This window comes from Spinacia oleracea, chromosome 3, assembly GCF_020520425.1.
Source record: "Spinacia oleracea cultivar Varoflay chromosome 3, BTI_SOV_V1, whole genome shotgun sequence".
Classification (NCBI taxonomy): Eukaryota; Viridiplantae; Streptophyta; class Magnoliopsida; order Caryophyllales; family Amaranthaceae; genus Spinacia; species Spinacia oleracea.
In genome coordinates, this window is record NC_079489.1 from 12,463,454 (window position 1) to 12,607,632 (window position 144,179).

General features: G+C 36.4%; 8 protein-coding genes across 13 annotated transcripts; 6 read left to right on the forward strand and 2 right to left on the reverse strand.

Annotated features, from left to right (window-relative positions):
- The first annotated feature begins 5,994 nt into the window (after positions 1–5,994).
- LOC110774742 (uncharacterized) lies at positions 5,995–31,301 on the forward strand. Of its 2 annotated transcripts, none has more exons than XM_021979316.2 (24): positions 5,995–6,353; positions 8,002–8,082; positions 8,170–8,269; positions 8,349–8,433; positions 8,521–8,570; positions 11,304–11,383; positions 13,087–13,146; positions 15,314–15,413; positions 15,536–15,613; positions 17,336–17,400; positions 17,576–17,644; positions 17,732–17,809; positions 17,883–17,978; positions 20,208–20,278; positions 22,078–22,155; positions 22,497–22,590; positions 25,884–25,982; positions 27,447–27,652; positions 27,744–27,858; positions 29,399–29,530; positions 29,611–29,718; positions 29,790–29,896; positions 29,980–30,081; positions 30,156–31,301. In XM_021979316.2, exons 1-24 carry the CDS (start codon positions 6,237–6,239, stop codon positions 30,682–30,684), a joined length of 2,700 nt encoding a protein of 899 aa, XP_021835008.2. In that variant the 5' UTR covers positions 5,995–6,236; the 3' UTR covers positions 30,685–31,301. The 2 variants fall into 2 exon arrangements, with proteins under 2 accessions (XP_021835008.2, XP_056694698.1); XM_056838720.1 differs by having other exon boundaries at positions 5,997–6,353; positions 30,153–31,301.
- A 14,545-nt stretch (positions 31,302–45,846) lies between these two features.
- On the forward strand, positions 45,847–46,524 carry LOC110774727 (uncharacterized). The gene has a single exon (XM_021979295.2). It carries the CDS (start codon positions 45,847–45,849, stop codon positions 46,522–46,524), a length of 678 nt encoding a protein of 225 aa, XP_021834987.1.
- A 4,260-nt stretch (positions 46,525–50,784) lies between these two features.
- On the forward strand, positions 50,785–54,948 carry LOC110774739 (outer envelope pore protein 16-2, chloroplastic). Its single transcript, XM_021979312.2, has 7 exons — positions 50,785–51,048; positions 53,448–53,499; positions 53,687–53,761; positions 53,941–53,972; positions 54,317–54,350; positions 54,495–54,562; positions 54,669–54,948. Exons 1-7 carry the CDS (start codon positions 50,842–50,844, stop codon positions 54,810–54,812), a joined length of 612 nt encoding a protein of 203 aa, XP_021835004.2. The 5' UTR covers positions 50,785–50,841; the 3' UTR covers positions 54,813–54,948.
- A 1,066-nt stretch (positions 54,949–56,014) lies between these two features.
- LOC110774738 (DNA-directed RNA polymerases II, IV and V subunit 9A) lies at positions 56,015–60,433 on the forward strand. Its single transcript, XM_021979311.2, has 4 exons — positions 56,015–56,222; positions 56,375–56,450; positions 59,147–59,305; positions 60,191–60,433. Exons 1-4 carry the CDS (start codon positions 56,194–56,196, stop codon positions 60,269–60,271), a joined length of 345 nt encoding a protein of 114 aa, XP_021835003.1. The 5' UTR covers positions 56,015–56,193; the 3' UTR covers positions 60,272–60,433.
- An 8,225-nt stretch (positions 60,434–68,658) lies between these two features.
- LOC110774736 (DNA-directed RNA polymerases II, IV and V subunit 9A) lies at positions 68,659–72,052 on the forward strand. Of its 3 annotated transcripts, none has more exons than XM_021979310.2 (4): positions 68,659–68,890; positions 69,046–69,121; positions 70,909–71,057; positions 71,724–72,052. In XM_021979310.2, the coding sequence occupies exons 1-4, from the start codon at positions 68,888–68,890 to the stop codon at positions 71,802–71,804; spliced, it is 309 nt and encodes a 102-aa protein (XP_021835002.1). In that variant the 5' UTR covers positions 68,659–68,887; the 3' UTR covers positions 71,805–72,052. The 3 variants fall into 3 exon arrangements, with proteins under 3 accessions (XP_021835002.1, XP_021835000.1, XP_021835001.1); XM_021979308.2 differs by having other exon boundaries at positions 68,660–68,890; positions 68,995–69,121; XM_021979309.2 differs by having other exon boundaries at positions 68,664–68,890; positions 70,899–71,057.
- Positions 72,053–73,372: 1,320 nt separating this feature from the next.
- Positions 73,373–91,801, reverse strand: LOC110774741 (uncharacterized). Of its 2 annotated transcripts, XM_021979315.2 has the most exons (25): positions 91,504–91,795; positions 91,179–91,276; positions 88,869–89,220; positions 88,556–88,710; positions 88,112–88,351; positions 86,588–86,697; positions 86,413–86,490; positions 86,206–86,312; positions 85,287–85,381; positions 85,092–85,207; positions 83,082–83,185; positions 82,807–82,884; positions 82,601–82,679; positions 82,333–82,501; positions 80,164–80,234; positions 78,499–78,579; positions 78,350–78,420; positions 78,074–78,170; positions 77,920–77,979; positions 77,706–77,760; positions 77,224–77,612; positions 75,414–77,111; positions 74,585–75,160; positions 74,443–74,501; positions 73,373–73,852 (listed from the first exon to the last, which is right to left on the reverse strand). In XM_021979315.2, exons 3-25 carry the CDS (start codon positions 89,213–89,215, stop codon positions 73,657–73,659), a joined length of 5,031 nt encoding a protein of 1,676 aa, XP_021835007.2. In that variant the 5' UTR covers positions 89,216–89,220; positions 91,179–91,276; positions 91,504–91,795; the 3' UTR covers positions 73,373–73,656. The 2 variants fall into 2 exon arrangements, with proteins under 2 accessions (XP_021835007.2, XP_056694700.1); XM_056838722.1 differs by lacking the exons at positions 73,373–73,852; positions 74,443–74,501 and having other exon boundaries at positions 74,973–75,160; positions 75,418–77,111; positions 91,504–91,801.
- A 3,907-nt stretch (positions 91,802–95,708) lies between these two features.
- On the reverse strand, positions 95,709–100,397 carry LOC110793074 (uncharacterized). Of its 2 annotated transcripts, none has more exons than XM_021997910.2 (3): positions 100,237–100,397; positions 98,447–98,808; positions 95,709–95,944 (listed from the first exon to the last, which is right to left on the reverse strand). In XM_021997910.2, exons 2-3 carry the CDS (start codon positions 98,694–98,696, stop codon positions 95,910–95,912), a joined length of 285 nt encoding a protein of 94 aa, XP_021853602.1. In that variant the 5' UTR covers positions 98,697–98,808; positions 100,237–100,397; the 3' UTR covers positions 95,709–95,909. The 2 variants fall into 2 exon arrangements, with proteins under 2 accessions (XP_021853602.1, XP_021853603.1); XM_021997911.2 differs by having other exon boundaries at positions 98,447–98,758; positions 100,237–100,373.
- Positions 100,398–100,896: 499 nt separating this feature from the next.
- On the forward strand, positions 100,897–106,424 carry LOC110793075 (uncharacterized). The gene is made up of 4 exons (XM_056838723.1): positions 100,897–101,157; positions 101,266–101,387; positions 103,560–103,675; positions 105,788–106,424. The coding sequence occupies exons 2-4, from the start codon at positions 101,280–101,282 to the stop codon at positions 106,086–106,088; spliced, it is 525 nt and encodes a 174-aa protein (XP_056694701.1). The 5' UTR covers positions 100,897–101,157; positions 101,266–101,279; the 3' UTR covers positions 106,089–106,424.
- The last annotated feature ends 37,755 nt before the right edge of the window (positions 106,425–144,179 follow it).

Consider the following 144,179-nt stretch of genomic DNA (forward strand, 5'->3'; position numbering starts at 1 on the left):
CAAACTTTGTTGTATGCAAATTAGCTCCTTTTGTATGACTTTGATTTTGGGGTAGTAGACTTATGAATATCGAGGGATCGTTACCTAAGTTGACTATTGTTTGGTTTGTGCCTAATCTTGACCTAAGGGTAGTTGTGTATAGGACGGGAGTTCGCATTTGACTATTTTAAGAATTGATCCAAGGCGGGAGTCATTTGGAGATCTATCTCTAACCAACGCTTCATCCATGCTTTGCTTGTGTATCATCATTCTTAATTGTTGCTCATATACTTGTTTCATAATTGTTGGTGTTTGACCCCATTCCTTAACCTTATTTGTCCTTTGATAGTTAGTTTATTAATAGTTGTTAGTTGCTTTTCCCGTTCCGACCTAGCTTATTGTTCGATTAACATAATTTAGTGCACCTTAGTCCTTGTGGATTTTGACCCTTGCTTATTGTTTTACTTGTTTTTACTAATTAGTTTAGATTTATGTTTGATTAAGAGAGACTAGTATCGACCTAATTTTTTTCCTTATCAATAACCTCGTTTACATGATCCAAATTTGACATTGCAAATGAGAATTGAAAAAAAAATACACTCCATGAAAAATTAATTCATTCTTCTTAAAAGGGGCTTAGATTTGTAAGAGATGAAAAACTATATCCTATGGTTAAAGTAGAGTAGGTCCCTACTCAACGTAATCCATAAAACTGAAGTGGTGCAAAACTAAAATAGTTATGCGATAATTGGATGCAAACTTAATTAAGCAAAGAGTATTTTTGTGACATGCACTCCATTGAGAATATTCGATCGCTCCCTTAATAATCAACAAATGAAAGTCACTTTTGGAGTGGGTAGTCTAGCTCTTTGGGAGTTTGTGTAGGTATAAGTTATGGTTATTGTTGTCTTTATAATTTCTCTTTCACTCCTCATTCTTGTGCTAAATAATTTTTGTCAACTAAAAATTAAAAGAACAAAGAAAGTATGTCAGAATTTATCTTAATTTTCACATGCATGCTCTTTCTAAAATAATATAATCTTACAAAAATAGTTACATACACACACATGAGAATACAATCCTTCTAACCTATAGTTTGTGTCATTTTTATCAACTATACGTATAAATTATATTAAGATGTATTTAGGGTAGTTCTTTATGACTTGTCAAATAACATCACACTAGCTTGTTATTTTCTCTCATAATGCCAAACACGTTAACTGATTTTGTCAACTTTCCTTTTAAAACTAAGTGGTATAAACTTATATTGTGGATCATATGGACATGTGTATGGTTGTATGAGGGTGCACTCGCGCGAATGAGATAGAGTCGTAAAGAGAGCGCAAATGGTTAAATTAGATGAACGTAATTCAAATATATGGGAATAAGTGACCAATTAGTTTAAATTAAAACGATGCAATTTATGGTTGAATTCTATTCACGTGATTTTCACTTATTTTTCTGAACTTATCTTATCTAAATTTATCTTAACTTATTATTTACAAGAACTAATTTTATTTATAAATGGTACTTGGTTTTTTTTTCTTGTAGTTCTCATATCTAAACTTATCCAACCTTACTTTTCCCAAAATATGTGAAACTAAGGTGAATAGAATGGGGCATAAGATCGGTAATCTTGTTTCCATCTCGAAATTAGATCGATATTGTTATAATAAAGAACAACACAATGTTATATATGTGGTGTGTTATTGGACGAGAATACTTCATTTGTTTGAAGTAATAGTCATATATGTTTTTATAGGTTACGTTGATCTAACCCTCGTGAGACAATTATATCCATCCTTGCAGCATCAATGACAATTGCTCGGATCCTTGATTCATTTTTTTTGGTTCTACTACGAGGAGTTCCCACTGCTTTTGGAGAGTGGACTAATCTCCCGCAGGAGTTTGCATGGGTACCTCGATGGGCAGCATCCCTCCCAAGTGAGATTTTTTACACACTCAAGGCTCGAACCCGAGACCTTGGTTAAGAAGCAAGAGGCCCTTAACCACTCATGCCAACCTCAATTGGTTCAGATCCTTGATTCACGTGATATGATTTTCAACCTAAGATTTTGATTTTTGAATCTTTTTCAAGCCCAAATCTTTCCCTTATTCTCATTTTTTAGTTATAAATACAAAAGTTAAATAAGAAGAAATGCCAAGTTAAAAGGTATAAAAAAAATGAGTAACTGAATAAGCTTATTTTCTGGCCCGTTCAAAGTGTAGACTATTAATAGGGAGAAAATGGTTTAATTAAGTGCAAAGTGTTGATTAAACCAAACAATTAAAATATCACCTAAAAACACTTGTTCGCATGGAAATAATATTGTTGATGATCATATCATGAAACATGTAGAAAAAATAAGCAAACATATGATTAAATCAATCATAATCATAATACAAAACATTGAGCAATAAAATAATTTATTTTTAAGAAATAAAGTTATCTCAAAGAGTGTTTCTAATTAAGCATAATCAGAACCAACACTACCAAAAACTAAAATCATCGTATATTATTGGAACTCATGTATCGAAATGATTTGCCCACAACTAAAACTTTACAACAATATCTCCTTAACATATTAACATTTTTTAATAATTAATCTTAAATATTTATTTAAATAAAATTGAAAAGTAAAGAAACAAGCTAGGGTAAATATGACGTTCTACATGGACTACAAACCTATAGTGAGTTGAATTTTAAAATATTGCATTCGGTGCATGTGATGGCTGAGTACATTTTTTTAAAATTACTTTTATATGTAAGCAATGTTACAATGTTTTTTTATTAACAACTTTTGTTGGGTAAGTATATATGATATATTAAAAATCAAACCATTTTCTATCCTGGTTCAAAACCGTGCTTCCATACCTTATAGGAAGAGCATAACGCTAACAAAACAAAACAAAAAAAATAAAAATACATAGGCAACAATGCTTGTACAAGAAAAATAAAATCTACTATACAATATAAGGACTCAGACCATTATCTCTCTATCCCTAACACAATTTGCGGACTCATTAAACTATGGATTATGTTACTCACCAAGTTAATTATTCTTCACATGTATATCTAATCTATTTAAACTGTATTTCTACAATGCATCATCCCTAGCATGCCCGTACGTGATAAATGGTTGCTTGGATCCTAGAGATCCCCACACCTCTTTTGATTCTCACTCTCATTCCTTCTAGGCCTTATTATTCCTTCACAAAAATTAAACTCATTTAAGATCCCCATCCACCTTAGATTTTTCATGCATACACGTTCTGCAGTAATAACATTCAAACAATACATGTTTATGAGTTTAAGAGAGGTACAAATAAGACAAACATCATCCATTATAATAATAGTTAAATTTTAACCAAGGGAACTATACCCGTAGTTTATGTAGACACCACAATGTTTAAGAGTGACTTTATCACATTATGACTAGTCCTATTTGCATGTGTTGTGTGCGACAATAAAATGTCAAATGAATTGGAAATACCCCTCTGTTTTTTAATAAAAGTTACATTTTGACTGGCACACAATTCTAGAAGGTTTGAATTGAATTTAATAAACTAATTAATATGCAAGTGGGATGATGAATTAAATATTTATGGTAAGAAGTTGATAGTGAGTGAATTATTTATCATGAGAAAACACATGGTGTGAGACAGGTAAATGTGGAGTTCACGAGAGAGAAGAAAAATTAATATAAGTGTGACTTGCACCATGAGATGGAAAAAATATTGTATTAATATGTAGAAACTTACAAAAAATAAAAGTATAACTCTTACTAAAAAATGGTTGATTATAGCAAATGTAACTCTTATTAAAAATGGAGGAAGTATTACTCCGTATATTATATTTATAAAAACAATGCTTAAACATTATTTAAAATATGGAAAAGTAAACCATAAATGTATAAATCCGATCTCCTTTTTCTTTAAAACTAGAAAAATGAAAAACATCCACATTCTATAAGTAAAATATTTTTCCTATTCGAACAATATTTTGTATTACTATACACATATACTACTCTGTAATTTGATTATTTTTCTTCAACAACTTGTATTTTTGATTTAAACAGTGAGAGTTAATAAGGAAACTTCCAAATTGTAACGTCCATTTATGAGTTCTCTTATACAACTTCCGTTCCTAAATGATATTTACATTTACTATTTGCACGATAAAAAGGAACTTTGGTGATCATATGATGACGAGGGTAGTAAGTGAGAAAATGAGTGAATATAAATTGTCCAACAATGTAAATGGTAAAAGCTAATACAAAGTATTAGAGTATTGTGTGTTAGTAAGTTGTGGTGGGATCCCATAATATTTTGCAGTGAGCCAAATGATGGTATAAATGTAAATTTTACACATAAAAGATGAATAAACTAGAGGTAAAAAAAAAAAATCATGAATAGAATAAAGCGAAAACTTAAAAAATGTTTTCAGAAACGGATGTAGTACGATGAAGATAAGTTAATTTATTTTTTTGGCCCTAATAAACCACTAGGGCAATATAAATTACAAATGAGGTTGATAATCGGACCTGAGACACATAGACACATACCCTCACTCTTAACTAGGGATGGCAACGGGTAGGATCTGGACCGGATCCTCTAGGATCCAGATCCGTTTTTTAGGCACGGATCCAAATCCTACCCGGATCCGCTGGGTAATGAAATTGAGGATCCAGATCCATATCCGCCCACGGATCCGGGTCCAAAACGGATCCTTACTTATTTTTTCATCAAAGACCCGAATTTTCATTTTAACCTTAAACCATAGTTAAATAAAACTTCAATAACAACACTATTTATCCATACAAGCATTCACTAAAAACAAATTTAACAAATCCAACATAAATAATATTAAAAGTTCAACAAACTTCAATAATGCTACAATCTTAGTCTTTATTTTTATATATTTTTTTCTTTTTATAAAAACTGGTAAACGGATCCGGATCCGGGTAATGACTAGGACCCGATCCAGATCCGTTTTTAAAACCAAGGATCCAGATCCTACAAGGATCCGTCGGGTCCAGCTGAAAACGGATCTGGATCCACGGATCCGGGTCGGGGCCATTATCCACTGCCATTCCTACTCTTAGCCATTGCGGCAAGACTTCATTAATAGACAAGTTTAATTTTCAAGAGAAAATTATTCGTTCGGTATCACTGCCAGATCTCAGTTTTTGGTTTTTTAGTTTATAAGTCATGTGATTTAGATTAAATCATGAATAAAAAATAGTCATATTTATAGTAATCATATTGATTTTGAAAACTGACAACAAAAAAGTGGATATTACTTTTTATGATCTTCATATTTTGGTTTTTAGTTTGGCAAATTTGCCAAAAAGGACCACTTATAACTCAAAATTTGCGAGAAAGGACCTTACATAATATTTTTGGGAAATCACACCTTGATATAATTTTTTTTGCGAGAAAGACCTAAGGGAAGTTTCCGCCATTGACTGAGCCTTTCCGGCAATTGACTTGCGCATGAGCAACACGTGTGGCTTAATTTGGCTAGAGACACTAATTTTCCCGAGTCTTGAATTTTCAAACTTGATTTTATTTCGATTTTTTTTTTCAACTTTAGATTTTAAAGGTTAGAATTTTGGAGGAAAATTGGGTGTGGTTAGAAAAATAAAGCCACACGTGCTTTTCACGTGCAAGTCAATGGCCGGAAAAGCCCAGTCAATGCTGATAATTTATTTTCAGTTGTCTTTCGCTTAAAAAAATTATATTAAGGTGTGATTTCAAAAAAAAATAATAATTATATAAGGTCCTTTCTCGCCAAACAAAATTTACATTAAGGTGTGATTTCATAAAAGTTATATAAGGTTTTGTCTCATAAATTTTACGTTATAAAAGGTCATTTTTAACAAATTTGCCTTTTAATTTAGTAAAAAATAGGAAACTGGAAACAAAAACCGATACCGAACCGGTAAATCGAAAACAAAAAACATTTCGTTACCATTACTAAATAAACTGCCACGTGCTACTAATAGATGTGTCTCAACAAAATTTCCCTCTCCTAATTTTCTCTCTCCTCCGTTTTGTTTCTCGACTCAAAAAAACACTTCGGTCGCGAGCGCAACCCCTTGTCACCCCCTCTTCCCATTGCCGGCCACTTGTTTCCACCATGCCAGTCGGCTTTTCCACCCTAATTAAACCCTAATTTTGCTCTCTTTGCTCCTAAATCTCCCAATTTCCCCTTTCTTTTCAATCTTTAGTTGAATTTACAGATCTTGGGCTCAATGGACTCAACCCTAGATCTCAAGAATTGTATTGAACGGCGGCGCGTGAGAGATAGAGATAGAGAAAGGGAGCGTGAGCTGGGATTAGTAGCTTCTGGTTGTTCTCGGGAGCATCAGGTACGATTTTGTATGCTTTTCTTTGATGGTTTCGAAACGTTTCGATTACATTTGGTGTTTGGCGTTTCAAGTGGATGAAACAGTTGTTTTACATTTCTTTGAGTCTTCTTTGGCTGGGAGAGACGTTATTTTCTGGGAATTTTGTGTTCTTGATTAATGGTTACTAGGATTACTGGCGTTTTCGGCGGTATTGTTTGGGGTTTTGACCAGTTAAAGAACTTAATACTAAACTATGAGTGCTTGGGGAAGTGTTTGTGAGCATTAGCTTTTAGAGTTTAGGGTTTTGCAATAGTTGTTTGCTTTACTGCTGGCATAGCCAATTTTACCGAACAAACTTATACGAAGTTGTAGTAGTGTCTATAATGGCTTCCACGAAGTAGAACAGCTAAAACTACTAGAACTGGTAGCTTTGTATAACAGTTAGTTTTGCGGAACATGCTTTGAAGTTGGCGTTGTTGGTGCATACAATTTCCAGCTGTGGATCTCCAGCGTATTGTTTATGATTTCTATTGAATTAGGTTGCAGAAGGATTTGGTAGAGGCAATCTTTTAAAAAAGCTGGGGGTAGAGGGAGAGCAAGGGCCAAGGGGGTAAGAAGAGAGAGAGAGAACACCAAAGCAAGGGGGAAAACAATTCCGCAATCCTTCCTCCTCTGTGCACAATCATAATCACAACCGTATCCTATCTACCTCTTCATGCTTTTCCCTCAATTCAAGCTCTTCGGGGTATAGGATTAGGAGCTTGAGGGGGTAAGAAGGAGGTCTTTAACCTCCAATAAACCAGGGGAATCATCAATTGTTGCATTTTTGTTTGGGTTGAATGCTGTATATCAGTGTAGCTGCTGCTTATATTTAAGTTGCCATAGGCTATGTGTAGAGGTTCTCTCTCGTGCCAAGTAAAAGCCAGAAAAATAAGGAAAATAAGGGAAAAGAAGTTGATCATGGGGGGAGACTAGATTTAAAGGTCTGATGGAGGGTTTCGTAACATCAAACTCTAGTTAGGAGTATCAATTTGCACTAAGAGTCCTACTGTAGACATACAAAATTTGATCTGGTCGTGCAATGATGTTCAACAGCTTGATCTCCTGCCGAAATTGATTCTTCTCTATTTGTGGTTGGTTATGTTACTCGGACTAGGGTATGTGTTCAATCATCCAGTGTCAGACATGCCCGTTTTATGAAATTTATGCCTAATTATAGCCAAAGGTGGAGTGTCCAAGTGTCATTGGGGAACTTGAGGTGAAGGAAAGAGTTGAAGTAACATAGGTGGTTGGTGTGGCTCAGTTCTTTTGTTTTTTAACTTCCTGGCAGAGTGGTAGTTTAACATGGCATGCATCTTAATTCTTCTTTAAGATGTTGTATCTCAATCACGTTTGGGGAATGTTTCATCGTGCACGGTCTTCAATTTAGGGTTGCCTATAATGTGAAAATTTATGATTTTATGGGTGTATCTATTCATCAAATCACCAGGAACCCTATGGCGAAATGCCAAAATTTCAATTTCCTAACTAAATGCTTCTTCTTTTCAGTTCTTTGTTAATATGTTGAGGATCCTGATTTGCTTTTTTTTTTATAGTTAAAAATTCATCATTGTTTCCCAGTATATTTGAGAGTTATTATCTATAGAAACACATGTTTTGTTCCCTGCAGCGGGTCAAAGTCTATCGTCTAACTGAAGATGGCAAGTGGGAGGATCAGGGAACTGGTCATGTCACTGTTGATTACGTGGAGGTTTGTCTTATTCTTGATCCACTGAATTCCGTGATATAATACGTTGGTTACACTTCTATACCAGTCATAAGATAATGTTGAATGCAGAGGTCAGAAGATCTTGGTCTTTTTGTCATTGATGAAGAGGATAACGAAACCTTGCTCTTGCACCGGATCACTCCAGATGATATTTATAGAAAACAAGAAGGTATTAGTGTGAGTGAATTAAGATAACGTGTTTTTAATTCTAAAATCTGATCTAAACTTGACATTTTTCTCTTTTCTAGATACAATTATTTCCTGGAGAGATCCAGAATATTCCACTGAATTAGCCCTTAGCTTCCAGGAAACTGCTGGATGTTCTTATATATGGTACTGGAAACTTAAATTCATACTCGGCATTTGCGCAAACCTTTTTGCACTTCTGGGCTCTAACCCTTATATGTTGACTTTATGCAGGGACCACATATGCAATGTGCAAAGGAATCTACATTTTAGTACACTTAACCGTAAGCTTTATCTTTTTGTTACTTTTAGTTTCCTTTTCTTTTCTCCTTATATATTTCACTACTGGCTGTTAAGTAAATTACCATGTGATGATTGTCGTCTTGAAATATGCCTGGACACATCTGAAACTGAATCAAGTATCAAGTTTCCAAATCTGTAGAAAGAATAAAGAAATTGATAGTACGTGTTTGGACTTTACTTTTGATGCGAATATTTTACAGTTTGAATTGTGGCTCAGGTTAGAAGTAAGTAAGTAACTATAACTGCTACAGTATTCAGTCATTTTTTTTACTTAGATCTAGCTGGTATCTTCATTGAACATTAGTCGTAGTTATAGTCCAAGTAGGATTTTTATGAATAGTTGAAAATAATTTATAACCGTTGAGATTTTAGTATTGCTATGAATACTGCATGTGGTGCCTGTTCCAGACTTCCAGCTTGGATAGCTAAGTTTTAGTTTTTTTAAAGCTTTCTCATCATTTAACCAAAAAAAAAAATGATTTCTCATTCGCTTTTAAATTTTGTAGGATAGTCTGCTGCTGTCTATAATTCCATCAGTGCTGAAGTTTAATATTGGAACTTCGAATCTTATGATGATAATGCATAGAATTGTTATTCATGGTTCCTGTCCCTCATAGACATCCTAGTAGTTGTTACTGAGAGCATTTGGACTTGTTTACACGAGTTGGTACATAGCTTAACAAAAGGTACCATAGCTTGGTATCAGAAATTCAGAACTGTTGATGTTACCTAATCATTATGCTCCTCACTCGCCTCCCCTTTAAACTCTCTCATCTCCATTCCCTAAGCATATTTGAAGCCATCTTAGAAATGGAGCAGTTTTTATTACTCATACTGAGTTTAGCTCATCTTCATTTAAGAAATTATACCTTCCTCTTATGACTTTGATGTTCGTTAAGTGTTTCTTGCAGCAAGGTTTTAGAACTTTTGATATACTTGGTGCGTGTTCCGTGCATTACTTGATTGATATCTTGTTTTAGTGCGAGGGCCTTCCCACGTTCCGTTGTGGATCTATGATTCTCTGATGTGGTTAAATTATTACCTAAAATCCTTCTATTAAAGTTGTGGGACTTGCTCGTTGTGTGGTATAGACTTATAGAAGTTTAATGTGTTACTTCTTCTCGAATATTTACTGAAGATTATTGTTGCACAGTTATGCATGCACTTGTATATTATGCAGATTAGGAGTGTGAAGGGAGAGTGAATTTTGAGCATAGATTTCTGTAGTTTCTGGCGTGTAGAGCTAGTTGGTCTTTGCCCCTTTGCTGGACATTAAACTATTATTTTCTCTTGTATCCTGAACTCCCCTTTAGTTGCCTTTTTTTAGTGATCAGAGATTCAGAATTCGTCCGTCATTCTTCTTGATCAGTTACACATTCCAAGATACGGAAAAGAGAAAAGCTGTGTTGTTGAATAAGTATACAGACATGTATTAGAAAAAACCTAGGCCAGTCATGTCCATAAAAAGGGATAATGTCAAAAACCACATGACGTCCAGCTAGCATCCAACAATTTATCTACAGAATCAAGAAATTTGAAGTTTCGCTCCAAACTCATCACTTGATTCTAATTATACGAGTCTTGACATGAACAAGCTCTAACCTCAAAATTTTGTCTACTTTCCAAGTGTGTCCGTATCTTTGATGGACCAAGTAACTTAAGCAAGCTCTAATCCTAAAAGCTGATCTATGTTACATTCCGAGAAAGTTGTATTATTGGTTGTCATGGGGTGTCAGGTAAGGGAAGATCTACCCATGATTTAGCGAATGCAATGTCACCTTTAGTGTCACAACTGGACATATATTAAATTATTCTTGTTGTAAATTGTTGGTGTCATATGGCTGACTTCTTCCTAGGTGTTTTGGTTCAAGTAGGAAGATTGGAAAGTGTTAGATAGAGTGACTGGTGAACTGATTGATTGTTTAGGTGTACCATGAAGTAGATGGAGGATCACCCCCCTAATTGATTTGAAGATTTGTGGAGTCAATTTCATTTTTAGACATACGTAAAGGACTTAAACATGCTTTGGAATTCCCCTCTCTGAGGTAACTAACTCCTTAGTTACAAATGGGCAACCGGAGCAAGTCGAATTCAAAGATAGAAAAGGGTTTATGATATTTGTGCTGTATGAAATTCCATGTCCTCAAATCAAAGACATAGGCTATTACGGTTGTGTAGAGGATAGGGAAGGCTTTCTCATTTGTGCATCTTTACTAGGATCATTATATGTCCGCCGAACATTTGGTCAGTTTTACCATGTTGTGTTCTCTGCATATGATTATGAGAAATTCAGGAATATAAAAGAGAAAATGGAAATGTGTACTGGTTCGTGGAGTTCAAGAAAGTATGAAACATATACTGTTTCCTCAAGAGCCCTTATTGGGTATGAGGCCATTAGTCTTTAACTATTGGACTACTTAATAGACACAAAGTGGTTTAAAGTGTTCACCCGTATACGAATAGCTCGGTTTGGACAAAATCCATCATGTCTTAAAGCTAATTGTTCATGCATTAGACCATATATTTAATAGAATAGGCATTCACCTTGGAACACTTGGCTATTTTGCTTCAACCAATCTTCCTTTCGTGCTGTGATCTAATTTAAAAAGTCTGAGGTTTTTTGACTTTGTTTACCATCTGAGTACAATTAATTGGTATGACATCCTCTATTTTGTTATTGGTTCTGTATGTTTTACTTATTTTGTGAATTTCAGATGATACATTCCATAGTGTGAACAGTGAGTTGCGGGAGCTGCCTGCTGTGGAGCTATCAACACTCCCTTTAATATTGAAGGTCTTGTTTTGCCCTCTTTTCTCTCCTATTATGTTGTTTCTATTATCATTTTCACCAACTGTTAGTTGCATCAGATTTTTATACATGCAGCGTGATATTACTTGTTTGTATTTTATGTGGAAGTTTATGTTCTATCTTTTTGCCATCGTCATCTGGTTGTTTCGAATTATGGCAGTGATTATTACCAAGTTTGTACACCCTCTGCTTTTTATGTACCCACTTTCCAAAATGGGTGTGTTTTTTCTTCTACCCACTTCTACTTTATTCTATTTTGGCAAACATACTTTACCACTTTACCCCTTCCCCCCCAATAACACCTCTCTCTCTTTCTTTGCCCACCTTTTCTCTTACAGCCATCCACTATTATCCACTTCTCTCTTACTTTTTCCACCTTTTTCTTACACCCACTCACCTCTAGTAGAAGCAGGAGTCTACTAGGTACATAAAAAAAGAGGGAGTATAATTTATTTCCACCTGTACCGTTTCAGGTTTTGCAACAGAGAAATGTTGTACTTCCTCCGTTCCCCTAATATTGCAACAATTACCATTTAAGGAAGTTTCACAAATACTGCAACATCCCTTTTTTAGGAAGTATAATATCTCCTTTCACACTACAAATACACAGTCTGCCCTTATTGATATCTCCTAAGTTCCTTACTCACTCGCTTTGTGGGTATTTCCTATGATTTTATGCTCCCCTCTCAACACTCACCCCCTTCCTTATTTTGTGCCCAACCCCCTTGTTGCAATATTAGGGGAGCGGAGTATATATGTAGTTTTAGAGCTGTGGTAGATAATATAATATAGAGAGAGCCATGATTTACTTACTTAAGGATGTACATGTGGATTATGGATTGCTGGTCTGAAGTTCTGAACTTTGAACCATATCACTAGTTGTGCAATGCCATACTTATCTTTTTTTTGTGTGTGTGTTTGTGTGTGTGTGTGTGTGTGGGGGGGGGGGGGGGGTATTTTTAACTAGGTTTAAGTTATGATCATTGTTTTAAAAAAAAACTGTGCAAGTTGGGCAAGTGTAGGAGATAACCAGGTTCATGGTACCGATTCATATTGGAATTCACTGTTTTTTAGGGGTTACATACATCTGCACCTCCCTAGACCCTGCTCATGGTACGATTCACATTGGAATTCACTTTTACACATTCAGAAGGAACTTCTATTTTCAAGGAAGGATATCATCGTCATAGCTTTCCTTCTGACGAGAGAGAAATCTTTACCCTTTTCAAGGCCGTAAAGACACTCATCGATGGCGGCTATGGACCCTATCCATGGGTGTTCCTTTAGGCGTAGGCAATCTGTGATCTTTATCCTTATTCTGCAGCTTGCGCGTCCCCATGAAATCGTGGCCATTGGGTATGTTCGATGTTTATTGTAGTGGCTCAATCCCTAAAGACCAGGCATTTTCTGCTATTGCAGATTCTCATTGGAAACACTTCCTATCCTGATATGGAGCAGTGTATCTTAATTACCATTCACAAAAATTGGGAGTGGCCATGAGCTCCCCTGGTACTTAGAATTATACCAAAAATAAAATAAAGTAAGAGTTGTTTGAAAATGAATCATACATTCATAAATCATAAGTGAAAGATTTGCTCCTTCACCTCTTGTTTTGTTGTTTTTACTTTTTCCCGTGTCCATTCTATTTACTAATTCCATTTTGGTTTGGTTTCCTTTGCTGCAAGCAGATTGTGGGAGAGAGTGGCATTACGGACCAAATGCGATTGACAGAACTTGTATTGCATGATGTAAGTAATCCTATGGTCCCTCCTACCAGCCAACTTTTCTGCTCTGTTCCCCCCTCCCTCATGTGATTGCTTATGCACTCATCTTGTTTCTTTTCTGACTGTCACACCTGCTGTGCGTGTATTTATGCCTAATTAGGAAATGTAATTGTCTCTCATAAACTTTCTTTTGTTCCTTCTGACAGCGTGTATTTTGAAATTAGCCTTTACCAACTGTATATCGTCTTTTCAGATGTGGCAAGAATGCCTATCATTCCACTCCTTGCAAGCCGTGTAATTTTATATCGAAAGGAATTGTAATGACTTCCTGTCTTGTCATTGTGAATATTTTCTGTGGATGACATAAAGGGTATTCCGTGCTGGTTCTCTTGGTAAACTTTCCTTTTGTAGCTGTTTAAATGTTCATAGTTCTGTACAGATACACTGATTGGGGATTTGGGGCTGAAAAATACTTGTCTGGTAAAAGATACCCATCAAGGGAACCCTGCAGTCATATTAACAGAGGCTATGAGATTCTTTATAGTTTATAGGTCTTACTTTCACCATTATTTTTAAATATTCTACACCGTATCTTTTTTTCAAAAAGATATTATAAATCTATACAATGAGACAATTATAACAAGACACCACATGACTATATTTTAAGTACTAATCACAATTGATAGTCAAAGTAGATTACATGAATAGTGTCAAAAGTCAAACAGTGTCAACTAAAAAAGAACGGAGGAAGTATATGTTTTATGTTTCCCATATTACAAAATGTTTGTTCCCCATCAAACTTCCTACTTCCTCTGTTTAGAAATAGTTGCACTACTTTGACTTTCACGTTTTCCAATGAACAACAACTTTGATTGTTAATATAATTTTTTTGATATTTTGAAAATAGACATTGAGATTAATCCTACAATTTTTGTATATGATAAATTTTCTTTTCTATATATTTGTAAAAAGAGTGTCAAAGCTAATATATGAATAGTGCACAAAGTCAAAATGGTGCAACTATTTTTATACGGAGGAAGTATTTCTCATTTTGTGTTGGTCTACAATTTTCAATCTTCTTGCCAGTTGATCCTCCACTTTGGGTCCCTACTTCCTCTCATCTCCCCTAAAAGATACTCTTAAACCTCGTTCTTATTTTTTATGCACCCTTAATCAACAAAATATCACTACAATTCTTCTTGAAAAACATGTGCCTAGTAGAAATGGGAAGTTTGAAGAGGACGGAGGGAGTAAAAAGGTTGGTGAAAATGATATTCCCTGCGTCCCAATTTAATCGTCGCATTTAGGTTTTCACGGAGTTTTATGCGATAATATAAGTTATTGTATGTTCATCTATTATATTTTAATAGAAAAGTAGATTTGATGGGAGATAGCGGAGTAATTTTTTAATTGAATGGGATAGAATGTAGGGCCATAACTTTTGGTAGTTGGAAGAGAGAGATAATAAAAATATTAGTGGGTCCATGCCATAAAAGGAATTTGAATTGGGACAGACGTAAATAGAAAGTGCGACGATTAATTTGGGACGGAGGGAGTAGTTGTTTACTTGTGTGCTTATCCTTTTGCCTCTTTGCAATTTCCTCGACTAAGCTAATAAAAGCGTTTTATGCCGTGGTGTGCCTTTATTTTTATTGGGGTAGTGGGGTAGGGGAAGACAATATAGTGCTAAACACTCTGTCCGCTTTCCTTCTCCGGCGACGGACATTGTTTTCATTTCCGATTATGTTCGTCTCTTTAGGTGTGTTTTATTCAATTTATTTTGACTTGTTTCAAGCATTTGTCCGGATGAAATAAGTTAAGATAAAATCAATTGGGATATGACAAGTTTAACACAATAAGTTCATAGAAGTCAAACTAAGTTTAATAGAACAAAACCTCTCTTTCTCATACCGTTCTTTTTTGTGTTTCTCTTCTCTTATTCTCCACTTCCCTTCCTGGCTTTCTTTCCTCTCTTCACATATTTTTTTTCTTCGAGCCTGTGCTAGGGTTTAGGCATACAGACTCAAAATTGTTAAGTCACTGTAGTTTTTTACACAGTGGTTAGATGTGGCTCTATTATTGTCTTCGCATGGTTGATTTCAAATTGAGCAACTTGCGCTGTTTGTTTCTTTTTCCTTGACCTCTGTTCATCTAGCTGGTTTCTTAAGCCCATCGTTGTGGTTTATTACAGCCAGAGTTTTTCAGGAAGCTGATGAATCTGTTTAGGATTTCCGAGGACCTTGAAAATCTTGACAGCCTTCATATTATCTATAAAATTGTCAAAGGGATCTGTAAGTATTCTTTGCCGCTGTTAAAAAAATCCTTTATTTCACATTTCATCCCCCTCCCTTTCTTGTTTTATTTGTAAGTTAGTGACATGGTGTTATTTGTGATGTTGCGTTTCCTCCTGCAGTAATGCTCAATAGTCCGCAGATCTTTGAGAAGGTTTTCGGAGATGAATTCATCATGGATATTATTGGGTGTCTTGAATGTAAGTTTCTTGGGCAATATTTTGTTCATGTCGTAATGTCTGATCTTTTTTCTCCGGTTGTTTACCAAAAGAGCGTCCTAAATATTTAGAAAGAGGTCTTCATGATTATTATATTTATTAATGAGTGTCCTGCGTTACTGACGTCTGCATTATTCATCATCATAACGAGTCTTGTTCACATGATTTCTTCCATAGTACGAGAATGTTGTTTGCCTTGCATGAAGAGTCTTGGACTCTTGGGTGTGTCCATGTGCTTCAGACTCACTTTGGGGGGGGGAGGGGGTTGGAGGGGATAAAGAAATGGGCCTACGTGGCGATTTTGTTGAATGTGTTTTTGTTGCATAACGCCTGTATTTTCTCAGTAGGGTGTTCCGTGTGATTAGTTGCGGGATCAAGTAGCATATTAGCGTTGTTATGGGCTAAGCAGTTGGGGCTTTTAAGACTTCTTCTATTGGGAAGACTCGTAGAAATGGGGTTACTCTGTAAATTTGTTTTCCGATTCCTTTCGCGGACAGTTTTTCTTCTCTTTCATACATTTTTCTTTGCAGAATGCTGATTAATAATATATATATTTTTTCTTAACAAAAAAAATTGTATGGCCAATGCACTTTCTGCATTAAACTCTGCTATTATGGTTAGTTGTTTCTATTTTGTTGTCTTCATAAAATTGATGAGATTTTCACTTACATTTACAACAGTTGGCACTTCACTAGTTTTATGTCGTTCACGATCTCTATTGGTTTTATATAATTTATGATCGTCATATTTTTGATTTTTTTGATCTGCTCGGCTATGTCTATCTTATGCTGTTGCAGTGTTATTTCTGGTTGTCTGGTTTTCATTTATGTTGCATGTTAATAGACACACGTTTTTGAGTGCTTGAGTTTCCCCTTGTCTTTTGTATTTGTACTACATATCCGGAAAAAAAGTCCTGCTGTTTTTTTCTTTTTCTTTTTTGATTTGTTTGTGGATATCTGTATTAGTCTAATGAATCAAGATTATCTTTCTTGTTCTAGGCATGGACGCATACTCTAAAATTTTCTTGGCTGCTTGTTGGCCGGTCTTCTTCTACACGTGTTATTTTTTTGTGTTGCTAAAAACAATTGTTAATCGGAGTTTTGGGCTAGACTCACTTTATTAGTTGCTTTTGATTCCTTTGTTTGAACTCTATTGCAAATTGCTGTTGGCATATGTTTCACCTTGTCCTTGTGTATTAGTTGGATTTCATGGGTCCTCAAAAGGAAATACAGTGATACTGAGTGATTATTTGAATTGGTTAAAGAGAAAATGTTAACACTTGGGTAACCATCGATGCGTATATATTTCTTCTTGTTTGATCTGGCTAACAAGAGTGTTCTAATACTTCCCCTTTTTCACGATACATGCACCAGTTTGACCTTTTACATTATTCATTTACTTTGACTACATTTTATTACTAATATGTAAAAATAATTTTCATTTTCTTAAATTGTTGTTTGGTTAATCTCATTATATATTTTCAAAATATTAACTACCTTCCTGTCAAAAATAAAATAAAAATATAACTTCCTATAATTTTCTGCTATATAAATAAAGTTGCTAGTGGTCAAAGTTGTTTCGTTGGAAAGTGTGAAAGTCAAAATGGTGCATGTATTGTGTTATGTAGGAGGTATACTTAGATGTGAGCCCCATATGTTAAATTTTTATTATTAGTGACTGATCTTTCTAGATTTTTTTTTGTAGATGATCCTGATGTCCCTCATGTTCGTCATCGTGATTTTTTGCAAGAGCATGTGGTTTTTAAGGAGGTGAGGTGTATGCTTTTTGTCATTTCTTTCTTTACGATTATGCTTTTTAAATTTGAAGAAGGTGTATGAGATTGCAAATATGTGGAGTATTATACAATGCTCTGAATCAGCTTTTACACAGTGCGTTAAGCCCCTCACCCTTTTTCTGCATTGTGATGATTTATTTGTTTTTTAGGCTATACCGATTAAAGATCCCATGGTCTTGTCAAAGATACACCAAACATACAGAATTGGTTACCTAAAGGTTTGCATTTAAACTTCTTTCAGTTGCTTTTTTGTTCTCAATTTGTTTCTCAGAGGAATCTGACTAGAGCTGTTTAATATCTTTTAGGATGTGGCTTTGCCCAGAGTATTGGATGATGGGACTGTTGCGAGTCTGAATTCTATAGTACATGCAAATAATGGTGTTGTAAGTCATACTATCAAATCTTGTACAATATTTAAATGTTTGTCCTTGTCTAAAGTTGGATTTCTGTTCGCAGGTAGTATCCTTGCTGAAGGAAGACAATACTTTCGTTCAGGAATTGTTCTCAAGGTTAAAATCATCCAGCATATCGGTGGATTCCAAAAAGAATCTGGTATTTTGTTGACAAGTTCACCTATGTGATTAGTTGTGTTTTTTTTTTTTGATATTGTCACCGTTATTCCCCTTTATTTGTAGTTGTCCCAAATCAATGTTTAACTTGCATTTGAATTGTGCATATCAGCGTATGTATTGTACATATGAGTTGTTAAGATAAAAGATAAAGCAATATATACTTGAAGTTATTTGAAAAAGCAATATGTATGTACATTTTTTAAATTTATGAAGTATTGCCAACTGTATGGCACAAAGGGTTTCTTTGGTTTCATCCATACCATCTCCAGCTTAGGGATTCTGTATCAGTTTGATGAGTGATGCAATTGAGTGTGTGAGATTCTGTTTCATTGGCTTGGAGAGTGCCAGGGCGTCTCTTCAAGTTTTCAGTGGTTGTTTTTTGTCAATGAGCATTGAGCTGTATGCCTTGTTAACTATACGCGTAGCCGTTGTATCTGTTAATATTTATTTGGTTACTTGTGAGTTTATGATGGTAGGGAAATGGTGCATTAATTTGAAATAAAATCCATCGTGGTAGATAAGCTGACGCCTGACGCGTCAGCAATTTGGTTTGAATCAGTGATTATTGGTTGGATGCTTTTTCTTTTGGTAGAAACACATACGTGCACCATTTCAATGATAATGAATACTTATACTGCTGATTTCTTGTCTCAAGCTAGAGACTTAGTCACTCGAGAGCTTACTAAATGCTATTATTAGATATCCCAGCATAGCATATTCCCATCCACCGGGGTTGTGAAATGTGAATATGTTTTCTGGCTGTTAAGACAGGATCTGGAAGATGTTCATTGCGTGTGAGAGGATTGGTTGTCAAGATATGCTAGGCAGGCCTGGTAGTGAATACGCAGTATGTTTTTTAAGTGTTGCGAAGAGCATCTTGTGCATTCTAGATATCAACAATCAACTTAGCATCTAGTCTCTATGAAGTTCTTGTCATGGGAAACTGATTGCTTTGCCTTTCTTCATTTTCTTTCTTCAGAAATGCCAAATTTTCTTTGAAGCAGTGTCCATTTTTCAGCAGTGTGGTCCTTTGCAAATTACTGAGGCCTTCGTTTGAGTCCATTGGCCAGTAGTGTGGTTCTGTACAAATTGCTGAGGTCTTTTTTCTGAGTCCATCGCCCAGTAGTGTGGTTCTGTACAAATTGCCGAGGCCTTCTTTTTAAGTCCCTTGCCAGTAGTGTGGTTCTGTACACCTTAGCATTTAGGATTTTTTCATTGTTATTAGTGCGAGGACCATCAGTTTAAAGTTAATGCAGATACCTTAGTGTAATAAAAGGTTTCTGAGGTGCACCTGTCAGATGCTATCAAAAAATGAATCTCACCTTTTTTCCCTATCAAGAAAAACACAAGCTGTACAGAATTTTTTTTTTCTTTTTGAAGGAATGCTATATAGATTCATACTTGTGTATTTTATTGTATATACTGTTCTTCAACAATTATGTTGTTTGCACCTGCTGAGTTTGTTGACTTATGCTACTAAGGCGGGTACAAGTTGGCTTACATTTCCGTCATGGTACATAGTCGTAAAAGTGGAACATGTTTGGGACCTGGTATTAGTGGAAAATCTTCCTCAATTCGGACTTTTTTATGATTTATATATACTTAATTCAGGCTGACTTGATTGTTAGTTCTTATTGGAATTCTTATCTCAGTCCATTTCGTCAGCACTTATTATCGTTCACATTTCTCTTTTCTTCCGCTCTTCTGAAATTTTTCTTTATCGTTTAGTGGTTCAACATAATTGAAGTGCCTGGGTGAGCATTGTAGTGTAAGATAATGATTACATACCCCTGTTGGAGTTTCAAGTCTTGACTGCCCAACATGGAGTTACGGGTTTAGGAAGATAAAAGGAAGATTCGAAGAACATTAACTGAGACTCAAGAATGATGGTCTAAAATTTCAGCAGTTTTCTGTTGGATGAAACTTAATTTCTGTCGGCAGTAGTTCTATTGTCAACAGTATTGGGGCAATAAGCTTCAAGCTGATGTTTATATTGGAAGTTCAGGCTATGTGATATCTTTTTGTCCTCCTTATATTGTGATTCTTCTAGGAAATTCTTAATATGTGTTATTGTCTCTTCAGAAAAAGCTGCCATTTTTTCCATAGTTCTACTTACAGTTCTTGTTTAACTGTTGGTCTTTCTGCAAATTCTCTAGCAGAGGAAGGGTATCCCTTCATATCACTGACTCTTTTATTACGATGGATGTAGGTTTATTTCTTGCATGAGTTTTGCACTTTAAGCAAGAGTCTACAGATGGTTCAGCAACTTCGACTTTTTAGGTACGTGTTCATGATGATAATGTGTAAACGTTCAGGCACTATTCTTGGTTGTTCATGATGATAATGTGTAAAAACGTTCAGGCACTATTCTTTGTTGTTCACATGTACTCAGAATTGCCCTTTAATTTTGCCATGCTGTATTCTGAGGGTTGAGGACCAGTATTTTTTTTAATTTCTGTGTCATTAGTTTTTCATAGCATGGTGACAGTAATGTGTTCGAGACTTTGGTGGCACATTTTTCCTCGCATAGTCCTCAATAATGTTGGCTTGACACCTCTTGGTGTTTATATCATGCCTCCTCTTTTATTTTTATTTTTTATGTACTCACTTTCCTAAAATGGTTTTTTTTGGTTCTATCCACTACTTACTCTATTTTTGCGAACATATTTTACCATCTTACCCCTTTCCCCGCAATAATTACACATTTCTACACTCTCTCTCCTACGTCACTCACCTTTTTTTACACCTACCACGATTTTACTACCCCCTCTTACTTTGTCCTACTTTTTCTTACACCCACTTATTTCTCCTAGAAAAGAGTCTAGAGTAACTGAGTACATAAAATAACGCGGAGGGAGTACTAATGTACTATTCTTTCTTAATTGCCCCCTTTTAGGTTTTGGTAATTAGTGAAGCTATGCACACAAGAATTTTGAATGAAATTCAAATAGGGATATGGAGTCTGTTTACTCTCTCTAAGAACTGTAAATATCAACTATATCAATCCATCTCGCTCTCTAAGAACATTCAGACTTGTTACAATTGTTTGATCCTAAGACTGGTTTTGATACTAATCAGAATCTGAAGGAAAAACTTACAACAGGATCCTTTTAGTCTAACTCTCACCTGTATAACATAAGATCAAACAATTCTATCCTCAGTTTTTTAAAAACCAAATTTAAAGACACTTAAATAAAACCTGTAAAGTGCACACCCACTATTGTACTGCTAAAAAATCATCTACAACTTGGAAGCTAAAATTATCCCCTTAATCAAACAAAATAAGAGAAGACTACAGTAATATAGGAAATTACAACTATTTGCAGCATTAATGTCCTGGTCACTTGCATGAACCTGTTATTAAATACTTCCTCCGTTCTTTTTTAGTTGACACGTTTTGACTTTTGACACTACGTTGACTATCTTTCATCAATTATACTTGAGATAAAATATACTCCCTCCGTCCCAGATTAGTTACTCTTTTCAGTTTCATCCGTCCCAGTCTCCGAGATTAGTTTTTGCACTTCTATTTTAGGAAAGACCCCACAATTATTTTAATAATTCTCTCTTTCCACTACAAAAAAGTAAGGGCCCACATCCTCTCACATTCAATTAAAATAATACCCACATCTCATTTCACATCTACTTATCCAATAAATTAATATTTGATAACCTAACGGTAACTTACCTCCTAAAACTTTGTGTCTGATAAAGTGTGAAATTTGGGACGGAGGGAGTAGTCATGTGCGATCTTGTTAGATTCATATCATTGTATATTTCAAAATATCAACACAATTTTTATTTGTTGATAATTAAAGATATTAAAATATTAACGGTTGAAGTTTTGCATTGACAAACGCGATAAAAGAACATGTCATCTTGAAAAGAATGGAGGAAGTATGTATTGTGTACCACAAGTAACTTTAAACTGCATCACTCCCCAATCCCTGGAAAAAAGGTTGTTTTTCATTTTCTTTCAAGAATTGTATACATTTGTTAGCTTCTGAGGGTCAGTGTTTGAGCTAGTACCTTCTTATACGATTGCTTGATTTTCTTTTCTTGCTTTGAAATTCATGTAGGGATCTTGTAAATGAAGGCCTCTTTGACATCATCAGTGATATTCTGCAGAGTGAAGACAAACGAATTGTCTTGACCGGGTAAATGATATTTTGCTCTCTTTTCATGTTGTTTTTTCTGGGACCTTTAGCATGGATGAGTAGTTGAAGTCATATTCATGGACCAAAAAAGGGCTGCAAAACAGCAATTATACTGAACAATGTTGCCACACTTGTCTTACTTTTTCATATGTTATTATAGGAGTGCAACTTTGTGGGCATGTTGGATTTAGTTATTCCACTTGTTTTTGCAAGATTCCTCTCTTTGGTCTTTCTTGATAAAAAAAATCTTTGTAACTTGTGACAAAAACTAATTTTATCACTGCTTAATTGTCAAGCATATTGTTAATCAACCACTTATGATAGTCTTTTGGTGGATGCAGGACAGATATCCTTATTCTTTTCTTAAACCAGGATCCAAATCTTTTACGCAATTATGTTGTCCGACCTGAAGGATCTCCTCTTCTTGGTCTCTTGGTACGCAGTTTAATAACTTTAATGTTAATAATATGAATTTATTTTGGCAATCCACTCCTCTGTAAAAATTATAGTTCCTTTAACAGTTTTTGTATCTGGATTCTAAACAGTAAATGAAAAACCGTAGAACTTGAAATCTTGTATGATTGTCATTGAAACAGGGAAAATTATGACTTAATATTCTGTGTGAGTAAAGAGAGCTTAAATCGCCTAGTTTTTCGGGTAACCATGCTTATTTTTGTTTCCTTAGTCATAAAGATATACTCTTTGAGTAGGAAGGATAAAGTCGCACCCGATGCACCAAGCTGGCCAATGTGCAATTATTTTCTCAACTGTCATGTGTTGGGATAGATGAATAATTGAAAGCCTTTGTTGAATAGGTTCGAGTCCAGTTAGGGGGCATTTGGTTCACATTTGGAATCATGTATTGAGTTGGATACGAAACCCGTAGGTTTGGAATGAGTGATTCGTATAAACCCATAGTTAAGACCAGGTGTTTGGTTAAAATAAAAAAATATCTTAAACCCTTCCCTTCCCTTCTCTTTCATTTAATTTTTTTTCTTTTTATTTAAAATTTTCCCTTGCGTTCCGCCCATATGATTATTCCCTCCTTCCCCAATCTCCCCGCACCCACAACAATGGTTGCCCTCCGCTACCATAATTAACATCGTCTTCCGCAATGCGTTTGCAATCAAATCTGGAATTTCAACGTAGCATTCATATTTTGACCATTAGAAGTTTCAATTTGGTGTTTTAATGGCCAAAAACAATAAATTTATGGCTTAAATTGATGAAGTTTTTCAAAAAAAAAAGGTACTAGAATTCTTTCCGGTGGTCCTAAGATTTGGAGTTGCTTCTGTGAAGCTAATGGTTTGCAATACTGTGAGTGGTGGAGATTGGGCAGTTTTGAATTGCGACGGACTGTAGACTGCTTATTTATTTTATTTTTTAAAATTTAGTTGATTCAACTGATGTGGGTTTCCTCCATACCCACCTCCCCCCTAGGTATGAGAACCTGATACCTTGGGGGTTTGGAGGGTGGGCCCCACTGGTATGAAAATAGATAAATTTATGAACCAAACAAGTGGAATAACCCAAACCTATACCAAACCCATACCTGGGAGTGAACCAAACACCCCGTTAATTGGTCTGGTCTATATACTGTACTAGATAGATGTACAATGAAAGCCACGCCTCCCAGTTATGCTTAGTGGAGTATGACAGGGATAAGAAACATATTTACTTATAGTCTCTATTCACTTTGGAAAAGGCTAATTAACTCCCCAATTATGCTTAGTGGTGTATCCGAGTATTACAGGGATACAAAAAATATTTACTTATAGTCTCTGTTTACTTTGGAAAACGCTTATGAGAGTAATGACTAAGTAGTGAAATTTTGGAGTTGCTTATATTTAAAGAAAAGCCTTCTTGCAGATACTCGAACTATTAAGGATATCTATGAGCGAGAGTTACGAACTTAAGACTAGCATATAAACGAAAATGCAGGTTTAGAGCTGTAGCATTGATATATTGTTACATCAAGGATCAGCTTTGAGCTGCCTAGATTTAAAGAAAAGCCTTCTTGCAGATACTCAAACTATTAACAATATCTATGAGAGAGAGTTACGACTAGCATATAAGCAAGAAATGTAGGTATAGAGAAGTAATATTGATAGATTAATCAAGGATCAGTTTTGAGCTCTGTCCTATTTTGCCATGACCCATAATAATTGTTGAGCTCAAAAGACTGACAAGGACGATGTATTTTAGTTCAAGGGACATAATTTTTGGTCGATATGCTAAGTTAATGCATCATTGGCATGTTAGGATTTTGGAGGATATCCTAGAGGCAAAGGTTTTGAAGTTGGATAAAAATCATAAAATGAAAACATACTGGTTGGATTTAAATACTGGGAGGCAGTGGTTTCTATGATTTTTGAGACGAAATTAAGATTGTGATGTACGCTAAAGTAAGTGTGTAAAATACTCATGGTCAATTATGCAAGGTGATGGTGAAATTTCTTTATCACTGTTGGTTTAGCTGGAATGGAGGAGTGCCACAGGAGTTCTATCTAATAATCAACATTCCATAAACTCAGCGGAAATTTCGGTTGCGTAGCTATTTGGCAAGGTATGGAGAACTTAAGTTCAGAAGCTAGTAATGACAGGCATGAGGAATCGAGGATGCTTCTTTAGACGTGAAATCATATTAAAAGTGAAATCAGGGAAGAAGTGATAGGAGATGCGAAAGACAGGATTATATGATTTTGGAAGAGGATGTACATGAATAGTCTCATGAGGAAATGCAATAAGACTCTTTTTAAGGAATTACTGTAAGAGAAAAGGATAGACCCAGGGAGAACTGTAAGGTAGTATTTGGCTTGCTTTTTATATGAAAAAGCAATTTATTAAGGATTTAGCTTTACTTGGTGCCTAGGCGGGAGCAAAAGATCACTTTCAAGTTTTAATAGGAAACTGTGACGAGTTAGGAACTTAGAATATCCTGTTTTCTTGGTAGAACTGATACATTGGTGGCTTGTCTTTCTCCCCAACTCACCCCATCTCATCCCATCACTTTTCTACTCCCTCATTTCTGTCTTTTTTATAGGTGTGTTGTCGTGGATAACTTAGAGTTGACGTTTCCTTGTACTTCGCTCTCCTACATTTCTAATTTATGTTTCTTCCCCAATTGCTTATTTAGTGTTTATGCTTCGAGGAACTTGTGTGGGTGGATGAGTGTATTCCACGTGTCATTGTTGTTTGTAGTTCTTTTATCCTTTTTGTATTAGCATATTATCTGCTATTGTTTATATTTCGTATTTTGTATTGTTGTTGAAATAATATTAAATTTGTTAGAATGATGACAAGATAATTAGGTTAGATGATAGCTTCACATGCGTGGTCACCAAACACTACCGTGGGCAAAAGACTTGCCATATGCCAGCATTTGTTGCTAGGCCTACAAAAGAACCGTGATATGTGCAATGTTCAGGTTGACGTAACTTGAGCAAAATACCCTGGATTATGACTATAGTTCTCAACTGTTAAAACATTTGACTTACAGATACTATTTGCACTGGCAGCCACTTCAATTTCTTCTCGTATTTTTGCCATTTTCCTAATAGTAGCTTTTGTCAACCCAAAACCATTGCTCAACTGACACAAATGCACCCAACTCTTGTTTATTTTTGCCACACATTTTGTAGCGTTTTAGGAAATTGGAATTACAATTGATTCTCTATTCCACTTGAAAAAATTACCTGATATTTGATAACTTGATTTGTGTTGACCAGGTCCAAGGTATGCTTACCGATTTTGGGGATAATATGCACTGCCAGTTTCTTGAAATCCTCCGCACTTTGTTAGATTCATACACATTGTCTGGAGCGCAGGTATGTATGTCACTCACGTCTTACTATTACCATGTTTAAATAAGCGATCTCCATGTGATGTCAGATAATTAGATGATTTCTATTTTATTATGGTTTTCACCGTTACCTTATAATGTTCCTCTCCATTTAGTCTGTTTCTTTTGTTTTTCTTGTTTGGAATATTTTCTTTTAAGGCCTACATTTCACCTCCATGTTCCCACACACACCCTCCTAATAAACTCGCTAACTCTACTCACCCACTTTTTTAATTCATTTTTTTTTATCAATAATTATACCTAAATGCCCTATCTAATGATGTAATGGTTCCCATGACAATATTAAATGGATATCTGCTTACTCGATCCACCTGCGATTATTAAATGGATAAGATGTGGGTGGCGGATCAGGTTGGATTTGGGTGATGCATCACTCCATCCGTTAACCTTCCATCCACCCATTTAACATATTTTTCTTCCAAAATATTAATTAAAATTGTTAAATGTTTGATTCTTGTCTCACTTACCCCGTTTCCTAAACCCACCTTTAAAAAAACTAATTCAAAAGGACAAAAGTCCCACATACTTTGGTTTCTTCCCACATCTTAATAGGAACATAAGAAAATGAACAGAGGGAGTATTTAGCAGCGCATACGCTTGCTAACTAACTCAACATTTCCCAATTGAATTCTTACTTTTTGTTCGGTTAATCTTACTAATGATTGCCTGATCATATTTTGGAGTATGTTTGTTGTTCTTAAAAAAGTAGCATCTGAAATCCCCCGAATCAAGCTGGTCAGTGTCCATGAGTCGCTTATGGTGCTCTTTAGGGGTGTCTTTTACATGGGTTTCCATGCCAATTGAACATATTGGCAACTCTGCTAAGAACAAAGTCTGTATCATCTACAGTTATGGGTCTTCTTTAGGAATGGACTGTCCTTGTCATTGTGCTCTTTTTTTTGATGCATTTTGGTTCGTCTATCTGTTGACTGTTTTCTGTTGGTAGGGTATAAGTACAGTTGAACCAATATTATCCAGCCCCACTCTGCATTTGCTAATTCTCCGCTATTATTATTGACTCTTCATTTTTATTTTCTCTATGTACCCGGTTCTAGACTGGTGATGAAGGTCTCACTGGGGTTGTTGGTGTTGGCTCATTTACCGTTCTTTTATAATATTAAGAAACCAAATAACTGACTCTTAAAATGAGTTGCTTAAATTATTAGTATAGTAGTTGAGCAACAGTGATGAATTTTTGTTTTTTTGTCCGCAAATGGAGTGTGCGACCTGGTTGAATTCACGTGTGCAGGTGTGACATAGTGGTTGTTGATTTTTATTTTGAAATGTTAATGCTGAGTTTTCCGAAAATACTTTGTCCCTGAAATTTTCTTGTAAGACTTAATTTCTTTCTCATGCTTCTTGTTTCCTTTAATCATTATATGTTCGCATGTGTCATGAGACCTCATTTGTTCCCTGTATTGCATTACAGAGAGATACTATCATTGATGTTTTCTACGAGAAGCATTTGGGGCAGTTAATTGATGTGATAACATATTCTTGTCCTGGGGGATGCAAGATTTTGGCCAAATCCGCTGTCGAAAATTTGGATAAACACAGCTACACAAAGCCAGAGATTCTATTAAACGTCTGCGAGTTATTGTGCTTTTGCGTTGTGCACCATCCATACAGAATAAAGTAAAGTATTCCCATTCCATTCTGTTGACAAGGTAGTTTTTTAGTTGCTTCTGATTTTCTTAATGTCTGATATTTTTCTTTTGTGTTGCAGGTGCAATTTCCTGCTGAACAATTCAATGGACAAAGTTTTATATCTTACTAGGAGAAGAGAGAAGTACCTTGTAGTTGCTGCTGTTAGATTTGTGCGCACTGTTATTTCTCGTAATGTAAGTTATTGTCTTCCACTTCTATAAGTTGAACTTAATTTAGTACTTAATAGTTATGTGCGAAGGTGCCTTTTTATCTTGTGAAAGAACCTGTGATATTGACTCATTTTATTTAGCTATGATGTGTTTTATGCAAGCTACCTGAGCGTTTTTTGGTTGTCCCCTTGTTGACATAGGATTATTACTTTGCTTGCTTACCTTTTGTACGAGGACTACTTTTTTGCAACGTAGCTTATTTGTGTGACGTGGCAATGTGAGACTTGGATCTGATAACTCCAAGAAGTGCTCACTTGCAAGTAACAATATTATTACTCTCCATTGAAAGTGAGGGCCATTTATGGAAATATTTCTTGATTGGACTATGGGTTTGAGAAGTCGATTGTGTCTGTTGGACCTAAGCTTGATAGGAAGGACCTTTCTGACATTTGATGCTTATTTCTAGTTTTGAAGTGATATTAATTAAATTCATTTGGGGTGGACGCTTCTATTCTTGACAACCTTGTGGAATGTCACAAGAAGGATGGAATCCTCAAGAAGTAGAGAGCTGCATAATGAGATATTTAATGTAGTGTCGTAAGACTGAAGTTGGAAAATAAAGGTTGATTGGTGCTCTGTTTGTGCTCATCTCTTGTTGTGTCAGTTTTGTGGGAAATAGAAGCAGGGAAGTTTTGTGGAACGTAGAATAAATTTTGCTGCAGATAAGTGCTTGGTGATCACTTGTGTAGTTCTATGGTTGTCAAACTTCTGGATTCGAGTCAGTTGTGTCACTGTGCTTTTGTTGACTGTTGGTCAAGGATCGTTAATTTGGCGCAAAGACAGAAAATATTGCAATCTTAGATTAATATATATCCGCAAATTATTCAGTAAGCTATATATGATTGAAGGAAATATTTGATGGTCAATGGTTTTCCGGAAATTTGTTGGTCCAGTCACTAGTCCTGTAGGCTTTACTCTGTAGATGATATTAATTGATTTATTATAGTTTTATGATGTGCCTCTGGTTCGTTGAAGTTTAGGTGTGACCTACTGTGGGATCCTATGTAAATATTTACATATAATTGTTGTGGCTTCCCTTTTTGTGGAGGTTGGGGGGGGGGGGGGGGGGGGGGTTGGTTGTTTTTGGATGGTTTAGCAGACTAAGTGCTTCAAGGGAAGATTCTTGGTATTTTTGTTTTTAGTCTTGTCACATGTATGTTGTCTGCTTGTCTCTGTTAGTGTTTTAGGCTGCTGATGTTACAGGTGCGTTCCATCATCACCGGGTTTGAAAACACTAAATTATCTGGTATAACATCGAATTCAACAACATTTTCCCATTCCATCTAAAGAGCCTCCTCCTAAGTGGCTTTGGCTTTTGCCCCTGCAATAACTATGTCCTTTTAGATCCTAATTTGATATGCCACCACGATTTACTAAGTTATCATATATAAGAAGTAAGGTGGTTTATTGAGGAATTCTGATTTTGTCCATTGTAAGCCAAAATCCAAGATTAGTTAGTATTTTACTCTATGGAAACTGAGTGAACAATTATGCTATTTTACAGGATGAAAATCTTAATAATTATATTATGAGACGCAACCTTCTCAAACCCATTGTGGATGCATTTGTCGCTAATGGGGATCGATATAACTTGCTCAACTCTGCAGCTTTGGAGCTCTTTGAGTACATACGCAAGGTACTGTTTGCATTTTCTATATTTTCAATTTAAAGAAGTCATATGAGTTTTAGTCCTGAGGGTACGTAGTTTTCTTGCAGGATAGTGTGAAGCCATTGCTCATGTATTTGGTGGAGTCTTTCTGGAGTCAGCTAAGCAAGTTTGAAAACTTGACGTCAATTCAGTCGTTAAAAGTCAAATATGAGCAGGTATCTTGTTAGATAACTGTTATTTTGTATTAATCTTCTGGAACGAACGTATCTGATCTGAGAGTTTGCAGTCCCTGGAGAGTGTTGGAACGAAACCTGCTGTAAATGTTGACTCCAGAAAACGGGTTGAAGACCGTGCTTTGGAGAAAGAAGAGGAAGACTACTTTAATGAGGACAGGTATCTGTTGTAGTCCTGTACTCCTGTCCAATGTAGCAGAAATTATACTTGGATTTTCCCTCTAAATTTATGTCTTTTGACAGCGATGAGGAAGACACAGCTTCAGCTTCGATGTCACACAACCGAAGGGTACAAGCCCATCCTGTTTCATCTAACGGCTCTGCACCTAGCTGCACACCATTAAGGTAAATTGCTTTTGCAGACATTATTCTGTTATTATTGCCACTGGTATATAATTGTTATGCGTTAATACTAGCAGCACTAAACCCGGTGGACTAGTGGATTATGATGATGATGAGGATGATGAAGATTACAAACCTCCACCAAGAAAACAGACAGAAGCTTCCGATGCGGATGAAGGTACTCTAGAGTCGTTAAGTGTTAAGAGGAAGATAGCTGCTAAGGAGGAGCCTGGATTAGTCAAGAAGCAGCGACTTGATAAAAACTCTAAACCAAAAGAGAGCGTGTTTGCTGCCTTGTGCACTACTCTTAGTCAGACAGTACTACCCAACAAAAAAACAGCAAGTGTTGGAGAGAATGCTTCTCACAGCTCGAATACAAAAAGCACTGCGAACAAGGAAAATGATCAAGAGAGAGAAGCTGAAGTAGCTAGAAATCACAATGATGAAAACAGCTCAGCTGATGAAAATGGAAGTGAAAAGAACATTACATGTCAAAGGAATTCTGATACATCGTCTAAAAGTCAAGAAAACGGACAGTTAGAAGGGGAAGAACATCCACATTTACCTTCAAATTCCTCAACAGAGATGGTGGTAAATGGATCATGATTTTATCATTAGATATTGGATTTCGAGTTGATATATTCTCAGTCTACCAGATTACAGATGCCTGAAGCTCAATGACTATCTGTTCCTTGATTTTAGAGGAGAATCACACCCCTATCAGAAGAACGGATTTATTAGGTGAGACAAGTGAGTGATATATGCTGTTGGGCTCATTATATGAATATATAGAAGAAGGGGTGATTTTGTACAGAGCTATAACGAAGACCGTCAGATCATAAGAAAGAATGTATTATTTCTCTCAAGCGTTAACCTCCTGGTATGTGTCTTGAGCATATACAAGTTACCTCTGTAAAAACTTGCTTAGCATTGATATTCCCTGAGTAAAAAAAGGAGGTTTTGTAAAACTCATTTTAGCCCTAATCTTTTTTGGTTTTTGGCAATATCTCCTACATTCCCTTTGTCCTGGCAATCACTTTGCATATTTCCCTTATTAGTTTTACAATTTTGTGGAGATTGCTGTAATATAAAGAAAGGTATTAGTGAGTAGTGTGACCTTAATCCAGGACAGTAGTTCATTTGTGCAATAGATGCTTCTTGTACATTTTTACAATACAGAGTAGTAGTTTTCTAATGTATGAAGGCTGCTCATGGTTGGAAGAGATGCATTTTCGTCTCCAGTTATCTTACAGATAATTTTCTCTCTCCTTGATAAAGAAAGCTCATGTTTTAGCTAAAATGGATTGTATAGTTAGAATAGCTTGTACCTTTGTAAGTTGTATCATAATGTTACCAGAAAATAAAGGAAATACTGTAAAAAAGATGGGTGAAGCGCCCACAACACAAATGTTACATTTGCAGGGTTGAATTGGTCTTGACAATTTTGTTGCCTCTACTCGTTCAAGTTAAGTACAAACTTTTGGCGGAAACAGAAATACGTGTTATTTCTAAAGTCAATATAGAAACCTTCATGGAGTGTCTTTTTAGTTTGATGAAACCTTCATGTTGCATCGGTGAAATTGTAACATTTTGAAATAGACATTACCTATGCTATTCATTGTCATCTCGTAACGAGTTAACGATTGATAAAGAGAGGTCTTGATACCTGAGATAGTCTTGAAACTCGAACGTGTAGAAAAACTTGAACGGAAGATTAGCCATGGTCATGGAACCTTGTGTGGGAGTTAACATTTGATAGAAGTGATGGGGATATAAGATTGATTGATTTTTATAAAATACGAAGCATATTGGAGGGTATTGAATGCCCATTCTTTTAGCTCAATATTTGAATTATTGGAAATGTTTTTTGAAATTTTTAGGAATGTTTCAAACGATGATTATGCAATTTTATTCTATGATTTTAGGTTTTGTTGTTTGTTTCTGCTTAATTTTTGGGGTTATAGTGAACTAAAGGTTTGATGTGATTATAATGATAGTGGTTATGTTTTAAACAAATTTCAATCCGTTGTAAATTTTATGTTCTACATTATAGATGATATATATGGGGCCTTTTTTTTAAAAAAAAAAAAAACTTTTATGCAAGCTTGGAACATTAGAATAAAGCAAAAAAAGTTAAGAGTTACAAAAGTTCATGGAGGCTTATCCTCCATCACAGCATCCGAAACAAACTCCTGGGCTTGTTCATACAAAACTACTTCATAATTACCTATTATCTCCGTACGACAACCTTTCGCTAATCTATCCGCAATTTTGTTGGTTATCCTTCAAGAAATAATGCCCTTTGTCCAAGTTTGCATTTAATGCATTTATGTTAAGTCTAATAAATGTCATTCAGTATAATTAACAAGTTAATATTTCAATGAGACCAAGTGATCTGAATGCCTAGCTAGAGGCCGCTTGAGTTCATGTGGAATTAAAATATTAATCCACAACTTACTTTTGACTGAACCCGTAGGGTCACACAAATAGTACGTGAACAGATCAAATATTTAGGTGAATATAATATATTCAGTAAATACTCTATTTATGGACATTCGGAAATTCAAATGATGGATCTTGGTTCCAGTGGGAGCTGAAATCATCAAAAGCAAAGATAGAATATTTGCCGGAATTGGAGATATTACCTGAAAGGGAAATATGGTTCATGACGGAAATATAAATATTATTGAAGTCGAAGATATTGCCGGAAAAGGAAATATGGTTCGAATCGGAATTCTTTTTAACGGAAATAGAAATATATTCCCGGGATCGGATATATTGCCGGAAACGGAAATATAATCGAAATCTGAAATATTGTCGAAATCGGAAAATATTGTCGGAATCGGAAATATTATCGGAAACGAGAATATTGTTTGAATCGGAAATAAATTTCGGAATCAGAAAACGAAACGGAAGCACGACGAGCGACAAGTCTAATCCTAGTTAAGATTAACTAGAATGCTAATTCTAAAGTATTTATTAAATCTAATCCTAGTGGGATATGACTACTCAATCCCTATAAATATGTGATCCATGATCATAATTTATAAAACAACACAATATACAATACATAATACACAACTTGTATTTTATATTCTTGCCTACTACTTACATTAAGTTCCCGAGTGAATATAACCTTAGACGATATCCTAGTTGGTTGAACCTAAGGCGGATCTGAACGTGTTGTGGACTATCTACGGAGGGACGACATGTGGAGCTCTATACTTGTTCTTGTTCGGTTGGGAGCAACTAGGGAAGACACACATCACATAGTATGTATACTAAATTATGCTAATTGATTATGTGTAATTAATTTGAATTTCTGGCTTTATGGTTTTTACGCATGAATTAGTTTATTCATAACCTAACGATCCTAGCTCCATACTCAAACTTGATTCATGCATCTCCAATAATAGGTGCCTACGTTGAGTGATAATATTCGGATTAGCATCTCTAGGCATGTTATCCTGCAAAATTCTTGTAATGGCTTGTTGTGAATCCAGGTTCACAATAACATTGTTCCATCTCTTCTCGTCAACAATCAGTAGTACCCGTAAGATAGTTTGCAATTCCCCTATTAGGGATAAATATGGGGGGTCTTTGTTACATCTTTTCATGGGAAATCCGTGTGTTGATTTGAGCAATATTGGTGGAGTTTTATTTTAGTTACAGTATGATGTTCAAGAATGGAATTAAAAGTGATTTCGCATTTTTCTTGGAAATGCACTGGGAGGAGGAAATGTGCAAACAGTGAAGGAAACAAAATTTCCCATTCTTTCTTTTCTTTTTTAGACAATGTTTATGTTAGACACCGAAAGGAGGTGTTTGATGATTAAAACGAATTATTTTGGTGAATTTTGGTCTTGGTGATTGATGAAGAGCCGAACCTTCAATGGTAATATATTGTATGCATTTGAGATGTTTAACCTTTAGTAAATAATTAGAAATCATTTAATGCATTTAAATTATTTTTTATATTTTTTTATATTTATGTTGAGGTTAAAGGTGAATTAACTTGTTGGAAAGTAGAGTTGGAGTCTTAAAGAGTGAAAAAAAAAAGTATAGACCCTAAAGGGTGAGAAAATGTAAATGTGACACTCAACTTTATATTTGACTTATATTTTTATGAACATGACATTACTATTTCATGGAAATTGTGACCTACCAAGAAGAACTATTTTCATATTCAATTAAAATTTTAAGTTTCTTACGAGTTTATATGACTAATATATTTAAAGAAATTTACACATGTTTAAAATAAATTTTATTGGGTGGCATATACTTAAGATTTATTTAAACAAAATACATTGCAGCTATTATGTTTCTTAAACATAATATTTCTTCGATGTTTCCTCAAAAAAAGTGAAAATAACAAGTTTTATATGTGTTTTGTACGTACATAGTAAAACGTATACCATGTTTAATTAATATTGACCAATTTAAATTAATTATGTTTTACAAAAATTTAAAATTTTACTATGTCGTTATTGTTAATTTATATCTCATATTTTTCCAACAACATATAACACGTACAAATAAATTTTATTTCGATAAAAATATTTCTCAAATATAAATTATTGTTTACGAGTAATTAATAATATTCCGTAAACAATTTTAGTAACATTTGTGTGTTGCACAGCTCCTAAGCTAGTTATGTATAATTCAATAGTCAAAGTACAGTTAATTTGTCAATAATATTAAAATGCAAAGTGTGTACTTATTATAAATAAGAATAAACAACACAAGATTTGCTCATAATATTTTATAGACACTGATAGTTGGACTTTCTTTTTTTTTCGTTGACATCCTTAAAAGCAGAGAAATGCAAACTAGAATGACTGAATCTAGTATGAAAGAACCTAAATATGATGAGAACGCGTTGATGTGGTTATCCGAAGATTTAAAAACCATGACGTTCCCTAATCTCAAATCTCAAATTCGTCAAATCTCATTTCCAATATTCAAACCGTAACACTAGACCTGTCAAACGGGTCGGTCGGGTCGGGTTTTGTCTCATGATTCCACTATTGCTAACCCTTGCATGGATATCAATGTTTTGTCTTATGATTCGTCAAATTCTCTAACCCTTGCATGGATATCAATGTTTTGTCTCATGATTCCACTATTGCTTCTCCCGTGTATTATTGTGAACCCTTGTCCAATCATGTTCATCCCGAATCAGAAAGCAGGGATAGCTTCTTAGAGGAATTAAGAAGATTAAACTCTGAGATTGAGATTCAGTGTACTAGATCTAAAGAGGCTACTAATGAGATTATTAAAGCTAGTAAGGCTACTCTTGAGAGATTTAGAAAAGTTCAAGAAATTATTGAAAATAATGATTCGAGTTGTGTTGGGGATGGGGGTCAACTGAGTGAACCCATAGGCAACCATTAGTGGGAGGAACTTATAACAGAGGTTGAGGATGAGTTGGAGGATGATGATGTGGCTGTTGGATCAATGGATGAAGGATTTGTTGAAACTGAAAAGTCATATGTTATAGAGCAAGTCCATGAGGAAGTTGAAGTTGATAAAATCCTTGTTGTTGTGCCAACCCCTACCCCTCATATTCCAAGTCCAGGAAGGGTTAATCTTAGCCCCGTTTACACCGTCTCACTCCCCTTCTCTTTCCTCATAAAACCTTTGCTTGAGGATCTTCCTCCTCCCCACGAAAATCAAAAGCCCAATGACCCAATAGAGTCAGTTCCTCTTTGTGAATCTTTTGCAGGTACTTACAATACTTACAAAGAAGAGGTGGATGCTTTGCAGAGAGCTCTGTATGGTGAAGAGCCTGTCCACCATGAATTCCAAAACACAGAGAGATCTATTTCATTGATCATTGAGGTTGAAGAATCAATAGTCCGCGAAAACAACTTCCATAAGGAGAGTATGCCTACTTTCCCTTTTCCTTCATTTTATTATTCTTCTTTTATTATTATTTTTTCTTTTTGTTCTTCTTCCTTTAGGCATCCTACTCCTTACTGGCATAGAGCTCATTCGGACTTTATGCAAATGTTGTTGTTGATTATCGTGCATGTCTTATTGCACGAAAGATGTGCGAGTGCGCATGACAAGCTTCTGCGCTCGTTGGTTGGTTATTTATTAATCAATCGCTTTGAGGGAGGCACATAAGAGATGGAGCCGGAGGGGTTCAATGAAGATTGCGACCCTCGATCTCCACTCCTTCAAGCACTGAGGACATTGCTGAGTTTGGCTTGGGGGAGGTATGTGTTATTGCTTTCTAGAGTAGTTTATCGCTTTTGAAAAAAAACAAAAAAACAAAAATACGTTCCGATGAATACAAAACCATGCTTCCCTGTGCCCCTTGATTGAACACTGTTTTGATTCTTGGTTTTTGATGACGAGCATTGTTGATTTGTTAACCATGATTTGAGATTCGATTACTTTGATGCCTTGACATGAGTCAACACTGACTAACTATTTGTGGACTTGGTGCTTGGCTAGTTGATTTGGTTAGGATGTGTGATAGCGTCCTGGTGTGTCATTGATTTTGAGTATTGATTTGCGACTGTTAGTAGCGTTTTATGACTCACATACATGCACATTGTGAAGGACGAAGGCATTTTTCTGTTTAGGTAGCCTTCAGATGAATTTAGATACATTTGTTCCCTCTTTTTCTTCCCATGTTGTTGCTTGTGCCCTTTTATTCGGTGACTAGCCACATTACAAGCCTGTGAAAACCCCATTGGTTACTGTTCCCAAGCCTAGCTTGGGGGAGCTAATAGTAGTGAGGTGAGGGAGTTGTAGTGTGCTACATTTTGAGCACAAATTGATTGTTGAAAAAGGAGTTCGTCTTATCGTGTTTGTTGTTGAAAATAAGTTGAAAATAAAAAAAAAGATGAAAGAACAAAACAAATGTGAAGGTTTCTAAAAGAAAAGAAAAAAAAAAGGAGAGAGTTTGAAAAAAAAAAAAAAAAAGAGAAAAAAATCTATTACTCTCAGAAAAGGTTCAAAGTGTTGTTTCAATCAAGTTTTGCAATTTCGTATCCTTATGAGTGATTGTTTTTTTTTATTGTGAAAAAGGCAAGAAAGTATGGTGTTGGTGTTCGTTGTTTCATCATGTGTTGAGCGGGAGAGTTGTGGTCATTATTTTATTTGATCGTGGTTGTATTTAGGATTCATGCTCCCCAAAGCCAAGGCTTTAAGCTCACATTTTGTCCAAATCTATCGCACCTTTACCTAAGCCTAACATTACAAGCTTTGAAGACCTTCCGACCTTTGTGCATAGAGTCGTACTTATGTGAAATTAGTTGTTTATCAATGCAAGTTATGACATGACACATTCTGAGTCGACTATTAGGTTGAGTGTATGTTTTTCTAGACACACGAGTGTTGTGAGTTTGGAAGGGCATTGTTCACTTATATGTTGGGAGGAGAGCGAACGGGTACATCTTTTATCCGCCACATAAATGAATGACGAGTGTGTGAGCACTAGTCTTGAATTCCATTGTGCATTTGTGGTTCGCTTTGCGTGACGATTGTTAAGGTGGATTAGTGGTTGGATGGATTTGATTGGTTGACATTGATGCACGCTTGTTGGATTTTACCTTGAATCGTATCCATTGTTTTAAGATGTGTTTGGGGTGAAGTTAATTTATGTATTCATCGATGATTTCTTTGCTTAGGGACAAGAAAATATCTAGCTTGGGGGAGTTTGATATGTTCATATTTTATAGTGTTTTTACCCCCGTCCCTTAGTACTTTTTTTATCTTAAATGAGCTCTTCGGAGCGATTTTTAGTACTAATGTGCTCCTTGTAGTGTGTTTGTAGTTTCAGGCTCATCATTGTAGGAATTAGCATATTTTTGTGCATTTCCTACTCATTTTAATCAATACAAGAGATTATGTACTTTCGAGAGCACACACATTGAGTTGGAAGAGTTTGCGAGCAAAGCGGATAGTGAAAGAAGTAGAAAACCGACACTCGTCTACTCTTTTGATCATAACTTACGTTCTACAACTCCAAATGAAGTTATTCCAATTGGGTTGGATTCTAGACTTCAATAGCTTTCCAACGAGTGGTCACTCGCCTAATTCCGACGAATAACGAAGGAGATATGGAGTTTTAAAGATACAGGATCGTGCAGTTTGTACGCGCGCCCGGCGGGCGAATGGCTGCCCGACGGGCGAACGTCTGCCCGACGGGCGGGAGCTGCCCGATCGGGCGCGTGCCGATGATTTCCAGAATTTCTCCCTCCGCCCGGCGGGCAGACCTGCGCCCGACGGGCGGGTTACGAGCTGGTCGCCCGACGGGCGGAAGGCTGCCCGACCGGGCGACGACAACCCAGGAGCCTTTTAGCGCGCGTTTTACTTTAGTATTTCCGGTTTTTGTTGGGCTTTTTGGGCAAAACTATAAATATAGCCCTTAGAATTTAGTTGGACATCTTATTATCTTATTATCTTATTACTTCATTAATTCATATCCTAGTGTTAAAACACTTAGTTTTATTTCTCTAAGCTTAATTTTCTCTCTCTAATTTGTTCTAAACACTTAGTTTATTTTCAATCAAAAATCGAAGCTTTCATTTGCCATTGTTCTTCAATTAGGTATTATTCCTTATTTCAATTCTTTGTTTAAGCTTTAATTATGTTTTCAATCATGCCAATTGCTTTGCTTATTGTTAATATGTGTGAGTAGTTGATTTTCTAGGGTTTTGGGAATCCATGAACGAATGTGAAAGGATGATTAATTGTTGTTGATTGTTGGTTTAGCTGTTAATTCCTATTGATTGCCCTTATCTACTTTGCAATTAGATTTGCGCAGGTTTGATTGTATTAGTTTCGCAATATCAAATTAAGATTCGAGAGATGCAATTTGATGTTTAGGCTTGTTTCAATAGGTAGAATTGGGATTAATACGTAGCGAGAGCCCGTTAATTCTAAGTCTATGATTAGTATCGATTCGAGAGAGCATGCTAGTCTAATTAACTGTTTTATTGATTATTATCGATTGTTGTCATCCTGGAATGTTGTTCATCGGTGAACCTGTGCCCTAGACCTTTTAATATCTGATTTTTCCCTATTTTATTATCATCCTAGTTTCATTATACAAATCAACCTATATTCTTGTTTCCCAATAGTCTAGAATTGCCGATTAATAGTAGAAAGAACATTGTTTCCCTGTGGATACGATCCTTGCTTCCCTTGCTATATTTTTAGTTGGTGAACGTTAGGTTTATCTTTGATAGGAGTGCGATTTAGCCTGTCAACAACGCAAATGCAATGATGGATCATCATAGGGTCATTAAGGCAAAGGTCATGACCGAAAGACATGAAGCACGAAGTCAGCGAAAGCTGAGTACGAACAAGCTATAATGAAATCCTAGTCTAACATGTTTCACTCAACAATATATTAATCCACATGCAAAAGCCATTTAATACCAAGTAATCATGGAGACAAGATTCGACACTTGACACGACTCTTGACCCACAGATTAATAAGAATTAGGTTCGAACGGGTAAAGAAAATACCCATAAAAGGAAAAGAAAAGGTGTTAGAAGCCAACCACACACCAAAATAATAAATATCGGACCATACCGACTGTCGGGCCATACCGACGAAATTCCCACGCTTAAAATAAAGAATGAAACAACGTCTTGTATCATTCAAGGAGTACAAGTTTTCCGGCAAGACTCCCCCCATTGTTCATACTCAAGGTATATACGTTCCAAGAGTTTTGAAGCTCATTCGGGTTGCACTTTACGTTAATTAGTATTTTATGCACAAGGTGAAATAAAGACACAACAACAAGACATAAAATACAAGCAACCAAACAATGACACTTCATTTTAATCCTTTAGGACACGTGATCAAACATAGGACTCAAGTGATATTACTCTCATTGTTACTTCTCAATATACTATTGAGATAACCCGACATTGCCAGTTAACAAGCGGGGTGTGCACAAGGCACGAATAGTCCTTAGTTCAATTCACATAAACTTCCAACACATAATCTACTCAGCGGTAGAATAAATAATGCACTGCGGCACAACTACTTGGCTTAAAGTATCTTAGACATCCCGTACAATAGCATAAACATAATCCTTGCATATGAAACACTCATACATGTATATAAACTTGAACAACATGCTTGACATAATTCAACGATTATAAATGATCACAACATGACTTTTCGCATAGGCTTCATAATTCAACGATAAACCATAACATGCTTGTTCACCACATCAAACCCGAATTCAATAATACTTCAAATCACATGATTCACGCATAATAATTGTCACATATTCCTCATATAAACGGTGGTCTCCCTGGGCTTGTACGTACCTTGAATATCTAAGTACAGGGCCACTTTGTGAATCAAGACTTTAGATTAGAAATCATCTCCTATCATTAAAATAATAAAACTTAGTTATTATCTATGCTTACTAAATTTCCAGCAACTTCTAAGAGTTTTAAAACCTTTGATTTAATTAGAAATTAGTCGCTCATAATTAAAATAATAGTCTCAATTGAACGATTAAAGTCCTAGTATGAAAATATTAATAGTTCTCCTTTAAAATCATTAAAATCAACATTTTAAAACCTTGGGTTAAATCTGAAAATTACATTTGATTTCCCTAATTTAAATCACCATTAAATTATGTAAATCAATCGCTTATTAAATTGGGATTAAAATCCTAGTATTAAATAATCATAAAAATCACTTTAGGACATCAAAAATCCACACTTTATTAATTTATTAAATCTGAAAATACTAGTTCCTCTAATAAAAATCATCCTTATGAATTCAAACACGTAAAACATCACAATACGGTGTTCATAACCATTCCCAACAGTTTAAATAATCAAAATCAATAATAATAATATAATTTTAAAATACGGAATTGAAATAGAATAGGCAAAGAAGAAGAGAATTATACCAAACCGGCCTATAGCATGGTACAATCACGAATTGAATGTGATTGGGCGCAAAAGGGCTAAAATATACGGAGCATACGGAACAACACACAACACACGAGTAGCGTGTGTTGTGCGAGCACGGGCAACGAAGGCAACAAGCAGGGGCGCGGGGGCTTCGGTGCTCGGCAGGCACGAGAGAAAGAGGGAGTGTGAGTATGGGCGTGGGCGAGCACACGCAAGCAACATCAACACACGGCAACAACAACGACAAAACACAACAACACCAACACGTAACAATGGTGCGTGTGTGCTGGGCGAGTGAGCGACGAGAGAGAGGGCGGGCAAGGGAGTGTGGAGTGCACGACTGTGTGTAAGTGGCACGAGCAACGTGCACGAAGAGGGGATGCGAGGGTGCTTGAGGCACGGTGCAACAAGGCAAGGCACAACGAGCAACTGCTCGATTGTGCGCGGGTGAGGGGTGAGCAAAGAGAGTGCAGGACGAGAGGAGAACAAGATAGAAGAGAGAGGGTTATGAAATTGTGAGGGGATCCTCAATGCAAGGGTTTATATTTATAGGTTCCGAGTCCTACTGGGCTTAGGTTTTAGGGATATGCATTGGGCTTTCACAATTGGGTTTAAATTAGAATTAAATGCTTTAAGACTTTGTTGGGTTCACAAACTAAATGGAATTGGGCTCGAAATTTATTTAAAACACGGCCCAATTCCCGAATAAAATAAAATAATAAATTCATTTAATTTATTTAAGAAATTCGGATTTAATACATAAATAATAATTATATTATTTAAAATAAAATACATTTAAATCATTATTAAATGTAATTAAATTTGTAAAATTCATAAAAATACTTTATAAATACATTAAAATATATTTATAAATTCAGAAAAATACGAGGTATTACACGATCGCCCCACATACTATTTTAACACACTTATATATAGTAATAAATACTAAAATACACTACTGCTAGGCACCGAGATGTGATGTTTGATGATTAAAATGAATTATTTTGATGAATTTTGGTGTTGGTGATTGATGAATCCGAGCCTTTAGTGGTCATATTTTGTGTGCATTTGAGAAATTTAACTTTTACTAAATGTTTAAAAATCATTTAATGCAATTGGTAGAAGGTATAACCGATTGCACGTAGTTCTACATGCAACCGGTTCAATTTATATTTTTAACCCCTCAAAAATATATTTTTATAGTTTAAAAGCACATATTTACAAATTAAAAGCACCTTTTATAGTTTTAAAACACATCGTTACAGATGAAATGCAAGTTTTGCAAGTAAAAATAAATGGGAAACATATAACTATGTGCTTTTGAATTGTTAATGTGCTTTTAAATATGTAAAATGTGCTTTTAAGCCGTAAAAATATGTGTTTTAAACCCGGTTGCATGTAGAACTACATACAACCGGGTGTACCTTCTAATTTGTGAATTTAATTGTAATGCCCCGAATTTTTTAAACTCTATTAATTATGCTTAATTATTTTTATTAGCGCAGAATCGTTTTAAATCTTACTTTTTGAACTTCCAATTTTAAATTATTTTGACTTAGAAATTTAAATATTTTAATGGTAAGATTATTATTATTATTTTGATTTCATAATTTTTGATTTAAAGTTGTAAATATTTTCGATTTAAGTTCAATTAGAGGAGTAAAATTTAGATATTTTCCTAATATTTTGCAATTACCAAAGTGCCATTTTTTTTTAATTGAGAAATAAAAAATCAGTTCCTCTCTTACTCCCTTCTTCTCCCCCACGCCACTTTCCCTTTTTCTCCATGGAAGTCAAGCTTACTTTCCACTTGTCACCACCCTTGTTCATCTCAAAATGACTCATCAATTCCATGACACTAATCAGAATTTCCATACCTTAGTCATCAATTTCTGAATTGTTCACCACATTTGTCAATCAATTAAACTCTACATTTGTCAATCAATGGAGCTTGAATTGAGCTCATCTCTTATGTCATCCAACACCATTTATCACTATAAATAGCCAGCCACTTGAACAAGAAAACATCAGAGTTGAATTCACCTTCAATCAAGCTCTAACCACCATTAAAAGTAATGGAGTTTTAACCATTTTCATCACCTTCGATAAAGCTTTGAACCACCACCACCATTGCCGCCACCATTGACCACCAACAGCAACACCACCCTCGACCTCTATCTTTCGTCCCGCCGCCGCTCTGCCACCAGACCAACCAGCCGCCTCCAGCAACGCCCTGCAACCTCCTCCGCCTCCCTCCTCACTCGAAACCCCTGTCCTCTTCCGGGTAGCACAACCACCATCATCGCCGCCCTTGTTCCCTTCCTTCCACCTTGCCGCCACACCACCCATCCACCCAGTCGCCGCCGCCTCCTTCCCCTTCCTCCCTCCTTGTTTGTGTCTCAGTAAAACCAAAACCAATTGGGTATTTTGGAACCAATTCCCAAATTGAATAGTACTCCCTCCATTCCTTTTTTATCTTCTTGTTTTTATAAATGTCGTTCCTATTTGATCTTCCTGTTTCTATTTTTGGACATGATTTTTTACCATAAATTTCCCACCATCCCTTATTTAATTCATTCATATTTCCCCATTCACCCACCCAACCCCACTTTTATGATTTTTTATTACTTTAATAAAAATATCTTCTCTCTCCTTCATTTCTTTATTACTTTTCTTCATTTATTTATTATTTTCTCTTACACCCAATCATTACTCTTACAACCAATCATTACAAGATTCCATTTTCTTATTTTCCACCCCAAATACCAAATAGGAAGATCATTTAGGTGGAGGGAGTACGAAGTAGTCAGTGCTTTTATTCCCAACAATAAGTCAAACCCCATTAAGCTAAATTAAGTAAGTATGCTTTTACTACTTATTGGTTTTACATATTATTTTCAAAAGGTTATAAAAATAATTTTTAATACTCATTTGTCAAATAGTTTTACGTAATTAACATTGTTATTTGGAGTAACTACTAATTCGTAATTTAATTTCACATACTACAAGAATTAATATTCTCGGAGCTCGGAGGTACGACCCATCAATACTACAAAAAAAAAAGAGTATACGATTGAGGTAACATCTGCTAACACCCACAATCCCCTTATTAAATGTGGTTTATGAGTTTATGAAATACTCCTTTATAATGATATGTTTTTATTGGATTGTGGGATATGAAATGTATTTATGAAATGTGCTTTATGAATGATGATATTTAAATATGTTTATGAATGATTTTATAAGAATGATGTTTATGAGTTATGAATAAGATACGAAACATGATAAATAAAAGTGTAACAGGTTCTGCAGTTAGTAGGATTACTATTTCTAGGTCGTGCACGTAACGCCGTACCGCGGGACACCCAACAAGGGAGAGTGCTCCTTGAGGGTTACCGCAAGCTAAAAGAGAAACTATTTAGGTACGGGCGTATGTCCAACAAGGGAGAGTGCTCCTTGAGAACTATCGCAAGGTGGGAGACGTCCCGCAAGGCTAACTTGTCAGTTACCAAGTAAAATGAATGTTTTATGGAAGATAATGGGAACTATTAAAAATATAAATGATGTTTTATTGCAATAAGTTTATTAAAGCATTTTACTGTATTCTATTCTCCCTGATTGCAAAGTAAATAAAATGAATTGAAATGAGTTTACGTTGTTAGGGTAGTATGTTACTGGGCCTCGGCTCACGATGTTGCTTTTATTTTAGGTACGAAGACGATCATGGGATGCCTTAGAGTGAGGTTGCAACCATCAAATTCACGATCAACGTTTAGTAAAATTAACTATGTCTCACTATTAATAATGGATGTATTAATTAAACTCTAAGTTTAATTTCAAGTATTGAGTTAGATTTTAATATTATTGTTAGGAATATTTATTAAGGTTTATTTAGATTATAATGTAAATATTAAAGAATTAATCAAATTTAAGTATATTTACCGTTACTCAACAATAGTTGGTAATTTTTAAAGGCAATGTCGCCTTGTATTACCCACGAGGGAGATACGGCATGTGACACTCCGACTAAGTTAGGGTTTCCGCTGCTAATTAAAGATAATTAACCTAATTTAATGTGTTTAGAAGTCGGGGCGTTACGGTTTGGTATTCAGAGCCAAGGTTCTGAACCATAAGTGCTAAACCTTACAGGTTTTGCACGTAATAAGAATTCAATAGGCTTTAAGAAAAGAGTTTTAAGGAGTAAGTTAAAAAGAATATGTTAAAATCATGTTAAGTTAAAAGGAAATGAGTGTGAGTGATAGGAACGGGGGAACGTAATGGGAATACTTTCTTTATTATGATTTGCAAAATTTCTTAGTCCGGTTTTCATGAAGAAAAGATTATCTGAAGCATTGTATCCTTGCGATTTGATCGACGATGGCTTCAAGCGGAATTATCCCTATTAACGGCACTAGAAACGATAACGACGTTAACGATGGCAATGATAATCACAAATCTACACTAACGCTGGAAGGGATGAAAGAACGAATTGAAGAATTGCGCAAGGATCCCATTTTCGGTGACACCCCAGGAGAAACGAGTGATAATCGAATGGACCTAATGAGATTGATAATGTCGGAACTTTTGCAAGGAAATCGTCAGAAACCTAGGTCAGAGCAAGAAGAATGCTCCAACATGTTCAAGAAGTTCGCTTCTCATACTTATGATGGCAAACCAGACCCTACTGAATTTGAGGAATGGATTAGCGATAAGGAGAAGTTATTCGATGCAACTCAATGCCCCGAGAAATGGAAGGTCAACTATGTCGTCTTTTACTTGAAAGGACAAGCCAACATGTGGTGGAAAAGTGTAAAAGGAATCCAAAATGAGCCTGGTTTTGGTTGAGAAAAGCTGACGGAAGCTATGCGAGAACAGTTTTATACCTATTCTCTGCAACTGCAAATGGAGTCGAAATTTATCAAATTGAGTCAAGGAAAGAAGAATGTTCTAGAATATGGAGTGAAATTCAATGAGCTTGCTCGATTTGCCCCTGACCTGGTGACTACTGATAGGCAAAGGATGAATCGCTTTGAAGGAGGGTTAAACCTTGAGATCCGTGATCGTCTTTCGAGTTCTAGGATTACCACTTTCCAAGAGTTGTACGATCGAGCAATTAACGTCGAAAGAATTATCAAGCTTCGAGAAGAAACATATGGAAAACGAAAAGGAAACTTCGAAGAAAATCAATCGAACAACAAGAAACAAAATGCTGGCTATCAAGGAGGAAACAACGGAAATCAAAACTTCAACAAGAATCGTGGATGCGCCAAGTGTGGAAGATGGAACCACACTGAGAAAGAATGTCGAATTGGTACGCGAGATTGCTTCAAATGTGGTAGCAAAGATCACCAAATCAGAGATTGTCCTCAAATACATCGAGAGCAAGGTGATAGGAGAAACGATGCAAACAAAGGAAATGGTGGCATTACAAATTTCAACCGTAATCCCCCACGTGGATCAACTTTGAATGGAAGAGTGTTTTTAATGCAGGGAAAAGACGATGATGCAAATGATAATGACGACTTCGCTAGTGTGGAGTGAAGAATGAAGCAGAATGACCTTTTGAAAACGAGTGATCGAACATCTAGAGGAAATAGATTAGAATAAATGATGGAAATTTTGAAAGTAATATGCGCTAATCAAGTATCCAACTAAGATGTATTACCATCATTAGTTATACGAATGTTATACTTATGTTAAATGTGAAATTTTCAATTAAAAATTTATGTGTTTATGATATGCTTTATGGATTATGTTTATGCTGACATGATTGTATTGGTAATAACTAATCGTTATACCCGGAAGTCGTCTTTGATGGAAGTTCTCCTGAGCTCAGAGTACGAGATTATTATAATAAATGACTTTTAAAAATTATTTGAGTATTGTAATTGTTAGATAAGTATTTATTATATATATTTTCAGAATTATAATTTTGCATTAAATGTTACTATTTTTGGGGAAAAATATTTTCAAACAAGATATCACAAAGTAAAATAGAAGCCTAGTCTATGCTAACAAGTTTTCCCCTTTTATGTTCTTTGCTACTCTGTCCTATTTTATGAGGTAAAGTGGAGTTACGAAAGACGATGGCGGAATGTAATTGACCTTAATGACGATTAGGGTTTTATTTTTTTATTTTTTTTTGTCCCTTTTGTATTCTTTACTCTTCGATTATAGGACTCAACTTGAAGCGGAGTCATAAAAGATGATGGTATACTTAGTTAAGATTTCATGAGTTTTAGTGAATAATAAGTTTGTTCAAAAATAATAAATATCCGACTCGATCATATATTTAACTATTTGTCTTTATATATACCTTAACTATTTTAACTATTTTGTTATTCAATTAGTTGTAATTTTATTACTTTTAGTTATATTTTACACTAGTTTAGTTAATACCAAAAAATTGGTCTAACCGTTAGACGGTTTTACAGGAAAGCTTTTGATATTTTTAAAATTAAATTGTGACTTAAAAAGTCACATTATTGAAGCCCTACCATGTATCAAAGACACAAATTTGATATTTTTTTCATAATAATCTTAAAAGCTTGTCAAAATAAATTAGAAACAAATTGTTGACCATCTTTTAGGAATAATCCACAATAAATTTAATATCATTTAACAATTGATGTCATATTAGGGTTAAAGGTTAATTAACATCAACTTTATAGATTTAAAGGGTGAAAATAAAAATATAAATCTTAAAGGGTAAAAAAATGAAAAAGTAAGACCCAACTTTAAACTTAATTCATGTTTTATTGAACCTTCCAGAAAATTTTAACTTTGTTACGAATTACAGGTTACAAGTTAAGAAGTTCTAATTCCCCCATTATAATAATTTCATGCCAAGAACTTGCATACACTTTCTAGTTTCTAGGAACTTACACTTCTTCCTCTAAGTTACAAGTTGCAACCAAACATATCATTAGTACTTGATATAATCTGAAAATGTTTGGTTGACCCTAAGGGTTAGCAACCCTTAAGATACATATAACATAAAATAATATATAACACTACAAGAAAACTTCGTTTTTCCGACCGGTAAAATTAGTCGGTAAAATGGGCAAAATAGTCGGTAAAAACTTTTCCGACCGAAAGTAGTCGCCAAAGGGTGGTCGGTGCAACCCTGGTCGGAATTTGGAAAATTAGCGACTAAGAAGTTGTCGGTAACTTTTACCGACTACTTAACCGACTAAAAAAAGTCGATAAATTAACGACTACAAAAGTAGTCGTTAATTTTCCGACTACCAATGTAGTCGCGAATTCAACGACTACTTTAGTAGTCGGCAAATTAACGACTACTAAAGTAGTCGCTAATTACCGACTACTTCTTTAGTCGGTAAATACCGACTACTTTGTTAGTCGGCAATTTTTCGACTACAAAAGTAGTCGGTATACTTTTTTAAAAATCAAAAAAAATGAAACCAGTAACTGGAATGTCCAGTTACTGGTTTCCATTATTTTTTAATGGAACAAAAAAGCAAATACTTTAATTAAATAAAAAAATAACCGTTTTCATATTATTAATCCAAAAAGAAAGGAGTATAAGGATTACAAAACTACGAATACTTATTCCAACAACTTAGATCTAATAATAATAAAAAAAAACTATAATACTTGATCAAATCTAAACCAAAAATTATAAGTCAAGATTTTGTTGGAGCTCCTTGTTTGAGATCTTCGTTCGCCTGCACCACATTAAAAATAAAATTCAGAAATATCAAATTAAAATAAATAAATTAAATAACTACAACGAAAATAGATAAAAAAAAAACGAAAATTACATAAGAAACACGAAATCAGATTAAAAAACGAAAATCAAATTAAAAAATAAAAATCAAAAAGATTTTGTCAAATTAAAAAACAAAAATCAAAATCAAAAACGAAAACAAAGATCAAAATAAAAAATATTTTGTCAAATTATAAACCGAAAATCAAAATAAAAAAACGAAAATCAAAATCAAAACCGAAAATCAGATTAAAAATCAAAAATAAAATAAAATACGAAATAAAAATAAAATATGAAAATCAAATTAAAAAATGAAAATCAAAACAAAACAAAACCTGAAAATCAGATTAAAATCCGAAAATAAAAATAAAAAACGAAAATCAAAATCAAAAACGAAAACGAAAACGAAAATCAAAACAAAAACCGAAAATCAGATTAAAATCCCAAAATCAAAATAAAAAACGAAATCAAAATGAAAAACGAAAATAAATCCCCAAATCAATTTAAAGCCAAAGAAATTACAAATTTTATGACGAAAATTTGAGGAACTTTTATGATGAAAATTTGAGGAGAAGAGATTAAAAAACCAAATTTTATGACAAAAACAAATAAAACCTAGACAAATTTGAGGAGAAAAGATTAAGAAAAAACACAAATAAAAAAAAACCTACCAATTTTCGTCGATGATGAAGATCTACAAGTTGAGAGATCGATAATGATGAAGATCTTCGAAGATTATCTACGGTGATGACTGATGGTGATGATCATCTACGGTGATGATGATGAAGAGAGGAATGAGAGAGAATTAGAAATGAAGAGGGAGGAGAGAGAAGGAAGAAACGGCTGAATGAAGTAGGGTTAGGTGGGTTAGTGTTTTGTGTTATACGTGAAAGCCCAAGCCCATTTGTTTTTAATTTAAAAAAAAATACCGACTACTATATTAGTCGGTATTAATTGAAATTTCCGCCTACTATAGTAGTCGGTAATAAATTTTATTATTTTTAAAACAATACCGACAACTAAATTAGTCGGTATTTATTGAAATTTCCGACTAATTTAGTAGTCGGTAATAACTTTTTTTTTTATTTTGAAATAGGTTGGAACTTTTTTTTGGCCGATATTTTATCGACTACTTTTGTAGTCGTTAAATTAACGACCAACATCAAAGTAGTCGGTAAAACTTATTTTAACGACGAACCTTAAAAGTGGTCGGTAAATTCCGACTACATTTAAGTAGTCGGTAAAATATTTAGTCGGTAAAAGTAGTCGGTAAGTTTTTTTGAATATTAGTTTTGGTCGGCTTATTTCACGACTATTAAGTAGTCGTAATTTATCTGCAAAGTGGTCGTAAATTACCGACCACTTAATGTTAGTCGGTAAAAAATAATATTTACGACTACTATTTTATTAGTCGGTAAAATTATTTTTTACCGACTACTTTTCTTACGGTCGGAAAATTCAGTCGCTAAATCACCGTTTTCTTGTAGTGTAAGTGTAATTAATTGGAGAGAGAAAGTGTTAAAAGGTGAGTTTCAATACATTTGTAACCAATCAAAATTCAATATTTAAAGGGTTACCAACCCTTAGGGTTACTCTATCATTGTCCGATATAATCGGCAAGAAAATATATACTTCCTCCGTTTCTGAAAGTTCTTTACGCTTTGGAAAATGTGTCCAAATATTAAAAACTTTGACCGTAAATTCTCACTATTGTATACATCAAAACGTTACATATAAGATATTGTTAGATTGGTCTCGGTATGTATTTTCAGAATATCAAATTTCTATAATTTTTTCACATACGAAATTGGATATATTAATAGTTAAATATTGCATTGGAGTTCGTGCAAATAGTAACTGTAAAGATATTTTTGAAACGGAGGTAGTATGATTTTAGGCTTAAACAATTTGACAGTCTAATTGGCCCTTGGAAAGGTGGCACAAAAGTGGTCTAGTATTGCCACGTAGTACAATCTACACTTGCTTAACAAGCTACACGTATCTTTCCACAAAACATGCAAACAATGACACGACATTGCCTAACTCTTTTCCTTTTTTTAGTGGAATTTGCGATCCTGAAACTTATCCTTGAATTTCGGTGCAACAAGTTTAAGATACAAAGAAAGAGAATGAGCAACAGTAGTAGTGTGACAGTAACAGCAAGCACAAGACCTGCTAATTATAGTAATAATAATACTTCTAATTCTAATAATAGTAAGTTCGAAAAAAGGTCTGTTATGGATGAGTTGAGAAGCTTTGATGAGAAAGATGGTTACTTTGATTTGGGTCATCCTCTTCTTAATCGTATTGCTCACTGCTTTATCAAAGCTGCTGGGGTATGTTTTTTTTTTTCTTTTTCTTTTTTCTTTTTTGGTTCGGTTGTTATTATCAATATCAATTGTTAGATCATATACACGGGAACATGATTTGATGTTGTTTTTATCATGGTTTCTATCATGTTTCAAGTTGTTTTATTTATAACTAGTAACTCCCTCTCTATTTATTTAGAGTCACATATTGACCAAAAAACCTAGTTGAATTTGATATAGTAATAATGCAAGTAGTGTAGTTGATAAAGAAATACTTCCTCCGTTCCTAAATAGTTGCATCATTTTGACTTTTGACACTATTCACTTCTCTTGCTTTAACCTCAATTTTTTGCTAATAAATAAAATTAAAAATTATTATACAAAATATTATTAGGTTTGTCTTAATATATATTTTAAATATATCAACTTTTTATAATTTTTACTAATACATAATTATAAGTATTGATAGTCAAACTTATGCGTTGGCAAACATAAAAGTCAAAACGGTGCAACTATTTAGGAACGGAAGAAGTATAAAATAACAAATGGGGTGTGTAAATTACAACAATGGAATTGTTTATGGTCCAACTTTCCTCATAGGAAAGTAGAAATAATAAACAATGGAGAGTGATGAGGGTAAAAGTTAGCAAAAAAATAGAATTGTAAATATAAACTTGTGGGATATTATTGAATTCGTTTCGATATATTTCATCTGTTCTCGAATATTAGTCCCTTTTAGAATCTTGACACTATTAACAATTGAAAAGAATCTTCTAATTTCTTTTCAGTACATATTTCAAAATATATTTACGTGAGATCTTATTTAGTTCGTCTTAATGTGTAGTTTAACAATATCAAAATTTTATATTTTTCTAACATACGTATTTGGAAATATTTACGTTTAAATATTGAGTTGAAACGACTTGAAAAGTCAAAGTCAAAACAGGACTAATATTTAAGAAAGAGACTAAATTTTTTAAATATTTTTTTATTATTTATATTAATGCAAAATTAAAACTATTAATACTCAAAGTAGTGCATTCGAAACCGCCTATAATATAAATTTTTTAAATATAAATTTTTTATTATCTATTCTAATGCAAAATTAATACTATTAATATTCAAAGTAGTACATTCGAAACCTTCCCGTAATGGGGAAGTGTGAACATTATGGAATGGAACGGAGGGAGTACGAGGAAAGTAACCAATAATAAACAATGGGGGATGGGTGTAAAATTTATAAAAATGGAATTGTGATTCCTAAAAGTTACGGTCGGAGGTATTAATTGTGACTTAAGGTACGGAGGGAGTAATACAGGTATTTTGACCAACATTATCAAACTTTTCAAGATTTGGCTTAAGTAGAGTTTTTCTCTCGATAGGAGATGAGATCGTTATGTTTTGTTACTTTTAGAGTTCAGTCTATATGTACTTTTGGGTGCATGATTCACGATTTTGGATCTGAATTGCGGTTTGCAATCATCCATGCATGTTGTTGAGCTATGTAGTTTTAATGTTCATAGATGGTATTTTCAATTTGTTACAAGCGTCTTATTTGGCACTTGGAAAGTTGGACCAATGTAAAAAGTAACGTCTTTCTCCGTACTACGATATTAGTAATGTAAATCGAAAATAGAATGTGTGTATCCGGAGACATTAGTAATGTAAATCGAACATAGAAAGTGTGTACAGTGCACGTGTGAACTCTTGATTATAGGTATTTTAATAAAAGGGGATGCATAGAGCCCAACATGGATCCGGGCCAACATATGGGCTCACGGGCTGCCTGAGCCCCATGTTCGACACGACACTAGCCCATCGTACACCCGATACAACACGACAGACACAATGATGGGTTATGGGCCGCGCATGAACATCATTCTAAAGTTTGGCACGAGTCCGACATGAGCACGACGGGTCGGCCCGCAAGTTAGTACATTAGCTTATTCATGAAATTAGTAAGGGAGCCCGCGCGCTAGCACCCCCTTTGCCGGGCACGTGGGGCGGGCCGTGCATGGGCCTCATTTAAAGAGACCCGTGAGGTAGACACGGATTTTCTTTGGCCCGTTTAAGGCACGTACGTGATAGGCCCGGCATGTGCCCAACTCTAGGTGGTATGTCAATTAATCCTTGGTCATGACTTGTGAGAAGTTGGTACGATGTGACTATTCATTCCGAACATAATTGGTAACAAATGGTTCAACACTTGAACTTTGAACTTGAACATAGGGTCTCGTAGTACAAAACGATGTCCAGGGTACACATGTTAATCCTTTATAACTAGTTATGTTTGAATGAATCTTGCTTATTATGTGTCCAAGTTACTTGACACTTGGGGTATTTTTGGTGAAACTTCTTACAAAATGCAAATGGTATTAGTGTTAATCTCACTTCTATTTTTCTTCCTGTGAAATTTGTATGCATAGATTGGAGCTCTCCAGGCTGTATCCCGTGAAGCTTATTTTACCGTGGTTGAGGGTAAACTTTCTATTTAATACTTCCCTGTAATTAAAACCTTTACATGTAGAATTGTCGAAATAAATAAATTCGATCTGTTACGATACTTCAATTTATTTATTATTGCCACCATTTAACATAAAATATACACTAGATTCGGTACATGATTGACTTGAACTTGACGCGCACAATAATATTTGTAAATCAGGTGGGGGGATTGATTCGAGTACTACAGATGGTAATAACGGGGCCAAGAAACGACATGCATTTCCCGATCTTAGAGGTACTAATTAAACCCATTTTCAATCAAGTGGTTGATCTTTTGTGTTTAATTCTTCGCTTAATGTGGGGTCCTCGTCGAATCGAGGTCTGTAATTTACTTTATACTGTCACTCTTATATATGATGATGTTTTTGTAAACTCATTGTTGTTTGTTATGTTGTGTTGTGTTGTGTTGCACAGGGGAAACCAACAGAAAGTCGATTGAAGCCTTGGTAATTCGGCTAATTCCTCTAGTACTTGAACCTTGTTTTATTTTTGGTGCAATGCTTCTTGAATGTCGTGATAGTACATAAGGTGTAGCAACCTAACAATAATGCACATAATTTGTTGTTCATGGGCGTATACTTGCTATAACTTGTTACGGTGTATGAATGTTAAGTTTGCTGAGTATGTCAAACTTAGATCAATGCATGTGCGGACCAAACAAAAACAATTCCTTTATGTTTAGGAAATTAGGAAGGCTTCTCAAATAAAAGGAAATGAACTTCTCACTTGACCGAGTTATCTTGTAAGTTACGCTGATTGGTTGACTCAGTTCTTGTTACAATGTTTTCAGGTAAAAAGTACAGGCAAGGAGTCTTTTCAATGGGGTAAGAGGATCCTGAATCGTCTTTGCAATAGTTTAAATGTAGTAGGAGTTTGTCATTCTACATTTTCTATCGAATTTTATTGAAACAATTTCTTTTAGCAATGTGCTTGCTTTGATGGTTCACAAAAAATGTTGTTTGGTGCAGGGTTGGCTGCAGGGGTGTTCTCAGGTCTGACTTATGGGCTGAACGAGGCTCGTGGTCATCACGATTGGGTAATAATAAATTATAACGCTCTTATATATTTTCTCTGCTTCTTTCATCTTCTCATTTGGGTAATTGTAACTGGCTTAAACTGTTTTCCCTTTCGTGTACGTGCAGAAAAACAGCGCTGTAGCAGGAGCACTAACAGGCATGACTCTTGCACTTACGTCCGAGGATACAACACATGAGCAAGTTGTGCAGTCTGCGATAACAGGAGCAGCTATTGCTACTGCTGCTAATATGCTTACCGGCATTTTCTAAGACTAGGTGGCCAGCGCGCAATTGTTTTGCACGTCAAGTTTTCGCTTGTTTATGTTTAATGCCAAAGCAGAACACCATGTGGATACTCAATTTTATGTATGGACATACAAGGTAGAAATGTAGTGATAATTTAACTCGTTGGTTTTGTTTGGATAGATGTTGATATGTTTTGAAAATACTTGTTGCCTATGTTAGTTGGCGGGCGGCATTAAGCACCATATGCTGAGTGCTTAACTGCATGCATATGTGAAATAAGTTGGTTATAGTGTTGGATTGTGAGACGAGGGTTGACCATGTACCTTTTGCAGCCTAACCCTTGGTTGTGGTCAGTTCTTTTGGGGATTCGATCGAGCTTACTGTACCAAATAACACACTGTTGGACCAAAATACTCATGTTTGGCATGGTGAAAAAGATAAACAATCATTTAATGGCAAACTTAATGCTGACTGATCTTGAGGATCCACCCAAAGGAGAGGGGCATGCATTTACAATAATAACCAAATATGGACTAAATTTTATTTAATTGTGATGAGAAACTACAAGATCTTTGTACAGGGAACCAATCATTAAAATAGGATGCATAATCAGTTTTCTAGTAATTGTTCCTACTGTATAACTACTTGAACGCAGTTAGCTGTATGTATGAATCTTTAGCAAGGTAGTACTATAAGAAACTTAGGGACTTCTACAGATAAATGAACTTTAATCTATAGGTTTGAATATATTGTGTCAGCAAGATCGACTGGTGGAACTCAAAATCTTAAGAAATTAGCCAATAATTGCTCAATCACATGGACCATGCAAAATACTGGTATTTATATGCAAAGAATAACCAACGACTGCTTTTACAAACACAAAAACTAGCAGCTGAACATCAAAATGAGTATTTTAAACATATGTGTATGTGATGTATTCGAATATGGGTATGAGAGAAATAAGTTTAAAAATAGGGCTATTTTGAAATCTGGGCTAACGAAACACTAACGACGCGTTATAATTAAGGATATCTGGGGTATTAGATTTTGTTTCAGATGTATTTTATGCATTGTTTGAAAGTCGAGTGAATTTGGTGAATACGTCAAAACTTAGGGGTATTTAATTTATAGTATGGTTAATTTGTTACAGTATACCCGTACAAAAAAGAATGAAATGTAGGTAAAAAAGACAAAATTTGTTAGGAGGGTTTGAATTTGAAAATTTGAAACCCGAATAGAAAAAAGAGGAACAAACCAATTTCCCGGGTACTAAAACCCCAGTTCTTCTTCACCACACTCGTTTCACTGCGACCTTCTGCTCCTACTCAAAAATCGAGAATTCGAGAGTGAGAAGAACCCTAAATTAGGCCAACAATTTTCTCCCCAAATTAACAATTTTTCCGAGATGAGTACCATGAACTTTTGCGGCAAATGGTCAGTTTTTCTATCTCCTTCTGCACAAATTCCACTTCTTTAACAAGTACAATTTATCAGTTTTCTATCTACATTAACAACATTTCCTAGTAAATGCCTGTTATTGTTTTTTAAAGTTTGATTTGTGATTGTTTCTGTGTATAACTGAACAGCAACAATATCCTGTACATAAAAGAGGACAGGGATCTCAAGATTCTCCTTTACTCTTGCCGCTATTGCGAACAACAGGTTTCACAGCTTTCTCTTTCAATTGTTTGCTAGTTTTGTTGGTTATAATTTTAGGTTTACTAATTGAGTTTTGTGAATGAAATAAATGGTAGCTTGTAATAGGGTAATTGGGGTTTAATGTAATTGATAAAGGCTCAATTTTGCAGCATTATGATTTGGCATTTCATACCATTGGTTTCGCCTGCGAATGAGTTGGGGGAGGGTTGGATACTTGGATGTGAGAAGTTGTGTTATCTTGGTTTAATTAATAGAGAAGACGATAGTTTCTAATTTATTAAAGATAGTGGATATAGAAAAATATCAGTTTTGGATGTCACATAGAGGTGGCAAACACCGCAAATTATTAGGTGCACCCGGTTGCGTGTAGCTCTACACGCAACCGGGTTAAAACTACGTCGTTTTGATATTTTTTGCCCAAAAAAATAATAATTTAAAATCACATAACTAACTTCCCCAAAACCATCGCATATCATGGTTACTTTACAAAAACAATCAGTTATTTTTATTGATTAAAAAAGTCAAAAATTCTATTAATATTTTAACAAATCTTTACAAAAACAATCAGTTACTCTTATTTGCATTTAAATCTTTAACAATTTACATTGTTTTATTTGCGGTTTTATTCATACTCCATATTTCTCGTATCATGTATTAAATTAATATGGAGTAGAAATACAATACATGTGTAAAGGCATATAAAAAAACAAATCGTAAAACAAAAATACATTGAAGGTGTAAAAGTACATGATAGGACAAAAAAAATACATTTAACCAAAAGCACATAACTAAGACCAAAAACACATTACTATATATAAAAGTACATCTTATTTCACATAAAAGTACATATTTACAACTACAAGCACATAACTATGACCAAAAAAACATTACTTCACATAAAAGTACATATTAACAACTACATGCACATAACTAGGAAGAAAAACACATGTTCAATTGGAAAAGGAAATCAACACAAAATAGGACAAATTCTAATTACTGGTTGATAAACACTACGTCTGCCATTGATTAAGATGCACGTCTGTTCTTGGGTGTAAAGAAAACCTATGAAATTCCAATTAATAATAGATAAAATTATCAAAAACTGTCAAAATAAATGAAATTATCAATTAAATTACACATGAAAAGAACATCAATACACACTTACTTGAATAAATGAAGATTAACACATACGAAATTTACGAATTTGAGCAACTGTGTCGCCTAATTTGCGATTTTTGGAGATGAAGATGTTCTTTATTTTGGTTTTCCCTTTTGACGACATCAACGAGGATTCTAATTGATTCTCTAAATCTTTTTCCTTTTCTATTGACTTTTTATTTGGCAGTTTTTTAAATTTAAAAATTCTATCCTAATATAACTGCCAAAAGATACCAAAATATCCGGAAACTATTTTTGTGTTATTAATTATTTTATATATTTGTTTTTTGGTAAAAAACTATCAAAACGACGTAGTTTTGACCCGGTTGCGTGTAGAGCTACACGCAACCGGGTGTACCTTCTACTAATTGGGCAAACACTGACACGAACTAAACATGAGACTAGCGGGTTTAGGTTAAGGTTTTCAACCTGTTTAAGTTAGCGGGTTGACGGGTTGACAAGACACGGCTCACTTAGTTCAGGTTGAGTTGGGAGTGAACTTTCAAACACGGATTCAACACAACAACCTGTTTACTTGCTAGGCTATTATTGATGTTATCAGTGAGGCTTGTTGGAGTTTTCTTTTTGTCTTAATTACGTAGGATTTTTTCTTTTTTGAGGGAAGTTAAGGATTTGTTCTTTGAATGTTGTGCTTGGTTCATTTGGACCTCATTTTCATATACAGAAAGTGAATTGATTAAGTTATCAGGATAATTAGTTTGGTTTACAAATAAGTGTACTTATGATTTAGGTGAACCCGATGCAAACTCTGAATGACCCAACGCGTTTGTTAAATGGTTAGCTTTAATGTTAGAGGAAATGAATGGTATTTGGAGGAAACACCTTCACTTTAAATTTCTTGTGGTAAATTAACTTGTTGATGAGATGCTAATGGCATTATGGCAGTGGTGTTGGTTCATTCTCATGGATATTAATAGAATCCATTGTCCTGCTGTGAGCCTGTGACCAGAGTCGTATACTTGTTTATTGCTGGTGCTTCCTTTGCTGTATATGCTCGGTTTCTCTTTAAGGGAGACATCTAGAAGCCAAGGTTAATTTTACGGGTGAGATTTTTCTTAGGCCTTTATGTTCTAACTTTCTTGAAATATGTATTACTAATGAAGGTTAGTAAATGCCTCATAATGTTATCATGAGAGAGTCAGACTAGCCAGTCTCTGGATTCATTGTGCACCCAAAAATGTTTTATTGCTGTTGCCTTTCCACCTTTTCTTTAGAAGGTGGCCAGTGCGGCCTTCTCAATTGCTTGATTGCCAGCCTTTTGGCTTTTTAGCCATGAAAGACGCTTGTCATTTCATTTTTATGCTAGTCGTCCTTCAGAAAATACGTAGTAATTTGTAGGACTGGTTTTAACTTGTGAACTACTTGTATTACTGAATGATAGAAAGATGGATATCCTTTTTGTAGAGTGCCTACTACTTTCTAAAGTTGTAACCAACTTTTTTCTTTGGCTGCTTTCTCATTTACCTAATTACCTATGACCTATTTTTGTTTTCCCTTTTTAATAGTGGTGATCTTAACAGGTGATTGCTGATAGCAGCTGTGTATACAGAAAGGAGATACATCCCTATGTTGGAGAGAGTACTCAGGCCTTACAAGATGTATCTAGAGATTCAACTCTTCCCCGCACCAAGTCTGTTCGTTGCTCTCAATGCAATCAAGGAGAGGCTGTCTTTTACCAGGTGAAACTTCAAATCCTGTTTACTAAACTCATAATATCATTTGGTGCTTTACTAAAGCAAAGTTTTCCTTTTCCTTTATTCATATAGTTCCTCTGTTCCACGAGATGTTCCTACTCTGCGTTTAAGACTGTTCCACAAAGACGTTCTTACTTTCCCTTTATTCCTTTTATAATAATGAAATGCTCTCTTTAATCCTCCTTAATCCCCACCACGTGGGTCCACTTTATCTATTTAATTACGCTCATGTCTCTAAACAACTGCGTAGATGAGTAAAGATGTTGATGATCAAAGTTATGCGTTTGTAATAATTAAAGTCAAATTGTTCCATTTATTTTGGAACAGAAGAAATATATGTTATACTAGCTAGGGAAAAGGATAGGGAAACAAAAAACTGTTGAAAAATAAGCAGGGGCTTAGCTATTACCAAACCTCATGTAAATTGATTGGGAATTTGCAAAACCTGCCAAGACATGCAGTTTTCTAAATTTTTGCTAGCTTGATACCATGTACCAATTAAACCATTATGTCAGCCATTTTCTTGTATTATACATAGCATCTTACTGAATCATGAAGCCAATTTTCTGATTAAAAGAATCATGCAAGTTCATATTGATCACATTCATTCCGGAATGGAAGTTGGTACAAGTTCATCCTCTATTCTTTTCAGTTGGTACAAAGTAGTTTTGGTTGGGGGGGGGTGAGATTAGCGTATTGTGGTGTGGAAGGGGTGCTATTTTTCTTGGGTTCACCACTATGATATATAGGTCTTTTTAGAACATGAGATTCTTAAGATGATCAAAGAAGTGTTTGAATCTAATGCTACCTTTCAGTTAGACCATGGGGAATTTCGATTCATGTTTCTAATCCGTTTCATTAATTTTCCAGAAAAAATTGGAAGGAGTGGAAGGTATGACATTGTTCTTCATCTGCTGCAATCCAACCTGTAGTCATGAATGGAGGGATTGAATCTTGCTGACCAGATGTTTTTGATATCAATCATACTATGTATATTTGGAAACCAACAGCAGGACCAAGTTTGGTGGTTTCATGATTTAGCAAGATGAAGTTGAAATGTGGATCTGTGTACCCAACATATTTCTTAACTAATTGATCTCATTGCTTAACTAATCAGTTTCATTGTTTAACTAATTGATTCGGTTGCATAACTAATTGGTTTCGTTGCTTAACTAATTGAATTTCAGACTTAACTAATTGGTTTAAGTGGTTAACTAATTAGTTAAAGACTTAAAGTGCATAACTAATTGGTTTCAGTGCATAAAAGTGGTGTAACCATTAAACCGTTTTTCCTAAAAGTTTGTATTATCATGTTGCCCATCAACTTGTAGCAAAAGGAAGAAAAAATCGTATCAATAGATCAATATTCAACAATTAACGGGATATGTCGAATAGCCAAAATAAGGCCCATGAACTAAAAGTGTAAACTAACAACCATACGTCCATGATCGATAATAAAAGCAAAACCTTAAAGTAACTATTAATATCGAGAATAATTTCCTACAAAACGTTGCACCAAGTATGCGTACGATACAACAAACTAATGATCCCAAACAGAAATATAGAACATTTAAACTACTCCATGTGTCCCAATATAGAACACCCTTTGCTAATAAAGAAGGTTGAGTCTTGGGGCGCTATATCTCCGGTGATAAGTCGGGAGAACAACGGAATCATGGAGAATAGGATGGCGATGTGCGTGGCCGCCTTGATGATCAGCCGGAGTAGTTGTTTTGGGAGAAGAACTTGTTGCCGACGATGTCGTTTTACCATTCCTTTCTGATTTCTTAGGGTGAGAATCACACCTTAATGATGCCATAATACTACGAACGATATCCTTAACTTTCGCCATTGCTTTAATTTGATGGATCGGATCGTACTGGAAAGTATGATCAACGTCCCTATTTATATGTTACATGAGATCCTAAATCTATTTTACTTAGGACTAGATTTTAGCCCATATGATACACGGATTCTATTAAATTGTTAAGTTAAAATAAAACTCTTATACATACCAATTGATATATTTTATATATTAGATTAGATTAGTTTTTTATTTTGGATTAAATTTTGTTTTAGATTTATTTTTTTAGCTAATAGAGTGTTTGATTTTTGATGAAGTTGTATATACGTAATATTAGTAATTAATTAACAAAAATATATATGTGGCACCTGATTATTCATTTACGTGTCATTCGACTTTTGCAATTCAAAAATAATTTCGAAATCTTATTTTTTTATTGGTCGGAACCATTAGATGTCCTACGTGTCTCTCTAATATTGGATTAGTGTTTGATTTTTGATTGAATTTTTTTAGATTAGTGTTTGATTTTGGATGAATTTTATTTTAGTTCTTTTAAAAAAAATTATTAGAGTGTTTGTTTTGGGATGGAGTTGAATATATTAGTAATTAATTAATAAAATAAAATATCTATGTGGCACCTAATTATTTATCTACGTTACACTCGATTTTTTAAATTCAAAAATAAATTGAAAATCATATTTTTTATTGGTCAAAACCAGGAGATTTCCTACGTGGCGCTCTAATAGCTCAGTAAATATGACTCCTTTATTTATATAATAATAATTAGATTAGATTACGTGATTATATGGCTAGCTACATAATTAACACAAGTAGCATGATACGGAGTAGGATCCAAATTATCCGAAACACAATAGGTAATTAATTGTAATTGTACCACCGTGGTAGTTAGTTAGATAAAGACTCGATATATGTTCTTTAAACTAGAACTCATGAGCTTCAAGTTTCATGTTCAACCTTTCAATGTTTGAGGATGTTTTATTTAAACTAAAACTTTTAAATATTTGGAGCATTATAAAAGTTAAGATTTTTCATGCTTGAATCATCTTTCCTTTTAAACATTAAGTCGTACAAAATCGATGATACTTTAAAGAGAGCAATCTCACTTTAAAGTTAGACTAGTTTTTACCCCGTGCGATGCACGAGTTTCTTAATTTAAACATCCTGGTACATCATTTAAGTAATATAAAGTAGGATACACAAATTTTAAAGTAATAATTAAAATGTGAAGCATTTGTAATATTAAGAAATTAAATTTAGAATGTGAAACAAATAATTTTTTTTTTGAAATAAAATGAATATCTAATTAATTAAGGAGGAGATTGAAAAGGATGAATATAAATGATGATTTGACAAAAAATAAAATAATATAAAAGAGATGACGCGTGGCAGAGATGACACGTGGCATCACTTCATGCAAACATTGTGTTTTAAAATATTAGAGTAGATACTATGATCATGCACCTGCGTTATTTGTAGATGTTCATATTAATTGATTATTAATGATATTTTTTTTCCTCATAAAGAAAAAAAAAATCACTTGCGTTAATTTTATCATCTCTCTCCTCTCTCTGATTTCTCTCCCATCTCCACCATGGATGAACTTCATGCATGAAAGCATGCATTATCGATGTATGCAGCCTTAAGCTGTGATTGAATGTTGAAAAGAATAGGTACTCCATACTTGAAAGTGAGACTGAAACAAAAAGAAATGTGGGTGTACCGTGTACGTGGCATTCATTCTGATATGATCCTTATCCACAGTCCATTGATCATCATCAAATAGATGATTCAGATTAGGATCGGATTAAGAATGAAGCTTAATTAACATGCAGTTAATGATATTTGTATTGGGAGAAATTTAATGGTATTAATGGGAGAAATTTAATCTATACTTAATTTAATCGCCAATATAATATCATTTTCGTATAATAGGACCCAGAACAACTCTGAAGTCCTTGGCAACGGACGTAACTTGCCCGTCAAAAAAAAAAAAAAACGTACATAACTTGGGTGTTAAGCTACTTAATTTGTCCATGAAACCAATTATTTGTTGGTTCAGTGGTGATTGGGGCTGAACTTGGTAGAGAGAACCAGTGTTCGATCCCCCGCAACAACAATTGGGAGGGGACTGAAACCTAACCACCCATAACTCGCCCCGAATTCGAATTAGCTCTTAATAGTGAACCGGGTGCTAACACAAAAAAAAAAAAAAAAAAATGTCCATGAAATCCTCTAGCAGCATCCACTAGATTTGAAGCACGTGCGATGCACGAGTTACTTTAATTTTATTATTATAGCAATCTAATAAGTAATAGTCTTGTATACTATATATGTTTTGTTAATCAACAGATACTTTTCAATAATTGTATTATAAAAATCTAATAAGTAGAACTTCCTCCGTTTCATAATGTTCCTCATGTTTACTATTCATGTGTTCAAACTTTAAAAGCTTAGATCGTAATTCGTATTATGAATAATCGAAAAAAATTAACTTGTGGGGTTTCATTGAATTTTTTTTAATGTAAATTTTCTAAATATCAAATTTTTATATTTTTTACTAATGCGAATTTAAAACTATTAATGGTCAAATTAAGTAGTAGTCTTTTATACGATACATGTTTTTTTTAATTAATACCGGAAGAAGTGGTAAAAATATGTGTTTAATATATGCTATACTGAATAATTAGACGAATAGGGTGACGAATCTAGGGTTTTATAGTTTGTCAAAAATTAAAAAATATAATTTAATAATATATTAAAACCCGCACTTGCAAAGAATTTAATGTGAATCAATAAACAAAACAATATAATTTAATAATATATTATCAGATAAATTGAACACTACTATTAAATTGAAATTAATAGAAATCATACCTTGATCATTCTTATATATGGATATATCTGCAAGATGCGCACACACACAAAAAAATTTATGGATCGATAATGAACAAAATAATAATCATGTTTTTACATGATTTCGATCCTTTATTAGAATTAACAGGAAAATAAACAAACTAATAACTCCAATGTTTTAGATAAGGGGAAAAGGGCCACAAGATAGATTGAAGATGGAAGAACATGTAAAACTCTCCCTCTAGCTCAAAAAAGAAGAAGTAATTTCAATTAGAAAAACGTACCCCAATTTAAACCATCTCACACATTAAAAATAAGTCTAAAACTCTGTACCGGTAATTATCACTTATTCTTTTTTTTTTTTTTTTTTTTTTTAAGTTTATAACGTAAAAAAGTAGACTTAATTTGTGCAAAGTGGAACACTAATTTTCTTATCATAACTCTAAAAGAAGTGAAATTTTATCATAACTATAAAAGAAGTGGAACACCATAATTTAAAAAAGTGAAATTTTATCATAGAAGTGGAACACAATAATTAAACTATCTATGTGGCACGTAACATCTACGTGGCACCTAATTATTTATCTATGTGGCACTCAATTTTTTTAATTCCAAAATAAATTACAAAACTTATTTTTCATTGGCCGAAACCAATAGTAATCCTAGGTGGCGCTCTAATATTTCAGCAAATATGCCTCCTTTATATATGTATATTAGATTATCATACAGTTTTAGTAGAATTCAAGGAAAATATGTCATACTTGAACATCTTTTTCCTTTGAATTACCACCTTTCCAATTCTTTATGTAATTTCGATTATATATGTCTTAACATGCTTATTTAAGCGCTTACTTCAAGTTTGCACTTACAATTCATTTGGTTGCACCTAGTCCTTCTAGGTGGTATATAATTATCTCTATGCATCTTCATTAATTTTATTTTGTGATGCTTGCTTTACTTGCTTTCACCACAATTTACATGCTAATACAAGTCATAAAAAGTTCGATCATGACTAATAAGATAATTTTTAGACAAACCGGACTAGGTTCTCATTAATTTGATTAATACAACGGGATCACTAATTTCTAGTACAAATGTTCTAAATAAATCATGCTCAACCACCTAATAGAATCATGCTAGGATCTATTGCACGGAAATGATCTTTGTATCGAATGCATTTATGCCTTAGCATTCCAAATAACTGAATAAGTGCCTCGTTCCCGAACTCGAACCCCTATTCGATTTCGATTTCAATGTCTTATCCGCGAGTCGTAGTGTTTCCAAACGAACTATAAACGGTTTGGTAATGACTCCTTCTAATTCCGATGTTCAAAGTAATAGGACATTCTTTATTTCTTTTAACTAAATTTTTTTCTAATGTTCAAACTAAATTGTCACTAACATGAGGCTTATAGTTGGCTCCACTTTGAGAGCGTAATTGTAAAAATCAAGTCAACTCTTGCAACCATGGTTCTTCACAAATTATTCCAAGTTTGACGCGTTTAACAATTTTCAAATGCATTTTGATAAACGTTAAAACTTGCGTTACAAAAACATATTTTTTCCCGGAAACTCGGAAGAAAAACGCCCCCTTATAAATGATCTTTTAATTTAGAAAAGATTTTATTGTTGTCTACTAAAATTTGGACTTCTTTTTTATTGTTCTGAAGCAAGAGTGGCACTTGTGACCAGTTTGGGACAAGAAATCAAGAATCTTCCTAATGCTGCCTAACAACAAGTTAACCCACTACAAAAAAACGGTCGTTTTCCGACCGAATTTTCCGACCAAACAAAAATCAGTCGGTAAAATATAAATTCACCGACTAATTAAATTGTAGTCGTTAAATTTGCTTTTTACCGACTAATTTGTAGTAGTCGGTAATTTACCACTACTTTTCAGATAAATTACGACTACTTTGTAGTCGTGAATTAAGTCGACCAAAACAAATGTTTGGGAAAAGTACCGACTACTTTTACCGACCAAATTTATTACCTACTACCTTTTTCAGTCGGAATTTACCGACTAAAATAAGGTTGGTCGTAAAAAGTTAATTTTACAGACTACTTTTAGAGTCAGGGAGCTCATTTTATTTTTTATTACGGCATGAACTTTGTTGGGATTTGCTTATATACCCCTTTCATCAGTCAGAAAGCCGAAGAATTTTCAGTAAGTTACTACAAATATGCATTTCTTGGGGGTTCAATCTCATCTTATAATTTTCGAGCGTCTCGAATGTTTCTCTTAGATCAACCCAGTATGATGCCCGCTCTTTTCTTTTGGCGATCATGATATTGTTATTAATCATGTATTTTAATAAAAGTATATGACTAAAGAAAGTTTAATCATTATTGATCGAAAATTACCATATCCTCCAGAAGAAAGTATATTTGTCCAATATATATGAATAAGTTTTATACAAGAAAATGTATCTATCACAAGTGAATCTAAAGTATTATTATACTCCCTCTGTCCCTTAATACTCGCACCGTTTTGACTGGACACGCTTGCCAATGCACAACTTTGACCATCAATATCTTTAACTACATATTATAAAAACTTCAAAAATATTAATATTTTGAAAATATATATTAAGATGAAGCCAAAAATATATTATATACTAACATTTATTTTCATATACTAGAAATAAAATAGGGTCAAAGTGAATTATGTGAATAGTGCAAAAAGTCAAAACGATTCGAGTATTAAGGGACAAAGGGAGTATTATGCATCAGAAAAATCGAAAACAAATGTATCGAATGAGATAGAGAAAAACACATGATCTTATATGTATTATTTTCAAAATATTGGTGATATAAATATTCACCTCATGTGTTCAAGTTAAACTTTAAAGAATAAATTTTCAAGGATCTCGATGCTTCTACATTTGAAAAGCTAAATGATGTATTTATTTGGGGAGGTTTTATCCCACAAAGTTTTTCTGATAAGGTTTTAATCAAACAACATCTCAAGCCTATTATGATCAAGAATATACATTTTTTCTTCACTAGATTTTAACCCACATGATTTTTGTAATAAGTTTTAACGAGCCATAATCTTCAATAATGGACATCCAAGAAAAGTGTTATAAAATACTCCCTCCATTCCCTTTTGTTCTTCCCCTAAAGAATGTTGGGTGTGGTTTAAGAAAACTGAATCTTGGTTTGTATTGGGATATGAGTAATGATTGGGGTGTAAGAGTAATGATTGGGTGTAAGAGATTATATATTTAAAATAAAGTAAGGAGAGAGAAAATATTAAAGAAATAATATAATTGGGAGATATTTTATTATTAATAACAAAAAAACAGATTAAATTCAAACCAGAAAAATCAACCAAATTTCGAACAAAAAAATCAAGAAAAATCAATCCAGAAAAATCAAGAAAATTAACCAAAAAAACCCCATGAAATTGACAAACGAAACCAAAAAACCCCAGAAAATCGACAAACCCAGAAAACAAAAATACCAAGAAAATCATCAATCCCAGAATACCAAAATACCCAAAAAATTGACAAACCCAGAAAATTCAAACCAAAAAATCGACAAAAAATCAACCAAAAATTCGGAAAAAATCAACCCAAGATTCGACCAAATATAACCAAAAAATTCGACCAAGATCAAGGCAAAAAATCAACCAAATCAACTCAAAAATTCGACAAGAAATTCGACCAAAATCAACCCAAAAAATTCAAACAAAAATCAACCCAGAAAATCGATAAAAATCAACCCAAAAATTCGACCACAATCAACCCAAAAAAATAACAAAATTCAACCCAAAATTCGACCAAAATCAACCAAAATAAATCGACAAAAATCAACCAAAAAACCATACCAAAATCAACCCAAAATTTCAACAAAAAATTATCCCAGAAATTCGTAAAAAATCGACAAACATCAACCTAAAAAAATTCGAAATAAGGCAAAAATAAATTCAAACCAACGTGATCTCAATATCACGATTTTGAGGATTTAGAGGCCAAATTCGACCATGAAAACTCTAGATCTAGAGTTTTCATGGTCGAATTTCACCATCTAAAGCCATAATACGCATTCTACAGCTTTTTCCGGCGGGTGGTGGTGGCGGAGGTGTGGTGGTGGTGGCGATCTAAAATTTCACCTCCAGATCTTAAGACAGAGATATTGTGGAGGAGAGAGAATCTTAGAGTTTTAAGAAATCAGAGATTTTGGAGGAGAGAGAGAGAGAGAAAAACGTGAGAGTAAGATGGAAAATGAAGAACAATTTGGGGTTCTTGAGAGTTGCAGAGGTTTTGGAGGAGAGAGAGAGATAGAGCAAAATGAGAGGAGGAAGGAGAGAAATGAAGAGAGAGAGAGAAATGAATTTTGTCATGAATTCATGATAGGGACGGTTCAAATGGGTGGGGAAATGAGGAAGATTTAAGAATAAAATAAGGAAAGTGGTGAAATTTAGGTGTGAATAAGAGTAGAATCTTAAGGTTTTTTGGTAAATAGTGGGGAATCTTAGGGTAAATTGGTAAAAAAATTATGGCCAAAAATAGTAAAGATTCAGTAGGGGAAGAACAAAAAGAAATGCTAAAAAAGGAAATGGGAAGAACAAAAAGGAATGGAGGGAGTATTATTTAGATGTCCATTACACTCCTAATATATTTCCAGAATATTTTAGATTTTAGGGTTTATTGTTATCAAAGCAAACTCATTACCGGACTACAAAAACCCCCCACAAAGCTCCGCGCCTCCGCCTCACCTGTCTGCACTTCCAACCTTCAACGTTTTTAGTGAAGAAAGAACCCTAGATTAGAACAAACCATTTATTCCGGTTAAGCTGAATTTTCCGAAAATTCTCTTTTCATCTTTTCCCTCAACCTCTTTAATTCGTCATTCAAGATGAGTACCATGAAGTTTTGCCGTGAATGGTCAGTGATTTTCTCATCTTCTCTCCCAAAATTCATCAATTTTCACGTTAATGGTTTTCATTTGCTTGTCGGTCATCAATTTGAGAGCATTTTTTCTTGTTTAGATTTTGATTTTAGGGTTATTTGATTGCCGATTACTGTGCATAATTGAACAGCAACAATATTCTGTACCCAAAAGAGGACAAAGATCAAAAGATTCTCCAATACGCTTGCCGAAATTGCGACCATCAGGTTTACCTCTTTCTCTCGTTGAATGATTATCTACCCTTGTTGGTTATAGTTTTAGGTTTACTTAATTGGTGTTTTATGGTTGCCGGAAAAGTGGTAATTCAAGCTTGTAACGTAATTGGGTTTTACATTAGTTGACAATGGCTGAATCTGTGTATGCATTGCAATAAGATACATGGTCTTTTAGTATATAGATTAGCTTTATGGTTTGGCCATTCCGTATATTAGTTTCGCCTATATAAGTGCGGAAGAGTTAGATTTAGGAAGTTGTACGACTACTGCTTGAAATGACATCAACGGGCAATCTAGTTCACTAAGGGAAAAAATGGATTAATGCTTCATAGTATGATCCTATACTTCGGCAGGATACCATTGAAATGTTGCACATAAGTGGTATTTGTTCCATCTCATCATCTCATGAATATAAATGGAATTGCTTGTCCTGCATGAATTTTCGTATACCTGTGCATTTTAATTGGAATGAATTTGCATGTACATTTGTAAAAAAGAAACAAGGTCCATTTCCATGTTAATGCCAATTCACCCCAAATTGTCTATTTTTCATCATAAACTTCAATTACCGTTTGGGCTCATAAACTTCAATTACCGATTGGGTGATATTGGTTGGGTATGAAACAAGGAAATTTGACAACTATCGATTAACTATGAGTAATCCCATCTTTGAGAGTGTCTTCTATAACTGAAGTTATATTGTTAAAAAAGGTAAAAATTGACATTTGCATATTCTCATTCGTCCTTTGCCTTTTTAGGTTACTTTTTCATAAAAAAGGTGTACTCTAATCTACCTTCTTCAGCGTGTTGGGCATGTTGGCTATGATCAATGAGCTAAAAGTGTTGAGGGAATTACATTTCAGATCAGAACGTGCATCTCATACCTTGAAATTTAAGCATGGGTAAAATAAATTACAATTGATCTTGAATTAAAATTGTGTTTACATTACGAAATTCAAAGTATGTGCAAAGTAGTGCAAACTGCAAAGGATAGGTCTATAGGCGAGTGGTGGTTCTTGTTGGGTGCAAATGGAAGGCAATGCTCATTGGTGCAGATTGGTGGTTAGCTAGAAGGTATTCATTAGTGCCGATAGTTATGGTGCGTTGGAGAAGAGGTGCGTGGGGGGAGGAGAGGGAAATGTGGCCTGGATGTTTGGGTGGTTGACTAATGGATGTTGGTGGTGTCTTGGGTGGGGCTGGGTGAGGTGCGGCAGGGAAGGTAGGTTGGTAACTGGTAATGCCTAAGATCAATAAGATGAGGGATAAATGAGGGAGAAAGAAGAAAAACCGATTAAGAAAAGGGAAAAGTAAATACCTATTTAACAGGTAATAGGTCAATCCGGACCCATTTGAGAGAGTATCTTTGAAGTTGGGACTACTCCTAGTAGAAGATTTGTCATAATGAAACACAAGTTTATGATGAGATTGCATTACAATGGACATTTTGATGTTACTTTTCTTGCCAAATCACACTTAGCAAGAATCATTCCCGTCATTTATTCCCGGTTACCAAACGGGCCAGTTTATGTGACTCGTTATTTCTTTAACTGACTCTTTTTTTTTTTAATTGTTTTAAGTCTGTGAGACCCAGTCTCTGGATTTATTGATGAACCTAGAGCTTCTGCTGTGAAGTGGTATAAGAATTTCTTATTACGGTAGTTTGTGACATTTGGCTTACTCAGAAGAATTTTAACAAACTGTAGTATTGTTGACAACTTTTTCCTTTTGGCAAGCTTGCTGACTTACCTATGACCTAATTTCCATGTAGGAGATTGCAGAAAACAATTGCGTATACAGAAATGAGATACATCACGCTGTTGGAGAGCGTACTCAGGTGCTACAAGATGTTGCTGCAGATCCAACTCTACCTCGAACCAAGTCTGTCCGCTGCACTCAATGCAATCATGGAGAGGCTGTCTTTTTCCAGGTGAGCTTCCAACTTGTTTCTAATTTCCTAGCAATTGCATGTGAATCTTTGTATATTATCTTGGATTTCACTATTTATTTCTTTGACGTCTTAATGTGGTTTGGTTCTCTACTAAATTGTGCATTCTACAGTACACTAGATAAGGAAATGAAAAGGGGGAACAAAAATGGGAAAGATAATCATGGACTAGGATATTATCAAACCTATTTTGATCGGCATTTTGTAAAACTTGTTAAGAGATGAGGTTTCCTTATTTTCTAGATTGTTGCCACCTTGCTTTTATGTCATTTTTTACAAATTTCTGAATCATGCAAGTTTCCTCTAAGATATCGAAATAATCATGTTAGCTCATACTGATTACATCCATTCTATCCCTGGAAGTGTAAACGTCCATACCCTTTCACCTATTTTCATAGCGGCCTAGCGGGGCAGGGGAGGGGTGCTCTTTTTTTATTGGGTTCACCACTTATCCACAATGATATTTCTTAGAATTAGGTGAACTTAAAAATTCTTGAGCTGATAATAAAGTAGCCGTGAACAAAATTCTTAATACTCATCTTTTTAACATACAAGTTTGTTTCCTAAGAAGTCAATTTATTACTACCTTTGAGTTATGATGACATGGACATGGTAAATTGATGTTTGTAATCTATTTGATATATTCAGGCAACATCTCGAGGAGAGGAAGGTATGACATTGTTCTTTGTCTGCTGCAATCCGAGCTGTGGTCATCGCTGGAGAGATTGATCTGCTGATATTATGTATATTTGAAAACCAACAGCAGGACTAATTTTAGATAATGCTTTGCGAACTGGAGATACCCTCGGTTTATTATGCATACCATGATACCAATATCATGTTATTCTGCATGAATTATAACCTTACCGGTCTTTGTAACCCTGTTTCGGCAGTTTACTTTCACTTCTGCTGGTTCAAAGCTAACATCATTGTTCTTTGATGCGTTCAGTTACAAAAAAGAAATTCCAGCTTATTCACCACAGACTTGTTTTAGTTGTTAGAAACAGAGAGAAAAGGGAAACATCTTGACTCGAAGATGTGTCTAATGGTCATTTCTCCTAGATCTGAGTCACATCTAATAGAACCTAATAATGAGATTGTGGTTTATGTTGGGTTTCGAACATCCTAACTTGTTAGGTTGCATGCTATCTTGTTCACACATTAGTATGATATTGGATTTGATTTGGACACCTTAAAAAAGAAAAAGTTCATATTAATGGAGTTAGGTGGACACTTGTATAGTTATATGCAATTTGAATGTAGCTCTTCCTTATCCTTTCCATACCATAACAATCCTCCCCTCAAACCAAGGTGCACAAACTTGTGGTCTCCCCTCCAATGAAACCATCTTGTACCGCCGTTATCACCAAAAGAACTCGTTGTCGGACCATCAAGGTGGTTGAGAAGTCTTGTACCGTCACAATCACCAAACACACACCTGACCACCACAATATCACGTAGATGATCTTCAATCTCGAGGGATTGAGGGCTTCTCTCCAACTTTGGTCTCTAAATGCAGTTGTTGGGTCCTGAACATCCAACTTGTTATGCCACATGTCACCATCCTCTCACATTAGTATGATATTATACGCTTTTAGTTTAGTCTACGGGGATTAGTTTTTGAACACATTTTCAAAAGAGCCCATGCTAATAAAGTATGGTAAGAGAGAAATATGACTTGGTCATCCCTATGAGACTATGACCTAAACTAATTCTTAGACATATAATGTAGGGAGGACAAATGGAATTGAGATTGTATACTTTTAATATTTTGGTGGGTGGTAGCAAAGAGAAAAAAGACAAATTGGTCATCCATTAGGGTTAATGTCATGATTTTTTTTGGTCATCAATTGGTTTTACTCTTAAGCATAATTCTCAGAATGGAAACCTATGAACCAGCTAGAATTTTTTTCCTTCATATTGAAACATCAAAACACCCTAAATTTATGTATCTGGCTTCAACCATTTAAAGGCAACATCTAGATTCTAGAGTAGGCAAAAATATAGGCAACATCTAGCCTTGGCAAAAATATGACAACCATTTTATCCACCTATAAGAAATCCTTATCACCACCTCTTATCCCTCCAAACAAAAAAAGCCACCATTGTTACACTGAAACGTAGTAAGATGACGCGCCTTGTGTCTTTTAACATCTTTCGTCAAACCTGAGCTCCTTCCCTCCTGGGGACCAACAATGGTTACAAATATTTACTACAAATATTAATATACAGCAATACATCCAAAAAGATTATTCTAGTATACACCATTGCACTAACCAAAAAAATCTGTACATATATTGAACCGGAGGCAAATCATTTTCCATTTCTTGAGAGAAGATATAGTGTGTATATACAGATGTTATGGTAAATGCAAGGTTACCTCTCTTTCCACTAATTCTATGCTAAAAAGAATTCCCCACTAAAGAAACTAACTCCTTAATGGGGCTGGGGCTGGGGCTGGGGCTGGGGCTCGGGCTGCCTAATCGGAGATTTTGAATAACTACATATCTACAATGAAAACGGGATAATGGGATTAGAACAGAAAGTTCCTCTACAAAATTGTATTAGGAGAAACCTAATGCTACAATGATGATAACTTGTTTGCAAACCAATCCGATAACCGCTCAATCTTCTTTGAGAGGTCTGCATTCTTCCCAAAAAAAGTTTCTGCATTCGTCAACAAAACGTTAATGTCATGCTTTACTGCCTCCAAGCTTCGGTAATAGTTATTTTCTAGCCTCAACTGGATAACTTCCAGAGATAATGGTACTGGAAACCTGCAACCATATTTGAAAAACCCACGTCAATGTCAGCTTCAACAAAACTGTTCGAAATTGGTGTTTTTTGTTTAGACTTTCTTTAGAGCAATGGGCAATGGCCATCACATGTCGACTCTTAGCTTCTTTTTATTGAATAAAACTTCTGTTATTACTCCGCACAAAATAAGGTGAGGGGAAACATCTTTCCATTTTAGATATACTGCCCACTCGTCATGTCTTTCCAAAGTTGCACCAAAAGATCATGTCTTTCCAATTGCAATCAAGTCACATGGATCTTTTCCCTTTCAAAAGTTCACATACAAGAAAATGGATGCTGACATCTCATGGAGTACTAGCTCCATTTCGAAATAATAGTTACACTTTAGTACTTTACTTTTCAAGGTCAAAGTTTGAAATTTTTTACCACTCATACAAACATCAAAATATTACTCCGTATCATATAGTCTCATTTTGAAACAGAGGGAGTACAATTTATAGAAATTTTTAAGGCAAGAAGTTGCGTAGCATTTGAAGAAATTTTCAGTTGAAAATGAAAAGACAAAAGAGATACCATTTAGGAAAGTGAATTAGCTTTAATATGTACATACCTATTTAAGAAATTTGACTTCTCCGAAACCTGCTGCAATTTCTGAACCCCGTAAATATCCTGAAATGTTTTATAAAAGAATTCAGTCAATTTTCTAGAAAGGTAAAAATAAAAACCCAGAAGAAACTGACATTTTATTATACCTGAGTTTTATTTCCGGAATGCACTAATTTAGAAAGAAATGAGAGCAGTGTTTTGGTGGTGTGGTCATCTAGATGAGGCTGCTCCCACTGTGTATCGCCAGCATCATAAAGTTCCCAAGGACTGTGTTCATGTATTTCGGTAGGTTCACTTCTATACCGAACATGATATCTTTCCCAAGGACTATCAGGAAACTCAGCGGATTTGGGTTTCACATCAGAGATTCGACCTTCCCACCAACTACCATCTCCATCACCTTCATTTTTCCACCACACCTGACATTTGTCTCTCTTAGTCCAGTTTCTCTCAATAGCAGTCTCGTACCTTGTTTTCTCAACAAGAAAGTCTGGAAAATTTGAAACTTCTGGTAACGTCAGCTTGAATGTCTTACCAAATACACTACAACTGGGGTCTATAAGTTCAAGTGTCATTTTACAGCAGCTATCTCCAGAGCCTGGAACGATGGAATACTCTAGCTCTGTAACTTTGCACAATTCTACATCTCTGATCTTTCCTTTCAAATATTCCCAAGGTCCCCTCATAGAAGACTTATTGCTAGATATATATTCTTCATGCCCCTGCAAGAATATCATCAATCAAAAGATGGAGAATAATCAGGCAAATTCAATTTTATGGAAGAATTATTTGTCAACAAATTATAACTGTTGACGGCTAACAATGTACCCTCCCACAAAACTTGATTGTTGAAATTATCATTAGTATCCCTTTTTTCAACAGTTCCATTCATATGACCATCTAGAAGAAAAATGTATAAATGGGCTGTGGAACAAACAAATAAAAGTAAGGGTAGTCCAGATATCAAGTGATTACCTGCCTCAAATATGCAACTTCATCACCCTGCTGAGGAATATATCGAGAACAATCAGGCACAGAAAGCATGAGCCACGATAACTTTCTTTGTGACTGACTTGACTTCCTCCTTTCTGTTGGACTTGCATCACGAACAAAATTAATTCTCCTATTTCTCGTGGACCTCAGTCCCACAGTCATGCTAGATCCCCATTCTTCTCGAACCTTGTTTGATGACACATTTACGGTCCTTCTTGACCTATCCCCACCTGATCTCTTATGGTTAATAAGCTCTTCTTCAGCTGTATCCCTAAGCTCCAAAGAACAGGCTTGATTAATGCCATCAACCACAATACCGTTTGTATCAACGTTTCCATTCTGATTTTGACAGCTTGCATTTGAGGTGTTTTCACTAATATGAGCACCATTGCCATCTGAAGATGTCCTCGCCGCCTTAAAGGACCTTGATCTTCTATAAACAGCACTATACATCCTATCATTCTTCTGTGAACGTGAATTTAGTCCTGCAGAGCAAGCATTTTCTTTTACTTCATCTATATTACAGTCTTCACCACCCAAACCAGCTTTAAGCTCTTCCGCACCAGACCTTTGCTCCACAAAAGCTGTACCATTGTTTTTATTCCCTTCATTAGGTGAAGTTTTCAGCTCATAAGAATTGTTTGGATCTGATACATCCTTCATTCCTGCAATGCTCAATAATGTTGACACATGGGTTTCATCACTGCTATTCGAACACGGAGCTCCATTCTCAGTAGCTACATGAACTTCATCCTGCACTCCATCAGAAATCAGGGATCTATTCAAATTAGACAGCTCTGAAAGATTTCCATCAGCTAACCCATCTGGATTCCCTAAATGCTCGTGACTAAGCTCAGTAATCTCCTGTAGCTTGCCACTAACATCCCTTTGTTCATTTTCAGATTTTGAATCTGCACCAGGTTTATTATCAGCTTCATTATGGTTGCCACTGAAAGAGCTTGACCCGGAAGCATTCGTCCGAGGAGCTTCACTCAATTTAAGTCGCTTAGAAGTACGAGCTCTAACCCCTCCCCATTTTATAGCATCATTGCCATAACCACCTAGCCAACCCAGTCTATCATATCCAGAGAGGTTTTCATTGCCATGTAAGTTAATCATAGAATCTTTTCCAACAAATTCTACAGGGCCACCTGATGCTGAAGATGAAGAACCTGCGAAATCCCCAGATGTCGGGAAAGAATTCCCTGAAAACACAACCCTATTTGGATCGCGAACTGGAAATTTCAGAACTAGTCTCCTTCTGTTCCAACCATTCTCATGAGATTCAAGGAACTCTTTAGATCTAGATATATCCTCAGAATCATCAAGAGCTACTTCTTTTCCCTTAATATTCTTTGCTCGGTCATCTGGAATCAACTTGTCAGATTCCTCACCCTCAAAGTAAGAATCTTCAAGCACAGATTCACTTTCTGATGAATAACCTTCTGAACCATATTCATCTTGATCTTGATCTGGCATACTACCTTTGATTTTGGAAAACAAGGTAAGAGCATTACGAGCTGCGGCCCTTTGAGGTCTTGAAGCCTTCGAAGACTTCTTCTTTGACCGTTTACGTCCATTTCTTGATTTTCTCTTTTGGTCGACTCTGTGGGTACTACCATCACATTCATCCAAATTTCTCCTCTTAACACGCCTCCCCGAAGAAGTAGTTATCTCTGTCTGCAAGACAAAAAAAAATATTACACATGTGAATAAACCTAACATTTATACGAGTGACAAGACAAGTGTATCATTGAGGACTAAGGAATTATGAATCGAATAGAAAACATACTCTCTTTTTCTTTCTCCTCCTTGATCTACGAACACTGTCTCTGTGACTGCATTCAGCTTCAGTGTCTTCTTCACTACATTCTGAATCACCAGAAGATGTTGAACTAATATGTCCTCCATTGCCACCAAAGGAATCCGTAACATTGAATTCAGAGTCTGTATCATCACTAATTACTTCTACTTCTGGTTCCCAATCCATGACATCCACAAAATCCGGCAGTGGATCTATTAATATATCCAAATCTGGCAGGGGAAGAATGTGATCTTGTTCCGAATTGAAGTCTGGACCCACAGAAAACATAACAGAAGACGGGCACCACTCTTTACCCAGAGTTCCAAGACGCCTTTGCTGAAACATACTTTGGTAGGGTTCTGGGTATGGTATCATGCCTAGTAATTAAAGGTGAACAATCAAAATTTTTGAAAAAGTAATGATGTAAAAGATTTAACCATTTGCCATTAAGTGGGGGAGAAAATACAAACTTGAATCACAGAGAAGGTCTTTCATATTCCTTCGGTAAGGAGGAAGTTGAGATTCCTGTAGCAAGAGAGATGAATAGTTTAAAACCAAGTATCAAGAGAGACAAGTGGACAACATGAATACTCGTAAACAAACAGAACAGTGACGGGCACGGCCCACAACAGCATTCTCTTACTAAGCTTTATAAATATGAGAACTACATATGAAAAACCTTACCTGATCAACAACATTTCCATGAGTATCTCGGATTAGTGGGCGATAATCCCCGAGAAAGAACTGCAAATTTTACGATTTGAAAATATTAGCTAAGATGCTTTGAGCATCTTTAACAGCATAAAAATTATAAGAAAGGAGTAGTTTCTTTTAGTACCTGATCATACTTTGCATCCTTTTGGGACTCGCCTTGACCAGTGCTCAAGAAATAAAGTTGACCAACATCATCTGAAAGTACAATAGACGTCCCGTCCCTATGTAAAGGAATTAATAAGAAAGGGATGAGAAAATAAAAATGACTTTCAAGGATGAGATGCCACATGGACATCCACAGTAGCACAAAAAAGAACTCCAATTTAATTTTTGCTTTTCAATCCAAACAAATAACACTGTGAAAACAACGATAATCTTAGTAACAAGCACCACGACTTACATAGAGAACTTTCCATCAACCAATTTAAACCGTCCAGTTTCATAGATCCGAATGGGCTTTCCTTCCCATATCTGCAACAAAACTGAACTAGTAAGACTATGCACATAAGTCTTGCTGAATGTATATAAGGGAGTTAACTGATAACTTACATCCCAAATTATGGTTTTCCCATCGTATCCAGCACTCATAGCTATGCGAGGGTTGAAAGGGTGAACATCCAGGACATATGTCTATTTAGAGAACAAACAGGACAAGTACATTTTCATGTCATAAAATCGCAGATAAGTAAATAAACAAAGTAAACGTAAGGTTAATACATCATAGAAAAGATTACATGCACAAGAAGATCAAAAGTAGATTCATCATGCATAATAGAGATCCAACACAGAGAAGAATGATCCAAAAGCCTTGCGACAATTGAGGTCGACATCAGGCGAGAATTGTAGGTGCATATGCCTAGGGGGGGCAAGACAGTATTTCTTTGGGGGGGAGTAGTTGCTCATATAAAGATTCTCTTACAGTGGATACAGAAGTTTTAGGGCAATTACCTAGCCATTTTTCAAGAAACTCCCATGTTTTTAAGTTATCCAAAATAATCCCTACATCAGTGTTTCGGATTTTTCATCAGTGTAGTTTTTATGACCTTGTTATGATCTCATAGATGACTACTGCTCTGACACTTTTGCTCTGCTGGTTAAATGATAGGTGCATCTAATGCTCCAAGTCTCCAAATGCTTCTCTTTTTCCTGAGGCAATTGACTCTCAGGGGTTTTAGTTTGCACCATAGTACATGTGCATGAGGTTATACATTAGAAGCATCACATTGAACTTTTTATCCATTGCTATTATGTTTCCCTCACCACAGACATAATCACGAAGTTATTTTTGAGATCTTGAAAACTTCAGGAATTTTATAAAAAATATTGCTAAGCCTCAAGTTTACCCAAGGTAAATTCAAAAATGATGTAAAACATAGTGACGCTAAGAGGTTGTGCATTAAGATATGATCTCATACAAAAATAAAGAACACTAAAGTTCGTGATATTCTTTTTATGAAAGACCAAAAGATGTTTAGTCACCTCTTGTGTCTCAAGAACCTCAAGGCCCCCAAGACTCCAAGAGGTAATCACTCTGTGAGCCTTACACAGTTACACTACAGTACCTCAGGCACACCTTAGAGGCTTAGACAGTCTTTTCGATAAACTAATTAGAAACTGAAGATTGTCATCAATCAATATCACACTACGCAAATTGCAATCTTGGAAAATGGTCTAAAATTTAACTTATGGTCTCAAGAAAAATAAGTTCTGATAAGTTAAGTTCAGGGCTAATAATTCATATAAGTTAAGTTCAACAACAACAACAACAACAACAAAGCCTTAGTCCCAACATGAATATAAGTTAAGTTCGAGGCCAATAAATTCAAATAAGTTAAGGTCATGGCCAATAAAGGCTACTCAAGTTCAATTCACAGCTACAAGTTCTAATACGCTAAGATAAGCCCAGAACAGTTAAAGTTCGGTGCCAATAAGTCTAGAATCGTTGATAAGTTCAGGAAAGTGAAATTCAGGTGTAGAGAACACACCCTAAATATTTGTTAACATGAAAAGCCACTTGGGCAGAAAAGAAGAGTAAAACGAGAATGGAACCACTTTTTACAGTCAGACGCACATTATCCCTTTCTGGACAATTGACGGGAGTGAGGGAGGGTAGAGAGAAGAGACAACTCAAAGAAATACATAATAAAACATCCCATTCAATTTGTCTATTTGGGCAACGCAGTCTGGAATTCTGGACGAAAATTAAAAACTTACAGACTCAGTATGGCCCGTTAAAGAATGAACCAAGCTACCATCAGCAGCATTCCATACGCAAATTCTGCAATCTGTCTTGAGAAAAAGGAAGACACACAAAAATGCAGACGGTCAATGACAAAACATAAATGGACCAGGTAGATCTGAAGAAAATCATTGTAGAAAGCTTAGTTTTAAAAAGCGCGAAGCGCACTGAAGCGCAAAAGGGCCCTGGAGCTTAAGCGCAAAGCGCAGGCGAAAGCGCACGCTTTTCGTAGGCGAAGCGCGCCCGGAAAGAAATAATAAATTTTCAAAAATCCTGAACATACGGAGAAAATATGGAAAGAAAAGATGAAAAAAATAGATAAATCAAAACGATGAAAGAAAAATTCAGAATCCGACGGGAGAAATCCGGCGAGAAGGCTAGAGAAATCCGACTACGGGAGAAAATTGCACTAGGGTTTTCAAAAACTTCCCAAATATTCGCTTTTTTAAAAAAGAAATCACGTGATACTTTAAAAAAGAAGATTAGAGTCACGTGGCTTTATTTTTTATAAAAAAGAAGGGTCTGAAGTGCCTAGACTACAGGAAGCGCAAAAGCGCTAGGAAGCGCAGAAGCACCGAAGCGCTAGGAAGCGCACGCTTCTTGTATGTCGCTGGGCTTCGGCTGGTAGAAGCGTTTTGGTTTGAGCTTCTGAGCTTCCGAGCTTTAAGCGCAAAAAAGCGCGCTTTTTAAAACTAAGGTAGAAAGATGATGGGAGAGTGAAACGTCTTCCATTGATTAAGGGGATAGTATAATGACTTTTACATAAATCTTGGATTTCCGGAACTAGCCAATAAACCACAAAATAGCATGTCCAAATGAGCCTCCTCTCCTTTACCTCTTAAATCATGCAAGTATTCTTATCATTTTCCAATATGGTATTAAGACTAGGAAGATAAAACGGCATTTAGGTAAGATTAAACACTCTTAATTAACTTCCTTTAGATGTGAAACTCTGAAATGACAAATATCGCAAACAAGAGGAGCTATTTAGCAACCACTGACCAAAACACACAAAACATTAAAGGACCCACATTTATCAATTCACTAGATAATACATATAAGTCGTTTCTCTAAACATAGGGGTCAAGGAAATTCCTCTAGTGTCCCATTCAACATCACAGGTTCACAGCTAAGAAGAAGTAATAAAAGTGGCAAACCAGAAAATTTTAAATTCAAATACCAAATCTGTCGCAAGGAGCTGATAATTTTGGCTGGACAGTTAGATCTGTCAAAATTTGACCCCACCTGAAAATACTGGGTTTTGAAACGAAACAAGGACCCGAAACACGAAAGTGATCAAACCCAACACCAAAAATAAATGGGTCAAACCCAGCCCGACCCTATACTGACCCAGCCTTTTTGAGTGATCAAATTGTTTCAAAAGTCCCCACCAAAACATCTTGTAACACCATCAAATTAAGGCAACAAAAAACATTGTTGTACGATACTTTTATGCCTTTGTTTAGTTAGGGTGAATTGTTATGTTAGTTTTTGAATTGACGTCTCTGCCGTTTACTAATATTTTGACAATTTTATTAGTCTGGAAATTGCAAACTCCTTTTAATAAAATTTATTTTAATAGTACATTACTCCATTAGTATTAGAAGTCAATTCGTGGACTATGGATAATGGTGCACAATAAGCATGGTGCACCAGAGGAGCATATTGTGTACAAACAAAGAACATGACCTTGCAACAAAAGAACATGCGATATATTATTTCACTTTTTTTATGAAATATTACTCCGTATTTTACTTTTTACTAGAAGTACAAATAATAAATACATCATGCTCTTTTTTATTAAGGTAATGTTCTTTTAGTTATGTACTTGTGTTCTTACGGTACACCATGCTCAATGTGCACCATGGTCCACCTTCTAAATTGGGATAGTAATGACCCGACTGAACGACTGCGACCGAGCATTCTGGGTCATGTTCAAGTAATCTCAACCCGAAATGACCCGAACCTGATACTACCCAATCCAAAACTGACCATTTTGACAGATCTTATGCACAGTGAATTGAAAAAGAAAAATGAAAAAGATTTTGTATAAAATGTTCTTCTGAAGCAGTTACAAAAAATTCATGCCTTTAAAGCACCTTTGTAAGAAATTTATCGAACAAAAATTATTCTCATTAACTTACCCATAATAGCAGCAAGGACAAATCGATTATCTAGGCTCCAGACAATCATATTAACACCACGAGGTGTAGGTAGAACTCTCTGTCTTGGACCCCCTCGCGGAGGCTGCGGAGGCATGGGTGGAGGAGGAACCTTGAGATGATAAGCACGAGTCCAGCGCCCAGCTCTCCCCTAGCACAACAAGAAATCATATTCTCAGTGAGGTAATATTCCACAGTAGGTTGGTCATCATATCACTTAAAAAAAGAATAAATTTAAATTATGACTCACGTGTGATTTACGTGACCTCGGAATCCAGATAATTGCACTCCCATCACGAGAACAGGTAACGATGTTATCATGAGAAAACCTGGCAAAATTTTGGTGAGATGAACTGGTCTTGACTAAATCTTACAATAAACCGTCTGAGTAAAACCTTTCATCACAATCTACCACAATTGACACACAAAAACCAGGAAAGAATGAAATGTAAGTACCATGAATTTTTGAATTTAGGAAAGCTTTCCTCCTTGGTTACATCAGCAGCGCAGAATCGAGGAGTCACAGCACAACCACTGTAGAAAAGCACGAAAATGTCAGCATCCAATTATGTCAAGGGACAATCTTAAGTTATAATACAAACTTCTGTTTTGAATAAACCTAACAGGTTTAGCATCACCATCGACTAGAAACACTAACCAATAAGGAGCATGCGAGACATAATTAGCACATCAGCATTCCCTTTTGTACTATAGTTTGAGAGTGAACTGACCTGAATTGCACATAGTTAACATCATTTTCATGGCCAGACAGAACATCCATCTCATGGATAGGTTGTTCAGAATCGTCAGCGCCAGATTTACAAGCATTCCAGACCTGCAGGAAGATAAAATTGATTTATTTACTATCATTTGAGTGTAGAGCACAAGTCAAGATCACGCACTTCAAGAAGCAAAGGGTTGTAGATAAGGTGGGTGTAACATCTATTGGTGATTTCATGCGAGACGAAAGGGTAAAATGGTGCAAATTCACTGAGATGCAGAAAATTTGAGAAAACTTAGGCCCTGTTTGGCGACTAATAACATATACGAAAGAGAGGGGGAACAGAATAGAAAAACAGATATTATACTGCTCCAATTCATTCCACTGAACAACGAACTACATAGCATCATATATATAATCAAAGGAAAAAGCAAACCTAACTAAAAATAAGGAATTATATCCCATGATGATCATGCCTCACTAATAATTCAACAACCTTAAACCCTATAATGTAAAACTATAATACTAATATCCCTAAAAACATGCCACTTTCATTTGAATTAATCATCTAAACAAACACATGTTCCTAACTTATGGCACTACTATACTTTGAATCAATAATCCAACATGCATCTCATCGGCAATGGATGAAGAAGTTTTTCACAGGAATTATGGAAGGGATGTTAAAATATATCATCATGGGAAAAGAAGTGTTTCACAGGAAGGGGGGAAAAGGGAGTCTTGTACGAGCATATGTCCGATGAATGGGAGAGTATGTGAAGAAGACCATGGTCATGACAAAGGCGATTCCCGTAGACGTAAGCACTTGACAAGCAAGAGCAAACAATTTTTTCTTCAAATGTTAGAGAACAAGAGAGCAAGTTGTTCATGGTGTTAGAGAAATTTTGGGAATCAAGGGGGCATGTTCGATTATAGATTCAAAGTATAGAAGTGCATAAGTTTAAGAACATGTGTTTGTTTGGTTGATTAATTCAAATGTAAGAGCCATATGTTTAGGGATATTAGTATCCTAGTTTTACGTTAATAAGGTTTAAGGTTATTCAAATATTAGTGGGTTAGGCAAGATCACCATCATGAAATATAGTTCCTTATTTATAGTTAGGTTTGTTTTTCTCTTCAACTATATATATGATGCTATGTAGTTTGATACTTAATTCCATACCTGTTCCATTGCTATGTAGTTTGATATTTACAGTTCAGTTATTTGGTTGAAAAAATAACACTCATACCTGTTCCATTGCAGTGGGGGTATGGTGAAGCTGGAGGATGAGAGAGAGTCAGATGTAATTCTAAGGAAGGTGGTGGAACTGGTAAGAGTGCAGTTAGGGTTGTCGAACCTTGGAGTTAATGGAGGTTAGGCATTAACTTCTATTTTATTAAGTGATTCCAAGCTATAGGTTTAGCTAAAATCCACCTCAGAGAGGGTTACAGATATGGATTAAGGATGTAAAATTTTGTTTCCAAACAGCAATTATGAGCTTTTATGCTTTATCGATTCAAAACCCATGCCTGATTCCTGATTTGGTGAAACAAACGACCCCTCAAGGAACTGCGTGAGAAGAAAGATCCAAGAAAGAGGGGGAAAGTGAGTCAGTGACCAGACAGGATTTAACCCATCAATATGATATATACCCCTGATTCATTGACAGGAACTTTGGGGCTTTATGATCCATGTATTCAACCCCGATCAGGGAGGCTATCATTAAACCTCCCTCTACTGTGCAATTACTCGTGTGTCTCTGATTATGGGGTTTCAAATAATTGTCAGCTCAATAGTCATCTCTTCTCCTTCCGCACCACAACCTTGATAGATTTTTTTAATAAAAAAAAATGGGGGGGGGGGGGGGGGCATCTCATAAATAGCATTCCACTAGCCACAATACTCACAACTAACTAAGGTAAAATCTAGAAAAATGTAATACACGCCTTTCATAAAATCTAGGTAATCTAGTTCTTTCCATCTAGATAAAATGTAAACTCTAAGCATAATAGAACATACCCTTGCAAGATTATCTGAGCTACCAGTCACAAAGACAGTGCCGTTGGCGTTGAATGCACAACAAAATATCTGATGATTCTGTTCAGAAGTGACGGATGAAGCAGCGGTGCTCTTTCCTACAATATTTTGCAGCTTCAGTCAATCACTCCACTCAAAAAAAAATAGTTAACCACCTGAGACGAAATATATGCCAACCTGCAACTAGATCAGTAGGTTTGGGAAGATAGATCCTTGGCTTGATTTGGGAGTATCTTGCATCCCATAACCTACATGTTCCGTCATCAGCTGATCTACAGAGAAAAAAAGAATACAGTGAAAATCAATTTAGATTACAAAAGTGTAAACCAAATGGCTGGTAAAGAAAGTTCTGAAATCCGTATGCTGAGAAATCTTAAGATAAAGCTCATCACCTCTAAATTTGTGTGCTGAGAAAATTAAAAAATAAACTCCCTCTATAGAGCCAATTGTCAATTGATAGCATTATTTGAAGTTTTGAACTGGCAATGTGATAACTAACAGAAATAGTATTGTACTGTAGTACATTAATGAATCCTCACATCACCATGAGATAGGAAATAAACATGTTAAAATAAATTCATAATGACAAGGGCTGACCAAATTGTTGCCACAATGGATAACAACCTTAAGTCACAACTTGCAGAATAATTAATGCATTTAATAATTTAAATCTTTACCCCTTAATGTGCAAAACACAAGAAGCTTAAAAATCAACTAGCATGTAGTAAGCACTAGCTTTGAACCCGCACTAAGCACGGGATAAATGAATGAGAATTTTTAAAAAATATTGTTTGTGACATTTAGTGTAAAAAAGTTTGACCGCACTTTATGATTTGTATAAAAGAATATAAATTATCATGTGTTATTTTGTTAGATTTGTTTCGATGTTTCATAATATCAAGTTTCTATAATTTTTTAACTAATACTCGCATATAATTAAATACAATAACAGTCAGAGTTTTGAATTGGTGACCGTGTAAAATGAAACTGAGTAGAACAAAGAAACAAACGGTGGAAAAACCGAAAAACCGAATACAAAGTGAGTCAGAAAAAGAGTAAGAATAAATATGGAACAACAAAACAGGACAAGCCTTACGATAGAAGCTGATATATAGCACTAGGTCTTGGACTGAAAGCAATGGCAGTAACGGCTCCTGTATGTCCACGCAGAACTGAAATTGGCTGCCCATCTGGCAAACGCCACTGTAATAATAGGCCAGAATGAACAGAGTAAGATACTCTATAAGAAGGAGGAGTAGGCAAAGGTCATAATGTCAAGTGAGATGAGGAACCAGACACTCACAGTTCTAATAATACAATCATTTGAAGAAGATGCCACTAAAGCGTTGTTGGAACTCACAGCCAAGTCAGTGATGTCACCCTTAGATAACAGCAAATGTAAATAAGTAACAGATGGAAAAACAGGGAAACACAACCATCTGAAAATCCTGAACAGTATAGAAAGCATAAAAATGCACCTCATGCCCACGGCAGCTAGCCAAGCAATACGCAGTTTCCATGGACCAAATTTTCACAAGGCGGTCATCTGAACCAGTTATGACAAATCTTCCTGAACGATCACATACAGCTGCAATATTCATAAAAAGATATTACTACGGGCACTGGAATTTGATATAACATAAATAAAATTCAATGAATAAAGGTGAAGATGAAGAACATCAGAAATACAAGGTTCCATTTAGCCTAAAAGTACAGAGTATGTGAACAGATAATATCCAATGGTAACCGCAATACAGGGTTTCTATTTTAAAAGGTGGTTTCTGATAATATTAAAGTATTGAGATAATCGCAATATCTTAAGCTGTTATAAATAGAATAAAATACAAAAGACAACTAGAAGATTTGAAGGCTAAATAAATCAATCTGGCCTGATGTCATATGTGTTACAATTTTTGAGGTAGGGGTTATCGGAAGACTAGAAATCGTGTTTATTTCCATTGGTAAGGGTGATAAGGGGTTGGTAAGATCTATCCAGCTTCTATTTTGGCACATTTGCAGGATATGTTGGACTAGTAATCGTCCCGAAATAGACTTTCTCATTGAGTTCATTTCAGAAAAGGTAGTCCTCTTGGCTTTCTTTAGTCGATCCTATTCTTTCGGGATCTTTATGGTTTATTTTGCAAGATAAATGTGCATACTCCGTATGGTTAACAGAATTACAAAATACCAGAAAAAAAAAAAGTATCAGAGCAACAAACATCACTGATACTAGCTTCTATCAAATTTTAATTTACACAAAATGGCAGTTTCATAACCCTTTACCTTTAAACCCAGAAATCTAATAGGACAACAACCTGAGAATCTACATACTTAAATGGGTATACAAAGCCACAATAGAAAATAAAAATAAAAAATGGTAGATCAGAGATTCTTCATTTGACAAGATGAAGCAAGATATATAAACCCCAGGCACTGTTTGAAGCCAAACTACAAGCCCAATAAGCGTCAGGCATAGTGGACACTGGACAGTTGCGGGGATTAAAAAAATACTAAAATAATCTGACAGCTCAGACCTTCCAAGTGCCTAGTACATTAAAGTAGCATGATATATAAAGACCAACCACACAAAATATAGTCTGTAGGTTGCAAATTCAATTTATCTCAGATATAAATGTGATAATGGTTCCCTTTGAACTCATATGACATTACAAACTTCCTCATCATATTCGAAACTGAAAGTAAAAGTTACATTACCAGCTACTATAATAAACATTAGCGATGAATGAGATGAGTGCAAATTTGACCAAAAACAATAGAGTCGAGTTGACCCAAAAAAGGACCACGCTTTCTCTAGTTTATTTATGTAATCATGCAATCATGCTTAAAAAGTAAAATTCCCTGACTCATCAGATATCAGATAAATATACTTTGTATAAAGAATGCATCTTTTTCCCTGCCGAAAAAATTTGACAGTTAAATATAATTGATGTATCTATTCTCCCAACAGCTAAAATCAAGATAAGGAAAGACAAATAACTTACCACAATAGACAGCATTGCGGTGTCCCCTAAGCTTCTTAACATTTTGCATCTTTTGCACCATAGTTGATGGTTTTGCAATAGTATAACAGGCTGCACGAGTAGATGGTGCTCGATGATGTCTCGCAAATCCACCACCAATTTCTCTCAACCTCAGCGCACGCACCTGATCAGCTTGCATATGAGGCCAACGCATGAAAACGGGCGGTTGTTTAACCTCATCGTCTCCTTTACTCCCATCATCTGCAGGGAAGTATGGGGGGAGTGATAAAGTTGTCGTTCTTAATCATAAGTTTGGTGTTAAAATTTTAGCTATTCACCGGAGGTTTAGTAGAACATCTCATTACAAATTATACCCTTACAGAAATTGAGATGCTTCTCACAACCACATTTAAATCATTCGAAGGAAGATTAACAGTAATACAGAAGTGTGGATAGAAGAATTACATCCCAAGAGAGAAAATGATCCTGTCCCCAAAAGAGTAGGCACATCAGCTGCATTCGGTACATTTCTTGCAACAATGCCAGGTGGTACATTAACTTTACTAAGTAATAGTTGCTTCAGAAGCTTAATTAAGTGATCCTTTCCAATATGAGCATACCTACAGAAAGAAAAGAGTCCATCAAGAGAAATCTCATAATCAGTCACTACAGTGGATAATAAGGTTGCAACAATATCTGTGCTGAAAGATCATCAGCAATATGATGATCACCTAAGGATATATTGCTTGCTCCGATCAAGAAAATATATATAACATACCTCTCCACAAGTTTATTGTAACTCAGTGGAAATGACAAGCCATTATCATTTTCATCACCACTAGGCCCCCCACTCCTAGAATACCAAGCATGGTATCTTCTAGGTAGTAGGTCATGCTCAAGAAGCTCATTCCAGAATTGTCCACAAGTTCTTTGACATGGCCCAACAGACAAAAAATGCATAATGAGAAAATAAATTTCTCTGAGATCAACATCAACATCAGACTCCAAGTCAGGGCTCATCTCCGGATCTACAAGTGCAGCTTTGTCCCGGATCTTAAGAGGGAAACTCAAAGGTTTCACATTAACAGTCAGATTACTAGCAGGGAGGTGTTTCTCAAGAGCCATATTTCCTGAACACAAGCAGAAAAGCATATGTAACTACTTCAGAAACCAACTGCTGATTGAGACTTGGAAATAATGTTGTTAACAAATAAATTGGATATGCGAGCTGATCCAGATAAATATAACTGTAGAATAGAGGATGTGAGATGTAAACAGACCTAAGTTCTGACATTTAAAGCATCTTGAAAACACCTTCCCAACCCCAAGCTCAAAAACCATCGACCGTAGAAAACAGAAATAGATACAGATGTATTAAAAAAACAAAACTTAACAGCTTCAGTCATCTCACTCACCTATTGAATAAAGGGGGTACTACTAACTAAAATATGTCAGCTTCAGCCATGCTTAACAATTGAGCAGTCTGCAAGACCTCTAATCATAAGTAGTAATAAGCTAATCACAGGTAAGCAGAAACACAAGGTCTTCCTGACATGCCCACATGGGTCAATAATTGCAGATGCCACATTCTCAGTCATACCCATTTTAAAACATGCAAAATCCTGCTAAATCACAGGAATGCCATGATAATACTCAAAAGACTTCAAAAAATAACCCCAAAAGTTAGTAGACACTTTCACATTATATATTACGGGGATAAAGTTACTAGGGTTGCACAAGTACGAAAAGAGGACAAGGTAAAAAACAGCAACTGCAAATCAGCCAAGATCTTTGAATCGCCCCTGTAGAATAACTGAATAAGAAAGGGAAAGCCCCAACCACCTTAGCCCACAAAGAAGCTAACAAGGTGACTTTATCCCACAGCATATCACATGTTACACCCTTGCCATTAATATTTATCTATTCCTTAAGTGATAATCCTATTAAGAATTTACCATTCTCATATAATAATATTAATGCCCTTTCCCTTCATAAGACTATAACGTTCTTGAGGAGACCAATAACCTTCAGTTCGAGAAAGATCCAAACCGTCATCGGAAAAGGATCAAGCAAATAAATAGGGAACTGCAAGCTCTCGAAAGAGATGTAGAAATTAATAAAGCAAAGGATTCCTAGAGAGATCACTTAATTGCAAACTTCTTGCCAAAAAACAAAATGTGATGATCAAACAAAATAGGGTACCAGACTACCGGGTAATCCAAAATTTACCAAATTTGCAACGTATGAAGCAACAATTTGTGAATGAGACACTACTGTGAGAGAGCACATGAGCTGGGTGATTATAGGAGGATGCTTTTATAATAAAAAATACTCGCGAAAATGTACAAGTGGAATCAGAGCTCTAGAGCCTCGTAAAAGTGGCCGAGAATTTGTGAATACTTGGTGTTAAGAAGTAACGCAGGGAGGTGGATGGAAAAGGTCAAGTGCCAAACTGCCAACCAAACAAATATGGAAGAGATACACAAACCTCATATTTGTACTTGGGATGAATGGGAGCTAAACCAATGAGTTCTTAATTAGACTTAATATGAAATTACACTAGTTCTTGGACTGACTATGAGAATACACTAGTTCCCCAACTTCTACTCACCTGTCCCAAATTTGTATAGTGCATTCAACAAAAACCTTAATGGAACAGCTCTACCCAAAGTGGCCTCAAGAAGCATGTTACAAAGGTCTGAATCCCATGCAAGACTTGATTAAACACATCATTATCCCAATAACTTAAATCAGCTAACCTATATAACGTATCTGCAGCATTCGAGCAGCACCTCGCAACCTCGGTACCATAGTACCAAAAACGAAACTCACAAACAGTGTCAATAACTACAGGCTTTCCAATATGCCTCGTTTTTTAAATCTAAAAGGCGTTTGATAAAATCTAAATTTCAGTTTATCCACTACACCACTAATTGAGTTGAAAAAGACAGTGTACATTACAAAACGAGAACAAGATAAAATGCAACAACATCATGAAATCAAATCTCAATCAAATAACCGTCTCATAGTCCATCACAAAATTCTAAATTTAAATGAAAAATACAAAATTCAAAAGCAGAATGCAGACCTGTATTAAGGTCAACCAGAAGGGCAATACCCAGATACTAAAAACTCTCTTTTGCGGCTCCAGAACCTTGAATTACCATAACCCATAATTGCATTCCCCTGAAGAAGAAAAAATCAAACAACCACCCTTTTCAATTCCCAAAGAAACCAACAATTTCATCAATCCAGAAACAAAATTCACCCAAAAATTAAAGTTTAATAAATAAAAATAAAAATAAAACTACAAGATCCCATTACAATAGTTAATGCAAAAGGCTAAACATTTACAACATCAAATAAAGATAAGAAAAAAAATTAAAAAATGAAAAAAACAATGTTAAAATTACCTCCAATGGAATAAAACTCAGAATAACATGGCTGATTATCTGTAAGAATTAATCTCCAATTGAATAGAATAGTAGAATGGGGATGAAATTAAAAGGGTTTTGATGCAAGAACAAATTAGTAAGGAAAATTTGAAGAAATTCTTTAAGAGAAAATTAACAGAGCTGAGTTTATTGCTTCTGTGTGTTTATAGTTATGGTGTTTTTAGAGAGAGAAAGTGGGGGTTGCGCAGATTAGAACGTCGAAGGAGGCGTTCTTTTTTTCTTTTTCTTTTCCTTTTTTTTTTGGTTCTATTTTTTAAGTATATGAACTTTACGCTCACTCTTCCTTATTGCTTTTTGTTTCTTCTTTCGAAATCTATAGATATTACTTTGGTGGATGATGATGGCTAAATCCAATTGTTGTAAGCCCAGTCCACTTATGGCTAGATCCGAGGTCGGGCCGAGCTGAACTGAATAGAGCCGAAAAAAATTAATCGATCAATTTTTAAAATTGAATAAGAATCATGTAAATCGTAAAAAACAATTGTCAAATTGTCTGACTCTTAACACATTCATTATCTTAGGCTTAGGAGGTGTTAAATCCTCCCTCGTTTAAGTTATTTCGCCTCCATTTTTTTCTTTTGCCTCGACCTTTTTATATGCATCTTAAGTGAATCGGTGCCTTGTTACTAGAATTGGCATTGAACGTGTGGAGAGAAAAAAAATCATTTCTTTTTATCTTATTTTCACTCGTGTGTTCGTGTGTTGTTGTTTACAATGTGCCAGTAATACCAAAGTATGTTGTAGTTAGCGATACTTTTTACAAATGTCAAAAATTATGAATTTGTAATTTTTAGCTTTTATATAAATTTGAAACAAACTATAGGAAATAAATTGTGATTTGGTACCGCCTACGATCAACGTTTTGTTCAACCTCATAAACCCACTTTTGTTCATTAATGGTAATGCTCCTAGCGTTGTAATTAGTTATCAATTCTTTGTTATTGCTAGAAGATGATAGAATCTCATAACTGTTTTGTATCCATATATGGTAAAAGAAGCGACAAAACTAGTTGAAATTGGAATAATTATTGATGTTTAAAAGTTATCTTAGATTAAGCTAAAATGGTAGGTTAAAATTGAAATCGATGAATGTATTTATGTATGTAGAGACAAAAATAACTAAATTGGAAATGGTAGTAGAAAGTTGAATACTAGTTAAAAAACTAAGGTGATTATTATTAAGATATCTTTTCAGCTTTATTTAGAAATGAAAGTAGTCAAAGTACCAGTTAGAAAGAAGTTTGTGTTCGGTCTTCAATCATTTCCTTATTAATTTGTATGATTTTATTTTGTAGGTTGACTTCAAAAATAAGACATTTAATTCTAAGTGAGAATCTCCAAAGTAATTTTAAAAGTAAACTAAGAACATGTGATGATTCTTTCTTTAAGAGTCGAATTTACTAATCAACCACTTAAAGACAACTTTTCTATTAAACCTCGCTCGTAAAACCAAAACGTACATATCCTACACCCATAAGCCTCAACATATCCTACGTCCATTCATTACCTTGGCTTTAGAAACTTATCTTGCAAAAACATAATTTAGAGCCAAGGTTGTTAAATATTCTAGAACTTATTTTACTTTTGTCTGATAAAGAAATAAATCAAGGTTAATCCTTAGAATAAAAACCACAACCTAACTCGTTTTTTGGTTGGTAGAGCAGAATAAATAACTACATGAGTTAACTCAATAAAGCATGGAAACATGGTTAAGGAGGTACGTAATTAGCATAAAATCCACCGCATGATTTGCTTCCCGGAAGCAGTGGTGAAAAGTGACCGACTCAAACTTAGTAAGATCCTTCTCTATATCGACAATAATGTTGAAATCGTCCAAGTGATCTTCTATTGTCGTTTCATAGCATTGATGACAAGAAGTTGTCGCCTTCAACTATAAGGTGTTTGATCCACAAAAATAGTGCTCCTTTGATACTTCCTCGAAGAGCTAACATTTCAGCAAACAAGATTCCCAAGTTAGAACTTATGAATTTAGCTTTCAGGATTACTAGGGATGAAAATTGATACGGTTGCATCTAATGAATGGAATTAATTAGATTGTTTATTGGAGTTCAGGGATATCTTCGGCATTGTCATGACGTCACATGTCACTATTAGTTGGCAAGTGAAGTGGCACTAAGTCATTGGAACTTTTTGACAAATCTTCATTCCATATATAAAAGGAATAAATAACAATATCAATACTTGAACTCATAATCTCATGTCTGTAAAGTAAACTCTAAGCTATCATTCTAATGATATTCATGATAATAATGTCATAGAAATATATGTTAGTTATTTTTATTGTTTAAAATTTTAATGCTCCACTTATATAAATTAGCATATAACTATTATATATACTTCCTCCATTTTTTTATAATTGCACCGTTTTCCTTTTTCGGAAGTTGCATATTAATTGCACCATTTCCTTTTTTGGTAAGTTTATCCACATAAAATGACATTTCTATCCTTATCATCATTTGTTAAATCACATTTGTACTTAGATCACATGGGTATATTTGTCATTTATCACCTTTTAACCCCCATTCTTAAATCTTGTGCCCAACCCAAATGGTGCAATAATAAAAAAATGGAGGAAGTATATTCTAATAATTTTAATCTAAAACTTTCATATTTTTTTCTATAATATTTTAGATTATTTCTCAAAATATCTACAATGATCTGGAACATCGTTCGACCAATTATAACTAGTTAGGATATAAGCCTCATAGACAATAAAAATAATTTTGGATAGACATGGTTGAGGTTATGTAAGAACTTAATTACTTCTATCAGATAGCCAACACCTTTGAAGAAGTATTTTTGATAACTGTTATGAGAAAGAAAATACATAACATGACAATTTTGTAAATACGTTAAAGTTTTATGTCCTACTTTTTTTTATTTAATAATAATTTGTGTACTAGTTATGGATATCAAAAAATGAAACAATGGTACAAGAAACTGAAACACTATAAAAAAAACGAATAATGGTATAAAAAATTAAGCAATGGTACTATCATTTCATCTTCAATGGTATTTAATTGTTTGGTCCAGATCTTCTCCATGTCGCTTTCACTTCCTCTTTCTTTCTTTTATCTATTTCTCTCTCTATATTTTTATCTCTTTCTCTTCTGAGTTGTCTCTCTTTCCCTACTGAGTTTTCGGAGGATATGTTTTTGTCACAGCATATGTGAGATTGGAAAATAGTTCCTTAGTTTTTGTCTTCTTCACTTGCCTTTGTCTTTTTTTTGCAGGGGCCACAATTATTATGTATTTTCCAACACATAACTAAATGCCACCTGGCTAATCTCAAACACCTTCTAAGAAGTAGGTGCTCACTTTGAATAAAACACCAAGAAATTAAACATGTATCAGAACTCTAGGGATCCTTGCTTAATATTTTTAACCTTATCAAGGGTCGATAATCGTTCTCGTGACCATACAAACTAGTTCACGGGGACACTTCTCATCCCCTTAAAAGAGGCCGATCCAATATGGAGATCGACAGGGTCGTAGCTTCTCCAACCTATCTATCGTGATGGGAGCACCATTCAAAGTCATCATTTACCAAAGCAACTAGTATTGGGGCCCGGACGATGCCCCAGGTTAATACACGGATAAATTTTTTAAATAAATTCAATACTGCATAACTATTAAATTGTCATTTATTATATTTTGTTATTAAAAGATGACATATAATTTGATTTGGATTAGTGGTTATTTGTTTGGTTTACAAATTAGAGGTCACGGGTTCAAGACTTGTACCACACATTGGAGTGAGATGAGTGTGACTGTGTGAGCGCCATGTGGCACATAGGCTTGTTTATCAACGCCTTTTAATATATAGTATAGATAGATGGCTTACAACGATCATCACAGATTAAATAGAACTAAAATGTCTTCATTTAATCTCCAGAAAAATGTTGACAGTAGCTGAATATGGATGTTTACATCGAATGCAATGGACCACTTAACCTGAAGCTGCAACCCCTTCGCCGTGAAAATGGATAACCAATTAATGACTATGGTCTTAATGATGACACAGATTTGTCAAGCTTTCTACTAACAATACTCTTTGAAAAATGGACCCAAAAAAACAGCTAGAAGCAAAAATGTCCTTCCGATCAGGCTTATCAACTCTGTTTTTAGCTATGCACCAAGAATGGAATACTACACTCATATTCTCCATTTATCACATAAAAATCAAACTCAGATAGTGTGAAATATACGAAGAATCAATCAGCAACTACCATGAAAGAAAACAAAAAACACTTTTCTAAGCAAAAACATAAAAATTATTACACAACCCGGTCAGAGTTGGACAACCATTCAACTAGATGAAAAAAGGTCGGTTTTCTTTTGCTTCATTTGCCAAACTCCCAGATGACGCCTCCATCCTCTGCAATCATTTCAAAGAGTCAACTTCAGTTAAGGATCATTTTACCGAGCAAACTATGATATTTCAAACAAGAAAGTCTGCAAACCCCCCTTGTGGGGTTAGAGGGGGTCGAGCAGTTTTACGCCATACAAACTTTTGTTATTTATAAAAACTGGTTTCTAGAGTCTGCCTATATGAACTTAATAGCCCAAGGCTCCTACGATTTTGGATAGGAGGCACGAGCAAGAAAGCTAACTCATAGATTTTAACATCCATTTCATCTCACTTCAAGTTCAACAACATCTACATCAAACATTACTTGAATGCCTCTAAAGTCTAAAGAGCCACCTAAGATAGAGAGTTCTCGGTTGGACTTACATAATTCAAGCTCAACTAACATCTACATCAACAATACTCGAATGCCTCTAAAGAGCCACCCAAGACAGAGAATTCTGGACTTGCATAATTCAAGTTCAACAACATCTACATCAACATTACTCGAGTGCCTCTAAAGAGCCACCCGGTAGGGAGTTATCGGTTGCCATAGCCTTATATCCTTCACACCAAATGCAACAACAATTTACAAGCCAAGCGATGTTCTCAATTAGAAAGATTTATGCTCTTATGAGAGATGATCAACTGAGAGTAACTTGGGCTGGAGCTATATGGATAGACTTAGCATTCCAAGACATAAGTTTGTTACTTGGGTGGCAGCTTGGAAGAGGCTGAAAACTAAAGAGCGACTGGCCAAGAATGATCGGATTATTGGAGTTGAAGGGGATAGTTTATGTGTCATTTGTGGTCAAATGACAGAATCTCATAAGCATCTGTTCTTCCAATGTCGGTTTAGCTCTCAATGTTTGAAAACATAAAAAAAGAACTGGTTTGTATTGCTGAATAGTGGGCAACTCTGTCAGCAGCTTTCAAAAGGATTCAGAAGGAAAGCAAGTTTAGGAAGGGAGTGTGGCTAGCTGCAGTGGCTGATGTTGTTTACACGGTGTGGAAAAGTAGGAATGAAGCTTTCTGGAGCCAAAGGTGATGACTATTAGCAGTGCAGTTCAGAAGATTCAAATGGACATCAGGGGAGTGTTTGGTTGAGTGTAAAACGTTTTTCTGGAAAATGATTTTCCTCTTTTCAATCATTTTCCGTTGTTTGTTAGCAAGGGGTGTAAAATAATTTTCTAGTAACTCTCTCAAGGTTGGAAAACATTTTTCACTTGAAAGGAAGGAAACCACTTTACCTCATTTTTCTCTCTTCCTCCTATTTTCCCTTTTTCCCTTTTTCCTATTTTCCCTTTTTCTATAATTTTTTTTGTAAGGAACCAAACAAAGGAAAACTAGTTCAGAATTGTGTTTTCCTTGAAATTGTATTCCATGGAAACTCATTTTCACTGAAAACTACCAAACCAACCGGAGCCTAAAGACAGATTCATTCATCTTAAGCCTAGGAAAATCTCTATTAGTGATGTATTGATGTACAGTGGGTTTCAAACCTGTATTTTTTCTTTGTACAGCTTTTGTATATGTAGGGGTGTAGTTTAGGCTTGTAAAGCCTAGTTGGTTTGTCTTCCCTCCAAGCTCATATTGTTAACTCTCTTAAGAAATGGTCAAATACACTACCTTAATTACCAAAAAATAATGCAACAATATGCCTATTTCATAAGGAGCATATACCAGTCAAATGAGCCATTTTGATTCATTTAATTATTATCCAACATCAAAAAATAAACCATTTTGCCCCAATGTGAACGGACAACATTTTCATTTCATAATCTCATTGTCAATCTTTATTGCTCACAATCGGAAGAACGATACCATACTCACAATCAACTGCACGTTCGTTCGTTCATTACACGAACCTTAAATCATAAATGACATACGAATACAATCTAGTGGAACTACTTCATAAAGACTAAGCAGCACTATACAATCTAGTGTTTTCCATCATGCAAAACATGTCATAGAGCAATCCTGTACTCGAATTCGATTAATCAACTACGCATTCACTCATTGTAGCTTAAATCATCAAATGACATACAACTACAATCTAGTGGAACCACTTCACAAGAATCCCATACATTTTAGTGATTTCCAGCAATCCGTAACCAGCCATAGAACAATCTTAAACCATAAACGACATACGAATACAATCTAAAGGAACTACTACATAAGGAACACAATATAATCTAGTGGTTTCCAACATTCCCATTACATAGAACAATACCATACTCAGAATCAACTGCACATTTTCTCATTACACGAACCTTAAATCATAAATGACATAAGAATACAATCTGACGGAACTAATTCAAACCAAGCACATACAATCTAGTGGTTTCCAGCATATATTCTGTAGCATGTCATAAAACAATACCATACTCACAAGTCACGATCAACTATGAAACCAAAAACCATAAAATCATCCATCAATTTTTCTCATTTTGTTATGCAATTTAAATAATTATTGCAAAAGTAATCTGCAATACAAAACCAATCACCGAAGAAAAGGAAAAAAATGCATACCCTTAACTTTCTTGTTGATCCAAACTTCCAAAAGCATGCCAGCTCCAACTCCAGCAACAATAAAGGAGCCGTAGAATCCAATTGCAGCGGGTAAAGATTTCCTGGGAAGGAAGTAATATTCTGGGATTTGCCTGAATTTCTTTCGAAGCCGCTTTTTCACAACTGGTTCCCCATTTTCCACCGTATCAGTGGTACTGCTCATTCGCTTCCAGTCTATTTTTCCCAATGGATCTTTCGCCTCGTCTGCCATGAGAGAGACTCTGGAATTCGATTTCTGACAATCTTTGGTCCTCAGTTCCGAAGGTTATAGAACTGACGGGAAAAGAGGGTTTGTGATTGTCAGAGGGGTTTTGATGAGACCGCTGTTTTGGAGGTGGTGTTTGGTCAGTTAAGGTTTGAAGTTATAAAATAAATAAATAAATAAATAAAGTGTTTATAGGTGAATTAGACAGGTTTGACATTTTAAAAAAGCTAATTGATTGTTTGGCTATGAGAGGTTTGGAAAAGAGTTGAAAGCTAACTATGGAAAAGGTTAATATAGAAGCTTTTCATATTAGAGGTTTGATAAAATGAATTTAAAATTATTGTTTTGTTCTAATATTGCCTAGATTCAGATAGTCTCCGTTTTTGGTGTTTTAGTTACCTTTCAATGGCCTTAAACTCTTCGCGCTTAAGCAAGTAAAGATTACAACCCTTGTCAGTTGTCAACCTTTGGTGATTAGCCTTTCAAAGATTTGATTAAGGGATGAGAATGGACAGTTGGGCACATGGAAAACTCGTTACGAGAATTATGAAGAGCTTATATTATACTGCTACTATATATGTGGTTGTAACATGTTGCTTAATGGCTCTCCCTATAGCAGGAAACTCGCCAGAATCTGAGACTTTTACTGAAAGCATTTATAATGCAGTGGTTTGCTTAGGAATCGGAAACTAGCTGACTAATATCCTCGGAGATGTAGCAAAAGAGTGAACTTTCTACTTATTACTCCATACTAGGGATGAATCATGAATATAAATCAGCTGACTAGCATCCTCAGATATGTTTATCTCTTTGATTCATTGCTTCAAGGGGGAGAGTATACTTTCCACAATACTAGCTCAGAGAGTTTGGGTTGACAAACAATGACATATTTTAGGACTAAGTTTGGTGGAATTGTTTCCCACAAATGATAACACCGAATGTAAATTGCACTAACATGATTCAAAATCAAAACTTTCTAAATACTGGGTGTTCAAGAATCAAATTGAAATATTAACTACGAGATTGATTAATTGGTTAATTAAGTGGGGTTCTGAACTACGAGATTGATTGATTAATACTGGGTGTATCATATAAAAGTATATTCTAAACAACATATCTCATGGATGAGCATAAATTTACTTCCTCAGTAGCTTTTGTTGTTGCAACTTACACTCAACTAACACTCAAAAAAAGCTCAAACAACTAACCATTTCTCCTACTAATTAACAATGAAAACATCTATTTACATAGAATTACACTATGAAAAAATAGAGTCATTTCAACAAACACTTGGCGGGCAATACTTTTAATTCCCAAAACAACACAAATTAACCAACAAATAACTGACCGGAACAACCAATCGGAAGTTTATGTCGACTTCCGGTGGTAATATTCGGTAATACAAACTGACTTCCGGTTATAGGACCCGGCAGTACAAATCAACTGCCGGATAGAAATTCTGTTTTTTTTCTTTTTAACCCAATGATACACGAATTAACATCAAAGAACTATACCAAATTGACAAAAAAAACAAGATGTAACATACCTATCTGAGTATCTTCCAGGTATGCGAAACCAGAAAAGCCAGGAGAAGGGGGTGCAAAACCAGAGAAACGGTGGAGGCAATGATGGTTCTTTTTTTGGGGCTTGCTGACTTACAAAATACGAAGTAGATTAAAGGGTATTTATGTCTTTTACATATTATTCAAGTCATTAAGTGGTAATTCTGGAGCCTTTCCGAGTTAATCTCATTTCTAATCAAATGACATTTTCGTAAATAATTGATGATTTTATTACGAAAATGCCATTAAATGTGGGTTAAAGCACAATGACATGTCATCAAATGTGGACCACATGTACGGTGATTATTATATTTTCATAACACATCAACAACTATTAATATACAGTCAACACCTCACAATATACAATAAGCTTCTACTAATAAACAATTTACAACTATAAATATATACAGTCAATCACTTACCAATAAACAATATTGCATTTTAGTAATCATCAGCAATCAAAAAATATACAGTCAACGACAAGTGATATACAATCAACACCAAATAATATGCAGTCAATAACTATAAATATACAGTCAACACTTAACTTTATACCACCTACAGTTTTCGAGCAATATATTTACGAAAATGTCATTTGATTTCCAATCATTGAGATTAACTCGGAATTTCTCGTAATTCTGCATTTAGGATTTTTGCGAAATAAATTTCTGAAAAAAAAAAAAAAAAAAGGTGAGAAACCCATTTGCTCTTCATCTCCTTCCTCGCTCCTCCCACCTCCGGAGTTCTGATTACCTCCTCCTCCGCTTCAAACCCTAACTACTCACCTCCTACAAAACCACCATATCACCACCACTATTTTTCGGCGCCTTCCATTGTGGGTTTCAATCTGCCACATTCCAGCCACCTCTCGTTCTCTGCCGCCGCTGTTCTCGTTGTTGACGACAGTGTATAGCTTTTTCCTCTCATCTATTTTCTTCGCTTTTCTATTTTGTATCGATTTCAAGTTTTGTAATTTTCTGTATTTTATTGATTTTGGCTTGATTGCATTTCAGCTGAAAATAAGGTAATGGAATCATCATCTGTAATTAGCCCGGATGATGTTTTGGAGTCTTTGATGAATGACGGTACCATTGATGCTTTGAGGTTGAAGATTATCAATCAGCTTAAAGCTAATGTAAGTGACTAAGTGAACCTCCAATTTTCAATTTTTTTTGTTTTGCCATGTTTTTTGTTTTGCCATGTTTTGCCATCTTAATGAATTCTCTGTGCTGTTTTTTCGAAAGGTTTATGTGTATATTATCTGGTGGATTATGCATTAGGAGTTATTATGGTAATCAGAATCTGATAATGAGCTTATTTGCTTAGGTTACTCTCTTCTATAATAATATTAGGTTGTCTATGCTAGAAACTCGTTTCACCGTTTCACCGTTGCACTAGTAAATGATGTGTTATCTACTGTTTTCCATTGTTTTTTTTTTTTTTTTTTGTGTGGTAATTAAGCTGTAGCAAATTTATTCAAAACCCACACACCATTTTTACAACCTAAGTTCAAGTTGTGTTTCCAAACAGGAAGGACCAGAAACTAACAACCAGAACACAAAACATCCCAGGTAGGTAGGAACCCGTGCAAACAATTACAACAAACTAATTACAAAAACTGAAAAAAGAGACTTAAACCAAGATCTATCTCTACCACTTGTCTTTTGAGTCATAAAACTAAGAATCCTATACCTAATGTCCTATTTGATGTGCTTTACAAGTATATCTTGTGTCAAAATTTTGTGGTTCCATAAAATATCATTCCTGGCATTCCACACATGGTAAACAGTAGCTTGTATTCCAGTGAGGTAGACCCCTTTCACGAACTTATTCCCACTTTGTTTCCTTCTGGCCCATTTGATTACTCCTACTTTTCTTAAAGCATTGCTTCTATGATTTTAGGAGCACTGGCCGCCATGGCCCAAACGAAAGTAAAAAGACTTCTAGCTCATAGGCTTCGTCTGCTCGTCTGATCTTCTTCTCCGTAAAGGGTGGGAATAAGAGGGCCTTGAATTTTTTGAACTGAGTCCCTTTACCCATCCATAAGAGCACTTAGGAAAGGCACTGCTTCTTGTACTGACATTCGAAAAACAAGTGATTGTGAGTTTCACTTGCAGAACCACATGAGGCAAATATCATCTTGGTTGATTCCACATCTATGTAGTCTTTCCTTTGTAGGTAGTCTTTTTTCCATTGTTCAATCGTTGATGAGTTGATGTATATTGAAGAAGGGAGTGTGTGACCGTATGGGTTTGTGATTGATTGTATATCACTTGTGGGGCGCGGCCCGCCCGGGTAGCCCTAGAGAGAGGAGTCATATGAAGTTCTTATTAGACTGATGCGCATTATTTGAGTTCTGGTGGAATAAATAGAACAAATTTTACCTTTTCAATGGTCGTACATCATATGGTTTAGACGTTACCTTATATGTATGCGTCTTCACTCCGTGTCATCTTTTTTGATGCTTGATTTCTGAGTGGGAATTATATCCTTTTTTGAACGGGAGAGGAATTTCTTGCTCGTCCTCTATATGGCAAGTTGGTTACAACATATGATCCAGAATTTGTTACTTCTTCGGCATTATGTTTTCCGTTTCTTTGTTTCTTTGTGAGGTATGCACGTGCATGCTCAATATAGAAAGTTGGTTACAACATATGATCCATAATTTGTTACTTTTCAGAATTATGTTTTCCGTTTCTTTGCTTTTTTGTGAGGTATGCACGTGTATGCTCAATATAGAAAGTTGGTTAAAACACATGATCCAGAATTTGTTACTTCTTCGGCTATATGTTTTCCGGTTTTGTTGTGATCTGCACGTGTATACTCAATATAGCAAGTTGGTTATAACATATGATCCAAAATTTGGTACTTCTACGGCTATATGTTTTCCTTTTCTCTGTTTTGTCCTAAGATTTGCACGTGCATACCCATAGCAGATTGGTTACAACATATGATCCAGAATTTGTTACTTCTTCGGTTATATGTTTCCTTTTTTATGTTTTGTCGTGAGATTTGCACGTGTATACGCATATCAGGTTGTTACAACATATGATCCAGAATTTGTTGCTTTTTCGGCTGTATGTTCTTTTTTCTCTGTTTTATCGTAAGATTTGCACGTGTATCGCAAGTTGGTTACAACATATTATCCATTTTAATTTGTTACTTCTTCGGTTATATGTTTTCCTTTTTCCTGTTTCGTCGCGAGGGTTGCACAGTTGCACGTGTAGGAAGGGAGTCTGAACATTGGTTATTCTTTTCGGGGTCCAAAATGCACTTGGAGCTGATACCATTGTGTTCTACTGTGCAGGAGGAGTTGAAGAAAACAACAATTACAATGGTGGAACAGAGCAAGGTTCTCAACACTTCTGGAGCAGAAAAGCAGACCAAAAGGGAGCTCTTTGATTCTCTTCGCCAAGAGCTTGAGTAAGTTTCGATGCTACTTCTGCTGTTCACTTCCTTTTTCAATTTGTTAGAAGCCTTGGTTGGGGGAGAAAGGCATTTCTATTATGAGAGAGTCGCAAGCCGTAAATAATTCTGTTTAATCTAATCTAGTACTTCATGTCTCTTTTGGTTTTCTCATTTGATTAGGTTTAGGCTTTTGTTAAATCTCAATTTTGGCAGGTTTTAAACACTATCCAAGTTGGGCTTGATCTTTTTTTGAGGGGTCCAACTTAATGATTTTACGCGATTAAAATGCTGTCAATGCTTTAACGGATACAAACATCTTTCTCCTCCTATTAAGACAGGATCATTTGACTTTTATGCCCACCATGAACCATTGTATTAGATTATTAGTGTTGTTTGGCGCTAGTCTTCCTCCTAAGAGCTAGTGCAGGATTAGTTGTGCTGGCTGTTTCTGATTAATTTTGGCGAGTCAAGCTCGATTCTCTTCACCTTATTTTCGCTTCTTTTCAGGTCCAATAAGATAAGATAAGATAATATAAGATAAAATAAGAGTCAATAAGTTCAGATAAGATAATATAAGGTAAGTTCAGATAAGATAAGATAAGGGTTAAAAAGTTCAAATGACACTTTTTTTTTATAACTTCCAATAAGGGTCAATAAGATAAGGTAAGTGAAATTCAGGTGAAGAGAACGGTACCTCACTCCACTTGTTCTCTTTCATGTTTCTGTCTTGTGTGTGCTGCTTTTGCCAAGTTAGTACTGCGTGGTTCAAATACTTGGTTGCTAGATTCTAATTCAAGTATTCAATTGGGATACGATGTACTTTAAACAAGTAGTATTTACTTTTGGATTCAACAAAGAACATAGTAGGCTTACCAACACCCTGCTAGTTAAAAAAGTAAAATAATACATGTAATAATTTATAACCAAATTGTCAAACTTCCTTGGCCTATAATATGAGAAAGAAACATAAGAGAGCTCGCTTGTGTAAGTAAATACTACTTTAGGTCAAGTGCTATCGAAAGGGGAAAAAGAAATTAAAGCCATACGATTACTCCATTTATTTGTAGACCAAATTTCGACCATTTCAATCACTCTCACCTCCCTTCCTTGCCAGTACACATTCTTATCCTTTCCATCATCAACCACCAGCGCTTTTTCTTCCGAAGACCATCATTGTCCTCGCTCCTGCTGCCACCACTGATGATGTCACTGTTCTCTCCTGCTTTCTCTGTTATCCTTCAGTGCTGCAAAGCCTTCCTCTGTCAATGTTGTTTGCCGAGCTGACTTCTTCTTCTGTTCTCTTCGAACCGGCCTCGAACTTGTACCTTTGGTGGTGAAAACCGACAGACAAGTAGTCTGTGGGGGTTTGTGGTTAAGAGGGGGTATGGGTAACTGAGTCAAGTCGACTCAAGTGGTTTTCATAATCTTATGAGTAAGAGGCAGGTGTTGGTGGTGCTGGAGGGTAAAAGAGTGGGGGCTATTTTTGGTTAGGGGTAATAATGGTCTTGAAAGCTGAATAGAGGCTGGTGGGTGGTGAACAATGGAGATGGTGGGTGGAAGATGGGGCCTTTTTGCATGAGGTTGGGAAAATTCAAACCCTTTGGTGGGGCAGGGGAGGGGGTAGTCAGAAAGACATAGTTGGGGTTGATCTAATTGTACAATCCAGAAAAGTGGGAAAGAGAGTAAAATAAAAATTGAACCAAGCATTTGCGATGGACTGAAATCGAGTCTATTTCCTTTCCTTCCCTAGCAATCCTGTAAAAAATCTCTTATAAGGTTTAGCTTTAAGCAGCTTAATAAATTTCGCTGGAGTAGCTGTTGACAATCTTGACATTATCTTTCACGGATCACAGTGAACGAGCTACGCTATTTCGGCATCCTGTCCTTTACCTGGGTGGTTGTTTGGTTTTATCTAGATTTTTGGTTTTTCTAATATGATTGTTGGTGTTTCCTTCCGATTTTCCTGGCAACTTAGTCAAGCGTTAAAAGATAGTAGAGCAAACATGCTTTCATTTGCTCTGTTACCGATGGTCTCTCTTGTGCTTTTCTTATGATGAATGCTGGTCAAATGTCTTATACTGGACACTTACTGTTGTCCTCTTTTTTATTTTATTTTTCTTCTGGCAGAGTGCCTGTGCTGGAGAAGGCCTCTAAATCAGTGTGGGACTTAATCTTGGATGAAAATGCGTTAGGGAAGGAAATAAGTGAAACGGTTGAAAGAGTGTTTTGCCGATTAAGTGGGCGTGAACCTCCTTTATTTCCTGGTTCAACCCAAGAGGAGAAAGAGCAGGATGAGAATCCGTCTTCTGCTTCGAAGAAAAGAAGTTTCAATGATATGAATGGAGGAGTGGAGAAAGTAGACACGGGATCTGATGATGTCCCACCTGCATCTGAAGATAAAAACCCTGTTACTGACACAAAGACTTAAACACTAGTTGGAGTCCCGGTTTATATAATTTAGATCAATGCTTCACATTGAGCAGTGTTAAAAAATGTGTTAGGCTTGTAACATATTCTTTGTTCTGGTGGTATACTGTCTTGAACTGAAGAAGGCTGTTCCTTCCCCGGCGTTTCAATGTTCGACAAAGGCGGGGTTGAGTGGTGATCAGCATTGCACAATATCAACAATCTGATAGCAACATTTGTAACTTGGTTTTCTTATCAATTGTAATGGTGCATTATATGTGGAGGATAGTATATGTATGACAACTTATACAAAAGTACATAACCTTGAGTAAGATTATTAGTAGTTCAAACTGCAAAACTGGATTTGGGCTTAGCCAGGTTCATTCAGGGCTTGCCTTTTGATTATTTTCAGAAAATGGAATGTAATTTTTAATGAATTATTTTTCAATCAATTTGACCACCCCTTACCCCGCTTGTTGCGGGAGCCTCTTTGAAGGCATGGGTAATGATAATTGATAACGACGAATGTGCAAAAATCCAAACTGGTCAATTGGTCATGAACTCATGGCTCATGAGCCAGATTGGTCCACCCTTTTCAATTTTTTCTTCTTCTGAGGGACACTTTTTTTTGTGTTATCACCCGGTTCACGCTTAGGGCTAATCCGGATTCGGGTCGAGTTCTGGATGGATAGGTTCCAGTCTCCTCCCAATTGTTGCTGGGGGATCGAACACGAGTCTCCCCTACCAAGTTCAGCCCTATCACCACTGAACCAACAGGCAATTGGTTGAGCGACACCCTTTTTAAATCTTGGTTCAAGTCAAGGCTAGTTTTGGGCTAAGTTGCTGGCTTCTGTACAAGGCATCACCACACTTCAATAGTTCCATGGAGATTGTTTTTGCGGCTAGCCCATTCACCATGTACTTAAATTTCTTTAAAATCCATAACCATGTGAAACTTATTAGATTCACCCTAATGTATACGAAGTATAATCTAAATATCAACTTTTGTTATAAGGTTTACTTATTAGGGAGTACATAAGTACAGAGTAATAGTTAAAGATACTATTTTCCATTGTGCAGGAACAGCCCCGGCCCTGAGGGGTGAAACGAGGGGCGGCCGCCCTGGGCCCCCTGTTGGGGAGGGCCCCAAAATTACCAGTTTGTGTTAATATAATAACAATAAAAATTGCAATAGTAATTAAAAGTAGCAGTGGCTCAGTTGGTTAAGTGGGTGAAGATTGTAGCGTGGATGAAGTGGGGGGAATCCAGGTTCGAATCTTGCCAATTGAAATTTTAACCTATTTTTAACATGTTTTTCAATTAATTTACATGCCTTATTTCTATAATTCTATGTTTTATTGAATTTTTGTAACAGTATTTTATATTCCGGATACAAACAACCTAGAAAAAATAATTATGGAGTATTGTTTTAGTTTGGTTGTCTGTGTTTCTCTTTGTTAACCACTTCCTCTTTCTTTTAATGATTTTTTTGCGTATTATTTAGAAAGGAAAAATAATATATTCAAGGCCCAACCACCCAAATGTTATACAATCTATTTTATAAAGTATAAAAAATCTTTATACATTAAAAGTTTACTGTACATAAGGGGCTCTTTACTTATGTTTCGCCCTGGGCCCCAAATTGTCAGGACCGGGCCGGGCCTGTGCAGGAAAAGGAAGCATAAATTTAACATAGAAATGGACCTACAAGTCACTTTAAAGGAGACATAACTAGAAAGACCTTAAAGCTTGAATATGGCGGCTGGTATAGTGCATACTATGAATCTATGATTAGTTGATTACTATCCTTATCCATAAGACTTTGTTATGGGCAAGCTGTATGTTATTGTTGTGCAGAAAAGGATACGACTCATTATGGATATATTCCGTACCAGAAATGGTCACACGTGCGACTATGGCCATTATTATCTTAATTATTTTTTAACATTACGTTGAAGAAATTATTTAAAAAATATCTTTATAATCTTCTTTTGTTTTACAGGAAAAAAAAAGTAGGTGAAATTATTTTTTACCATCTGGAAAAATAGAAAATTTGTTTTTTAACACTTAAAAAACTAAAACTTGTATTTTAACAATCTATAAAAAAAAAATTAAAACTTGTTTTTTTACCACCTGAAAACGGCAAAAAACATGAAATCATTATGTGGGGCTTACTAATTCAATTTCCCTCCAACTTTATACACTCCCTTTACGATTTTCTTTAAGTCTTTCACCCTCCTTTTTTTCATTTCCATTGAACTTTGTTAATTTTGTTAATTAATGAGAGAAAAAATCACGTGAATTCATAAAAGAATGAAGTAGGGGGAAGAGAAGAGAGCTAAGTACATGAAATCGTGGAAGAAGATAAAATATTACACACATTACCTTTATTGTGACCCTCCATAATCCATATAGCGTTTTCACCTATTTTTTTCATTTTAGGTGGTAAAAAACAAGTTTAATTGTTTTTAGATGGTAAAAAAACAAGTTTTAATTGTTTTTAGGTGGTAAAATACAAATTTTAGTTTTTTATGTGGTAAAATACAAATTTTCGATTTTTTTAGGTGGTATAATACAATTTGTCTAAAAAAATATCTTTAATTCTTTATACCACATAGTACTTTTTTGTTTTCGAGCATATATTAGGAAAGAGAGGTACTTTGGGAAAAAAAATTATGAAGAGGAAATTCCATCGGTGTGTTATAGTGTGTATTAATTAAAATTGGTCCATTTGATAAAGGACAAGATATTTTGTAATTGAATTAAAATTCGTTGGTAAAATTCTTTCCTTCATCTTCTAATATTTGATTAGTTGATTACGAACAGTGTCGTCCTATTAAAATTAAAGATGACCTAAAAGACCACCTTGGTATCATATAAGTTAAGCAATAAAATCAATTTGTTAAGTACTGAAATCAATTAGTTAAGCATTGAAACCAATTAGTTAAGCAACAAAACTAAATAGTTAAGCACTATAACTAATTAATGAAGCAATAAAACCAATTAGTTAAGCATTGAAAGTGATATTTTCGGTAAGGCGGTCTTACATAAAAGTTGCCGAGTAAGTAGATGCCGGTTTGACTTTTGATAAAAAAAAACAATAGAAATTTTTAGTGCATGATCTTGGAAGGACACAAAATCTTAGCTTCATAAACAGCTTTTGGAAGAATTGCAACTCAAGTAAGTGACGAGGGAATCGCACAAACTTATTGTTTGACATTGACAATTCTTCTATTCACGATTAGTATACTAAATTTATATGCACGTGACATATAATTTAGTGTGAATCTGTTGTAATAAGTTTAGGTTCTCAATTTTTTGGAACGATTTCAATATTGAGTATTCGAAATGTGGACCAAAACCAAATAAAACGGTACATTAACCCAAAACACAAAACAACTCAAGCTCGTATTTGGAAAATATAAGTACAGAATAACAATATAAGCTCAAACTACAAAACGATCAAAGCTCAAATCAGAAATAATTTTATTTTTTTTTAAGTTGGACAACAATTTATTTAAAATCGTAATATGATATCCTGAACGGAACATGTTACAATAGGCTTTGGTTTTCATTTTTAGAAACCAATTGAAATTTTACTTTGTGACCATATTAATTAATTAACAGTCGTTTATTATCTTCTCACTCATGAGTTTATACCAGCTAGGCAGCTATCAAACATGCCGTAAATGCTTGGTATTGTTATTCACAGAGATCGACGTGTGCTGAATTTAGAAACATTCTAGAAGTGGAACAAGATGTAGGACTCCTCTCAAATCATTATTCAACCATTGTAATCACATTGGACTATCTCTCACGTGACGTTTTGAAGGGTTCTTTTCTATTTTTTCCAAGGATTGATTTTTGTTCAAGTTGACAACGTATTTGTGCAATTCTGCAAACTATTTCTACGTTTTATTTTCACCCGAACATTCAAGAAATTCCACATTGTACGATACAGTAATTTACTCCCTCCGTTCCGGAATACTCGACCCGGTTTGACCGGCACAGAGTTTAAGGGACTTAAATTGACTTATTTAATTTAATAGGTAGTAGTTGATAGTGGAATATTATTTTAATGTAGTTAGTGGAAAATGTGTAAAGGGGTGGGGTTGGAGAGAGTAGGGGTTGAATTTTTAATTATTTTTTGTATGGAGTAGGGGGTAGGTGGGTTAATAGGGGTGGAGTGAGAAATAATATAATATTGTTAGAATATTTCCATTTTTAGAAACAGATCAAGTATTAAGGGACGGCCCGATAAGGAAAACAGGTCAAGTATTCCGGGACGGAGGGAGTATTTAATAACGGCTCTCTTTCTCTCCTACTCCGTACTTCTTTATAACTTTATTTTAGCTTTCACCTCTCACCTCCTCCATTTCCATGCATCATGATACAAAGTATTGTACTCCTTAGTATATTGAGATCCGACCTTAATTCAGTTCTAGAACAGTAGGTTACAAAGTGAAGAAAATTAAGCTCGAATTTCGTTGGATTCACAGATTACAAGAGTGATCAATTTTATTATTGTGGTAACTTCTATAATTTATATATAGTATAACTTTATTGAAAATAAGGTAACTTTTTACTTTATGTATAAGCGTATAACTAATAAGTTACCACTACAAAAATTTGTATCTTTTATGACAACCTAATAACGACGGGTAAAAATCTCGTCGCAAAAAGGCTTTTGCGACGAGTATAACAACCCTACAAAGACGGGAACAACCGTCGCAAATGTCTTTTACCACGGATTAACGACGGTCCCTTTTATGACGGGTTCGCGACGGAAAATCCCGTAGTTAATCAACAATTATTGGCCTTTAGCGACGGAATTTCCCGTCGTTAATAGTACAATTTCTTGTAATGTACGCTACATATGCAATAACATTATTGTAAATCAGGGCAAACAAAAACTTAGTTTTTTAATATCTTAGAGATATATTAATGAAATTATCTTTGCAAAGGAAAATATTCTTTCTAAAATAGACATTATATTATTGGAAAGAATATACTGTCTGAAAAAGGGAGTGTACGTAGCCAAGAAATTGATGAATTTGGATTGTGCTTATCCTATCATCTTTTTTGTATTATTCAATTGGATATGATGTAAGCTTTCTTTTAATTAACGGCTCAGATAAGAAGATATCTTAAAATACCATCATAATGTTCTCAATCAACTTAAATTAACTACTCCAGTGGTAATCAGAAGTATAAAAAAACCATTAATTAATTAACATAATGGAATATTGATCGGAGTTTGATCATGCATACGTACAATACATCAATATCGTTGGTAATTGGATGAATGTCAACCGAAATACCGAATTCTTGTTATATTATTGTATTAGATAAAAATGAAAAGCAAAATGATAAGTGGTATAGACGTTCGTATCGCGATCTGACGTAATCCTGCTAATTACGGTGGAGGATTTTTTTACCATGGTCGATATTTGGTCTGGTCCCTAAGAGCATCTCCAATGGTTGTAGCTAGGGACTAGCTTGAAATTTATAAAAGTTTCAAGCTAATAGCTAGACCATTGGAGTGAAGATAATAAATTAGCTTGGCCAAGCAAATGTTTAAGCTAATTTGCTTGACAACTAGCTCCTAAATTTGCTAAATAAATAATTGACAAGTGAAACAAGTAGGATCAATTTAAATAACAAGCTATTTGCTAGCCATTGGAGCATAAATTAGCTAGAACATAAAATAGCTTGAAATCTTATGTGGCATAACAAGCTAATTGTCAAATTAGCTTACCATTAGAGATGCTCTAATAAGTAATACCTTTTGATTTTTTATTCTAACATCTAAATATACATGAAAGATGTGGGCAAGTGTTTTCGAGTGAACTTGTATCGAACAAGAAGTTGAAACTTCAAACATTAAACCCTAATATTTTTTTTTCCAAATAATATCTGTCTGATGATCATAATCCAAAAACCAACTTTTACTAGAAGGAAGTGAAATTTATCATCAACATAATTAATGAACCATCTAATAAAAGTAAAGCATTACATAAGTCATCTTAAAAAGTAAAGTAAAAATAAGTTCTAAATAGTTATAAGAAGGTAGAAATGAGAAATCATATTATTCCATCCGTCCCGGAATACTTGCACCGTTTTCCTTATAAAGTCGTCTCGAATTATTTGCACCGTTTTTATAATTGGTAAATTTTTATTTAATATTATATCAAGTTATCAACTACCCCTTTTATATGTCATTTTGTGGTCCCTTGCACCCTCCCCTACCCCTATCCCCTTTTAAAAAGTTGACACATATCTCCTATCTATATTAAAAAAAATACCCCACTATCAACTACATTTAGTTAAATAATAAGTTAATTATATTGTATTAAATTTTGTGGCGGTCAAACCAGTTCGAGAATTCTGAGATGGAGGGAGTATAAATTAATAAAAGTATCAGTGCATAAGTAGAAATACGTTGTATTCCGTAACAATCGATAATTACAATAAATAAAAATACATTATTTTAACTTTTATTTATTTTTTAATATCGAGTGTATACGTAAAAAACTTAAAATAAATTAGTATGATAGTATGACTGTATGAGACACTCTTCGGCTCTACTTATTTTGAAATACGGAAATCTGCACTAGTGCATGCACGAATACATGATGACATGAGTGATTCGTGATTGGATTGTATAAAAAAGGCAACCTTTAGTACGTCACTCGAACCGGCGAAATTTATTATTTTATGTCTACGATCGAACTTAGCTTCATCTTCTTTTGGAACTCTTTTGGCATCATCGGATTAAGATAAAATAGTCAAAGCTTGTAGTTTGACTTTTAGGCTGCTCCTAATTGAGAGGATTATTATAATATGATGGTCTTATCGATCTATCCTCTCTTAGGTACATAATGTGTTTAAATTATGCTCTTGGAATAATTGTTGTCCACTTGTATCCAACGTAACACAACACTAGCTCATTAGCGTCTCAACTTCTTTCTCTTTCTCTTGATCATTACGAGGCCTCGTTCAGTATAACATATTGTCAATTTTCAGTTTTTGGTGTTTTTACTTTTGAAAATTATATCATTTGTTTGGGCTCTCAATTGAACACTAATTGGGCCATTAAGTCCAAAGCCCAAAGGCTCACAACAACAACATCAAACCCACTACAGTCCAAAAAGGTTATTCAGCCACCAATCAAGGCCCAAGGCCCACTTGCAATAAATGACCTAAGGGCAATCATTGCACGAACACTATAAATAAGCCGTCATGGCTCACATACCAAGGTACGTCCAATTTATCGCCTTAAGACTACTCTTCTAGAGAACTTCTCTCTAGAATCTGAGCATCGTTCTTACTTAGGCATCGGAGGGGCTTTCCTCGGAAACACCCCCGAGGCTAGTGACTTTACTCTTGTGCAGGTGAATTCGGACTCAACTCATTCAAGCAAATCAAGATCTTCAACACATACGAAAGGGCCTTCATTCGAAGCCCATTGTTTCCGCCTTTACAACACCGGAACAATTTGGCGCCGTCTGTGGGGAAGAACACTTGAAAAGCTCCAAAAAAAAGAAGAGGCACTACATTCCCACGTAAAAAATGGAAGTGCCTAACAATAACAACCAGTTGGGGGACGTCCTTGTCCAAACAGATTCGGAATCTGACGGAGGCGAGCAGCTGCACTCAGTGGCGAGGTCGCAACCAACAAGGGCAACCGCCACGACTAGCAGGCCACTCCCCTCTCGAGAAGAGCTCGCCGCGGCCATGACCATCATGCAGAACTTCCTCTTCAACGAGAAAGAACAAGCCCAGGCAGCAGCACGGCGAGAGGCGAGGAGAGCCAGGAGACAGGTACTGCTGAACATGCCCTCGACTGACGAGGATAATGTGCGACCCGAGCAAGATCTTTCCACAATGTCAGGAACACACCTAATGACAAGGTGGAGAGAAAGCACGTGGGATACACAACAGAGAGCTGCACAGCAACCAGAGTGGTTCGCAACACCGTCTCCAACGCCGCAAGCTCTCCAAAGTGGAGCAAGTGATCCCACTCGGATCCGAAGCTCGGTCCATAGCAGACTGCGACCTTCGGTTCACGACAGGCTGGGTAGCCCCCGTAGATCCAATAGACAACCCGAGCGCAGTGGCCAGTCGAGAAGAAGAAGGAGAAGCGACCGAACTCCTAGCCCCCTACACGCCCCCGAGCAGTCCCTTGGAGGAAACACTAGTGGAAAAAGGCTTATTTGCATCCCCGCATTTGCCACGCCATTCTGAACATGTGATGCAAATAACAAATTTTAGCATAAAATTTACTCATTTGCGTCGCAGCTTTGTTAAACTGCGAGGCAAATGACTCTAGGATGCCCCCCAGAGTCATTTGCATCGCAGATTTACAAAGCTGCGAGGCAAATGACTCAATCAAGTGCATCGCAGATTTACAAATCTGCGTGGCAAATGACTCTAGGAGCATCCTAGAGTCATTTGCCACGCAGATTTGTAAATCTGCGATGCAATGCGTGTCCACCTAGGAATGTACTTTCTCGCTTTGACCCAGCACACCACACCAACACCGCAAACTTTCCGCCTCTTCTATCTTTCTCTCTCATCTATTCTTTTAGAATCTCCATTGTTGGTACTCCAACACCTCTTCATCTCTCCTCCAACAACACAATATCAACCTTATTTTTCGACATCTCCTCTCACCAAAGTTGTCACAAATATAGTCAATTGGGTTTCTCTGAAAATTCAAGATCTGCGATGTCAAGAAGAGGCAAACCCTAGGTGTCGGCGCCGCGAAGAAGGCTAAGAAACATGCCGAACTGCCGCGAAAAAGGCTAAGAAACGCCGAATACGCCGAACTGCCTCTAAGAAACATGCTAAACTACCGCGAAGAGGCAAACCCTAGGTGTCGGCGCCGCGAAAATGTCAATACGATTGGTTTGCATTTTCCGGCGGGTCATATTGCTTGGGTTTTGAAGGGTAAGAAACACGCTGGGTCATATTGCTTGATTTTCAAATTCAATTAGTTTTGCACATTTTAAAAAAAATCTTATGAATCTAGGATTTAATTATTTTGGTTAATGTGTGAATTTGAGTATCTTTTTGCCCAATTGTTTGGATTGTTAATTTGAGTATCTTGATTTCCATTTTCAATTAATTTTCTCTGGTTTTTTCCATTTGAATTTAGGGTTTAGTTATGTTGGTTAGTTTGTGAATTCAAGTATTTTTTTTTCAATTTTTTATGAGTTTCGCTTTGAATTTGATGATAAATTAAGTGATTGATTTGAATTTGATGATAAATTAAGTGTTGAATTGAATTTGATGTAATGTGACCTTTTTAGGATTTTGATTTCAGATGTTGTAGTTTGTTATTGATTATGTCGAATCTGTTTAGGATTTTGATTTTGATTTTAGGATTTTGATTTCAGATGAATCTAAATTTTGATTGTTTGAACCCTAGATTTTGATTTTGATTTTAGGATTTTGATTATGTCGAACTCTTAAAAGAGATTCATTAACTAGCTAAGACAGTATCATGAAACATATAGTCCATCCAGTTGAAAAAATTCAGTAAGATTTACCTTTGGATTTTTTTCTTTGTCTACCATGATTGCTAGGCAACCCTGCAGTAGAAGCAAGAACTTAATAGACACACATTTGTACATCGATAAGCTTGATGCATGACCAGTGTCTACCATGATTAACTAGCTTGGTTTTCTTAGCAAGACTGTCTTGTTCTTGCAGCAACAGGGTCTGGTATTTATTTTCTGATTCTTATTCTCCCTTTTCTGTGCATTTCTTCTTGAATCCTTTGTACAATGTATATACTGTGTCAATGTTTTTGAGGCTTTAATGTTTCTACATTGATAAGCTTGATGCATGACCAGTGCTTAAAGCTATGAAAACATGGCATCTCTGCATGTTTCCTTGGATCAGGACAACCAGATAACACCGTTGAGAAGAAAGCAATGAACGGCATGTATTCCGTTGTATACGTTTGCCTCGAAACACTGCTTAGGTGAACACATTTGTACATCATCTGGTATTGCTTGTAGTTTGAATTGTTTCTAAATGCCCTGCTGTTGTCACTTGGGACTGTATGATGTCAGCTTTCACTGTCTGATGAGGTGTATAATGCATACTAATAAGTCCACTTCAGAGGCTTGCGGAGAACCGTGGAATAGCTTTATTTGCCATCGATGAAGTACATTGTGTTTCAAAATGGGGACATGACTTTAGACCTGATTACAGGTTTCACCCTTGCTCACCTTGGATGTCTTATGTTTGAAATGTTCAGTTGCTTATCCAATGATACATGTTTTTCACATTGCCATTTTGTGCATACAATAAATAACAGCTCGTGTGTTTGATTATTGTGAGGTCTAAGTCCAAATTTTAATGTTCTGTTGTTGATTCCCCAATTCTTGCTAGCGTTTATTACTTTTTCTGAAATGTTCCCATATAATTGAGGTTTAATTATTGTTTCCTTATATGAATATAATTGTTCTGAATGCAATTCAAACTGCAAATGGTAGCAAGACTAGCAGACTATTATACCTCATGTTGAGAGTAGGTTTGGGGTTATGCAACTCTAATGTTTTTCTTTTCTTAATAAGGGTGAATATGTATTGCCTTTGTTGCTAAGAATGTGATTGTTCTGCTATTTTTGTTTGTTTTCTTTGGGCTGATTACATTATGAGCAATGTCGATATTTAGCTAGTTTATTGTAATATTTACTTAAACTTTTATGTTTAAAGTGTAGTTAGGTTATCAACATGTTGGTTGATCTATGGTGAATTAGCCTTTTATTGGGTTGTAAACTGTTTTGACAGGTATATATTAATGTATTATAACATTCCCGGTATTGGGGAGGGTCAAATTACAAAGGAAATATTGTCAAAATTTTCACCTAGTTTACTTTTATTTTTATGCTCTGAATATACTAGTACTGAAAGCTGCTTATTTTATTTAATCTATGGATTAAATAAAATCAGCAGCTCATTTTTTTTAGAATATCCAAAAGTCATTTGCGTCGCACTTTAGCTAATCTGCGACGCAAATGACATTTTTTTTAACATATTGAAAAGTCATTTGCGTCGCACATTTAGCTAATGTGCGTTGCAAATGACATTTTTTTTAACATATTGAAAAGTCATTTGCGTCGCACATTTAGCTAATGTGCGTTGCAAATGACATTTTTTTTAACATATTGAAAAGTCATTTGCGTCGCACATTTAGCTAATGTGCGTTGCAAATGACTTTTCAGCACCATGCCTGAAAAGTTATTTGCGTCGCACATTAGCTAATTGTGCGACGCAAATAAGGTTCATTTGCGTCGCACAAATGTGCGACGCAAATGACTTTTAGTCATTTGCGTCGAGAGCTTTTGCCACGCCCGATGTGCGACGCAAATGTGCTTAAAAGTGCGATGCAAATGACCCTTTTTCCACTAGTGAAACTCGAGAAGCGAAGGTATCAGGGCGAGGCTAGGAAAAAGAATCATGACTCCAACTTCTTCTCCATTCTCGGATGATATTGTCATGGAGACGATTCCCAAAGTGAGGCTACCAGCGCACCTGACGTATAGCGGAGTCACGGATCCGAGGGACCATGTCATCTCTTACGAACAGCAGATGTTTCTGAGCCCCTACTCCGAAGCCTGCTGGTGCAAATACTTCCCAACCACGCTGACAGGAGTGGCAGGGGAATGGTTCAGGTCGCTGCCGAAGGGATCGATTAAAAGTTGGAAGAAGCTGAAAAAGAGGTTTTGCGTACAGTTCGTGAGCAACAATCGCCCAGAACGAACCACTGCCGAGCTAACCTCTATACAGCAAGAAAGAGACGAGAGCCTGCGAGACTTCATGGCCAGATTCATGAAGGAATCCACCAACATTCCGAACCTGCAGCCAGATGTAGCAATCTTCGCCTTGAAGCACGCGCTACGGGAGGGGAAGTTCCGAGACAAACTTACAATGAAAAACCCCTCCAAAATAGCGGACGTGCTCCAAATGGCGGATGCGTTCATCAGAACCGAAGAGTTCAACAAGGCAGCAGCAAGGCTAAGAGGTTCCTCAGATCCGAAGGATAACAGAACAAACCAGAGTAAGCCTGAGGGCAACTCTAGAAAGGGGAAAGAGAAGGTGGGCGCGAAGAAGCGAGTCCCGAGAGAGATGGGAAGAAGGGTGAATTTCAACCCAAATACACCAACTACACCCCACTCACCATACCCCGAAGAGAAATCTTCAACCTCCACAAGGACGATGAAAACTGGAAGCTGCCAGACAAGCTCAGGTCAAACCCCCGTCACCGCAACAAGAACAAGTGGTGTGAATTCCACGATGACTTCGGCCACACCACGGAAGAGTGTAACTCGCTGAAAGATAACATCGAAGACCTCATACGACGAGGCTACCTCAAGAGTTACTTGCTTGACCACAGAGCAGAAAGAGAAGAAAAAGAAAAAGCGAAGTCTGGTAAGCTACAAGAGCAAGCCCAGAAAAGGGTCCATGAGACCGAAGGGCAAAAGAAAAAACCAATCTTAGTGGTATTCGGAGGACAAAGGTCCGGCCACGCCAGCAAGAAACATCTAAGAGCTCTCTCCCACCGAGTCAACTTCAGCAATCACTACTACAAAAATTGGCAAATAGATCTCTTAAATAAGACCCGTTATGTAAAAAACAGCTCTCTTTGATGGAGGAGACCTCATATCCCAAAACACGGTTCTCTTATAATACGTGGCCCCGTTGAAAGAAAAAGAGAAGAGCCACTATCACAGAACACGGGTCTGTTATCTCGCGTGGGTCCCAGTTGAAGAAAATGAAGAAATCTAATATCAAAAAACACGGGTCTCTTTTCAACACCCCTCCTTTTGCGATCTCTCTTCCTCTACTGCTCTACATGCGAGCAACCAGAAGTTAAGCATTAATTTCTCTCTCCTCTTCAACCTTCAACAAGTTTCACTCTTCACAAAAAAAGAGGGAGTCTCAGTAGAAAACCCTAAAACCGGCAACGATGAAGAAGCTTTTGGTACAAATCTGCGATCCAAAGAAGAAAATAATCGAGAAATTGAAGAACCGCAACCGACACCTTCTTTCCACGCTTTTAATCCAAGGTATTCCTCGCCATTCACAAATTGAACTTCAGATTTCACTGTTATTTCCCTTTCTCTTCAAAGTTTGCTACTTTTTTTGTAGTTCTGTCGTAATTAAAGGTTTTATGGTTTAAATCGGATGGTGATATTTGCCTAAGGTGTAGTTTTTTCCAATTAGGGCAACAATTTGTTCAGTTTTTTAGCAATTGTAGTGAAATTGTGACTATTGCAGGTATTGCTAGCTATGATGTTATATTTGTTGGTGATAGATTTAGGTTTTATCAATTAATTCATCGATTTAATTGATCTAGTTTTTAGAAATTAGGGTTTCAATTGCGTTCAAATTGAATTGATTTTTTTTGCCTCCAGAGACAGTTTTCATTCCATTTTCTGTATCTAGTTTCTAATTGATTTTCTGTATCTAGTTTCTAATTGATGTAGTCATTGTGATAAATCTTAGCATTCTCTTATTAATTGATGTATCGTGTAAAATTATTATGATACCAAATTGGGGGCAAGGATTTGTGTGGCAGATTTTCACTACCACCAGCGAACTAACTACAAAGTAACGGTTTTTAGGCTTTATCTATCACTCTCTCCTTCTCTTGAATTTCTTTTTTCGAACATATGAATTGCTCAAAGGATTAGAATTTCGATTAAGTTAGGTTTTCTAATTAGGACGAATTAGTTATTATTTTTTGTTTATTGTGTAGCGATTTATTGAATGTTGTTAATTTCCCGGATTTTATTGATGGTAGATGAATTTTTTTATTAGTATTGAGTAGTGGAAGTTATATTATTTGAGTTGCACACTAAGTGTTTGATAAAATGCCTGAATGAGATATTGACTTGTGATTTATTTGTATATACCCTAAGGTGGGTCTCGTTGCTTTCTGCCGACTTCCCTCTTTGCCTCACCAACAACAATCAATCGCTTTCGTTTACCACAAATCACTCTACAAATATTGGTGTCTAACTCTATATGTCTCTCCCATGGCTGAAGGTTTTCCAATTGAATTGTTTGAGTTGTTAACTCTATGTTTCTGAATTCAATTTCTCGAATTTTGAATTTTTAGGTATAGGACAGATAAGTCGAAAAGGATTGCGGCAGAAGTACGACTTGTCCTTAGGATTCAAAGTCGGATTGCTGAACATATTAGAAGTCTTGAGGAATAGGGAATTATTCAGGTTGAAGAGCTTGTCTGAATGAGCGCAATGGTTTAGGATTTGTCGAATTTACACAAGGTAAGGTAATGATTCAACTCAAGCTTTGTAATGCTTCCCTTGTCATAGGTTGATAACATGGAACTTGAACTCCAGTCTTAAGCTGGAGGCTTGTACTATCTGACATCTATGTGAATGATCTTTTACTAGTTTCCTGTCTACACACTGACCATAATATTATTTTTATCTTTTGCCTTCCACCGACCAGCTGGGCTTGGCTAATCCTCCTGTTGCGGCCACCATTTTCTTTGGAGCTAATGACGCGGCTTTGCTTGGGAGGAATAGTGAACGTCAACATGTTCCTATTGAGGAATACAAAGAGAACCTTAGAAAGATTGTTCTGCACTTGAAGGTTATCCTTTCTCCTGTCTTTGTGAACTTATTAGTGTTAATACTTTGTTGCAACTTGCAAGTCAATAGTCTCATTTTCCAGTTCAAGATGTCTCTAAAGAATAGTCTTCTCCACTTATAATATTTACTTTCTCATTTGATTTATCTGGAAATGCTGAAATTTGCATACATACTTTTGATTCTAATTCGAGTCAATTGATTTGAGTGAAAGAGATAGTATTACTGCCAGTAGAAATATATCCTTGCGTCTAAGAATTTTCAGATTCTGGTTTTGTAGGTCGTTCTTCTAAAGTTCTGTAAAAGTTGTTCCTTCTGCATATTATCAGACTTATTGGAAGTTTGGAACTTTTACTAGACCCGTTGTTTTCATGCTACATAATTTTCCCTCAAGTATACTCGACTTGTATCTATGATCATCACTTTCTGCTTGTATATAATCACTTGTCCCTATAAATTGCAGAAATGCTCCCCCACCATGTTAGTGGTGCTTATATCTCCCCCACCTATTGACGAGCAAGGCCGCATGGAATATGCACAGTAAGTCTACTCTTCTTATACATGTCCGTGGTCTTTTATAAGATACACTTGTATCATTCTTTATAAACCTTTGTAGGTGGACCTTGTTTCATGCGATAACAGAAAGTATACATTAAGCAGATTAGCCATGATTCATGAATGCTGTCATCTTACGTTAGCAGAATGGTAGTTGTAGATTAATTATCAGAAGTAGGGGCATTCCTTTACTTACATATATAGATAGCTTTTCTGGTGCAATTTTGGTGAAAGAGGTTTTAATTTTCCTAGAGGATATTAGTTTCTAGAAGAAAAAGAATCCCATAGAGGTCTACTTCCATAAATCATGTTTTGAAACTTCTTTTAAAGGTCTATGTGATATAGTCGTTGTAAAGGCGAATTTGTTTATGTGCATGGGCATCTGCATATCTTGGATAGTTTAGGTCTTTAGTTTACAGTTGATTTATTTATATTCTCGGCTGCATGCTTCAAACGATATTTTCATCTGGTAAGATAATTCGTGTTGCATAGTCTGCATACAGTGTGACCGTTGTTTTGTTTTTGGAGTTTTCAACCTGCCTTGATGCTAATGCCCTTTAGTTTAGGCAACCAAATAAATTGTCCTTAATATATTGCTGGTTGTATTCGAAGTTTCATTCAGATGTTTATGTCTTTCTCATCATTCATGTTATCGTTAATCGGTAAATGAGTCGATTTTTTTAAATTATGCTTTGTTTAACTACTAATTAATAGTTATGCCACTTATTACAGTTTTCTGAAAAAACTTATTCATCGGAAAATGTGTATGAGGTTAGAGACATGTCGGTCGAGTATTTGCTCAAGCAAAAAGCGGATCAAGAAAACAAAGTTGATGGTATGGAAATAAATCCATGAGTTTCGGTTCCAATTGTTGGTTAATTGGTGTAAATGATTATATTTTGGAATTGATTTTTGTTTTACGTTTTTGGAAATTGCGATGTAAAGTTTGACGCTTATGAAAATCACAGTTTATGTAAAGCTTGCATTTTGAGCATTACTTGTTGGAAATATTTTTTTTGGTAATATATGGATTATGGAGTTGTTCTCGAATTATTACAAATTATTTATTATAGCAGGTGTGGTTTTGTGCGTTTAATGCCGCTGGCCGGTATTTATAGAGGTGTAAACGCAGGTTGAATATGCATATTAATTAGTTCTTAATATATCGCTGATCGACCAGGTGTATTATTTATCTATTATCGTTTTTTTTTTTTTAAAAAAGTTGCAAAGAGACCCGTCAGGTGTAATAAAGGCTCTCTAGTTATAATAATAAAAAAAATTCAAAGAGACCCCATATCTAAGATATTAGGTCTTAGTTTGTAAAAAAAATAACAAAGAGACCCCTTATCTATATATGAGGTCTTAACTGCTTTACTAAACAAAAATAAAAATATTCAAAGAGACCTCCTATCCTACTTTTGGGGTCTGAACCATTTAAAAAACAGATCTCCCATCTCTAATAAGGGGTCTCTTTCCCTTCTAAATTATTTTCACCACCTTTTACATAAGAGACCTCTTTCTTACGTGGGGGGTCTCTAGATTTTAACAAACAGACCCCCTCTCGATGAGGGGGTCTCTTTATCAAAGAGACCTGTGAGATAGAGACCCCTTGAAAGGAGATCTCTTAAGCCATTTGGGAAGGGTCTCTTTGCCCTTTTTTGTAGTAGTGAATGTTGGGGAGAATCAGCCTACCCCCCCGAATATGACATTCACTGCTGATGACTGCCTCGGGACCCAGTACAAACATGACGACCCGTTGGTGATCGAAATGGATCTCAACAACCACAATGTCCACAGAGTACTGGTCGATGGAGGGAGCGCCGTCAACATCATCTTCAGGAATTGCTTCGAGCAACTCATCCTCGAAGAGGGAGAAGAGTCACTGACCAAGGTCAGTTACCCATTGATCGGATTCAACGGATCCGCAGCTATTCCCCGAGGAAAGATCACCTTACCCGTCACAATCGGTCAAGGCCTGGCGGCAAGAAACGTCCGAGAGGAATTCTTGGTGATGGACTGCGACTCGGTGTATAACGTCATCATGGGACGAACCATGATCCACAAGATACAAGCAGTTTCATCCACGTACCATCAGATGATGATGTATGTCTCGGATGCTGGCTTTGCCGAGCGGATAAAGGGCGACCAAGAAGTGGCAAGGTCAACTTGTCACACGGCCATCCGAAAGCCGAAGCTAGGAGATAGTCCCGAGGAAGAAGATGAAAAGGATGCCAAGAGGAGAAAGGCGGGATCGAGCAGCCTGGTAAAGCCCGCGGAAGTTGACGCTCGACCAGAGACCCTCTCCCCCGAACCAGACCAAGAAATGGAAGACATTCCCCTAGAGGACGAGTCAGACAGAGGCATCCGAATAGGCAAAGGCCTAAGTTCGGGACTTCGAATAGAATTGATCCAGTTGCTGAGGGATCACAAAGACATCTTCGCATGGTCGGCGGCCGACATGCCAGGGATAGATCCGAAGATGATCTGCCACAAGCTGGATGTCAGTCCTGAAGCTCGGCCAATCAAACAGAAAAAAAGGAACTACTCCTCGGAGAAAAACAGAGCTATCGCCGAAGAGGTGAAGAAATTACAAGAGGCAGGATTCATCGAGCCGTGCATGTACCCCAAATGGTTGGCCAATGTAGTCATGGTCAAGAAAGCGAATGGCTCATGGCGCATGTGCGTGGACTTCACAGATCTGAACCGAGCTTGCCCAAAAGATTGCTACCCCCTCCCGAGGATAGATCAACTGGTGGACTCCACCAGTGGCCACGCATTGCTGAGCTTCATGGACGCCTTTTCAGGGTACCATCAAGTATTCATGCACCCCGACGATAGAGCGAAAACCGCCTTCATCACGAGCGCGGGAGTGTTCAACTACAGAATGATGCCCTTCGGATTGAAAAATGCCGGAACCACCTACCAAAGACAAGTTGATAACGTCTTCGCCGATCAAAAGGGAAGGAACGTCGAGGTTTATGTGGACGATTCCATAGTAAAAAGCGTGAAGGAGGAGGATCACATCAAGGACCTGGCCGAAACCTTCGCCAACCTGAGGAAATACAACATGAAACTGAACCCGAAGAAGTGTGTCTTCGAGGTGAAGTCAGGGAAGTTCCTCGGATTCATGGTAAGTGAAAGGGGAATAGACGCCAACCCGGACAAAGTCCAGGCTGCGCTAGATCTACCCAAACCGAAGACAAAAAGAGATGTGCAAAGGCTAACGGGCAGGTTGGCCGCACTATCGAGATTCATATCGAAAGCTTCGGATAAAGGGGCACCCTTCTTCAAAGCTCTCTAACCCAAAACCCTCCCCGGAGGAGAAGCAGAACTCATCAAAAAGAAAGGCGTCCCGAGGAAAGTGGACCCCGAGCTGACATGGGGACAAGAGCAAAAAGATGCATTCCAACAGCTCAGGGCTCACCTAGCTCAACTGCCGACACTAGCCAGGCCCAAAGAGGGGGAAGCTCTATACTTATATGTCGTAGTCAGCCCCGGGACCGTAAGCGCAGTACTCCTCCGAGAAGAAGAAAAGAAGCAACAGCCAATCTACTTCACCAGCCGAACCCTGACGGATGCCGAAACTCGGTATCCACTCATCGAGAAAGTAGCATATGCAGTGGTGGTAGCAGCTCGGAAACTAAGGCCCTATTTCGACTCCCATCAAATAGTGGTATTAACTGACCAGCCGCTGGAGAAAGTGCTAGACAAGAAAGAGAGGTCGGGAAGATTGGCTGCTTGGGCTTTCGAGTTGTCTGAGTTCGGGATCAAGTATCAGCCAAGGACGGCCATCAAAGCACAGGCACTCGCGGACTTCTTGGTCGAATGCTCATATCAAGAGGTGCTAGATGACACCAAGAGAACATGGGAGGTCTACACTGACGGATCTTCCACAGTGAACGGCTCGGGAGCCGGAGTAGTACTGATACCCCCAGTGGGAAAGAGCATAGAGTACGCCCTGAAGTTCGGTTTCAAAGCAACCAACAATGAGGCCGAGTACGAGACAACAATCACAGGAATAGAGCTGTGCTTATCTCTTGAAGCCGAACATGTTTGTCTCAAGACTGATTCTCAGCTCATAGCCAACCAGATCCGAGGGGAGTACGAGGCCAAATGGCCAAGCATGACAGCTTACCTAGCAAAAATCAAATCATTAACGTCAAAGTTAAGATCCTTCAAAGTCATACTCATTCCCCGAGGTCAAAACGCACAGGCGGATGCGCCGTCCAAACTTGCAAGCTCACGCTCTCCGACCTAAACAGGTCAGTCCATGTGGAAGTACACCAAGAAAGGAGCATCGACATGCCACCCCCTACAGCCTGCAATGTACGTCCTGAGCCAAGTTGGATGGACGCAGTCATTGCATACAAGGAGAGGGGAGAACTTCCCGAAGACAAGCTGCAAGCATGGAAGCTAAAAAGGTTCAACCGATGGTTCATCATTGACGCCAACGGAGAGCTCATGAGAAAATCATTCTCAGCACCACTGCTGAAATGTGTAGGCCCAACCGATGCCGATTATATCCTAAGGGAAATCCACCTCGGCATATGTGGAAATCATATTGGAGGCAGGGCATTGGCACACAAGGCACTAAGATCCGGATTTGGTGGCCCACCATGGTGTCCGAAGCAAAGGCGCTGACGAGAAAATGCGAGAAATGCCAGAAGTTCGCACCTGCAATCCACCAGCCAGCTCAGACCTTGCAAACCACACTGTACCCCTTACCGTTTGCGCAGTGGGGTTTGGATATCATAGGTCCATTCCCTTCGGCTGTGAATCAGAAGAAGTGGCTAATTGTGGGGGTGGACTACTTCAGTAAGTGGATCGAGGTCGAAGCAGTCTCCTCCACCACGGAGCAGCAGGTCCGCAAGTTCATCTGGCAAAATATCATCACAAGATTCGGGATACCGAGGCTATTGTTCTTTGACCATGGGAAACAATTTGACAACACACCACTGCAAAGATGGTGTAAGAAGTTCAGTATCCACCTCGCCTACTCAGCAGTATGCCACCCTCAGAGCAACGGACAAGCCGAAGTTGCAAACAAACTCATACTCAATGCACTCAAGAAGAGAGTCGAGGACGAAAAAAGCAAATGGCTAGAAGAGCTCCCAGGAACACTCTGGTCCCTTCGGACCACCGAGAAGGAAGCCACTGGACAAACACCCTTCCACCTAGTTTACGGTTCCGAGGCTGTCATCCCTGTAGAGATCGGTGAAGGAAATAATGCCCTTGGTCCAAGTATGCATTCTATGTTAAGTCTAATAAATGCGGTTCAGTATTAATTAACAAGTTAATAATTCAGTGAGATCAAGTGAGCTGAATGCCTAGCTAGAGGCCGCTTCAGTTCAAGTGGAATTAATGATATTAATCCACAGCTTACTCTTGACTGAACCCGTAGGGTCACACAAATAGTACGTAAACGGATCAAGTATTTAATGGCATTAAATACTCTATCTATGGACATTCGGAATCGATGGATCTTGGTTTCGGTGGGAGCTGAGATCGTCACAAGCAAGAAATGAATACTCCGGAAACGATGATATTGCCGGAAACGGAAATATGGATCGTATCGGAAATATAAATATTATCCAAGTCGTAGATGTTGCCGGAAACGGAAACATGGTACGTATCGGAAAATATTATCGGAAATGGAAATATTGCCGGAATCGGAAATATTGCCGGAAACGGAAATATTGTCAGAATCGGAAATATTATCGGAATCGGAAAATAATTCCGGAAACGGAAATATTAAATATTTGTTCGAAACGGAAATTAATTCCGGAATCGGAAATATTAAATATTGTTCGTATCGGAAACGAATTCCGGAATCGGGAATTTAATCGGAAGCGTATCGTACGAATTAGCATCGGACGAGGCCCGCTAGACGAAGGCCCAGCACGAAGCCAGGCCATCGCCCAGCGAGCCACACGCAGCAACACACGCCTCGACCAGGCCCAGCGCAAGCCCAGGCCCAGCCAAGGGCGCGCGCGCGCAGCACAGCGACATGGGTTGTGCGCCTGTCGTGGGCCGCAAGGCCTGCGCGGGTGCACGTCTTGTACGATGTGTGTGCGGGAAATCCTAATCCTATTAGGATTTGTGCAAAGATTATAATCCTAATCCTATTAGATTTGCTTTGTTATTTAGAGTCCTAATAAAGTTCTAATTAGCAAATCCACATCCTAGTAGGATTACAATTCCTTTTCCATACTCCTATAAATAAGTGCCTAGGGTCACAATTTATGGGTACGATTGAAGTATTCAAAGGGTAAGTTTTTGAAATATAAATCATCCATACACTTGCAATAAGAGCCGAAAATCCTAAGCACCTTAAGGGCGATTCTAGTTGGTCTAACTTGAGGCGGATCCGGACGTACTGTGGACTATCTACGGAGGGACGACATTTGGAGTCCTAAAGACTTGTTCTTGTTCGGTTCGGGCGCAGGTAGGGAAGGCACGCTACAACACGTATGCATCTATTCTATGCTAAATGATTATGTGTAAATAATATGCTTTCCTGCTTTATGGTTTTTCCGCATGATTTATGAATTGTCATATGTATCATAACCTAACAGTGGTATCAAAGCCTCTTATTATTTTCATAATCTAAATTGCATAAACATGGTTAAATATTACAAATTTGCAAGAATTAAAAGGGGTGATTAATTTTCGTAATTGTTAATTAATTGCAAATTGCGTTTATTTAATTATACGTACGCAGTTTTTCGGCAGTTTCTTCGTTACTCATCCAAATCGAGTGATTTTTGTGTCAATTCCGCATGTAAAAGGCATTCTAAAATTTTTCGGCCGAACCCAGAATTCCCAAATTCGAAGCCTAACTATGACTTTTCGGAGGTTTTAGTTTTTCGAATGCAAAATTTCGAAAATTTAAGATGTTAAATTAAATATTTGCGATTCTTGTTGATAAATCTTGAATTTTTGATTGACCTACTGTATATGTTTAACAAGTTTGAATGCCTAGCCTTGTTAATTATGCAATCTAATTTGTAATTATGATTAATTTGTTGAAAATTGGAATAATTTAGAATTAATTTGATTTTCATAATTAGTTATAATTTAATTAGATACCTATGATTAAAAACCACCATAAAAATTGTAAATTTATGTTAAATTTTAAATTTTTATGACCTAGACTTGAATCCGTGTCAATCGGAAATCAATTAAATAATAAATTTTCGATTTTTTCGCCCTAAAATTATGAAATTAATATGATTTATTAATTTGTCATTAATTTTGAAAATAAAATTTTTAATTTTTATGCGATTCGCTCATATAACTTGCACGCACAAAGCAAAGGACGCTACGTGTTACCCTTAAGGGGTGTTGTATAGTGCGGACATGCGACGACGAGCAAGGGAGCTCGTCGCCCATGCGGTACGAATGCAGCGAGCAAGGGCATGGTGCACGAGCACAAGGCAGCAGTCCTGCCTTGTGTCGTGGGCTGTGTGCAATGGGCGCATGGGCAAGGGCGAAAGCAAGGCACGAGCAGTCGCGTGTGGGCAGCAGGCGAGCTGCGCCACAGCGCGCACTGCCTCGCGCAAGCGTGCGGAGCCTCGCGCGCAACGAGCGCAAGCTCGCGTGCCACGAGCGCTACGCCCAGCATCGATCGCTCGCGCGCAGCGAGCGCCTGCTCGCATGCCACTTCCTCGTGCGATGAGCGCAAGCTCGCGTGCGACGAGGGCAGGCGCGCAGCGAGCCAGAGGCCAAGCGTGCCTCGGATGCCTTGCAATGGAATGCAGCAGCAATGCGACGCAGCGCATGGGCTGCGCGCACATGGCCAACGATGGCTGCGTGCGTGTGGCCTATGGGTGTGCGTTGCGTGGGGTTGTTGCGTCACGATTAGATCGTTTTGAAATTTTAATTTAAAATAATTTTAATTAATTATAAAATTAATAATTTAAATTATTTTCTTGGATTTTAATTTTGAATATTGTAATTATAATAAATTTTATTTATTCTAATTATTTTACTAAAGTTAAAATCATGAATTAATTTAAATACGACTGAAAAATAAATTAAATAAGCGGATTCAATTATAAATTTATATGAGCTTTAAATTTTAATTAAATTTGTATGTTTCCGGTTAGACTAGAAATACATTTTTATGTTTAAAATTAGTAAAGCATATGAATTTATTGGTTTAAGTGGGAGCCCTTTTAGTCATAAACTCTTGATTAGGTCTACAAATCCTTAAGATTAAAACAACTTGATTAGAATTAATAAGGACTGAATAATTTGTAGATTATTGGTGCCCTTGATTTATTGCTGTAAATGTTTATGTGATGCATAATGTGTTTTACTAACCAGCTATGTGGGCCATTCATGATAATGAATGGGTGAATAGTATATATTGTATATGTACTGTTTTGCAGGTTATGAAGTGACTAGTATGGCCCAAATAGGATAGAAAATATGGTCTGCGTACCATTAATTTGAATGTAATTGGTCTAAAGTACCAAAATTGTTTTTCAATTCAAATATGGTCTGCGTACCATCAAATAGTTGTAATTAGTTTTAATTATAAGCTTATCCTATTTGAATAAAATGGTGCCGCCCACGGAGATTTTCAAGACGGACTTTGAAGTTGAAGCTTCAAGATGAAGTCGGGCCATACTAGATCACATTTATCTTATGCATGCTTTTAGTTATTTATTGCTTTAAATATGTCTTAATTATGCATGAGATTGTGGCTTGATTATGTTGCATGATTAAGGATTTTAGTTCACTTAAAATCTAACCAACATAGTAAGAGCCTTAAGTTCCAAACTTAAAAATTGAGTTAAAAGGTGCCATGCCAAAATATACACTTGCCTGGATATCCTTTACATCAATCTAGTAATAGTTTTCGCTCAGCGAGGTGTTACTTATTGGTCCTAAAGGGGCAAGGTACGCAAATAATTGTGAGTACATGTTAGTTTTGGTGAAACTCAACGATATAAGTAAGGAGTCCTTTTATGTCGTGGCAAAATCGATAGGTTTACCTAATAAGTTCTTAGACGTGCCTATCAACCAAGAATAGTTTCCAGACTATTAGCAAAAGGTTTTTGCTTACCTAAAATGTTTTAGGATTGAGTCGACAAACTGTGCTTAATTCTTCAATGGTTTTAGGATCTTGGAATCATTTTATTCACACCTGCCGGAACAATAAATTCGAATAAAATGCTAATAACTTGTTTAAATTGCATGATTGCTTTAATCATCAAGTTATTACTCATGATAAATGTTTAGACTTTGCATGCTTCAATGTATGTTTTAATTATTGTTTATAATTAAATATCTTGCACTGCAATAAATCCTTTTAAAAAGGTAACAGTAAATTTCCTCGATTGGTAGTGAATCCAAGAACGATTCACGGAAATGAGAGAAAATGAGCAATTTAAAATGTACGTTTCTTATATCGACTTTTATGGTTGTTTTCGAATATCAAAATCGAATGGCAAACCAATTGGTGCTTGTGAATTCAAAATACAATGTAGTTTTGAGATCATAAAGCATTGAGTTTAAACGCTCAGCCCTACCAATGGTTAACAACCTAATATCTTTGTCCATTTATTTCTCGAATGAGTCTAGTCCCTAGACATTCGAATAGATTGATGCTTAGAGAACTTTAGAAGCTTCTGGTAAGATCATCTAGTTGAAACAGAATATTCAACATAAATTAAATGGTAAGAACCTTGTTGGAGTGATATTGGACATGTCTAACAAAATATAAAAGTCAACACTAAAGAATTCAATTCTTAAGACTATAAGAAAGGGTACAAGAAATAGGAAAACAAGGAACAAATGAAAGGAATTTACGATTCCGTTTCTACCTATAAGTTTATGTTTAAAGAGAAGTGACCTAGCAATCAAACTTCCTTGGTATCATATACCGCTTGAGGTTCTTACTTCGGTAATAACTCAAACAATGGAAGCTAGGCTACACTAATGGCCTACAAGTGGGAAATGAAGCATGGCAATGCTACATTAATTTTAGGGTCATCTAAGTTTGTTTTAAGTCCTTCAAGGCTGGAACTTAATGGCTATTTTGTTCCATAATCAGCATACCTAAATTTCTGTTTCAAACACAGAAAGACTCACATTCAAAAAAAAACAAAAACAATGTTTGTTTGTTTATTTGAATGAAATGGTCATTTACGGGTTGAGTCAGTATGTGATAGATTAAAAAGTGATACCGCAAGTGCACGGTGTCTGTTGTTAGCAGATACTTAGCAAATACGGGTCGATCCCACAGGGAGACGAGTTCTATTAGTTTTTGCCCAATTATACGAACTATTTCAATAACGAAAGTTGATTTTGGATATTATTAACTAATGAAGCTAAAGCAATAATGTAAATGTGAACTTATCAATGAATTAAAAGGTCTAGGGCGTCTGTTCGGTTCACCATGCTTATACCAATCCAAGAACACAAATCAATCTATAAATGAATAAACTAAGCCGAGTAATTAAAGTACATGTTAATCCTACGGTCGGGTCTTAACACTTTCAATTCAACATATGCAGTACGGTCGCTAACATAATCAGAATTGCCGATTGCACTAAGCCTCTAAAAATACGATCTTTCGATTCTAATTCCTATTAGCTAGATAATCAATTCATGAAAGTGGCCGATAACATGAATCAACGATTAAGAACAAATCAATTGGAATTACTCAAGCAATAATCTATAGATTAGCAAACTTTATTGCATAACAATCATGGTATAAACATGGCTTCCCTAACTTAGCCCTAGAATATAACTACTCGCTCATAATTGAATTAACAAGCATGAAATACATAATGAAAACGAGATTCATAATCAAAGGACGAATTAATCTAAGAAACGAAAATAATAAGAAAGAATAAAAGCAAAAGAAATTATTGAATTACCTCTAGATTGATTAATTGAATGGAATGAACTAGGGCTCAATAATGTGTAGAGAGAGAAATAAAACTGAACGTTTAAAAGAATTCTAGGAAAATAATAACATGAGGGAAATTAATTAGTTCCCTTGAGTATTTATATGCTCCTATTTTCTAAAATAAAAAAAATTAAATAAATATGAAAATAAAAATAAAAGTCGTCGATGATTGGTCGATGGAGCGATGATGTGGCAGCCAAACCCGAGCACGAGCCGCGCACACGGGAAGATAGATGGCGAGGCATGGGCAGCGAGGGATCTCGCGCACCATCCCTCGCTGGCATCATGATGAGCGACTAGCAAGAAGGTAGAGCAGCGAGGGAGCTAGCGAGCCAAGCGACGAAGCTATAGGCAGCGAGGGAGCTAGCGAGCCATCCCTCGCTGGCCTAGTGAAGTGCAGCAAGACAAGACGACGAAGCTACGAGGCAGCGAGGGAGCTAGCGAGCCATCCCTCGCTGGCCTAGTGAGATGCATAGCAGGCCAAGGCGACGAGCAACGAGGCAGCGAGGGAGCTAGCGAGCCATCCCTCGCTGGCCTAGTGAGATGCATAGCAGGCCAAGGCGACGAGCAACGAGGCAGCGAGGGAGCTAGCGAGCCATCCCTCGCTGGCCTAGTGAAGCAAGCAACCATGAAGCGATGAGGCACGACGATGGATGTAGCGAGCCAACGATAAATGTAGCGAGCCTACGATAAATGTCTTGCGAGCCAACGAGGGATCTTGCGAGCCAACGAGGGATCTTGCGAGCCAACGATAAATGTAGCGAGCCTACGATAGATGTCTTGCGAGCCAACGAGGGGTCTTGCGAGCTATGCACAAGCGATATATCGAGTTAATCATCCCCGGAAAACTCAATTCTCCGATCAAACACTTCGTCTCCGACTCAAACCATCCGGTGATCATTCGTTCCACCTCCAAACACTCCGAAAGCACCCAAATGATTGTAAAATCACCTGAAATATCAAAGAAAACACAAACGGAGCGTAATAGAGTACAATAACGACGACTTATGCAATTATGACTCTAAATGCAACTAAAATGAGACGAATGCCTAGAAATGCAACCTAAATGAGCCTAGAATACCCTATATAAATATGATTCATCAAATTCCCCCAAGCTAAACTGTTGCTTGTCCCCAAGCAACACTAGACCGAAAACAGAGAAATGAGACGCACATGACTTTCATTGAACTTGAACAAACCTACTCAACTCTCGGGCAAACAATCAAACAAAGTTATTAAGACAGAAATTTAGCTCGGATACAAATAGAACCACAAAGCATCATGATCCACAATTGAAACAACCAAGCTTAGCCACAAACCGTTCTCAATCAAGCTAGTCTTCGCCGCATACTTTGTAGAATATGAATATATGATGCAACGCGGGGTAAGATGACAATAGCAAGAAACAATTTTCGCTTATTCACAAAACAAACATGCCGATCAAGAGGTCTTTATAGTAAGCTTGTAACGGGGCTAGGTGGAAAGGAAGGGTAGGATATAATTTGGGAAAAAGTGAGAGTAAGGTCCAACTTGGGGAGCAAATGTGAACTATATGCGTCGGCGTGATAATGCTGAAAATCCAACTCCGTCGAACCATGAAACCCGAACAATCAACCAAGTTATATATGACCAAGGGGAAAAACATAATATAATGTCAATGATCTTTGTTCAATCCCCTTTCCCTGCCTTCAAACTATATACAAAAACGAAAAACGTATTTTTGATTTTTCTTTGAATTTTTTTTTTTTTTTTCTTTTTTTTTTTTTTTTTTTTTTTTTTTTTTTTTTTTGAAAATGAAACTAAAGAATGAAATCGAAAGTACATAGATAAATCTAATTCTAACTGTTACAAGCTTGGGTGCCAACAATAATATACACCATTTCCGAACCACAAATCCAAACATAGCCTCGAACCACGAACTATTGGCTTAGTGTGCCAATCAACCAACATCAATGAAACCATTACGAACACCGAAGCTCCCCCAAGCTAGACTCGGGACAAGTAACCAACGGGGCTAATAGGGCTCAATTTTGTGGAGTTAAAACAATAAACGGACAAGGCTACAACATGGGTATGAAAGGCAGGAACTAATGTTTCTAAGTTCGTCTGAAGGCTTCCTAAGAGAATGGCCTCTGTCATACGCGGCATGCGTGAGTTGCAACTAAACTACTAATGAATCTCAAGCCAAAATCATACGATAACAAGTCACATCAATCACACAAACACATAGTAAGGTGACCTACAAGATAATTGGCTAGCTATTCTTGACACGAGACCAACATCTTACCGCATACCATTCAATTGGTTCACACAATGCCAAGCAGTTATCAATGTATAGCATGACCGACTGAATTTCAGAATCATAACTAAGTTCAAAAGAAGCTCAAGAGAGTCAAATAAAGCCCGAACATAGTTTGAAAGTCAATTGCACAATGCAGGGTATAAAGACATATGAATGCAAGTAAGAATGCAAGTAAGAGTGCAACTAAATTGAACAATAACACTAGGAAAGCAGTACATTTTTTTGGTTGCACGTAAACTCCCACCCCTAATGGATGGTACAAAGCGTACAACACCTAAAAAAGCAATAAAACTATACTAGAAAGCAATAAAGATAGATATCCCTCCCCCAAGCTAAACAAAACACAGTGCCCTCACTGTGAAAATAGCAACAGAAAAATTCAAACAAGGGAGAGAGATGGGAAATGCTCACTCGTGATGAGCATCGTCTGCCGAGTATGACTCGGTACGACTGTCGACAGTAGAAGCGGTGTGGCCAGAAGCTTCAAACTGACTACGCTAAGAGCCAATCTCCATAGATGTGGTGGATTTGGGTGAAAGCTAGTTGGTTTAGTTGCTTTCATGATGCAACAACCACGATTTAAAATACTCCAATCAACCAAGACGGTGCATACTTCAAGATTCAACGATTAATCTCAACAAATAGTTCAAGCAATAATCAATTATCTCCCAATGCTAAAAATTCAAACTCAACAACCAACGAACGTTAAACAATCTCAATAAATAATTCATATAATATCCACAACCAACAACAAGAATCCGAATTCAACATCCAATATTATATCAAAATTCCCATTTTCTTTTCAAAATTTGATTCAAGTGAATAAAATGTAGGAAATTTTGATACCATTTATATATCACCAAGACTAGAATGTGGTTGCGAACTCACGTGAATTACGCAAACGAGCACCAATACTACACAATTTGCCAATGCCCACAAAGAACCAAAAACCCCCAAATTAATTTCAAAAGTTAGGGTTTTAAATTCATGAATAGAATACTGGTGAAGGTGGGAGATTTGAGTGGTGGAGAGAAGGGAAGGTGGTGGGCTGGTGGTGCAGTGGTGCGCCCACCACCGTGTTTCAGGAGGCCTGCGGCGGTGATGGATGTTGAACAGCCTGGTGGTGCGCGGGAGGGAAAGAATTCGAAGGGGGAAGAGGGAGATGGCTGGGTTGTCGCGCCGGCATACCGGTGCGTTAACGGTTGTTGGTGAGAGATGGTGGTTGGGCCAAGACGAGCGGAGAGGGGCGGCTGGTGCGCCGACGCAGGTGGTGCAGGTGGTGCGTAGGATGGGCGAGGAGAAAAGGCTGAAGGAGGGTGAGGGAAACTCGAGGGGAGTGTGCTGGTGAAGGAGATTGCGTGGGGTGGTTTGTCGTCCGCCGGTGGTGCAGGTGGTGCTCCGGCGGTTGGTGTTGGTGGACGGCAGAGGGGACGGTGGCTGAGGGTGCGCAGGGATGGCTGCAGAGGGGTGTGGCTGCTTCGTTGTTTTTTTTTTTTTTGAATCAGGTGGGGCGGGAAATCCAGCGACATAGCTGGTTTGCCAGCGGGCAAGGCAGAGGGTTCTGAAATTGGGATGCTTACAGGCCAGCGGGCTAGCTGCCGCAGCGCTGGATTTCACGTGTTGCAGGGAAAAGCCAGCGAGCAGTGACCAGCGCAATTGCTGGGTTTCTGGCACAAGAGAGCAGCACAACGGCACTGAGTGAGCTGGCCGAAGCTTGTTGATGCATCAAAAATTCGGAATTAACTTGATCTTGCACCAATAATTCTGAAAATAAAATAAAATTCAAGACCACTAAACTAAAAAAATTAGAATCGTTAGTAAAAATTAAACACACAAAAATAAACAAATAAATAAGTAGTATTAACAAAACCTAATCGAAAAATAAAAAATAAAAATTATGAATTCAAGTGAACTCAAAGGGAAATATTTTTATGCTTTTGTTGTTTCTATTTTTTTTTTTTTTTTTTTTATAAATAACCAAATAAAAATAAAAAAAATTAAATTAAAGTAGAAAAATAAATCAAAATTGAAATAAACGAAAAAAAAATGAGATGAGGGAAAATTAGAAACCGGGTTGCCTCCCGATAAGCGCTCGTTTTAAGTCATTATCTTGACTCCAAACCTCAAATATCAAGCGTCGATGGGTGGATTGGAGAGATAGGCCATCTCCAATTTTCCAATGAACGCTTTTTCAGTGTATAGCTTCAACCGTTGGTCGTTCAGTTTGAACTTTGTGCTATCGAGTACCAAACTTCTTGCTCCAACTATTGGACTAGCATCAACTGTATCACCAGGATCATCATCACCTGCAAACTCTTTCAAACCAAGTGCATTATTTGAAAAATTTCTAGAATAAGAATGAGGCAACTTAGCATTAGAGGCAATCAAAGAATAAGACACTTCTTGCATTGGACTTTTCATCTCATGAGACAAGTTAAAGCTCACCTTATCATCCCCTACAGTCAAGGTTAGCCTTCCTTTCTTAACATCGATAACTGCCCCCGCGGTATGAAGGAATGGCCTGCCTAAGATTATTGGAATCTGGTTGTCCTCTTCTATGTCAAGTACAACAAAGTCTACAGGAATATAGAATTTACCTACTCGCACGGGGACGTTTTCTAAAACACCTAAGGGGTATTTAATAGAATGGTCGGCCATTTGCAGAGTAATGGTGGTACATTTCAATTCTCCCATGTTCAACTTTTTATAAATAGAGAGGGGAATGACGGACACACTAGCACCTAAATCACATAGAGCCTTATCAATGAATAAAGCACCTATATGACAAGGGATGGAGAAACTACCGGGGTCCTTTAGTTTAGGAGGAGACTTGTTTTGTAACATAGCACTACACTCCTCAGTTAGAGCCACTCTCTCTACACCACCAAGATCCCTTTTCTTAGTGATTAATTCCTTTAAATATTTTGCATACATAGGAATCTGAGATATTAAATCAATGAAAGGAATCGTTACCTCGAGATTTTTGACCATAGCCAAGAACTTACCGAACTGTTGATCAACCTTTGCTTTCTGCATTCGATGAGGAAATGGTAGTGTAGGTGCAAAAGGGGGAGAATCAGTAACCTTCTCCTTGCCGCTCTTATTCTCCTCTATTTCATCCTCAACACCCGGGGTTTCAACCCCTACATCCACAGTCTTAATTTCAACATGTGCCTCTTCACCAGACTGATGATCACCCTTTGACTTATATTGTCGATGTGGAAATGGCAATCGAGGAACAAAAGGGCGAGAATCATCAATAGCCTTCTCCTTGACTCTTTCCTTAGTCCTTCTAGCCTCCTCTCTCCCCTTTTCAATATCTATAAAATCAGTAGGTACCAAGGGGGCATCATATGTAGTACCACTGTGAAGAACTATGGCACAAGCACTCTCTCTAGTGTGATCTTGAGATGAAGTAGATTGCCCTGGAAGTTTTCCCGGTTGCCTTTTTGACAAAGTATCAGCGAGTTGAGCAACTTGGTTTTCCAACATTCTATTTTGATTCTTCAACTCCTTTATGCTCTCATCGTGGTTCTTTTGAGCAATCTCTGAGGTCTTCTGCATATTCGCTATGAGTTTATACAGGTCACTCATGTTAGGCTCTGGAGTGGCATTGCTCTGCGGAGGTTGTTGCTGATAGCCTTGGTGCGGGGGTCTATTAAACCCCGGGGGAGCATTATGTGAGGCTCCTTGTGGAAATGGAGGCCTAGCAACATGTGCCTGAGGTGGATGGAACTGTGGTTGTGACCATTGTTGCTGGGGTTGAGGATTTTGAGCATTGTTGCTTCGATATGAGAAATTTGGATGATTCCTCCAACCTGGATTGTACGAGTTGGAATATGGGTCATCGGGTTGCCTCTGTTGAAAAGCATTCACTTGCTCCATTCGCGTGGTATCCTGCAGACTATAAGAGCACTCATGACCAAAGTGACCTTGGATTCCACATACTTCGCAGTAAGAAGTTGTTACCCGAGCTACACTGGACATAGCATTGATACTCATTGGGGGAGTACCAGACTGAGGGGACTTCAAAGCATCGATCTTTAGGTTCAAGGCTGCCACTTGTGATGACAATAGGGCATAAGCATCGACATCAATCTTGCCCTTCTTAGATGTAGTTCTGGTGGTGCTGTAATGATTAGCGGCAAGATTGGCAAGGAAATCATAACCTGCATCCACTTCTTTGTCAAGAAAAACACCTCCAGAAGCAGAATCAACCGTGTTCTTTGTTTCATCTTGCAAACCATGGTAGAAAATCTGAACCAAGAACCATTTTTCAATATTATGATGCGGGCACGACCGCTGCAAAGCCTTGAATCTATCCCAGGCTTCTCTAAGTGACTCTCCCGGTTCTTGCGTAAATGTAGTCAACTTGTGCCTTATTTCAGCCGTCTTGGTGGGTGGAAAGAATTCTTCGAGAAAGGCTTGTGAAATAGCACTCCACTCTGTCTCCTTGACATCGTTCAACCATATTTGTGCCTTGTCACGAAGGCTAAAACCAAACAACATTACTTTCAATTGGTCTTGAGTGACCCCTTGATGCTTGATAGTGCCACATAGTTTGTTGAACCTCTGCAGATGGTTGGTGGGTTCCTCAGATGGATGGCCACCATATTGATTTTGTGAGACCATAGAGATTAGAGCGGGCTTGATCTCAAAGTTGATTGCCTCAATAGCTGGCATTGTGAGCCCAGTCGGAACACTGCTCGAGGAAGGAACCCCATATGATTTCAAGGATTTAGACATCGTGTGACTCGGTGGAGTTTGTGAGTCTTGAACCCCTGACTGCTTCTTGTTTTGTTGTTTCTTTTTGAGTTGTCGAAGAGTCTTACCAAGATCGGGATCGGGTGGAACTAAGGTACCCGTTCTAGCAGACCTGGGCATAAACAACAGACAAGAAAACGCAGTGAAATTTGCCTCAATTGGAACTAAAAGTTCCAATGAGACGATGGAAACAGTTCAAATAATCAAACTAAAACTAATAGAATCTAGCCGTCTCCCCGGCAACGGCGCCAAAAACTTGATAGATTAAAAAGTGATACCGCAAGTGCACGGTGTCTGTTGTTAGCAGATACTTAGCAAATACGGGTCGATCCCACAGGGAGACGAGTTCTATTAGTTTTTGCCCAATTATACGAACTATTTCAATAACGAAAGTTGATTTTGGATATTATTAACTAATGAAGCTAAAGCAATAATGTAAATGTGAACTTATCAATGAATTAAAAGGTCTAGGGCGTCTGTTCGGTTCACCATGCTTATACCAATCCAAGAACACAAATCAATCTATAAATGAATAAACTAAGCCGAGTAATTAAAGTACATGTTAATCCTACGGTCGGGTCTTAACACTTTCAATTCAACATATGCAGTACGGTCGCTAACATAATCAGAATTGCCGATTGCACTAAGCCTCTAAAAATACGATCTTTCGATTCTAATTCCTATTAGCTAGATAATCAATTCATGAAAGTGGCCGATAACATGAATCAACGATTAAGAACAAATCAATTGGAATTACTCAAGCAATAATCTATAGATTAGCAAACTTTATTGCATAACAATCATGGTATAAACATGGCTTCCCTAACTTAGCCCTAGAATATAACTACTCGCTCATAATTGAATTAACAAGCATGAAATACATAATGAAAACGAGATTCATAATCAAAGGACGAATTAATCTAAGAAACGAAAATAATAAGAAAGAATAAAAGCAAAAGAAATTATTGAATTACCTCTAGATTGATTAATTGAATGGAATGAACTAGGGCTCAATAATGTGTAGAGAGAGAAATAAAACTGAACGTTTAAAAGAATTCTAGGAAAATAATAACATGAGGGAAATTAATTAGTTCCCTTGAGTATTTATATGCTCCTATTTTCTAAAATAAAAAAAATTAAATAAATATGAAAATAAAAATAAAAGTCGTCGATGATTGGTCGATGGAGCGATGATGTGGCAGCCAAACCCGAGCACGAGCCGCGCACACGGGAAGATAGATGGCGAGGCATGGGCAGCGAGGGATCTCGCGCACCATCCCTCGCTGGCATCATGATGAGCGACTAGCAAGAAGGTAGAGCAGCGAGGGAGCTAGCGAGCCAAGCGACGAAGCTATAGGCAGCGAGGGAGCTAGCGAGCCATCCCTCGCTGGCCTAGTGAAGTGCAGCAAGACAAGACGACGAAGCTACGAGGCAGCGAGGGAGCTAGCGAGCCATCCCTCGCTGGCCTAGTGAGATGCATAGCAGGCCAAGGCGACGAGCAACGAGGCAGCGAGGGAGCTAGCGAGCCATCCCTCGCTGGCCTAGTGAGATGCATAGCAGGCCAAGGCGACGAGCAACGAGGCAGCGAGGGAGCTAGCGAGCCATCCCTCGCTGGCCTAGTGAAGCAAGCAACCATGAAGCGATGAGGCACGACGATGGATGTAGCGAGCCAACGATAAATGTAGCGAGCCTACGATAAATGTCTTGCGAGCCAACGAGGGATCTTGCGAGCCAACGAGGGATCTTGCGAGCCAACGATAAATGTAGCGAGCCTACGATAGATGTCTTGCGAGCCAACGAGGGGTCTTGCGAGCTATGCACAAGCGATATATCGAGTTAATCATCCCCGGAAAACTCAATTCTCCGATCAAACACTTCGTCTCCGACTCAAACCATCCGGTGATCATTCGTTCCACCTCCAAACACTCCGAAAGCACCCAAATGATTGTAAAATCACCTGAAATATCAAAGAAAACACAAACGGAGCGTAATAGAGTACAATAACGACGACTTATGCAATTATGACTCTAAATGCAACTAAAATGAGACGAATGCCTAGAAATGCAACCTAAATGAGCCTAGAATACCCTATATAAATATGATTCATCAAATTCCCCCAAGCTAAACTGTTGCTTGTCCCCAAGCAACACTAGACCGAAAACAGAGAAATGAGACGCACATGACTTTCATTGAACTTGAACAAACCTACTCAACTCTCGGGCAAACAATCAAACAAAGTTATTAAGACAGAAATTTAGCTCGGATACAAATAGAACCACAAAGCATCATGATCCACAATTGAAACAACCAAGCTTAGCCACAAACCGTTCTCAATCAAGCTAGTCTTCGCCGCATACTTTGTAGAATATGAATATATGATGCAACGCGGGGTAAGATGACAATAGCAAGAAACAATTTTCGCTTATTCACAAAACAAACATGCCGATCAAGAGGTCTTTATAGTAAGCTTGTAACGGGGCTAGGTGGAAAGGAAGGGTAGGATATAATTTGGGAAAAAGTGAGAGTAAGGTCCAACTTGGGGAGCAAATGTGAACTATATGCGTCGGCGTGATAATGCTGAAAATCCAACTCCGTCGAACCATGAAACCCGAACAATCAACCAAGTTATATATGACCAAGGGGAAAAACATAATATAATGTCAATGATCTTTGTTCAATCCCCTTTCCCTGCCTTCAAACTATATACAAAAACGAAAAACGTATTTTTGATTTTTCTTTGAATTTTTTTTTTTTTTTTTCTTTTTTTTTCTTTTTTTTTTTTTTTTTTTTTTTTTTTTTTGAAAATGAAACTAAAGAATGAAATCGAAAGTACATAGATAAATCTAATTCTAACTGTTACAAGCTTGGGTGCCAACAATAATATACACCATTTCCGAACCACAAATCCAAACATAGCCTCGAACCACGAACTATTGGCTTAGTGTGCCAATCAATCAACATCAATGAAACCATTACGAACACCGAAGCTCCCCCAAGCTAGACTCGGGACAAGTAACCAACGGGGCTAATAGGGCTCAATTTTGTGGAGTTAAAACAATAAACGGACAAGGCTACAACATGGGTATGAAAGGCAGGAACTAATGTTTCTAAGTTCGTCTGAAGGCTTCCTAAGAGAATGGCCTCTGTCATACGCGGCATGCGTGAGTTGCAACTAAACTACTAATGAATCTCAAGCCAAAATCATACGATAACAAGTCACATCAATCACACAAACACATAGTAAGGTGACCTACAAGATAATTGGCTAGCTATTCTTGACACGAGACCAACATCTTACCGCATACCATTCAATTGGTTCACACAATGCCAAGCAGTTATCAATGTATAGCATGACCGACTGAATTTCAGAATCATAACTAAGTTCAAAAGAAGCTCAAGAGAGTCAAATAAAGCCCGAACATAGTTTGAAAGTCAATTGCACAATGCAGGGTATAAAGACATATGAATGCAAGTAAGAATGCAAGTAAGAGTGCAACTAAATTGAACAATAACACTAGGAAAGCAGTACATTTTTTTGGTTGCACGTAAACTCCCACCCCTAATGGATGGTACAAAGCGTACAACACCTAAAAAAGCAATAAAACTATACTAGAAAGCAATAAAGATAGATATCCCTCCCCCAAGCTAAACAAAACACAGTGCCCTCACTGTGAAAATAGCAACAGAAAAATTCAAACAAGGGAGAGAGATGGGAAATGCTCACTCGTGATGAGCATCGTCTGCCGAGTATGACTCGGTACGACTGTCGACAGTAGAAGCGGTGTGGCCAGAAGCTTCAAACTGACTACGCTAAGAGCCAATCTCCATAGATGTGGTGGATTTGGGTGAAAGCTAGTTGGTTTAGTTGCTTTCATGATGCAACAACCACGATTTAAAATACTCCAATCAACCAAGACGGTGCATACTTCAAGATTCAACGATTAATCTCAACAAATAGTTTAAGCAATAATCAATTATCTCCCAATGCTAAAAATTCAAACTCAACAACCAACGAACGTTAAACAATCTCAATAAATAATTCATATAATATCCACAACCAACAACAAGAATCCGAATTCAACATCCAATATTATATCAAAATTCCCATTTTCTTTTCAAAATTTGATTCAAGTGAATAAAATGTAGGAAATTTTGATACCATTTATATATCACCAAGACTAGAATGTGGTTGCGAACTCACGTGAATTACGCAAACGAGCACCAATACTACACAATTTGCCAATGCCCACAAAGAACCAAAAACCCCCAAATTAATTTCAAAAGTTAGGGTTTTAAATTCATGAATAGAATACTGGTGAAGGTGGGAGATTTGAGTGGTGGAGAGAAGGGAAGGTGGTGGGCTGGTGGTGCAGTGGTGCGCCCACCACCGTGTTTCAGGAGGCCTGCGGCGGTGATGGATGTTGAACAGCCTGGTGGTGCGCGGGAGGGAAAGAATTCGAAGGGGGAAGAGGGAGATGGCTGGGTTGTCGCGCCGGCATACCGGTGCGTTGACGGTTGTTGGTGAGAGATGGTGGTTGGGCCAAGACGAGCGGAGAGGGGCGGCTGGTGCGCCGACGCAGGTGGTGCAGGTGGTGCGTAGGATGGGCGAGGAGAAAAGGCTGAAGGAGGGTGAGGGAAACTCGAGGGGAGTGTGCTGGTGAAGGAGATTGCGTGGGGTGGTTTGTCGTCCGCCGGTGGTGCAGGTGGTGCTCCGGCGGTTGGTGTTGGTGGACGGCAGAGGGGACGGTGGCTGAGGGTGCGCAGGGATGGCTGCAGAGGGGTGTGGCTGCTTCGTTGTTTTTTTTTTTTTTGAATCAGGTGGGGCGGGAAATCCAGCGACATAGCTGGTTTGCCAGCGGGCAAGGCAGAGGGTTCTGAAATTGGGATGCTTACAGGCCAGCGGGCTAGCTGCCGCAGCGCTGGATTTCACGTG

Bases quoted from the DNA above. Each gene is read 5' to 3' on its own strand.
- LOC110774742 (XM_056838720.1), top strand. From the start codon at position 6,237: ATGGACTCAACCCTAGATCTCAAGAATTGTATTGAACGGCGGCGCGTG. The intron at 8,571-11,303 runs GTAAGCTTTATC...TGTGAATTTCAG, and splicing joins ACATTTTAGTACACTTAACC to ATGATACATTCCATAGTGTG. The intron at 17,979-20,207 runs GTATTTTGTTGA...CGATGGATGTAG, and splicing joins TGGATTCCAAAAAGAATCTG to GTTTATTTCTTGCATGAGTT.
- LOC110774727 (XM_021979295.2), top strand. From the start codon at position 45,847: ATGCGAGAACAGTTTTATACCTATTCTCTGCAACTGCAAATGGAGTCG.
- LOC110774739 (XM_021979312.2), top strand. From the start codon at position 50,842: ATGAGCAACAGTAGTAGTGTGACAGTAACAGCAAGCACAAGACCTGCT. The intron at 53,762-53,940 runs GTACTAATTAAA...TGTGTTGCACAG, and splicing joins TGCATTTCCCGATCTTAGAG to GGGAAACCAACAGAAAGTCG. The intron at 54,563-54,668 runs GTAATAATAAAT...GTGTACGTGCAG, and splicing joins CTCGTGGTCATCACGATTGG to AAAAACAGCGCTGTAGCAGG.
- LOC110774738 (XM_021979311.2), top strand. From the start codon at position 56,194: ATGAGTACCATGAACTTTTGCGGCAAATG. The intron at 56,223-56,374 runs GTCAGTTTTTCT...ATAACTGAACAG, and splicing joins ATGAACTTTTGCGGCAAATG to CAACAATATCCTGTACATAA. The intron at 59,306-60,190 runs GTGAAACTTCAA...TTAATTTTCCAG, and splicing joins GAGAGGCTGTCTTTTACCAG to AAAAAATTGGAAGGAGTGGA.
- LOC110774736 (XM_021979308.2), top strand. The intron at 69,122-70,908 runs GTTTACCTCTTT...AGGAGATTGCAG, and splicing joins GCCGAAATTGCGACCATCAG to AAAACAATTGCGTATACAGA. The intron at 71,058-71,723 runs GTGAGCTTCCAA...TGATATATTCAG, and splicing joins GAGAGGCTGTCTTTTTCCAG to GCAACATCTCGAGGAGAGGA.
- LOC110774741 (XM_021979315.2), bottom strand. From the start codon at position 89,215: ATGGCTCTTGAGAAACACCTCCCTGCTAGTAATCTGACTGTTAATGTG. The intron at 82,885-83,081 runs GTCAGTTCACTC...GCTTTTCTACAG, and splicing joins GTTAACTATGTGCAATTCAG to TGGTTGTGCTGTGACTCCTC. The intron at 78,171-78,349 runs GTAAGTCGTGGT...TCCTTTACATAG, and splicing joins GTTGATGGAAAGTTCTCTAT to GGACGGGACGTCTATTGTAC.
- LOC110793074 (XM_021997910.2), bottom strand. From the start codon at position 98,696: ATGGCAGACGAGGCGAAAGATCCATTGGGAAAAATAGACTGGAAGCGA. The intron at 95,945-98,446 runs GTATGCATTTTT...AAATGATTGCAG, and splicing joins GATCAACAAGAAAGTTAAGG to AGGATGGAGGCGTCATCTGG.
- LOC110793075 (XM_056838723.1), top strand. From the start codon at position 101,280: ATGGAATCATCATCTGTAATTAGCCCGGATGATGTTTTGGAGTCTTTG. The intron at 101,388-103,559 runs GTAAGTGACTAA...TCTACTGTGCAG, and splicing joins TCAATCAGCTTAAAGCTAAT to GAGGAGTTGAAGAAAACAAC. The intron at 103,676-105,787 runs GTAAGTTTCGAT...TTCTTCTGGCAG, and splicing joins TCTCTTCGCCAAGAGCTTGA to AGTGCCTGTGCTGGAGAAGG.